Genomic DNA, 144179 nt, shown 5'->3' with positions numbered 1-144179 from the left:
CAAGTACAGTGGACCCCCGCATAACGATTACCTCCGAATGTGACCAATTATGTAAGTGTATTTATGTAAGTGCGTTTGTACGTGTATGTTTGGGGGTCTGAAATGGACTAATCTACTTCACAATATTTCTTATGGGAACAAATTCGGTCAGTACTGGGACCTGAACATACTTCTGGAGTGAAGAAATATCGTTAACTGGGGGTCCACTGTATTATACTAATAATTAAATACGTATGTTTTATTATTCAATACTGTTTGCATTGTTTGCTACAATTAGATGAGGATCTTCTCTTTTGCTGCCATGTAACTAGTTTTGGGTATTATGTAAATCTTGTAGTTGATATATGAACATTATTCAAACAGTTTTATTTCAATTTTAACTCATTACATGGCCAAATAATTTTCCTTCTCTCTCATGAATGATGCCTTTAATATTAACTCTATTAAGCAAATCTAAACATGATAACATGAAGGATCCATTAAAATAATACATATATACATTTCAGATATAAAAAAAACTCTTTAAAACCCTACAGAGCAAGGGTAAGTATGACAGCAGAGGAAAAGAGGTGAATGTGTTAAGAGTAAATCACTAACTGTGACTTCCTATAGCAGTCACAGTTAGTGCAGTAAATTATTACTTTAATAAATTATAGAAAACTCACATTAAATGCAGAACTGTTGGAAAAAAGAGAAGACACAGTAAGTCAGGGAGTAAAGGAGTTCTTGAAAACAAAGATGTATTCTCATAAAGAAAGCCATTAACTCTTTCAGGGTTGAGAGGCCCTCTCCTAAACTTGTTCTCAGGGTCGAAAATTTTTCAGAAAAAAAAAAAATACTTATGAAATGATAGAGAATCTTTTCCCGATCATAATGACACCAAAAGTTTGAAATTTGATGGAAAACTTACGGAATTATGCTCTCATGAAGTTAGCGGTCTTGCCGATGTTTACGCATCAGCGATTTCGCCCACTTTGAGCCCTATTTTCGGCCAATTCCTGTGTACTAGTCGACAAAAATCATATTTATTTCACTAGCACTCCATATTTTCTATCAAATGAGTACAAGAAACCACCCATTTACCAATTTCAACTATCCAATAAAGTGGAGGGAAATTGGCAATTTTGCCAATTTCACACAAATTTCAGAAGATGCCAATTTCCAAATAGGGTCCAAAATAAGCAAGACAGACATTCCTGGCACTAAAATAACAAGTTCTCTGTTCGTTAGTCATGTCCCCAGGCCCCTCGTATATTTCTTTTGCTTTCCACTTTGAATTTTTATTCTCACAAAAAATAAAAGATTTACTGTTATGCAGACTACTGCATTAGTGTAGAAATGGTATAAATAATATCAGCACACTTGTGAAAGAATATTAGACTCACCAGTTGATGTGTATTGGACGCTTGGCATGATTTGTTTACTTTTGAACTTTGGTAAAAATTGAACATTTCTGCTACTTTGAGCTCAATTTCAAGGTACTTTTCATTGTGAAACCGATCAAAATCATCTCAATTTCTGTAATATGTCTTCCATTCTATAAAATGAGACCAGGAAAACTAGAATACAGCCATAAATACCATACGAAAATACAGTGCAAAGTTTTAATCCAAAAACACAGTCAAAGTTTTATTTTTCTCATTACGCACTGTGTGCTGCAGGATTTTTTTTATACTGCGCACACTGACCACATAGACCCATTCTTTCATATGTAGGCCTACCAGCTTTCTCTCGCTAGATTTGAAGACGCTAGAATCTAGTACATCAATAACCCTGGTGCATAAGCCGTACTAGTACGTCGAAAACCCTGAAAGGGTTAATCGAAAAATGCTGGATTGTCAGAGAAGAAAAACTACCAGTGTAGTAGATATACAAATACAACAATATGCAAAACTCACCTTTACATCTCAAAATAATGAAATGCATTTTATGGGAAAAACAAAAAAAAAAAAAGTTCCACAATGTGTTTTAAGGCAGCTAATAACTACAAAACTAAAACAAACAGTATGCCAAGACTTATAAGACTGGATTTTTTTTAGTTTGTCCAGCAACATTATACTCACAGTGTGCTCAAATGAGGGCCTAAGATAAAAAAAAAAATACAGAACTGTAATTTATCACCTACATCAATGAAACAGAGTCTAGCAGTGAAGGTACAGGACAAGTCACAATCAACACTAACAGAACTAATAATACATTACAAACAAAAATTTGATATGAAGATCTGACTCTCCAGATTTGAATTACAAAGGTTGAAAGATAAAATACTACTACCACATATGCCCCAGGTAGACACTCACTATTATGGATGTGAAGTAATACTGACCTTCCATGATGATGATGATGACGATATTATACTCAAAGAAAGTAAACTTACAAGGGTCCCAAGATGATGTAAGCTGTTGAGGTGCAGGTGTGCAAAAGGGAATGTCACATAGCCAAAAGTGCTGAAATAATGCAAAAAAAGAAATGGTTCTTCACAAGTTACCACTGAACAATCCCTTGACTGATGGATACTTAAAAAAGGCCATTCTGCAGTCAATTCTCAATTCATGTGAATGAGCAAACATGAAAAGGTTATTAACCCATAAATGGTCCAAACATATATACATGTTCTCTTGCCCAGTGCCCTCGAATATTTTGAAAAGAAAAAAAATAGTTTTTTATAGAAATAAAGAGCACATTTTTCTAAGTATTACAGGATTAAAAATTTTCTTTTTAGGGTCAATACTTACTAAGATATGAGGCCGCGAAGTTGGCACTGGATGCTCACCTGACGGCAACATCGAGTCCTGCCGCTTGCAAAAGTATTGCTGATATACCTTTTTTCCTCGTTTTTATATTATTTTATATAATTTTTATGTTCTGATAATTACAATTTATGGTAATTCTTGTCATTTCATAACTAATCTTTGTTCTGACACTAATATTAACTACTGAAAATGTACTCCAACAGTCACAAACACACTGACAGGGGGAACATTTACACCTGCCTTGGTCATTTACTATTGTCTAGGAATTTATACAAAATATTTATAGGTCCCAGCAATATTTTGGATATGAGGGAATATATAATAATAAAAATAATAAGTTCCTTGAAGCATGATGTAAGACAAGTGTCATTCCACTGCTGATAGTGTAGTGATAAGATAAGTGGTGACATCTGATGAGCTTCCATGTGAGGGTGCAGTGATAAGTGGTGATATTTGACGAGTGTCAGCCCTCGCTTTGTTTGTTTTCACTGTTACACATAAACATATCTGTCTGTCTAGCTCTCTATCTGTCCGTCTAGCTCTCCATCTATCTGTCTGTCTAGCTCTCTCTCTACCTCTGTCTCTGCTTATCTGTTTGTTTTTCTTTCTGTCTCTAAGCTTGTCTCTCTGTCTCACAGAGAGCCACTCGTGAACCAATAGGTATTACATATGATACAAGTACGGTACAGCACTTTGTCTGGATTTTTTGGGCTATCCTACGTAATTTACACTATATATAATTGTATTTATGTGTACCTGTGAGACAGAGATAGAGACAGATAGACAAAGACAGAGATAGACATAGATACAGACAGACAGATGGAGATAGAGCCAGCCAGCCAGCCTGCCTGCCTTACATGTTCCAGAATTGTTTCTCTTTCCTTAGGCCATAGGTTATAAGACATTCTGAAAGGGTGTTGCACAAATGTTGCACATGGGTTACTATCGAGGTTTTTGATATTTCCTAGACATTTATGGCCACATACACCTCAAAGCCACTAAACTCGGGGCCAACATCACTTTCCTCTTAAAATGGGTGTTAATACCACATGACATCAGTGAATCCCAGGTGTTTGCTGTGCTGTTTGCTCTAGTTGGCACTCAATTGAACTGGTGCTCCCACAAGGTACTAAGGGGTCCCAGATTTTTTTTAATACCGTGTACACCAAGGGCAAATACCCATTCTATGCTGACCAGGCATCTTAGGCCAATCATGCCAAATTTGGAGGCAGGAAAAATAAAACGTAGATTTATGTTTGGGGTGCCAGTGGTACTAACGTATATATACGTTTGGACTGTTTACGGGTTAAATTTCAAATCACACCTGGCTATGACACATCTCTTCCCATACTATAGATCTGCAGAGTACAAGACTGCAATAGGAAAAAAAAACTATCCTGGTAGATGCACTTCATGAAATTCAGGCAGTATATATATATGTACAGTAAGGCCCCACTTATTCGGCAGGTTAGGTTCCAGGCTACTGCCAAAAAGCAGACTTCACCGGAAAGCAGAACTCCATTTTTTTTTCCATTTATAAATGCACATAAATGCCAGATAACAAGTTTACACTAACATATATTAGTTAGCAATAGAACTAGGCATTAAAAAGTAAAATACACACACAGTACACTCATTATTTGCCTCAAAATATTTGTAGTCTTAAAGTAGGGCAAAAGGTGAGTAGTATTTACTCTTTAAGAAGCCAGGTGTGGTAGCCCTCCTGGCCACCCCACCCACACATTCTATACTACGATGCTTAAAGCTCCCTAAAGCGATAAAATGCATATACAGTAGACCCTGTACTTACCTTAAAATATTTGTCGTCTTAATGTAGGGTGAGAGGTGAAAAGTATTTATTTGTAGAAAGTCATGTGGGAGGTATGGCATCCTGCCTGGCCACTTCCACCTACTATGACATTAAGCTCCCAAGAGCGATAAAATGCATATATAGTACACTCATTAATTACCTTAAAATATTTGTAGTCTTAATGTAGGGTGAGTTTTATTTAGTTCGGAAGTATGGGTAGCCAGGAAGGGCAGCTCTCCCCACCCCACCCACACATAATGTAAACAAACCAGATGAACGTGTCTGGTTTTTGTCACAAGTCCTACAAGTTGTCTGGCTACCACAAGTCCTACAAATTGCCTGGCTACCACAAGTCCTACAAGTTGTCTGGCTACCACAAGTCCTACAAATTGCCTGGCTACCACAAGTCCTACAAGTTGCCTGGCTACCACAAGTCCTACAAGTTGTCTGACTACCATAAGTCCTACAAGTTGCCTGGCTATCACAAGTCCTACAATTCGCCTGGCTACCACAAGTCCTACAATTCGCCTGGCTACCACAAGTCCTACAATTTGTCTGGCTACCACAAGTCCTACAAGTCACCTGGCTACCACATCTCATATTTATGTTAATTTATTCTACTGTGGGGTGTATTTAGATGGATTAAGCAAAATGTCTATATGTATTAACGTTTTATACGATATTTAATGCTCCTTAGAGTGATTATTATTGTGTTATTATCATTAACCCGTAAACGGTTCAAGCAGATCTACGTTCACATGTGTAGTGCTACAAAAGTAGATCTAAGTTTTTTTACATATTTTCAAATATAACAAAAAAAAAAAAGTAGATCAAAGTTTTTTTTACACATTTTCAAATGTAGAAAAACAAAAAGATCAACTTTTTTTACATACTTTCAAATGTTGAAAAAACACATATATACGTTTGGACCGTTTATGGGTTAATATGGCATCTTCAAGACTAATAAGACACTCTTTGTGATTTTAATGTGTACCTGCATGCCAGCACAGTGTGTAAGTTTACTTAGGTACAGGTACACATACGTATGATTATCAGTTATAATAATAATGTACATATGTAGTCCACCTGCGCTACATACCTACACGATATTTAATGTGGCCCAGAGCAATATTATTACCATCAACATACCATGTTCACTGAGTTTAATCGTTTCTAAGAACTACCTTTAGATGCTATCATAAACAAAGGGAGAAGCAATGAATAATTCAAGCCAAGAATTGTAAACAAAAGTGTTATGTATTAGGGGGAGTGATGTAATGTTTTCCCTCCACCCGGCTACTACCCTCCATAGTAGATAATAAAAAAAAAATAAACATTTTGTTTATCACACTGGCCGATTCCCACCAAGGCAGGGTGGCCCGAAAAAGAAAAACTTTCACCATCATTCACTCCATCACTGTCTTGTCAGAAGGGTGCTTGACACTACAGTTTTTAAACTGCACCATTAACACCCCTCCTTCAGAGTGCAGGCACTGTACTTCCCATCTCCAGGACTCAAGTCCGGCCTGCCGGTTTCCCTGAACCCCTTCATAAATGTTACTTTGTTCACACTCCAACAGTACGTCAAGTATTAAAAACCATTTGTCTCCATAGACTCCTATCAAACACGCTCACACATGCCTGCTGGAAGTCCAAGCCCCTCGCACACAAAACCTCCTTTACCCCCTCCCTCCAACCTTTCCTAGGCCGACCCCTACCCCGCCTTCCTTCCACTACAGACTGATACACTCTTCAAGTCACTCTGTTTCGCTCCATTCTCTCTACATGTCCAAACTACCTCAACAACCCTTCCTCAGCCCTCTGGACAACAGTTTTGGTAATCCCACACCTCCTCCTAACTTCCAAACTACGAATTCTCTGCATTATATTCACACCACACATTGCCCTCAGACATGACATCTCCACTGCCTCCAGCCTTCTCCTCGCTACAACATTCATCACCCATGCTTCACACCCATATAAGAGCGTTGGTAAAACTATACTCTCATACATTCCCCTCTTTGCCTCCAGGGACAAAGTTCTTTGTCTCTACAGACTCCTAAGTGCACCACTCACCCTTTTCCCCTCATCAATTCTATGATTCACCTCATCTTTCATAGTTATGTAATGTTATGTAATGTGTTTCTTATATAATTTTGAAGAAAATATAACAGATGGATTAATGAAAATGTCTATATTAACATAAAATAAGACATTTGATGTGCCCAAGAGTAATTATTATTAGTATTATGTAATGTTTTCCCTCCACCCGGCAACCACACCTCCATAGCATATAAACAGCATGTTTATATGCTATGTAACATGTTTCTTATATAATTTTGAAGAAAATATCATAGATGAATTAATGAAAATGTCTATATTGACGTAAAATTAGACATTTTATGTGCCCAAGAGTGATTATTATTACATAATAGAGATGTGCTCAAGGAGAATGTAAACAAACCGGGTGGCCCGTGCCGTATTTGAAAGACCACTTGCCGTATAGAAAGTTTTGGTCATAATTTGAGATTGCCATATTAGTGGAATGCCATAAGGCGAAACGATGAAAAGCAGGGCCCTACTGTATATAGCTTATAATAATTACTTTGAAATCCCTGAAAAGTACAGCTACAAATGTCAATGGTGCAAGATTGTATCTCTGGCCGAGTACAGGGGTCATGAATCAATCCCACTTCCTCTGACTGGGAGAACTTTGGACTATTATGGGATAATATGAATTTAACATGATGAAAATTTAGTGGCTAAATGTAATATGCTCCATCCATGCTTAATCTCTCTTGGATATCAGACTCCAAGTCCCATAGATGCAGTAATTTTGATGGAAAAAATTTCCATTAACTGAAATTACTAGCTTAACTTTTGGCTCTTCAAACAACAAAAGATATACTGTGTACTGTATATCAGAGCCTCCAAAGCAATTTAAAGAAAAATCAGATTAATGTGGCCATCAAAAGCTTATTAAAAGAAATATGAGTAGCAAAGTAAACAGTAACACAATAAAAACAATGTTGAAGGTATGAAAATCAGAAAATGTTAGAAGAAAACTAATAATATGGAGTTACTGTAAATCACAAATTACAGAAAATCAACGAGCTAACAATACAAATTATGAATTAAAAGCTCAATATTGGAAAAATAATTGTAAGAGTTGAAGGATGTGTGGACTAGACAAAAGAAAACAGAATAAAATGTAATGGATCAAGATATGATAAACCAAATTATAGAAATTCAAACAGCAGCTAGATTTATGAAAGGCAAGGATGGATGAGAACTTTGTGATTAACCCTTTGACTGTTTTGGTCATATACATGTATATACACGTACATCTTACGAGCCAGTGTTTCGGACATATATATACTCAATAATTCTAGCGGCTTCAAATCAAGCAGGAGAAAGCTGGTAGGCCCACACATGAGAGAATGGGTCTGTGTGGTCAGTGTGCACCATATAAAAAAAATCCTGCAGCATGCAGTGCATAATGAGAAAAAAAAAAAAAAGTTTTCTTGGATTAAAACGCCGACTTTGAGGTGTATCTTCGTATAGTATTTATGGTTGTATTCTCATTTTCGTGGTCTCATGTGATAGAATGGAAAGCATATTACAGAAATAGAGATTAATTTCACAATGAAAACAACCTTGAAATTGAGCTCAAAGTACCGGAGATGTTCGATTTTTACCAATATTCAAGAGTAAGCAAATCACACCACACGTCCAATACACGTCAACTAGGGAGTCTAATTTTCTTTCACTAGTGCACTGATATTATTTATACCATTTTTACAATAATGCAGTAGTCTGCATAACAGTAAATCTTCTATTTTTTGTATGAATAAAAATACAAAATAAAGCAATAGTAATATAAGAGGGGCCTAGAGACATGACTAATGAACAGAGGATATGTTATTTTAGTGCCAAGAATGTCTACAGTGTTTATTCTGGACCCTATTTTGAAATTGGCATCTTTTTTAATTTGCATGAAATTGGCCAAATTGCCAATTTCTGACCACTTCATTGGGTAGTTCAAATTGGTAAATGGGCAGTTTCCTGTACTCAGTTGACAGAAAAAATGGAGTTCTAAAGAAATAGCTATGAGTTTGGTCAACTGGAACAATGGAATTGGCCAAAAATAAGGCTCAATTCGGCAAAATTGCTGATGCGTGTATGTCGCCGAGACCGCTAACTTCACGGGAGCATAATTCCATGAGTTTTCCACCAAATTTCATACTTTCGGTGTCATTACCATCAGGAAAATATTATCATTTCATAAGAAAAAATAATTTTTTTTTTCCAAAAATTTTTCGACAGAATGACAGTTTCAGAAAGGGGCTTGCGACAGTCAAAGGGTTAAACTGTCCAAATGTAGATCTACGTTTGCAATGTTAGCGCTCTGAACGTAGATCTACGTTTGCAACGCTAGCACTCCGAACGTAGATCTACGTTTTTTTTTTTTACATTCTTATGTACACCTACCATCTGACTTACAACCGAGTTCAGTTCCGAGAAACCGGTCGTAAGTCGAAATGGTCGTAAGTCAAACTTTACTACTGAATATCAACAAAACATTTTTGTAATGACTTTATTTTATTGTTTTATTTTGGTATTTCATGTTTTACTTTAGTTTTTATGCTGTTAGTACTGCATTTTATACTGTAAGGTTTAGGATAAACACTGTGTACAACACAAATAGTTGTTTATTTCCCAGAAATTTGGCATAAAAAACACGGTCATAAGTCGAGTGGTCATAAGTCGAGTGGTCGTAAGTCGAGCAGGTTGTAAGTCGGATGGTAGGTGTATAAAAAATGTAGATCTACATTCGGAGCGCTAGTTGTGCAAACGTAGATCTACATTTGGACAGCTTAAAGGTTAAGGCCAAGCAAAGCTGTGAACTATAAACAAACTGATGAGATTAAGAAAAACCAAGAATAAAATGCAATTAAGGAGAAAATGTTGGGAGGGACAAAACCATTACATGTATTATTTGTTATTGTGCTGAGGCAGAAAAAGAAAAGCTAAAAAAAAGAAAGCCAAAATCAACATCTCAAAATGCTCAGATAATTCCACATAGTAAACAGTACATAAACAAATTAAAAAGTTGTACAAGAATGGTATACAATACCAACAAGATGATAACTGAGACACATGTGCAACATCTGAGTATCTTTATTGTAAACATTTTGTCACTCAGTGGCTTTATCAATACAGACTCTGGGACATAATTTGAAGACAGTAGAACTACATACAAAAGATGAGGTAATCAGCCCATCAGCCTTGCAGTTGGTGTGAAGAGCACCGTAGTCGTCAAATTATGTCCTTGTCCTAGAATCTGTGTAGATAAAGCCACTGGATGGCAAAACGTTTAAAATAGAGATACCCAGATGCTGCACGTGTCTCAGTTTTCATCTTGTCGGTATTGTATACCATTCTTGTACAACTTGTTAGACAATGCAACATCATGGAATCTTGGTTCAGAGGACATCTACATGACCTTCTTCATTGCTACTACAACTACTACTACATCTTACCCATCCCTTTTGGTATGACCTACTTTCACTGGGGAATCCTGCCTACCAGTGACTATGACCTTGTTTGCTACCCGTCCCTCTCCACATGATGTTAGTATATAAGCACCAGCCTCCCTGCCTATGCTCCAGAATCTTAACAACTACAGTGCTCTTCACACCAACTCCAAGGCTGAGAGACTGATTACCTCATGTTTTATATATAGTTCTACTGCCTGCAAATTATGTCCTAGAATCTGTATTGATAAAGCCACTGGATGGCGAAATGTTTACAGTAAAGATACCCAGACGTTGCACATGTGTTTCAGTTTTCAAATTAAAAAGTAAAAGATAATAGCAGGTATAGAATTTTGTTTAAACTGCGCTCACTAGGTTTCCCATACCTAACTTTCTTTTCTTTCTGTAGATTCTTTCTTATGATGTCAATACGGTGGAACCTTGGTTTTCGTGATTAATTCATTCCAGAAAGTCTGACGAAAAACGAATTGTATGAAAACTGAAGCAATATTTCCCATAAGAAATAATGTAAATCCAATAAATCCATTCTAAACACCCAAAAATAATAAAAAAAAAATACATTTTATAGAGAATAACTATAGTTTTACATACAGAAAACAATGAGAAATAAATATAAATGACTAATAAAATGGATAAATGAACATTTAACATAACTTTTACCTTTATTGAAGATTCTTGTTGGCATATGGAAGATGGCGAGGAGGGGAGAGGAAGGAGGAGAGGTTATTGTTTGGAAGGAGAATCCACCTCCATAAGGACTTCAGGTATCACTGTCCTATCCGGGGTTATTTCCCTTTGTCTTTTACTGGCACTAGGACCAGCTTGAGAGTCACAGGACCCGTCGCAAAAAAATCTGTCCAGAGAGGTCTATTTCTGGCATCTCTAAGATTTGCCTAAAATGGGACGAGGTATTGTCATTGAACATGTTGCAAATATGGCTTGCAACAGCTTTGTTAGGGTGATATTTTTCCACAAAACTTTGCAACTCATTCCACTTTGCACATATGTCCTTAACCCTTTCAGGGTCGAGAGGCCCTCTCCTAAACTTGTTCTCAGGGTTGCAAATTTTTCAGAAAAAAAAAAAAATTTCTTATGAAAAGACTGAAAATCTTTTCCCAATCATAATGACACCAAAAGCATGAAATTTGATGGGTCATTATTATAATAAAGAAGCGCTAAACCACAAAGGCTATACAGCGCTGCAGGGCAGGAAGGAAGCGTGGGTATCAGGTGGCAAAAGGGAGATGGACGAGTAATAGGTTACTGAGAACAGCGGGGCAGTGGATGGTGAAAGGGTAGAGGGCAGCAAGAGATTGAGGTAGAAAGGGCTGAGGGGAGTGCGAAAGGTATAATCAGAGTTTGTGGAGTAAATCAGTTCTTGTCAAGAAGTCAATGAGAGAGTCAGGATTAAAGGAGGGTCCATCAGCAAGAAGGGAAGGTAAAGAGAGAGTAGTAGAGCGGAGACGACGCTGGAGGTAAATTCTGTGTGCTCGTTGATAGAGAGGGCAGTCTAACAGAATGTGGCTAATCGATACTGGAACTTGACACTGCTCACAGAGAGGAACAGGGTGCCTCTCCATGAGATACCCAAATTTGATGGAAAACTTATGGAATTATGCTCTTGCGAAATTAGCGGTCTCGACTATGTTAACGCATCGGCGATTTTGCCCACTTTGAGCCCTATTTTCGGCCAATTCCAGTGTACTAGTCGACAAAAATCATAACTATTTTGCTAGAACTCCATTTTTTCTATCGAATGAGTACAAGAAACCACCCATTTAGCGATTTCAACTATCCAGTAAAGTGGTCAGAAATTAGCAATTTTGCCAATTTCACCCAAATTTCAAAAGATGCCAATTTCCAAATAGGGTCCAGAATAAACAAGACAGACATTCCTGGCACTAAAATAACATTTCCTCTGTTCATTAGTCACGTCCCCAGGTCCCTCTTACATTTCTTTTGCTTCCCACTTTGAATTCTTTTCTCACAAAAAATAGAAGATTTACTGTTATGCAGACTACTGTAGAAATGTAGAAATAGTATAAATAATATCAGCGCACTTGTGAAAGAATATTAGACTCGCCAGTTGATGTGTATTGGATGCGTGGCAGGATTTGTTTACTTTTGAACTTTGGCAAAAATTGAATATTTCTGCTAATTTGAGCTCAATTTCAAGGTACTTTTCATTGTGAAACCAATCAAAATCATCTCAATTTCTGTAATATGCCTTCCATTCTATAAAATGAGACCAGGAAAACTAGAACACAATCATAAATACCATACAAAAATACAGTGCAAAGTCACTGTTTTAAACCAAAAACACGGTCTAAGTTTTTTTTTCCTCATTATTCACTGTGTGCTGCAGGACTTTTTTATACTGTGCACATTGACCACATAGACACATTCTTTCATATGTAGGCCTACCAGCTTTCTCTCGCTAGATTTGAAGGCACTAGAATTTACGCGTACTAGTACGTCAACAACCCCGGTGCATAAGCCGTACTAGTACGTCGGAAACCCTGAAAGGGTTAATCACAGAAGAAGGCACATTCTCCCCTCTCTCTTCCTCCTCCTCTGAAGCAATTTCCTTAGCTGGGGTTGGCTGCTGTTCCAGTTGAAAGTCTTGCAGCTCTTCAGTGGTTAGCTCTTCCCTGTAGTCGTCCACTAATTCTTCCACATCCTGCCACTCACATCCAACCCCATGGACTTCCCCAAAGACACAATAGATTCCACAATAGGCACAGGATCGTCAGGGTCAGCCTCAAACCCTTCACAGTCCTTCTCGAGGACACATTCTGGCCACAATTTTCTCCAAGCAGAGTTCATCGTCCTAGGAGTTACTCCCTGCCAAGCCTTTTCTATAAGGCTTATGCAATTGAGGATATTCAAGTGATTCCTCCAGAACTCTCTTAAGGTCAATTCAGTGTCTGAGGTCACTTCAAAGTACCTTTGAAACAGTGCTTTGGTGTAGAGTGTTTTGAAGTTTGAAATGACCTGCTGGTCCATGGGCTGGATGAGAGGAGTCATATTAGAGGACAAGAACTTCACTGTGATGAAACTAAACTCCTCCAACAATTGGTCTTCCAAGCCTGGAGGATGAGCAGGAGCAAGGTCCATTACAGTGGAACCTCAAAAATCGAACGTATCACATATCGAACGTCTTGAAAATAGGACCATTTTTTCGAACAAACTGTGTCCCTATTATCGAACGTGTCCCATTTTCAGACCGCCAGGTACAGGACCTGTCTGCCGCCCGCTCTGTCCGCGTCCCCGCGCAGGCGCTGTGAGCAGTCTAGCTTTGTTTATGCTTGAGTGAACACTAACCTGCGCTCTCATTCACGCATTTTACAATTATTTCGTTGTGTTTAGTGCTTGTGGGACTGTGAAATAGGCTGCCATGGGCCCAAAGAAACTTGCTAGTGGTACCCCTGTGGTAAAGAAAGTGAGAAACACCATAGATGTGAAGAAGGAAATAATACAGAAGTATGAGAGTGGTGTGAGACTTGTTGAGCTTGCCAGGATGTATGGGAAAAACAAGTCAACCATCGGTTCTATCCTGTCAAAGAAAGAACAAATCAAGGAAGCTGATGTTGTGAAAGGTGTTAATATAGGAAGTGGATGAGGTGCCTTCTTCAAAGATTAAGGAGATTTGTGCCAAGTGGAATGATGTCCAAATGTTTGTGCAGAAGTACCACCCTGAGCAAGCTGAAACAAGCCATCTTTGCAACAAGTTCAGTGACAGAACCATGTCCCATTTTAGGGAAATGTTAGAGAGGCGCCAGAAACAGAGGACTGTGGACAGTTATTTTGCGAGACAGGGGTCCAGTGACTCAAGCTGGTCCTAGTGGCATTAAAAGACAGAGAAGAGAAGTAACCCCAGAGAGAGCTTTACCTGAAGTCCTCATGGAGGGGGATTCTCCTTCCAAACACTAACCCCAACTCCCTCTCTCCTCCTCCCAATCTTCCAGATGCCATCACCAATCTTCAAAAAAGGTAAGTAAAAATGTTATTTTATATGTATTACTATACATAATTAAAAACTATAGTATTTGTATGTAAAACTGTAATTAATCTCTATAAAATGTATTTTTTGTGTGAATATTTTTGGGTTTCTGGAACGGATTAATTGTGTTTCCATTATTTCTTATGGGAAATATTGCTTCGAATTTCAGACTTTTCAAATTTAGAACTAGCTCCTGGAACGGATTAAGTTCGATTTTTGAGGTTCCACTGTACCAGGAAGCACTTGAGTGGCAACTGCTTTTCCAGGAGCTAATTCTTCACACTCAGGCCAAACACTTCATTGACCCACTCAATGGAAATTTGCCTCATGACCCATGCCTTATTGTTAGCCTTCCACATCACACACAATTTATTCTTCATGACATTATTTTTCTTGAACACTCAGGGATTTTCAGAGTGATACACCAGTAAAGGCTTCCCTTTGAAATCCCCACTAGCATTACCACAGAACAAAAGAGTTAGCCTATCCTTCATAGGTTTGTATCCTGGCAGTGACTTTTCCTCCTGCATGATGTAGGTCCTCTTTGGTATTATCTTCCAAAAGAGACCTGTAATGTCACAACTTAAGACTTGTTGGGGGAGGAATCCTTGAGCCTGTATGTACTCCTTGCATTCATCAACAAATTTTTTGGCCCCATTTTTGTCCGAACTTGGAGCCTCGCCCTGCCTTACCACACTGTGTATGCTAGTTTGCTTCTTGAATTCTTCGAACCAGCCTCTGCTGGCCTTAAATTCACTAATAGCAGTACTCATTTAAGGCATTTTCTTTGCAAGATCCGCATGCAACTGCCTTGCCTTTTTGCAAATTATCGCCTCCATAACACTATCTCCCGCTAACTGCTTTTCGTTGATCCACACCCACAGCTTCTCAGCATCTTCGATTGTTTGAGATCTCTGTTTTGTTAGCACATTTACCTCTTTCACAAAATCAGCTTTCTTGATTTCTTTTTCTTTGCCAGGATGGAACTGATCGTTGATACTGACTTCCTGTACTTCCTGGCGAGGTCGGCCACGCGTACGCCACTTTCGTACTTTGTTATGATTTCTTTCTTGAATTCTATCGCGTTTCTCGAACTCTTTATCAAGGGCTGGCACTTGGAACTTTCTTTGGCCCCATGGTGGCTTATTTACCAGCCACACTCAATAAACAAATACAAAAAACAATGGATTATTATCAAATGTTTCGGATGAACGAACGAGGTAATGCTCACTCAACGAGAAATAAAGCCAGACTGAGTCAGAACACGTGGGATGCTTTGTGTGGGCGCAGGCAGGCAGATGTGTTTAGTATGGCAGACCACTGTCAACTCTATGAAAACCGAGCGGATGTATGAAAATTGGGACAAAATTTTGACGCAAAAATTTGTCGAGAGCCAAATCCTATGAAAACCTGGGCATACAAAAACCGAGGTTCCACTGTATTAACAAAGTTAAAGCAATATTTCCTCCTCCCGAGAGCTTCAATTATTTTTTTATTATTACCAAAGTTCCAGCAATATTTCTCATGTTTGCTGGTAGAATGTTGACTTTTTGAACCATGGATGCAAGCACAATATTCTCTAATTGGCAAATGGCTTCCCTCCTTTTCACTGGATATATTCTACCTTTTCCCTGCATTTCATGGGGATATGTTCCAAGACACTGACTATACTTTCCACAAACTAATTCCTAATACATTTGGAGGAGAGCTGTGGTATGAGAAGTACAGGAACACGAAGTAACAGGACACCTCCTCCTCTTTCATTGCATCTCATTTCTTTACTGTATCTAACACTAACACTCAATACATATACTCATCACCCCCTCTAGCTGCTGATGGTGAGTTAGATGTGGGATGATTGTGGTACAATGTACAAGACACAAGCAGCAGTAGGACAGCTTCCTGTTCTTCCATTAATACCCAATAAATAAATGTTATGGATGAAAAGAAGTTGGATGTCCTGGCCATAAGCGAAACAAAGCTGAAGGGGGTAGGGGAGTTTCGGTGGGGGGAAATAAATGGGATTAAATCTGGAGTATCTGAGAGAGTTAGAGCAAAGGAAGGGGTAGCAGTAATGTTGAAGGATCAGTTATGGAAGGAGAAAAGAGAATATGAATGTGTAAATTCAAGAATTACGTGGATTAAAGTAAAGGTTGGATGTGAAAAGTGGGTCATAATAAGCGTGTATGCACCTGGAAAAGAGAGGAATGTAGAGGAGAGAGAGAGATTTTGGGAGATGTTAAGTGAATGTATAGGAGCCTTTGAACCAAGTGAGAGAGTAATTGTGGTAGGGGACCTGAATGCTAAAGTAGGAGAAACTTTTAGAGAGGGTGTGGTAGGTAAGTTTGGGGTGCCAGGTGTAAATGATAATGGGAGCCCTTTGATTGAACTTTGTATAGAAAGGGGTTTAGTTATAGGTAATACATATTTTAAGAAAAAGAGGATAAATAAGTATACAAGATATGATGTAGGGCGAAATGACAGTAGTTTGTTGGATTATGTATTGGTAGATAAAAGACTGTTGAGTAGACTTCAGGATGTACATGTTTATAGAGGGGCCACAGATATATCAGATCACTTTCTAGTTGTAGCTACACTGAGAGTAAAAAGTAGATGGGATACAAGGAGAATAGAAGCATCAGGGAAGAGAGAGGTGAAGGTTTATAAACTAAAAGAGGAGGCAGTTAGGGTAAGATATAAACAGCTATTGGAGGATAGATGGGCTAATGAGAGCATAGGCAATGGGGTCGAAGAGGTATGGGGTAGGTTTAAAAATGTAGTGTTGGAGTGTCCAGCAGAAGTTTGTGGTTACAGGAAGGTGGGTGCGGGAGGGAAGAGGAGCGATTGGTGGAATGATGATGTAAAGAGAGTAGTAAGGGAGAAAAAGTTAGCATATGAGAAGTTTTTACAAAGTATAAGTGATGCAAGGAGGGAAGAGTATATGGAGAAAAAGAGAGAGGTTAAGAGAGTGGTAAAGCAATGTAAAAAGAGAGCAAATGAGAGAGTGGGTGAGATGTTATCAACAAATTTTGTTGAAAATAAGAAAAAGTTTTGGATTGCGATTAACAAGTTAAGAAAGCCTAGAGAACAAATGGATTTGTCAGTTAAAAAATAGGAGAGGAGAGTTATTAAATGGAGAGTTAGAGGTATTGGGAAGATGGAGGGAATATTTTGAGGAATTGTTAAATGTTGATGAAGATAGGGAAGCTGTGATTTCGTGTATAGGGCAAGGAGGAATAACATCTTGTAGGAGTGAGGAAGAGCCAGTTGTGAGTGTGGGGGAAGTTCGTGAGGCAGTAGGTAAAATGAAAGCGGGTAAGGCAGCCGGGATTGATGGGATAAAGATAGAAATGTTAAAAGCAGGTGGGGATATAGTTTTGGAGTGGTTGGTGCAATTATTTAATAAATGTATGGAAGAGGGTAAGGTACCTAGGGATTGGCAGAGAGCATGCATAGTTCCTTTATATAAAGGCAAAGGGGACAAAAGAGAGTGCAAAAATTATAGGGGGATAAGTTTGTTGAGTATACCTGGTAAAGTGTATGGTAGCGTTATTATTGAAAGAATTAAGAGTAAGACGGAGAATAGGATAGCAGATGAACAAGGAGGCTTTAGGAAAGGTAGGGGGTGTGTGGACCAGGTGTTTACAGTGAAACATATAAGTGAACAGTATTTACATAAGGCTAAAGAGGTCTTTGTGACATTTATGGATTTGGAAAAGGCGTATGACAGGGTGGATAGGGGGGCAATGTGGCAGATGTTGCAGGTGTATGGTGTAATGACAGGGTGGATAGGGGGGCAATGTGGCAGATGTTGCAGGTGTATGGTGTAGGAGGTAGGTTACTGAAAGCAGTGAAGAGTTTTTACGAGGATAGTGAGGCTCAAGTTAGAGTATGTAGGAAAGAGGGAAATTATTTCCCAGTAAAAGTAGGCCTTAGACAAGGATGTGTGATGTCACCGTGGTTGTTTAATATATTTATAGATGGGGTTGTAAGAGAAGTAAATGCGAGGGTCTTGGCAAGAGGCGTGGAGTTAAAAGATAAAGAATCACACACAAAGTGGGAGTTGTCACAGTTGCTCTTTGCTGATGACACTGTGCTCTTGGGAGATTCTGAAGAGAAGTTGCAGAGATTGGTGGATGAATTTGGTAGGGTATGCAAAAGAAGAAAATTAAAAGTGAATACAGGAAAGATTAAGGTTATGAGGATAACAAAAAGATTAGGTGATGAAAGATTGGATATCAGATTGGAGGGAGAGAGTATGGAGGAGGTGAATGTATTCAGATATTTGGGAGTGGACGTGTCAGCGGATGGGTCTATGAAAGATGAGGTGAATCATAGAATTGATGAGGGGAAAAGGGTGAGTGGTGCACTTAGGAGTCTGTGGAGACAAAGAACTTTGTCCTTGGAGGCAAAGAGGGGAATGTATGAGAGTATAGTTTTACCAACGCTCTTATATGGGTGTGAAGCATGGGTGATGAATGTTGCAGCGAGGAGAAGGCTGGAGGCAGTGGAGATGTCATGTCTGAGGGCAATGTGTGGTGTGAATATAATGCAGAGAATTTGTAGTTTGGAAGTTAGGAGGAGGTGCGGGATTACCAAAACTGTTGTCCAGAGGGCTGAGGAAGGGTTGTTGAGGTGGTTTGGACATGTAGAGAGAATGGAGAGGAACAGAATGACTTCATGAGTGTATCAGTCTGTAGTGGAAGGAAGGCAGGGTAGGGGTCAGCCTAGGAAAGGTTGGAGGGAGGGGGTAAAGGAGGTTTTGTGTGCGAGGGGCTTGGACTTCCAGCAGGCATGTGTGAGCGTGTTTAATAGGAGTAAATGGAGACAAATGGTTTTTAATACTTGACGTGCTGTTGGAGTGTGAGCAAAGCAACATTTATGAAGGGGTTCAGGGAAACTGGCAGGCCGGACTTGAGTCCTGGAGATGGGAAGTACAGTGCCTGCACTCTGAAGGAGGGGTGTTAATGTTGCAGTTTAAAAACTGTAGTGTAAAGCACCCTTCTGGCAAGACAGTGATGGAGTGAATGATGGCGAAAGTTTTTCTTTTTCGGGCCACCCTGCCTTGGTGGGAATCGGCCAGTGTGATAAAAATAAAATATATATACAGTGGACCCCCGCATAACGATCACCTCCAAATGCGACCAATTATGTAAGTATATTTATGTAAGTGCGTTTGTACGTGTATGTTTGGGGGTCTGAAATGGACTAATCTACTTCACAATATTCGTTATGGGAACAAATTCGGTCAGTACTGGCACCTGAACATACTTCTGGAGTGAAAAAAATATCGTTAACCGGGGGTCCACTGTATAATATATATATATATATATATATATATATATATATATATATATATATATATATATATATATATATATATATATATATATATATATATATATATATATGAGCTGGCGCTCATTTGAATTGGTGCTCCCACAAGGTACTAAGTGGTCCCAGATTTTTTTAATATGGTGCACACTGAGTGTTAAGACCTATTCTATGCTGACAAGGCATCTCAGGCCAATCGTGCAAAATTTGAAGGCAGGAAAAATTATTTATTTTTTTTATTTACACATTGGCCGATTCCCACCAAGGCAGGGTGGCCCGAAAAAGAAAAACTTTCACCATCATTCACTCCATCACTGTCTTGCCAGAAGGGTGCTTTACACTACAGTTTTTAAACTGCAACATTAACACCCCTCCTCAACAAGTCGGCCGTCTCCCACCGAGGCAGGGTGACCCAAAAAGAAAGAAAATCCCCAAAAAGAAAATACTTTCATCATCATTCAACACTTTCACCTCACTCACACATAATCACTGTTTTTGCAGAGGTGCTCAGAACACAACAGTTTAGAAGCATATATGTATAAAGATACACAACATATCCCTCCAAACTGCTAATATCCCAAAACCCCTCCTTTAGAGTGCAGGCATTGTACTTCCCATTTCCAGGACTCGAGTCCAGCTATGTAAAAATAACCGGTTTCCCTGAATCCATTCACTAAATATTACCCTGCTCACACTCCAACAGATCGTCAAGTCCCAAATACATACCATTCGTCTCCATTCACTCCTATGGAACACGCTCATGCACGCCTGCTTGAAGTCCAAGCCCCTCGCCCACAAAACCTCCCTTACCCCTTCCTTCCAACCTTTTCGAGGATGACCCCTACCCCGCCTTCCTTCTCCTACAGATTTAAATGCTCTCCATGTCATTCTACTTTGATCCATTCTCTCTAAATGACCAAACCACCTCAACAACCCCTCTTCAGCCCTCTGACTAATACTTTTATTAACTCCACACCTCCTAATTTCCACACTCTGAATTTTCTGCATAATATTTACACCACACATTGCCCTTAGACAGGACATCTCCACTGCATCCAACCACCTCCTCGCTGCTGCATTCACAACCCAAGCTTCACACCCATATAAGAGTGTTGATACTACTATACTTTCATACATTCCCTTCTTTGCCTCCATAGATAACGTTTTTTGACTCCACATATACGTCAATGCACCACTCACCTTTTTTCCTTCATCAATTCTATGATTAACCTCATCCTTCATAAATCCATCCGCCGACACATCAACTCCCAAGTATCTGAAAACATTCACTCTTCCATACTCCTCCTCCCCAATTTGATATCCAATTTTTCTTTATCTAAATCATTTGATACCCTCATCACCTTACTCTTTTCTATGTTCACTTTCAACTTTCTACCTTTACACACACTCCCAAACTCATCCACTGACCTTTGCAGTTTTTCTTTAGAATCTCCCATAAGCACAGTATCATCAGCAAATAGTAACTGTGTCAATTCCCATTTTGCATTTGATTCCCCATAATTTAATCCCACCCCTCTCCCGAACACCCTAGCATTTACTTCTTTTACAACCCCATCTATAAATATATTAAACAACCATGGTGACATTACACATCCCTGTCTAAGACCTACTTTTACCGGGAAGTAGTCTCCCTCTCTTCTACACACCCTAAGCTGAGGCTCACTATCCTCATAAAAACTCTTTACAGCATTTAGTAACTTACCACCTATTCCATATACTTGCAACATCTGCCACATTGCTCCCCTATCCACTCTATCATATGCCTTTTCTAAATCCATAAATGCAATAAAAACTTCCCTACCTTTATCTAAATAGTGCTCACATATATGCTTCAATGTAAACCCTTGATCTACACATACCCTACCCACTCTGAAACCTCCTTGCTCATCCGCAATCCTACATTCTGTCTTACCTCTAATTCTTTCAATAATAACCCTACCGTACACTTGTCCTGGTACACTCAATAAACTTATTCCTCTATAATTTTTACAATCTCTTTTGTCCCCCTTCCCTTTATATAAAGGGACTATACATGCTCTTTGCCAATCCCTAGGTACCTTCCCCTCTTTCATACATTTATTAAACAAAAGTACCAACCACTCAAACACTATATCCCTCCTGCTTTTAACATTTGTCATGATCCCATCAGTTCCAGCTGCTTTACCCCCTTTCATTCTACGTAGTGCCTCATGTACCTCCCCCACACTTACATTCTGCTCTTCTTCACTCCTAAAAGATGGTATATCTCCCTGGCCAGTGCATGAAATTACCGCCTCCCTTTCTTCAACATTTAAAAATTCCTCAAAATATTCTCGCCATCTACCTAATACCTCCCTCTCCCCATCTACTAACTCTCCTACTCTGTTTTTAACTGACAAATCTGTATGTTCCCTAGGCTTTCTTAACTTGTTTAACTCACTCCAATATTTTTTCTTATTTTCATTAAAATTTCTTGACAGTGCCTCTCCCACTCTATCATCTGCTCCCCTTTTGCACTCCCTCACCACTCTCTTCACCTTTCTTTTACTCTCCATATACAGTAGGGCCCCACTTATACGGCGGGTTAGGTTCCAGGCTGTCGCCGGAAAGCAGACATCGCCGGAAGGCAGAAAGCCATTTTTTCCATTTATAAATGCATATAAATGCCAGACAACAAGTTTACACTAAATTATATTAAGGTAGTAATAGAACTAGGCATTAAAAACACACAAAGTAAAATACATTCACAGTAAATTGATTACTTATCTTAAGGTATTTGTAATCTTAATATAGGGAGAGAGATGAGTAGTACTTATTTGTAGGAAGTCAGGTGCAGGTAGTCCAGGTGTAGGTAGCCCTGGCTCCCCGTCTCATACTTAATATACGATATTTAAAACATCCCAGAGAGGTAAAATACATATACAGTACACTCATTATTTACCTTAAAATATGTGTAGTCTTAATATAGGAAGAGAGGTGAGTAGTATTTATTTGTAGGAAGTCTGTGTAGGTAGCTGGTAGGTGTAGCCAGCTTTGGCTATACCTACCGGCTACCTACACTGTGGCCCAGAGCCATATTATTAACATCGACATACCGTGTTCACTGAATTTAATCATTTCTACCAATTACCTTTAGATGCCATCATAAACAAAGGTAGAAGTAATGAATAATTCATGCCAAAAATTGTAAACAAAACCGGAGTGAGGGAGTGGCTGAGCCAAACACAGATTCATACACGTTTTCTCTGATGGCTGAGCAGAGAAAACATAATGTTGTCCCTCCACCCGGCTACCACACAGGTCCACAAGTATTATCAGAGCACATAAAATATGCAATAAATGCCAGACAACAAGTTTACACTAACTTATATTAGGTTAGCAATAGAAATAGGCAATAAAAACACAATAAAAGGTAAGATACACACAGAGTACACTAATTACTTACCTTAAAATACTAATATTAATATGTGAGAGGTGAGTGGCAGGGTGTTTATTGAATAAAATCAGAATGGCACACCACCATCCTCTAACTTGGCACTTAAAGCAAGAGGCTTACGACTTCTCTTTTTATCACAGTTAACCTTAGATGCCATCGTCAATGAGAGCCAACTAGTTAACAAAAGAGTAAACGAGAGAGAGAACAAGATACAGAGTTGAGACAATGTAAGAACACAAACTGAACAGGTAGTGGGCGATCACTTGGTCAGGCGAAATAAATGAGTATTAATATGTGTCTACTTTTAGTTCATTCACGTAGGTTTGTAAGAGTTTGTAAAACATTTACCTCAATATTTTTTTATTATAATAATAAATTACCTCACAATACAAATACTCTTACATTGTGTACAAGTTGTACAAGTTAGTTCAGAATAAACAAACAGCAACACACCATTTTTAGAGTGAATGATGATAATAATAATAACAATAATAATAATAATACTATCATTATTAATAATATTATATTATTATCATTATTATTATAAAAAGCACTAAACCCACAAGGGTCGTGAATTGCTATATATAGAGTAAAGGCATACGAAAAGAATATTTTTCTACAATTATCCCCCAGTGTTTGATTAGAGAAAACGTAATTCTTCCGACACTACCTACACAGCTGCTTTGTAAACAAATCGCATATTTACATAAATTTTTGTTGTGAGTGTATGTATCATGTTTATACGCTATTTAATGGGTTTCATATATAATTTTGAGGAAAATATCATAGATGGATTAATGAAAATGCCTATATTGATGTAAAATAAGACATTTAGTGTGCCCAAGAGTGATTATTATTACGTAGTATTGGCGTCATGAGTAGAGAGAGACTTAGAGATTTTAATGTGTACCTGCACACCAGCACAGTGTGTAAGTATATTTAGGTACAGGTACACACAAGTATAATTATCAGAGCACATATAAAATATGCAGTAACTTTAAAACACTTGAAATTTTGGAAAGTTTCCTGACATAATAGATGTGGTCACAGAAAATGTAAACAAACCGGGTGGGGGCGCCGTATTTGAAAGACGCTTGCCATATAGCAAATTTTGGTCATAATTTGACATCGCCGTATTAGCAGAACACCGTAAGTCAAAATGCCGTAAAGCGGGGCCTTACTGTACTCTGCTCTTCTTATAACACTTCTGCTTTGTAAAAACCTCTCATAAGCTAACTTTTTCTCTTTTATCACACTCTTTACTTCATCATTCCACCAATCACTCCTCTTTCCTCCTGCCCCCACCCTCCTATAACCACAAACTTCTGCCCCACATTCTAATACTGCATTTTTAAAACTCATCCAACCCTCTTCAACCCCCTCACTACTCATCTTTGCACTAGCCTACCTTTCTGCCAATAGTCGCTTATATTTCACCAGAACTTCCTCCTCAGTTTATACACTTTCACTTCCCTCCTACTTGTTGTTGCCACCTTCTTCTTGCCCCATCTACCTCTTACTCTAACTGTAGCTACAACTAAATAATGATCCGATATATCAGTTGCCCCTCTATAAACATGTACATCCTGGAGCCTACCCATTAACCTTTTATCCACCAATACATAATCTAACAAACTACTTTCATTACGTGCTACATCATACCTTGTATATTTATCCTCTTTTTCATAAAATATGTATTACTTATTACCAAATCTCTTTCTACACATAGCTCAATTAAAGACTCCCCATTTACATTTACCCCTGGCACCCCAAATTTACCTACTACTCCCTCCACAACATTTTTACCCACTTTAGCATTGAAATCCCCAACCACCGAGGCAGGGTGACCCAAAAAGAAAGAAAATACCCAAAAAGAAAACACTTTCATCATCATTCAACACTTTCACCTCACTCACACATAATCACTGTTTTTGCAGAGGTGCTCAGAATACAACAGTTTAGAAACATATACGTATAAAAATACACAACATGTCCCTCCAAACTGCCAATATCCTGACTCTCACTGTTGTGGTGTCTGAGAATATATCTGATCATGGTGAGGAAAATTTGTAGTGAAAGCAAACATATCTGCTGCATATTAACCACTGATTATGTCTGGGACAATACTTGGCTACTGTCCAAAAAAACTTAATCACTGAATCTACAGTTTTTGCCCAATTTTTACCAGACAGACCTTGAAGAAGATATAGCCATTGGCAATATACCCATGCACTCTACCCCAGTCTCAGACATGTGTAACTCCATATTTTTCAAAAAATAAAAAAGTAGAAAATCAAATGCCTTAAATACCCTATGGAGACTTAAGACAGTCATCCAACAGACATTAAAAACTGTGAATATAGCCCCACTCCACATAAGTGGCAGCGAATTAATTGCAAAAAAACTGCAGAACAGTTATGTCCCATAATATCAAAAGCAAACATTAATGGCGCAGTATTGCTCAACACGTGTAGCCACAACATGTGCACAACCCTGGATAACATGGGTTTAGATCAGGTTGCTACTACCTCTTGCAACTGCTAGAGCATTATAACAAGGTTTTGGATGCCTTAGACAAAAAAAGCAGTATGTAGTATACAGAGACTTTGCAAAAACCTTCCACAAGAGTGATCATGGTATAATAGTATACAAAACTCGCACAAAAGGAATAACTAGAGAAATAGGCAGACGGATTTTTAATTTTCTAACAAATCAGACGCAAAGAGTAAGACTACTCAACAAAGTAAAATCAGAAGCTGTCATAGTGAAAAGCTCTGCTCCTCAAAGCACAGTACTTGCTCCAATTATCTTTCTCATTCTCATATTTGACACAGACACAAGATATAAGTCATAGCAATGTATCATCCTCTGCAGATGATACAAAAATCTGTATGTAAGTGGCATCCAATGATGACAGAGCAAATCTCCTAAAATGATATTAACCAGGTCTTTCAGTTGGCCACAGAAATCAATGTTATGTTCAGAGAGAACAAATTTTAGTAACTATATTATACCAAGTATAAACTGAAGAATGAAAAACAAGAACGGAGTACAAAACAAACAAGTCAATAGTGAGGAAAAAGAATGTAGGGGGCTTTTTAATCAGAATATTTTAAGTTCAAGGATTGCAGAAGCATTGGTTTCACAATGCAAGGAAACTGATAGACTGAATAACTAGGACCTTAAAAATGAGAGATGCCAAGCCAATGATGATATTCCTTAAGTCATTTATGCAAAATTGCAGACCTGGAGAATATACAGAGAACCTTCACTGCCACCATAAAATTAGTTAGGCAGCTAAATTATTGGGAATGCCACAAGTTCCTAGAGCTATATTCCTCTGACTACAGATGAGAAAAATACATCATAATTCACACTTGGAAAATTCTGGAAGGACTGGTCCCAAATCTGCACATCAAAATTACTCCCTATGAGAATAAGAGGTTCAATGCATGGTGTAAAATTCCTTAAATAAAAAGCCTTCATACCCAAAAGGCAGTACCAACAGACCCCTAGCTGTCTTGACGACAGCTAGGAGTCCGTTGGTACTGCCTTTTGGGTATGAAGGAACCAAATGCTCCTAAAGCTATTTCCTGATCAGATGGGCAACATGTGAATAGCACTAACAACCTAGCTGATTAAGCCATTAACAAGGAGGTATGACCTGAAACCAGGCTACAAGGGCAGTGACTACCCCCAGCACTGTCTTCAGGTAACCTTCCTTTAACCTTCAAGGCATCTAGTGCTGCATGACAAAAAGGTGCTGATGTCCAGGAAAGGAAGTGTGAATGCATGACTAAATAAGGAAGCAAAAGTTGGTGCAATGTAAGTGGGATCCTCAATGTGGAGGGCAACCAAGATTAGGGCATCTGGGTCCTAAAGGGGAGAGTGGAAATGAAGCCTCCAGGCTCTCTGATAATGGAAACAATAAATAAAAGATATTTCATTTTCAGCAAGACATAACAGCCCATCTGCCAAGTGAATGTAAAACAAAAGCCTGTAATTGTTTTACATGATGGTAGGATTGCTGGTGTCCTTTTTTCTGTCTCATAAACATGAAAGATTTCAGGTATGTCTTGCTACTTCTACTTACACTTAGGTCACACTACACATACATGTACAAGCATATATATACACACCCCTTTGGGCTTTCTGCTATTTTCTTTCTAGTTCTTGTTCTTGTTTATTTCCTCTTATCTCCATGGGGAAGTGGAATAGAATTCTTCCTCCATAAGCCATGTGTGTTGTAAGAGGCGACTAAAGTGCCGGGAGCAAGGGGCTAGTAACCCCTTCTCCTGTATAAATTACTAAATTTAAAAAGAGAAACTTTTGTTTTTCTTTTTGGGCCACCCTGCCTTGGTGGGATATGGCCAGTTTGTTGGGGGGAAAAAAAACGAGAAACTTTCGTTTTTCCTTTTGGGCCACCCCGTCTCGGTGGGGTGTTGAAAGAAAGAAAGAAAGAAAGAAAGAAAGAAACATGAAAGATTTCAGGTACATCTTGCTACTTATACTTACACTTAGGTCACACTATGCATACATGTACAAGCATATATATATACAAACCCCTGTGGGTTTTCTGCTATTTTCTTTCTAATTCTTGTTCTTGTTTATTTCCTCTTATCTCCATGGGGAAGTGGAACAGAATTCTTCCTCCGTAAGCCGGGGGCAAGGGGCTAGTAACCCCTTCTCTTGCATAAATTACTAAATTTAAGAAGAGAAACTTTAGTTTTTCTTTTTGGGCCACCCTGCCTTGGTGGGATACGGCCAGTTTGTTGAAAAAAAAAATAATAGCCCATGAAGAGGCAAGGTAAGCATCTCTCACATGATGTGTTTGTCCAAGTCTTACACATCTAATATGAAGTTGTGTGAGTACTGTTTCCCAAAATCAAGTGACAAAAAGAGGTCATCCAGTAATACAACAGTAATCTGAAACAGAACAGTCTGCTGATCATCAAATCAGACTAATAGCACTGCCAGCAATCAAAAATGCATTAGGAAAGTGCAGCTGGTCTCCTACTTACGACTTTAATGCATTCCTGAAAACTGTTGATTGTCCAGAAATTAAACTATTTTCCAACAGAGCATCATGTTATAACTGGAGATGCATTACTCAGCTATAATACTCAATATTTAATTTATTTTTAACAATGAAAATAAAAATAACAATACACAGTACTCTTCCCTCTCTCATATTACCTTTACTTCCTGTTTTGAATTTTCTCCTTCTCTTCCTACTTACTGTGTTCCAGCCAGACACTATATTCCACCACTTCCTTTATGTCCACATTGCTCTTCACCACTCACACTATCCCTACACTGGATTCCATTCCTCCCCTCCCCTCCCCTCCAACATTGTACTATGCCCCCACACTGTACCTTACCTCCACAATGTAATATATCTCTACACAACATCTACACTGTACTCCATCTCCCACACTACACCCCATGTCAAGCACATACCCCACCTGCCCATGCCAAGCACTCCACCCCACCTGCCCATGCCAAGCATGCCACCCCACCTGCCCATGCCAAGCATGCCACCCCACCTGCCCATGCCAAGCACTCCACCCCACCTGCCCATGCCAAGCACTCCACCCCACCTGCCCATGCCAAGCACTCCACCCCACCTGCCCATGCCAAGCACTCCACCCCACCTGCCCATGCCAGTCACTGCTATGGTGAGTGTATGAAGTGCCTGGACATATGGAAAGGTGAAAGTTCCTATGTACCTAGGTGCATGCATTTAGTAAAAAAAAAAAAAACAAGAACAAATATTTTTTGAAGATAACTTGTTTGAATATTTGCAATGACTGTAATTACAGATAACAGTTTGTAAATTGAGATTTACTGTCATGGAAAACAAAGAACAGAAAGGCACAATACTGTGACTGGAGCAATATACAAATAACAAGCACATAGGAGACAAACGTATGACAATATTTTGATCCAGCTTGGACCATTAAATAGTCAATCAGAGAAGCTTTTCTGTGTGACTTGTTAATGGTCAAAGTCAGACCAAAATGTTTACCATATGTTTCAGTCTCCTATATATGGGTTATTTGTGTAATGGAAAATAGCAGGAAAATGGCATCCCTCAACGGTGACTGGAAAGTCCCGAACCATGAGAGCCATAGAATTCACAAGCTTACTGTCCCGAACACCAGAATGGCCTGAGAACTGGTGAAAGATTTTCTAGGTATACTTATTTAAGGTGTTAATTACCCAATTTTGAATGTAAAGACAAAGATCTGAGAAATCAAAACCCTGGACTGATTGCAATACACACTGGGAGTCTGAGAATGCAATAAATGAGGAGGCAAACACAGAGGTAGGGAGGATGATAGCAGTAAGAAGTAGACTGCAAAAACCTTGTCCATCTCCAGCAAGCATCCTTGGATAATGCCACCAGGAAAACCAGCCATGAATCCCATTCCATCAGAAGACTTGCAGCCATTGGTGCCCACAGCCACAGTATGAAAGTCAGATTGAGAGAATGAAAATAATCAAGGAAGATAAAAAGATGCACTGGAAAGAGGAGACTTGAAGCAAGTGGGCAAAAACAAAACTTTTGCTCTGATGACAATTTGGACAGAGGTTGAAAATGACAGGCATATAGAAAATCTACAAAATTAACCCTTAAACGGTCCAAACATATATATACATTCACTCGCATAGCGCCCCAAATTTTTTGAGGAAAAAAAATCTTTTCTTTTAAAAGGAAAAAAGAGCATATGGTACCAAGGCATCCCCAATTATTTTAATATGGCGCACAGTGAGTGCGCACACCCATTCTCTCATGTCTAGGTGACTCAGGCTTATTGTGGCAATGTTGAATGAATGACAAAGAAAACGTATATATACGTTTGGGGCGCTACGCGCATGAACGTATATATACATTTGGACCGTTTAAGGGTTAAGTATAGTGGGGTTTAAAGTGATGGATATAAAGCCATCATGTAAAGGAAAATTGTAGGATTACAGAAGGAATAAGTTCTATGATGGCATAAAAGGGATACAAGAAGTTACAGAACTACACACAAATAAGCTGACCTGAAGACACCTTTCATCATTGCCATTACCTTAGAGTTCTGGAGAAACAAGACACCAGATATGGTAATTAATTGTTATGCCTCTATATCTTATTTGGTAACATGAATATCACTAGTATTTGAACTAAGCAAAAATCATCCATGCCACAGTTAGAACAGCCAACATTATTTGTATAGTCTTTCAAGGTAATTCTCTATGTTTTATGATAGTAAATACCACTGACTAATGATTGGAGTTTACCATGTCCTCTAACCAACCTTATGGAATTTTATAAAATAAAACTTGTGGTAATTTAATAGCCATTTACAACATAGGACATAAAAACGGTTGTAAAGACAGATGGTGTGGGAATACCAACAAATTGCATATGACAGGGACACAAATGTTAATTAAATTTATTTAAGAAATTTTGTCTATAAAACAGGCTTACTGTGCATGTATCTCATGTATCAAAAATCCCTCCTACAAGGAGAGACTGAGAGCACTAAATCTGCACTCACTGGAAAGGCATAGAATTAGAGGAATACAACTGAAGAGTATAAATGGAAGACAGGAATAAATAAAGGGATATAAATGTGTTAAAAATATCTATACAAAAGCAATGGATTGATAATGGAGCTAGGTTAAGTGGAACAAACTCCCAAATAGTGTCATTAAAGCTAAAACATTGGGTAGCTTAAAAATTAAGTTAAACAAGTACATGAGTGGGTGTGGGTGTGAACTGGACCTGCCAAGCATGAGCCAGTAGGTCTGCTGCAGTGCTCCTCATTTCTTAGGCTTTTATAAAGTTTCCTATTACTCATTGTGTCTATCAATTACATAAAACAGTGATTGTCATTAATGCAACAGTAAGATAGTAGTGTTAATAAGTCATATTCATTTTCAAAAGTACAAATTGAAAACTTAGCCTCTTCAGATTTTTTCTAATTTGTGCAGTACCACAGATGGCAAAATTCCTGAAATGTTAACCCTGTGTATGAGGGGCGGCAAGGTAATACATAAGTATAGGTAACCTCTTCTCAATAAAACCTCTATTATTGTTTTACATATTGCCTTTCATAATTTTAAAATAATGCTTAAAGTTAATGAAATTCAAATATTAAAAGAGGAAATAATTACCTTTTATTAACAAAAAAAAAAAAGTGTTTTATTCTCAAATGTGAAGTCTGCCTATAAATTTAATTATACTTATTTCCATAAAGTTTGAGAGGTATTCCCTCAAGGAAAATAGCTCATCTTATTCTTCTCAATAATGAAGTGACCAAACCAGTGCACACACAACACATTGCAAATTCATCAAATCTGAAACTGGACACATTTGTCTGTCAACTAATTTTTACAACACTTGTAATTTCTTTTAATGTACAGTACACCAATACATGTAAAAGTCAAGCAAATCAATTTTTTAATGTAAATAAATAATTATTGGTACAGTACCTTTCTTCTCAAATATAATAAACTAATTTTCACAGCATGTTGACCCCATGTAGCAGCATTGGAATACACAGTACATGTATGCCTACCTGGACTGGCTATACACCAAACCAGTTTTTAAATTTTTTGCTGTCTCATCTATACCTTATTTCTAGTACAGCATTCAAACTCGTCTCAAAAGTATTTCTAAATATTAATTATGATGACTGAATATAATGTGTTATTTTAGCAGCATTATCCCAATCAAAAATTTATAAAAAACTGGTTTTTCTGTCCCCATTTACAAAAGCTTAGTTTAGGTCCAAGACTGGATCACAGGTTAATGATCACTGCAACTCTTAATAGATAATAACAGGAAAGAGAAGAATGGATCACGTGAATAAAAATCATAGAGAATTTCATTAAGAAGAGTATGCAGCATGTGTATAAATGGTTTTCTAAACCATTTATACAAATGCAGCTAAAATATTTTTCACTCCAGCTTGTGATTATACCGAAAGACTCAACGATGGTCTGCCTTTAATCATATTCTTGATAAACAGCTTAACTGAAGGTTGCTACACTTGGTGCTGTCAACAGCATGCTCAACCCTGTAATTTTGGACATCTGATAATCACAGAGGAATATAATGTACAAGTGTTCTAGAGACAAAACAACTCCTACAGATAAAAACATTATAAATCTCTTAATATACAGAATAAAGAAGTGAATACAGTCAAATCCCATTAATCTGAAATCTTTGGGGGTTAAGTGAATTTCAGCATAAGAGAAATTTTGTGTAAAAAATGAAACAAACTTAGTATGTAATAACAATAATAATAATATTAATAATACTGTAATAATAATGCAGTACTTACAACTGGCTGTATAACATTCTGAATGTATGTATGTACAGTGGAACTTCGGATATCGGACACTCTGGATATCGGCCAATTCGGTTTTCGCCCACTTTTTTTGGCCGAAATTCTATCCCGGTTATTGGCCATTATTTTGGAGATTGGCAGTATTGAACGCATCCACCTCCCGCTCTGCAGTGTTCGTGATTCTGTCAGGCTGTGTCTCTGGGCGAGTGAGGAAGATTCTGTGCGTTCATCCAAACATTTCGCTATAATCCATTGTTTTTTTGTGGTTATTGATTGAGTGCAACTGTGAAATAAGCCACCATGGGCCCAAAGAAAGTTCCCAGTGCCAGCCCTTTGGTGAAGATAGAATTCAAAAAAGAACTCCTAGCAAAGTACAAAAGTGAAGGAGGAAGAGAGAGAGGAGAATGTGCCTTCTTCAGCAATTCAGTGATTCTACGACATGTATGATACTAAAGCAGCAGGAGTCAATAAAGGCAATAGCGCCACCCAGCAATAAAGTGTAGCATTAACCCTTTGAGGGTCGACAGGCCCTCTCCGAAACTCGTTCTCAGGGTCGGCCAAATTTCAAAAAAAAAAAAAAATTATTTTTTCTTATGAAAAAATAGTTTTTTTTTCTGAACATTATAGGATAAACAAAAAAAATTTACCATCAATACTTACGGAGATATGGATGCATGAAGTTTGCAGAAAATGAGCCGCGTATGGCAACAGTGGCGACTGCCGCTCACCCGGTAAACTTTAGTTTACTTGTATTTGAAGGTTTGTTGTTTTTTCACTATTTTATTTTTTCACATAACTTATGTGGCCTATGAGACCAAAGTAAGGTGCAATGTACATATATACACTCGTTGTATACAACACAATAAGCACACAAACATAATTATCAATATATTGTTTACAAAACTTGTTTACAAAAACAAACAATACAAAACATTGTTTATTATTATTGTTCTATAATATATATACCAATATACAGTCACTGAACATATTCCTATTAGTTCTGCAGCTTGTGGAACTCTGAAACATGGTGTCATACACAATGGTGTTTTATCTTTCTCCCTCATTCTATCTCTTTCAATCTGTCTCTCTCTTTCTATCTGTCTGCCTATCTCTGTCTCACAGGTACACATAAATACAAGTATACATAGTATAAATTACCTAGGATAACCCAAGAAATCCAGACAAAGTGCTATACTCTGCTTGAAGATGTGAGTAAAAGTGATGACACAGTCTTGTGGCTCTCTGAGACAGAGAGCTAGACGGATAGACAGATAGACAGGGAGCTTGACAGACAGACAAATAGACAGACAGAAATGTTAGTGTACCAGTACCAGTGTACTAGTGTTCCACCCTCCTCCTCCTCCTCTTCCTCTTCCCCCTACTCTTCCTCTTCCTCCTACTCTTCCTCTTCCTCCTCCTCCTCTTCTTCCTCTTCCTCCTACTCTTCCTCTTCCTCCTACTCTTCCTCCTCCTCCTCCTCTTCCTCTTCCTCCTCTTCCCCCTAATCTTCCTCCTACTATTCCTCTTCCTCCTCCTCTTCCTCTTATTCCTCTTCCTCCTACTCTTCCTCTTCCTCCTCCACCTCTTCCTCCTCCTCTTCTTCCTCTTCCCCCTACTCTTCCTCCTTCTCCTTCTCCTCCATAGTGTAAATTACCAGGAGTCGGCAGCTGTCAAAATGACATATTGTCTCATTACTCACTCCCCCCTCCCGCCTGTCAAAACAATGGGGTCGGATGCTGCTTCCCTTCCTCCATTCTATCTAATTATCTTTCTCCCTCATTCTATCTGTCTTTTTATCTCTGTCTCACAGGTACACATAAATACAAGTATACATAGTATAAATTACCTAGGATAACCCAAGAAACCCAGACAAAGTGCTATACTCTGCTTGAAGATGTGAGTAAAAGTGATGACACAGTCTTGTGGCTCTCTGAGACAGAGAGCTAGACGGATAGACAGGGAGCTTGACAGACAGGCAAATAGACAGACAGAAATGTTAGTATACCAGCAAAAACAAAGGGAGGGAGATGTTTATCTCATCTTTTGGCATCAGCTCTACCCTCATTTACCCTCATCAAACGTCAGCACTTATCAGATGTTATCTCCCCTTATCTTGTTACTGTCATGGGTGAACATTTATTACCTATTATTATTATTATGTATTATTATTATTATTATGTATTATTATTATTATGTATTATTGTTATCATTACGTATTCTTCTTCCTCCTCCTCCTCCTCTTCTTCTTCTTCCTCCTCCTCCTCCTCCTCTTCTTCCTCCTCCTCCTCCTCTTCTTCTTCCTCCTCCTCCTCCTCCTCTGCCTCCTCCTCCTCTTGCCTCCTCCTCCTCTTGCCTCCTCCTCCTCTTGCCTCCTCCTCCTCTTGCCTCCTCCTCCTCTTGCCTCCTCCTCCTCTTGCCTCCTCCTCCTCTTGCCTCCTCCTCCTCTGCCTCCTCCTCCTCTCCTCCTCCTCCTCCTCCATTCTTGGAACAAGTTTGAAGAGCTTGTAGTTCATAATCACTATCACTATCATCACCAATGCTCACATCTGAGTCTGGGATTTTGGAAAATAGGAGTTTCCTCTTTGATTCTGGTACAACTGAACGTGAACAAGATGGCCCAGCACCAGAGGTGGAAGGCTGTGGGTTGTCTGGGTTTTCCTCACTATTACCCATATTATGGTCATTAGTTTCGGTCAAAACCTCACCAGAACCTTGAAACTCATCTTCACTGTCACTTCCATCTGTATTAGAACTGTCACTGGGGAACAAAAGTGTCCCAATTCGCCGAGGAGTGAGGAACTTCTTACCACAGGGCACGGTGGAAATTGTGTACTATGATGGCATTCCCACAATGCACCACTGGGTCCCAGATTTTTTTCCTACTGCGCACACCCACCACACAGACCCATTCTCTCACATCTAGGCTTATCAGCCTTTTCCTGTGAGATTTGAGGCCGCTAGAATTTATGCGTACTAGTACGACAAAAACCCCTACGCGTAAGACGTACTAGTACGACCAAAACCCTCAAAGGGTTAACAGTGTAGTAAGTTAATCGATTAAGTGATAGAAAAAGGACGACACGAAATTGACTCCAATGTTGTTGGAGGTGTGTAGGACCACTGATAATATGCTGCCCTGTGTATCTTCCACCGCCCTAAACCAATGCCAGCATCTCCTCCAAAGTGTAAATATTTCTTATTTATAGTGTAAATATTTCTTATTTATAAATTACGTACATTGTTTCAGTGTGAACAGTGGTGGTGGCCTCTGCTGCCGCCACCATCACCACTATATGTACAGCTTATGCTGTACATATAGTAATGACATATTTTATTCATTCTAGAGTATATATCATGTTTCTATGTTATTAATATTGTTTATTATGTCATATCAGATGAATTGTGATAGATAAATAAGCCACAGAGTTGATAATAGCATCATGTTTAAGTATTTTGTCCTGTCTCCAAACGATAAATTTGTCTCCTTCTCCGCTCCTTGCTGTTTTGCATACACCAACAAGACTCTTCAATAAGGGTAAAAGTGATTTAAATGTTCATTTATCCATTTCATTAGTCATTTTATTTACGTCTCATTGTTTTGTGTATGTAAAACTATAGTAAATCTTTAAAAAATGTATTTTTTGTTAATTTTTTTGGATGTCTGGAATGGATTAACTGTATTCACATTAATTCTTATGGTTTTAGGCCAACCTTCTGGAACAGATTATGGCCAATAACCGAGGGTCCACTGTATGTATATGTATATGTGTGTGTGTGTGTATATATATATATATATATATATATGTGTATATATATATATATATATCTATATATATATATATATATATCTATATATATATATCTATATCTATATATATATATATATATATCTATATATATATATATATATATATATCTATATATATATATCTATATATATATATCTATATATATATATCTATATATATATATCTATATATATATATCTATATATATATATATATATATCTATATATATATATCTATATATATATATCTATATATATATATATATATATATATATATATATATATATATATATATATATATATATATATATATATATATATATATATATACAGTGGACCCCCGGTTTTCGTAATTAATCCGTTCCACAGAGAATGACTAAACCTGAATCTGACAAATTCCAAATTAATTTTCCCATAAGAAATAATGGAAATCCAATTAATTCGTTCCCGACACACAAAAGTATTAAAAAAAAATTTTTTTTTACATGAAATATACATTTCCCTACACAGAAAACAATGAGACATGCAGAATAAAACAATACTAAAATGACACTTACTTTTATTGAAGACTTATTGATGAGTGATGAGACGGGAGGGGAGAGGATGGAGGTGTACTATTATTTGGAAGGGGAGTCCCCTTCCATAAAGACTTCAGGTACCAAGTCCTTTTCCGGGGTTACTTTCCTTCTTTGTTTTTTAATGCCATCAGGACCAACTTGAGAGTCACTGGACCCCTGTCGCTCAGAAAAGTGTTCCAGAGACGTCTGTATCTGGCGTTTCTTAAAACTTCCCTAAAATGGGACACAACATTGTCATTCTACATGTTGCCAACACAGCCTGCAACAGCTTTGTCAGGGTGATGTTCATCCATAAATGTTTGCACCTTTGTCAACATTGTACAAATCTTAATCTTTGAAGTAGGCACCTTCCCCCATCTCTCTTCCTCCTCCTCCTCTGAAGCAGTTTCCTGAGCTGTGGTCTGTTGCTGTTGCAAATGAAGCTCTTGCAGCTCTGTAGTGGTTAGCTCTTCATCGTCGTCCTCCACCAACTCTCCCACATCCTCGAAACTCACATCCAACACCATGGAATTCCCCAATGCCACAATACTTTCCACAACTGGCATCGGCTCCTCAGGGTCAGCCCAAAACCCTTCAAAATCCCTCTCTTGTACACATTCTGGCCACAATTTTCTCCAAGCAGAGTTCAAAGTCCTGGAAGCCACTCCCTCCCAAGCCTTACCTATAAGGTTTATGCAATGGAGGATACTGAAGTGATCTTTCCAGAACTCTCTTAGGGTCAATTCAGTGTCTGAGGTCACTTCAAAGCACTTCTGAAACACTGCTTTGGTGTACAGTTTTTTAAAATTTAAAAGGACCTGCTGGTTCATGGGCTGGAGGAGAGGAGTGGTATTAGGGGGCAAGAACTTCACTTTGATGAAACGAAACTCCTGCACCATCTGCTCTTCCAAGTCTGGAGGATAAGCAGGAGCATTGTCCATGACCAGGAGGCACTTGAGTTCCAATTTATTTTCCAGGAGGTATTTCTTCACACTGGGGCCAAATACATCATTGAACTAATCAAGGAAAATGTCCCTCGTGACCCATGCCTTACTGTTAGCCTTCCACATCACACAATTTACTCTTGACGACACTGTTTTTCTTGAACACTCTGGGATTTTCAGAGTGATACACCAGTAAAGGTTTCACTTTGAAATCCCCACTAGTATTACTACAAAACATGAGAGTTAGCCTGTTTTTCATAGGCTCATGTCCTGGGAGTGCCTTTTCCTCCTGCATGATGTAGGTCCTCTTTGGCATTTTCTTCCAAAAGAGCCCTGTTTCATCACAAATGAACACTTGTTGGGGTTTGAATTTTTCAGCCTCAATGTACCCCTTGAATTCCTGAACATATTTTTCAGCCACTTTTTTGTCAGAACTGGCAACCTCACCATGCCTTATCACACTGCGTATGTCACTACAATTCTTAAATCTCTCAAACCAGCCTTTGCTGGCCTTAAATTCACCAATATCAGCACTAGTTCCAGGCATTTTCTTTACGAGATCGTGCAACTGCCTTGCCTTTTCACAAATTATTGACTGCATAACACTATCTCCTGATAATTGTTTCTTGTTGATCCACACCAACAACAATGTCTCCACATCATTCAGTGTTTGCGATCTCTGTTTTGTAAGCATATTTGCACCTTTTGCAATAACCGCTTCCTTGATTTCCTTTCCCTTGGCCACGATAGAAGCGATGGTTGTATGGGGTTTGTTATGCAACCTGGCCAGCTCGGCGACACGCAGTCCACTTTCATATTTTGCAATGATGTCTTTCTTGAATTCTATAGTGTTTCTCACCCTCTTACCAAAGGGCTAGCACTAGAGGCTTTCTTTGGGCCCATGGTGGCTTATTTAACAGTTATAAGCACTAAAAAGAATGGAATAATACAAAATGTATCGTATGAATGCGTGGGATCATCCTCACTGGCTGATAAACAATGGTACACTGGCAGTAAATGGTGTGTCAGGCCACTCGGGCCATGCGGACATGTTCAGGACAAATGACTAATACCGAGTTCAATGATGATCACCGAGCCAATATTTTGACGAAAAAAAAGTTACTTATTACGAAATACGACAGCGACGTAATCCAGGGGTCCACTGTATGTATATATGTATATATATATATACATATGTATGTATATATATGAGTGGAACCCAGAGTGTCGAACGCATCGACTATCGAACGCTTCAAGTTTCGACCACTTTTTTTGCACCAATTTTGTTCCGAGTATCGAACGTGCCCCGTGTTTCAAACCATGTACCAGACCTGTCCACCTGCCCCGTGTCTGCGCGCTTCCCTGCACAAGTGTCATGAGTCAGTTTGGCTTTGTTTCTTGAGTGAATATTACATTATATACTAGGCATTTAAAGTGCCCTAGAGTGATAAAATGCACATAAAGTACACTCATTACTTACCTTAAAATATTTGTAAAATATAGGGTGCAAGGTGAATAGTAAGGTAGGTATCAAAGTGTGGTAGGTATGTAACCCCCATGTTCGCGAGTTTTGTACACAAACCAGTTGTTGTTGATACCAGCCTGGACATGAATAGTTTTTGTTCATTTCAAGTCGACTGGAAAAACATCTCATATTTATGTTAATTTATATGTTTATATGCTACGTAGAGTGTTTATTATACACTTTTGAAAAAATATCATAGATGGATTAAGTAAAATGTCCATACTAACATTTATAACGACATTTAATGCACCTCAGAGTGATTATTATTATTAATATGGCATCTTCATGACTAATAACACACTCTCAATGATTTTAATGTGTTCCTGCATGCCAGCACAGGCACAAGTTCTGGAGTTTAAAGCCTATCTTCTGCAAGGTATGTAAACAGTGTACGTACACCATTTCATTTCTACATTATAGTTTTCTTATGAAAGAAGTGATCTAATGCAGTTAGCATTACAAACTCCATTTTCTCTTATACTAACACGTCTGAAGAATGGGAAGACGTTTTCATAGCTGGAGCAAGAATGCCCGTGACTGCGTCCTCCCCCACCACCACATACGTAGTGACATACATATTTTATTCATTCTAGTGTGTATCAGGTTTTTATGTTATTTATATTATTTATTATGTCATGTTAGATGAATTGCGATAGATAAATAAGCCGTAGAGTTGATAATAGTGTCATATTGAAGTACTATTTTGTCATGCCTCCTAACAGCAGTAACGAATTAATTGGATTTACATTATTTCTTATGGTATATATTTTTTTTTTTTTCAACAAGTCAGTCGTCTCCCCCCGAGGCAGGGTGACCCAAAAAATAAAGAAAATCCCCAAAAAGAAAATACTTTCATCATCATTCAACACTTTCACCACACTCACACATTATCACTGCTTTTGCAGAGGTGCTCAGAATACAACAGCTTAGAAGCATATACGTATAAAGATACACAACATATCCCTCCAAACTGCCAATATCCCAAACCGCTCCTTTAAAGTGCAGGCATTGTACTTCCCATTTCCAGGACTCAAGTCCGACTATATGAAAATAACTGGTTTCCCTGAATCCCTTCACTAAATATTACCCTGCTCACACTCCAACAGATCATCAGGTCCCAAGTATCATTCGTCTCCATTCACTCCTATCTAACACGCTCAGGCACGCTTGCTGGAAGTCCAAGCCCCTCGCCCACAAAACCTCCTTTACCCCCTCTTTCCAACCCTTTCGAGGACGACCCCTACCCCTCTTTCCTTCCCCTATAGATTTATATGCTTTCCATGTCATTCTACTTTGATCCATTCTCTCTAAATGACCAAACCACCTCAACAACCCCTCTTCTGCCCTCTCACTAATGCTTTTATTAACTCCACACCTTCTCCTAATTTCCACACTCCGAATTTTCTGCATAATATTTACACCACACATTGCCCTTAGACAGGACATCTCCACTGCCTCCAACCGTCTCCTCGCTGCTGCATTTACCACCCAAGCTTCACATCCATATAAGAGTGTTGGTACTACTATACTTTCATACATTCCCTTCTTTGCCTCCATAGATAACGTTTTTTGACTCCACATATACCTCAACGCACCACTCACCTTTTTTCCCTCATCAATTCTATGATTAACCTCATCCTTCATAAATCCATCCGCCGACACGTCAACTCCCAAGTATCTGAAAACATTCACTTCTTCCATACTCCTCCTCCCCAATTTGATATCCAATTTTTCTTTATCTAAATCATTTGATACCCTCATCACCTTACTCTTTTCTATGTTCACTTTCAACTTTCTACCTTTACACACATTCTCAAACTCATCCACTAACCTTTGCAATTTTTCTTTAGAATCTCCCATAAGCACAGTATCATCAGCAAAAAGTAACTGTGTCAATTCCCATTTTGAATTTGATTCCCCATAATTTAATCCCACCCCTCTCCCGAACACCCTATATATGGTATATATTTTTTTTTTTTTTTTTTTTTTTTTTCAACAAGTCGGCCGTCTCCCACCGAGGCAGGGTGACCCAAAAAAGAAAGAAAATCCCCAAAAAGAAAATACTTTCATCATCATTCAACACTTTCACCACACTCGCACATTATCACTGTTTTTGCAGAGGTGCTCAGAATACAACAGTCTAGAAGCATACACATATAAAGATACACAACATATCCCTCCAAACTGCCAATATCCCAAACCCCTCCTTTAAAGTGCAGGCATTGTACTTCCCATTTCCAGGACTCAAGTCCGACTATATGAAAATAACCGGTTTCCCTGAATCCCTTCACTAAATATTACCCTGCTCACACTCCAACAGATCGTCAGGTCCCAAGTACCATTCGTCTCCATTCACTCCTATCTAACACGCTCACGCACGCTTGCTGGAAGTCCAAGCCCCTTACCCACAAAACCTCCTTTACCCCCTCTCTCCAACCCTTTCGATATATATATATATATATATATATATATATATATATATATATATATATATATATATATATATATATATATATATATATATATATACCACTGTGTATATATATATACATGTATATATATATATATACACCTACCATCCGACTTACGACCGAGTTCGGTTCCGAGAAACCGGTCCTAAGTCGAAATGGACGTAAGTCGAACTTTACTACTGAATATCAACATCACATTTTTGTAATGACTATTTTATTGTTTTATTTTGGTATTTTATGTTTTACTTTACTTTTTATGCTGTTAGTACTGTATTTTATACTGTAAGGTTTAGGATAAACACTGTGTACAACACAAATAGTTGTTTATTTCCCAGAAATTTGGCAAAAAAAAAAAAACGGTCGTAAGTCAAGTGGTCATAAGTAGAGCAGGTCGTAAGTCGGATGGTAGGTGTATATATAATTTATTTATTTATTTCAACAAGTTGGCCGTCTCCCACCGAGGCAGGGTGACCCAAAAAGAGGGAAAAATCCCCAAAAAGAAAATATTTTCATCATCATTCAACACTTTCACCTCACTCATACATAATCACTATTTTTGCAGAGGCACCCAGATACAACAGTTTAGAAGAATAGACAATGGACCCTCAACCAACGATATTAATCCGTTCCTGAGAGCTCATCGTTAGTCGAAATTATAGTTAATCGAGTTAATTTTCCCCATAAGAAATAATGGAAATCAAATTAATCCGTTCCTGACACCCCAAAGTATTGAAAAAAAAAAAAATTTTACCACATGAAATATTAATTTTAACACACACAAACTGAAGAAGGCATGTACAATTACATGACACTTACCTTTATTGAAGATCTGGTGATGATTGATGGGATGGGAGGAAGGGAGTGTGTGGATGGCGTTAGTGTTTAGAAGGGGAATCCCATTCCATTAGGACTTAAGGTGTCAAGTCCTTTTCCGGGGTTACTTCCCTTCTTCTTTTAATGCCACTAGGACCAGCTTGAGAGTCACTGGACCTCTGTCGCACAATATATCTGTCCATAGAGCTCTGTACCTCCCGTTCCTTTACGATTTGTCTAAAATGGGCCACAACATTGTCATTGTAATAGTCACCAGCATGGCTTGCAATAGCTGTGTTAGGGCGATTTTCATTCATAAAGGTTTGCAGTTCAACCCACTTTGCACACATTTCCTTAATCTTTGAAGTAGGCACAATGGATTCCACAACTGGCATAGGCATCTCAGGGTTAGCCCCAAACCCTTCAAAATCTTTCTTAATTTCCATACTAATTCTCACCCTTTTTATCACAGGGATAGCACTAGAAGCTTTCTTGGGGCCCATGGTGACTTATTTTGCAGGTGCAATCACTAAAAACGCTGTGATAATATGAAATGTTCCAATTGTATGTTTGGATGCGACCGCGGTGGCTGGCTTGTAAACACTGCGCAGGCCACACGTGGACACGTCTCGAACGGAACGAATCACGTTGGTTGATTTTTTTAGCGCTTGTCGAGGCAAAATTTTTGCGTTAAAATGTATCGCTAGTCGGATTTAACGTTATACGATGCCATCGTTGGTCGAGGGTCAACTGTATAAAGAAAAAGGAAGATACTCCAGAGATTCATCCATGTAGTGTGAACACCACAACAGTGAAATAATCTAAAATGTTACATATCCCTCCAAACTGTCAATATCCCAAACCCCTCCTTTAACCCTTTGACTGTTTTGGTCGTATATATACGTCTTACGAGGCACCGTGTTTGACGTACATATACTCATAAATTCTAGCGGCTTCAAATCAAGCAGGAGAAAGCTGGTAGGCCCACATGTAAGAGAATGGGTATGTGTGGTCAGTGTGCACCATATAAAAAAAATCCTGGAGCATGCAGTGCGTAATGAGAAAAAAAAATCCGACCATTTTTTTTAATTAAAATGCTGACTTTGTGGTCTATTTTCGTATAGTATTTATGGTTGTATTCTCGTTTTCTTGGTCTCGTTTGATAGAATGGAAAACTTATTATAGAAATAGAGGTGATTTTGATTGGTTTTACTATAAAAATAACCTGGAAATGGAGCTCAAAGTAGGGAAAATGTTTGATTTTTGCCGGTTCAAAAGTAAACAAATGATGTCATTGTCCAATAAATGTCTAACTAGCCATTCTAATATGCAGTCATGAATGGGTTGACATTATTTGTACAATTATTACAGTATTGCAGTAGTATGCATAACAGTAAATCTTCTATTTTTTGTTTGAATAAAAATTCAAAATAGAAAGCAAGAGTAATATGAGAGGGGCCTGGAGACATGATTGATGAACAAAGAAAATGTTATTTTAGAGCCAGGAATGTCTGCATTGTTCATTCAGGACCTTATTTTGAAATTGTCATATTTTTTAATTTTCGTGAAATTGGCCAAATTGCAAATTTCTGACCACGTTATTGGGTAGTTGAAATCGGTAAATGGGCAGTTTCTTGTACTCAATCGATAGAAAAAACGGTGTTCTAAAAAAATAGCTATGAGTTTGGTCGACTGGAACAATGGAATTAGCCGAAAGTAGGCGTCAAAGTGGGCGAAATCGCCAATTTGTAAATATCGCCGAGGTCACTAACTTCGCAAGAACGTAATTCCGTCAGTTTTCCATCAAATTTCTCTATCATTTCATAAGAAAAAATAATTTTTTTTTTTTTAAATTTTGTGACACCAGGAGACACCTCAGGATTGGGGGTTGCGGCAGTCAAGGGGTTAAAGTGCAGGCACTGTACTTCCCATTTCCAGTACTCAGGTCTGACTATATAAAAATAAGCGGTTTCCCTGAATCCCTTCACTAAATATTACCCTGCTCACACTCCAACAGCTCGTCAGGTCCCAATAACCATTCGTCTCCACTCACTCCTAACATGCGCACGCCCGCTTGCTGGAAGTCCAAGCCCACAATCCACAAAACCCCCTTTTAACTCGCCTCCAACCTTTTCAAGGACGACTCCTACCCTGCCTTCCTTTGCCTACAGATTTATAAGCTCTCCATGTCATTCTACTTTGATCCATTCTCTCTAAATGACCAAAACACCTCAACAACCCCTCTTCAGCCCTCTGACTAATACTTTTATTAACTCCACACCTTCTCCTAATTTCCATACTCCGAATTTTCTGAATAATATTTGCACCACACATTGCTCTTAGACAGAACATCTCCACTGCCTCCAATCGCTTCCTCGCTGCAGCATTTACAACCCAAGCTTCACACCCATATAAGAGTGTTTATACCACTATACTTTCATACATTCCCTTCTTTGCCTCTACAGATAAAGTTTTTTGTCTTCACATATACCTCAATGCACCACTCACCTTTTCTCCTTCGTCAATTGTATGATTAACCTCATCCCTCATAAACCCATCCGCTGACACGTCAACTCCCAAATATCTAAAAACTTTCACTTCTTCCATACTCCCTCTCCCCAATGTGATATCCAATTTTTCTTTATCTAAATCATTTGATACCCTCATCACCTTATTCTGTATTTTATATATATACAGCGGACCCTCATTTTTCATAAGGTTCGAAACTCATAATTTTTGGAAATCTTAACGTTTTTTATCAAAACATTGACTCACAAATAGTCGTTCATCTGGGATGCGTATACATGGCCCCGAAACGCCTCCCACTCCATTCCCAGCCAGTGTCCCATTGTTTATCAGTGAGTAAGGATGATCCCACGAGTTCATACGATACATTTCATAATATTCCATTCGTTTTAGTGCTTGCAACCGCTAAATAAGTCACCATGACTCCAAAGAAAGCTTCTAGTGCCAGCCCTTTGGTAAAGAATGAGAGAAACACACATAATTTAAGAAAAAGTTTGTAGAAAAATACGAAAGTGGTGGTGGTAGAGTGGTAGCAGTTGTGATAATGGTAAAGGGAGGTAGTGATGGTGGTAGAGGGTGGTAGTGATGGTGGTAGAAGGTGGTAGTGACAGTGGTAGCAGTTGTGATAGTGGTAGAGGGTGGTAGTGATGGTGGTAGTGGTTGTGATAGTGATAGAGGGTGGTAGTGGTTGTGATGGTGGTAGAGGGTGCCTTCTTCGGTGATTTAGCGATTCTACTAACTCCTCCAATGTTGCTGGAGTTATATAGGGCTACAGAAAACACCAGTGCCTCAGCTGCTGCTTCACCACCATTATGAAAGGCTTATACTCTCAGTAGCCCTTATACACCCAACAACAACACAACACCTCTTGTCATATACATAATGACTTACTTTATTCATTCTAGAGTATATTCCATGTTTCTATGTTATTAATATTGTTTATATCATATTAGTTGAATTGTGATAGATAAATAAGCCGTAGAGTTGATATTAGTGTCATATTCTCCAACAAGTTTGTGGTTATAGGAGGGTGGGGGCAGGAGGAAAGAGGAGTGATTGGTGGAATGATGAAGTAAAGGGTGTGATAAAAGAGAAAAAGGTAGCTTACAAGAGGTTTTTACAAAGCAGAAGTGTTATAAGAAGAGCAGAGTATATGGAGAGTAAAAGAAAGGTGAAGAGAGTGGTGAGAGAGTGCAAAAGGAGAGCAGATGAAAGAGTGGGAGAGGCACTGTCAAGAAATTTTAATGAAAAAAAGAAAAAATTTTGGAGTGAGTTAAACAAGTTAAGAAAGCCTAGGGAAAGTATGGATTTGTCAGTTAAAAACAGAGTAAGGGAGTTAGTAGATGGGGAGAGGGAGGTATTAGGTAGATGGCGAGAATATTTTGAGGAACTTTTAAATGTTAAGGAAGAAAGGGAGGCGGTAATTTCATGCACTGGCCAGGGAGGTATACCATCTTTTAGGAGTGAAGAAGAGCAGAATGTAAGTGTGGGGGAGGTACGTGAGGCATTACGTAGAATGAAAGGGGGTAAAGCAGCTGGAACTGATGGGATCATGACAGAAATGTTAAAAGCAGGGGGGGATATAGTGTTGGAGTGGTTGGTACTTTTGTTTAATAAATGTATGAAAGAGGGGAAGGTACCTATGGATTGGCGGAGAGCATGTATAGTCCCTTTATATAAAGGGAAAGGGGACAAAAGAGATTGTAAAAATTATAGAGGAATAAGTTTACTGAGTATACCAGGAAAAGTATACGGTAGGGTTATAATTGAAAGAATTAGAGGTAAGACAGAATGTAGAATTGCGGACGAGCAAGGAGGTTTCAGAGTGGGTAGGGGATGTGTAGATCAAGTGTTTACATTGAAGCATATATGTGAACAGTATTTAGATAAAGGTAGGGAAGTTTTTATTGCATTTATGGATTTAGAAAAGGCATATGATAGAGTGGATAGAGGAGCAATGTGGCAGATGTTGCAAGTATATGGAATAGGTGGTAAGTTACTAAATGCTGTAAAGAGCTTTTATGAGGATAGTGAGGCTCAGGTTAGGGTGTGTAGAAGAGAGGGAGAATACTTCCCGGTAAAAGTAGGTCTTAGACAGGGATGTGTAATGTCACCATGGTTGTTTAATATATTTATAGATGGGGTTGTAAAAGAAGTAAATGCTAGGGTGTTCGGGAGAGGGGTGGGATTAAATTATGGGGAATCAAATTCAAAATGGGAATTGACACAGTTACTTTTTGCTGATGATACTGTGCTTATGGGAGATTCTAAAGAAAAATTGCAAAGGTTAGTGGATGAGTTTGAGAATGTGTGTAAAGGTAGAAAGGTGAAAGTGAACATAGAAAAGAGTAAGGTGATGAGGGTATCAAATGATTTAGATAAAGAAAAATTGGATATCAAATTGGGGAGGAGGAGTATGGAAGAAGTGAATGTTTTCAGATACTTGGGAGTTGACGTGTCGGCGGATGGATTTATGAAGGATGAGGTTAATCATAGAATTGATGAGGGAAAAAAGGTGAGTGGTGTGTTGAGGTATATGTGGAGTCAAAAAACGTTATCTATGGAGGCAAAGAAGGGAATGTATGAAAGTATAGTAGTACCAACACTCTTATATGGATGTGAAGCTTGGGTGGTAAATGCAGCAGCGAGGAGACGGTTGGAGGCAGTGGAGATGTCCTGTGTAAGGGCAATGTGTGGTGTAAATATTATGCAGAAAATTCGGGATGTGGAAATTAGGAGAAGGTGTGGAGTTAATAAAAGCATTAGTCAGAGGGCAGAAGAGGGGTTGTTGAGGTGGTTTGGTCATTTAGAGAGAATGGATCAAAGTAGAATGACATGGAAAGCATATAAATCTATAGGGGAAGGAAAGAGGGGTAGGGGTCGTCCTCGAAAGGGTTGGAAAGAGGGGGTAAAGGAGGTTTTGTGGGTGAGGGGCTTGGACTTCCAGCAAGCGTGCATGAGCGTGTTAGATAGGAGTGAATGGAGACGAATGATACTTGGGACCTGACGATCTGTTGGAGTGTGAGCAGGGTAATATTTAGTGAAGGGATTCAGGGAAACCGGTTATTTTCATATAGTCGGACTTGAGTCCTGGAAATGGGAAGTACAATGCCTGCACTTTAAAGGAGGGGTTTGGGATATTGGCAGTTTGGAGGGATATGTTGTGTATCTCTATACGTATATGCTTCTAAACTGTTATATTCTGAGCACCTCTGCAAAAGCAGTGATAATGTGAGAGTGTGGTGAAAGTGTTGAATGATGATGAAAGTATTTTCTTTTTGGGGATTTTCTTTCTTTTTTTTGGGTCACCCTGCCTCGGTGGGAGACGACCGACTTGTTGAAAAAAAAAAAAAAAAATTCTCCAACAATATACTTGCCTCCCCTCCCTCTGCCCTGTCTGCCATACACCAACAAGAGTCTTCAATAAGGATAAGTGTGATGTTAAATGTTAATTTATACATTTTATTAGTGCTTTACATTTATTTGGCATTCTTTTCTGCATGTAAATCTATATTTAAGTTAGGGAAGTGACCCCTGAAGTGACCTAGAGTCCGTATGGAGGCTGAAATTTACCACTCACAGCTTATCTGAGTGAGCTGAGTTCGTGGCATCATCCTATGGGACCAACACTGATTTCAAAGCCATGATACAACAGGACCGACAATGAAAGGGTTAACGAATGAAAGCTAATGAGAGACTGATCATGTGACGCTTTGTTTTTGTCGGACTTCATCCAGATGGACCAATTTGTTTAGGTTGAATATCAGGGCAATGTCTGAATACTGAGTCAAATTTTTCTCGAAAAAGTTGGGCGGATTTCGAGTTGTATGAATATAGGGATGTACGAATGTCGATGTTCCACTGTCAATGCTTTTGTTTGCAAAAGATATAAAATGCTGAGGAGCAATGCAGTAGGCTTATTAGCCCATGTTAGGCAAGTTTTTCTCAACCCCAACCGTTCTCACTCAAATTTTTGTTTAACTTATATTTACCCCCTTGACTGTCGCAATCCTAAATCCTGAGGTGTCTCCTGATGTTGCAGAATCCCCCCCCCCCATTGAAAACAATGAGAAATCAAGTACATGCACATAAAAAATAACAACAACATTACACTTACCTTTACTGAAGACTTCTAGGTGGATGGAAGATGGGAGGAGGGGATAGGAGGAAGGTGTACACTATTGTTTGGAAGGAGAATCTCCTTCCATTAGGACTTCAGGTATGAAGTCCTTATCTGGGGTTACTTCCCTTTGTTTTTTAAAGACACTGGCACTGGGAACAACTTGAGAGTCACTGGAACCCTGTCGCACAAAATATCTGTCCAGAGAGTTCTGTTTCTGGCATTTCTTTAAGATTTGTCTTTAGTGGGACACAACACTGTCATTGTACATGTTGCCAATACGGCCTGCAACAGCTTTGTTAGGGTGAAGTTCATCCATAAATGTTTGCACTCCAGTCCACTTTGCACAAATGTCCTTAATCTTTGAAGAAGGCACCTTCCTCCATCTCTCTTCCTCCTCCTCTGCAGCAGTTTCCTGAGCCATGATCTGTTGCTGTTGCAGATGAAGCTCTTGCAGCTCTTCAGTGGTTAGCTCTTCCCTGTGGTCCTCCACCAACTCTTCCACATCCTCACCACTCACCTCCAACCCCAGGGGCATCCCCAATGCCACAATAGATTCCACAACTGGTATACGCTCCTTAGGGTCAGCCCCAAACCCTTCAAAATCCCTCTCTTCTACACATTCTGGCCACAATTTTCACCAAGCAGTTCAAAGTCCTGGAAGTCACTGCCTCCCAAGACTTACCTATAAGGTTTATGCAATGGAGGATATTGAAGTGATCTTTCCAGAACTCTCTTAGGGTCAATTCTGTGTCTGAGGTCACTTCAAAGCACTTTTGAAACACTGCTTTTGTGTAGAGTTTTTTAAAGTTTGAAATGACCTGCTGGTCCATGGGCTGGAGGAGAGGAGTTGTATTAGGGGACAAAAACTTCACCGTGATGAAACTAAACTCCTCCACTATTTGCTCTTCCAAGTCTGGAGGATGAGCAGGAGCATTGTCCATTACCAGAAGGCACTTGAGTGACAGTTTATTTTCCAGGAGGTATTTCTTCACACTGGGGCCAAACACTTCATTAAACCAGTCTAGGAAAACATCCCTTGTGACCCATGCCTTACTGTTAGCCTTCCACATCACACACAAATTACTCTTGGTGACACTGTTTTTCTTGAACACACTGGGATTTTCAGAGTGATACACCAGTAAAGGCTTCACTTTAAAATCCCCACTAGCATTACTACAAAACATGAAAGTAAGCCTATCTTCATAAGCTTGTGTCCTGGGAGTGCCGTTTCCTCCTGCGTGATGTAGGTCCTCTTTGGCATTTCTTCCAAAAGAGGCCTGTTTCATCACAATTAACCCTTAAACGGTCCAAATGTATATATACGTTTTTTCAACATCTGGAAATATGTAAAGAATGTAGATCTTTTTTGTTTTACATCTGAAAACGTGTAAAAAACTTATCTACATTTTTTTTTGTTACATCTGAAAATATGCAAAAAAAAGTAGATCTACTTTTGTAGCACTATGAATTTGAACGTCGATCTGTTTGGACCGTTTAAGGGTTAAACACTGGTTGGGGTTTAAATTCTCCAGTGTCTATGCACTCCTTAAACTCCTGTACAAACTTCTCAGCTGCAATTTTGTCAGAACTGGCAGCCTCACCATGCCTTATCACACTGTGAATGCCACTACAAAGACCTACTTCGACTAGTGGATGGTACCACTATGATCCCGCCTCCGCCTGCTTCAAGTCACCTCACTACAGTATATAAGCCACGTCTACGGCCCTATGCTGTACATTCTACAAGATTGATGGACTGAACACATCGACTCCAGGCTGAGGGACTGATTACCTCATACTCCTCCTCTCCTTACGCCTTCCTCTTTGTAGTGGACTGATGAAGCCACTGTGTGGCGAAACGTTTCCTGAATAAAGATTCCCATATGCTGCATAAGTGTCTCAATCTTCAACTTGTCGGTTTTTCAAACCATTCATCACAACTGTCAGACACTGCAGCATCATGGGATCTTCTTACAAAGAATTCTTCAATGCTTGTTCAACCTTTGGACAAAGACCTACTTCGACTAGTGGATGGTACCACTATGATCCCGCCTCCGCCTGCTTCAAGTCACCTCACTACAGTATATAAGCCACGTCTACGGCCCTATGCTGTACATTCTACAAGATTGATGGACTGAACACATCGACTCCAGGCTGAGGGACTGATTACCTCATACTCCTCCTCTCCTTACGCCTTCCTCTTTGTAGTGGACTGATGAAGCCACTGTGTGGCGAAACGTTTCCTGAATAAAGATTCCCATATGCTGCATAAGTGTCTCAATCTTCAACTTGTCGGTTTTTCAAACCATTCATCACATGAATGGGGTTTGCCATACATCCTGGCAACCTCTGTAACACACACTCCACTCTCATATTTTTCAATGATTTCCTTCTTGAATTCGATCGTGTTCCTTACTTTCTTTACCAAAGGGCTTGCACTAGCTTTCCTTTGGCCCATGGTGACTTATTTAGCAGTTGCAATCACAAAAAACAATAGATTATTACGTATGAACCCACGGGGTGATAGTCACGTGTTGGTAAACAATGGCACACTGAGCATGAATGGCGTGGGAGACTGGCTTTGTGTGCGCGGTGATGGGCGGACGGGTACCGGACGGTCACTGAATCACGAGTCTAATCACGAACTGCGAGGCCAAATTTTGCCGAAAAAACTTGCCGAAAGTCGGATTTCACGAAAGTCGATGCTGCCGAAACTCGAGGGTCCACTGTAATTGTATAAATAATGTCAGCCCATTCATATGCATATTAGAATGGCTACTTGGATATTTATTGGAAAATGACATCATTTGTTAACTTCTGAACATCGGCAAAAATAAAAAATTTCCCCTACTTTGAGCTCCATTTCAAGGCTCTTTTCATAGTAAAACCAATCAAAATCACTTCTATTTCTATAATATATTTTCCATTCTATCAAATGAGACCAAGAAAACAAGAATACAACCATAAATACTATACGAAAATAGACCACAAAGTCGGCCTTTTTAATTAAAAAATAGTCGGAGCTTTTTTTTTCTCATTATGCACTGTGTGCTGCAGGATTTTTTTTGTGTGGTGCACACTGGCCACACAGATCCCTATTCTCTCACATGTAGGCCTACCAGCTTTCTCCTGCTTGATTTGAAGCCGCTAGAATTTATGAGTATATATATGTCAAAAATGGTGCCTCGTAAGACGTATATATATGACCAAAACAGTCAAAGGGCTAAAGTTACCCAAGGTGTTGGCTTCAATACTACCTGGCAGACTTCTACTCATATACAACTCTACTGCTAAACCAGTACAGTGGACCCCCGTATACTGCACGCATCGCATACTGTACAATCCGCATACCGCTCGCTTTTTTCGCAAAAATTTTGCCTCGCATACCGCCCAAAAACCTGCTCACCGCTCTTCGTCCGAGACGCGTTCAATGTGCGGCCTGAGCCACGCTCACATGTTCCGCCGGTGGCATTGTTTACCAGCCAGCCTCCGCGGTAACATCCAAGCATACAATCGGAACATTTCGTATTATTACAGTGTTTTTGGTGATTTTTTCTGGAAAATAAGTGACCATGGGCCCCAAGAAAGCTTCTAGTGCCAACCCTACAGCAATAAGGGTGAGAATTACTATAGAGATGAAGAAAAAGATCATTGATAAGTATGAAAGTGGAGTGCGTGTCTCCGAGCTGGCCAGGTTGTATAATAAACCCCAATCAACCATCGCTACTATTGGTGGTGCAGCTGCTGCTGCTGCTGCTGTACCACCATCAGCTGCTGCTGCACTGTCAGCTGCTGCTGCTGTTGTACCACCGTCAGCTGCTGCTGCTGCTGCTGCTGTAGTATCGTCTGCTGCTGCTGTAGTACCGTCTGCTGCTGCTGTAGCATCGTCTGCTGCTGCTGTAGCATCGTCTGCTGCTGCTGTAGCATCGTCTGTTGCTGCTGTAGCATCGTCTGCTGCTGCTGTAGCATCGTCTGCTGCTGCTGTAGCATCGTCTGTTGCTGCTGTACCACCGTCAGCTGCTGGTGCTGCTGTAGCACCGTTGTTGGTGTGGCTTATTGAGAATACCAAGAAACAATTAACCCCAGAGGATTTGCCACCCAGGATAACCCAAAAAAGTCAGTGTCATCGAAGACTGTCTAACTTATTTCCATTGGGGTCCTTAATCTTGTCTCCCAGGATGCAACCCACACCAGTCGACTAACACCCAGGTGAACAGGGAAAAATGCCTGGAACTAGTGCTCATATTGGTGAATTTAAAGCCAGCAAAGGTTGGTTTGAGAGATTTAAGAATTGTAGTGGCATACACAGTGTGATAAGGCCTGTTCTGGAAGAAAAAGCCAAACAGGACCTACAGTACTCAGGAGGAAAAGGCACTCCCAGGACAGTGTCTCATCAGTCATTGCTGCATCTTCAATAAAGGTAAGTGTCATTTATTCTTCATTTAGTAGAGTAGTACATGCACAATATATATTGTGCATGTACTACTCTACTATTGTGCATGTATCCTTCTCTTTGTGTGTAGGAAAATGTATATTTCATGTGGTAAAAAATTTTTTTTCATACTTTTGGGTGTCTTGCACGGATTAATTTGATTTCCATTATTTCTTATGGGGAAAATTCATTCGCATACCGAACATTTCGCATAACAATCAGCCCTCTTGCACGGATTAAAGTCGCTATGCGGGGGGCCACTGTACTTTCCTATTCTTTTATAAATCTGAATTTATCTAACTTGAAAACACTGTTTTGAGTTCTTTCTTTGTCAGATATCCTTAACACCTGAAAGCAGCAATAATAATAATGCTAGGAGGGTTACACATACATTCACACCCCTATTCCACCCATCAATTCCACTGCCAAATTAGTGATTTTATAAACGAGTATAGGAATTTAATAAGGAACACTACAGTAGGCCTACTGGTCTATGCTACTAGGCAGGTCTAACTCTCAACCATCAATTCCCACTATTTTATCTCCAATTCCCCTTAACCCTTTCACTGCCCAGACCCATGAAATGAAACTTGCTCTCAATGTCCAAAAATTCCCCCCCTCCTTTCCCAATAAGAAAGATTCTTTCTTCTGAAATGTCTGAGTATTGTTTTCCGAGGGTAATGACACCAAAAGTACGAAATTTGATGGAAAACTTATGGAATCACACAAGCACAAGGTTAGTGTTCTTAGCACAATTTACACATTGGCAATTTCGCCTACTTTGAGTCCTACAGTGGAACCTCGGCACTTGAACTTAACTGGTTCCAGAAGGCTGTTCGAGCACTGATCTGTTCAAGTACAGAACGAATTTTTCCCACCCAATTTTCTTTTTGGTTAGCTGTTATCACTAGCCCTCTTAGGTCCCATGGTGACTTACTTATACAATAAAAAAATAAAATGCGAGGAAACACGAAATGGTTTACAGCGAAGTTCTAGCAGGTCGTATTTGTTTGGTTGAGTGCTGAGCATATGATAGACTACCGAGCGATTCGTTTAACAAACAAAGTGTTCGAATATCGAATTGTTTGAATACAGAGTTGTTCGAGTACTGAGGCTCCACTGTATTTTACGCCAATTCCATTGCTCCAGTTGACTAAATTTTTAGCTATTTCACTAAAATCCCTTGAAAAAATGACACTTATGCAACATATGGGAATTATTACTGAAGAAATGTTTGGACACACAGTGGCTTCATCAGTCTTATACAAAGAAGAACAGTATATAGGATTGATGAAACCACTGTGTAGTGAAAAATATTTCCTCAATAAAGATTCCTATATGCTACATAAGTGTCTCATTCTTCAACCTGTCAGTTTTCTAAACCATTTATCACACTAAAATCCCTTCCATTCTATAAACTGAGCACAAGAAACTGCCCATTCATCTATTTCAACTACTCTTATAAAGTGATCAGAATTCAGTAATATGGACAATTTCACTCAAAATTTAAAAAATGCCAATTTAAAAATAGTCCATAATAAACAATGTAGATATTCTTAGCACTAAAACATTTCCTCTATTCATTAGTCATGTCCCCGGGCCTCTCCTATATTACACTTGCTTTCCACTTGGAATTCTCATTCACAGAAAAATATAAGATTTACTCTAGCTCTTGGATAATAAAATATAACCAGGAAAGATTGTTCATGGTTTACAGAATCCCAGTAATTGAATCAGACCTATTAAAAGCCCATGAAACAGACTAGAGAATGTATGGGGGACCTTACCCATTCACTGGACTCTCAGCAAAAACTGAATATTTCTGCTACTTTGATCCCAGTTTCTAGCTAGTTCCACTTCTGAAACCAATCAAAATCGTCTCTATTTCAGTAATATGCCTTCAATTCTATCAAATGACACCAAGAAATAGCCAATAAAACCATAAAGACCATCCAAGAAAACACTGCAAATTTGCTAATTTAAACCACAGACACAGTCACAGTTTTGTTCATCCAATCATTCGTCATGCACCACGTGGGGCAAGATTTTTTTTATGTGATGCACACTTGCCATATAGACCCATTCTCTCCTATCTTTAACAATATTTATCAATCACAGCTTATCTGAGTAAGCTGAGCTCAAAATGTAAACTATGACAAGAACCATGGCCTCAATGATGTAGATATATGTGACAGACAGTGAAAGGGTTAAAGCTACTTGCTAGCTGGCAAGGGAGGCCTAGCTCACATGCTCTTCAGTACACACTGCCCTCCTGACAGTCAAGGTTCACATCTCATGACATCTCACCAACTGCTCTACCAACTATATTTATGCTTAACATGTACCCTATAAACTTAAAAAACACCCTTCTCCAAGCAAAATATCTCAAAAGGTTCCCATTCTGCCAGTATCCTTTCATCAGCTTATCAGTTTTACAACTGCCATATTTTACGGTATCAGAGTTGCTATTCTCTCCCAAATAAGTCTTGAAAGTTTACCCAGAGTCTTGGAAGCCGAAGGTTACGTAAGAACATGAGAAAAAACGAGCACTGCAGCAGACCTTAAAGTATGGGGAAGTGATATTTTCAGTAATGTATCCCATTATGATTATCAGAAAGTATCACCTGAAGCTGGCTAACAATGGGCAGAGTATTTTGTCATGAAACTTAGGCAAAGAGGTTCTGCATATTTGAGATGAAATCAGAAGGGGGACTAGTCATAAGTGGCATTCCGTGAGGATCAGTTTTAGTTGTCCATAATGTACATTGTGTAAAAAGTGCATAAAAAATGACACAAATAAATCTGGTGATAAAGAAAAAGCTAAATAATAGATTCGGAGGGGGACACTACTGAATATCTGGAAGATAGGCACGATAATGTCATGGTCTGAAAAGCAGCAGATACAGTTAGACGTGGAAAAGTGCAAAGTCCTTGGGAGTTAAAATAACCCTCACAGTTATAAACTAGGTTTTGAAGAACTTGATCATACAGAATGAGAAAAAAAAAAAAAAACTCAGGAGTCATGGTAAGAAGAACTCTGAAGCCAAGATAGAAGTGCCTAAGAATGCATCATAATACTAACAGACTAGCTGGATTTATATCAGGATGTATAAATAACAGAAATACAAAGGTTATACTACAACTCTATAAATCATTAGTAAGGCCTCACTTACAATATTAAGATAAATACAGTGGAGAACATGCATAGAAGGATGACTAAGATAAATCCACTGTAAGAGGAATCTCATACAAAGACAGCTTGAGATCCCTAAACTTGCACTCTCTTTAAAGACATAGAAAGAGGGCAGAAATTATTAGAGTACATTATATAAGAGAAAAAACAGGCATAAAAGAGATATAAACAGGACAATGAGGATATCCAACCAAGAACAAATATTTTTTTATTAACACATCAGCCATTTCCCACCAAGGCAGGATGGCCCAAAAAAGAAAAACTTTCATCATCATTCACTCCATCACTGTCTTGCCAGAGGCATGCTTACACTACAGTTATAAAACTGTAACATTAACACCCTTGCTTCAGAGTGCAGGAACTGTACTTCCCATCTCCAGGACACAAGACCAGCCTGCTGGTTTCCCTGAATCCTTTCATAAATGTTACCTTGCTCATACTCCAATAGCACCATTTGTCTCCATTCACTCCTATGTAACACACTCCAGCATGCTTACTGGAAGTTCGAGCCCCTTGAACACAAAACCTCCTTTACCACCTTCCTCCAACCTTTCCTAGGCTAACCACTGCCCTGACTTCCTTCCACTACAGATTTATAAGCTCTCCAAGTCATTCTGTTTCGTTCCATCCTAAGTGTCCAAACCACCTCAGCAACCCCTCCTCAGCCCTCTGGATAATGCTTTTAGTAACCCAACACTTCCTAATTTCCAAACTACAGATTTTCTGCATTATTTTTGCACTACACATTGCCCTCAGATACATCTCCAATGCCTCCACCCTTGTTGCAACATTCACCACCCATGCTTCACACCCATATAAGTGAGTTTGTATAACTATGTTCATTCATTACCCCCTTTGTTTCCATGGATAATGTTCTTTGTCTCCACAGACTCCTCAGTGCACCACTCACCTTTTTTCCTCCTCATCAATTCTATGATTCACCTCATCTTTCAGAGATCCATCTGCTGACACATCCACTCCCAAATATTTGAATGCATTCACCTCCTCCATACTCCCTCCCTCCATTCTGATATTGTCTTTCGTTACCTAAATTTTTTATCCTCATTACCTTACTTTCTCCTATATTCACTTTTAATTTCCTTCTTTTACATACTCTACCAAACTCGTCCACCAACATCTGCAACTTATCTTCAGAATCTCTCAAAGCAGTGTTATCAGCAAAGAGCAACTGTGACAACTCCCACTTTGTGTTAGATTCTTTATCTTTAAGCCCCACACCTCTTGCCAACACCTGGGCATTCACTTCTCTTACAACTCTACCTATAAATACAGTGGTACCCTGAGTTTCATACAGCTCCCAACTCAAACAATTATATAAGTGTATTATTGTAAGTGCTTTTGTTAGTGTATTTTTGGGGGTCTGAAACGGACTAATCTAATTTACATTATTCCTTATGGGAACAAATTCATTTGGTAACGACACTCGAACAGCCTTCTGGAACGAATTATGGCCAAAACTCGGGGTACCGCTGTATATTGAACCACCGTGGTGACATCATACATCCTTGTCTAAGGCCTACTTTTTCTTGGAAATAATCTCCCTCTCTCCTGAGCCTCACTATGCTCATAAAAACTCTTCACTGCTTTCAGTAACCTACCTCCTATTCCATACATTTGCAACATCTGCCACATTGCCCTCCTATCCACCCTATCATACACCTTTTCCATACCCATAAATGCCACAAAAACCTCTTTACCCTTACCTTAAATACTGTTCACCTATATGTTTCAATGTAAACATTTTGGTCTGCACACCCCCCAGCTTTCCTAAAGCCTCCTTGTTCATCTGCTATCCATCTTATTCTTAATTCTTTCAATAATAAAGCTAACATACACTTTACCAGGTATACTAAACAGGCTTATTCCCCTATAATTTTTACAGTCTGTTTTGTCCCCTTTGCCTTTATACAAAGGAACTATGCATTCTCTCTGCCAATCCCAAGAAACCTTACCCTCTTCCATACATTTATTAAATAATAGCACCAACCATTCCAAAACTAAATACCCTCCTGATTTTAACATTTCTGTCTTTACCCCATCTGCTTTACCCCCCTTTCATTCTACCCACTACCTCATGCACTTCCCCTCCACTCATAACTGGCTCTTCCTCACTCCTATAAGATGTTATTCCTCCCTGCCCAATACAAGAGATTCCAGCTTCGCTATCCTCATCAACATTTAACAATTCCTCAAAATATTCCCTACATCTTCCGAATTCCTCCAACTCTCCGTCTAACAACTCTCCTCTGCTATTTTTAACTGTCAAATCCATTCGTTCCCTAGGTTTTCTCAACTTGATTAATCTCACTACAAAACTTTTTCTTATTCTCAACAAAATTTGTTGATAACATCTCACCTTCCATCTTATTTGCTCTTGTTTTACATTCCTCCACCACTCTTTTACCCTTTCTTTTTCTCTCCATATATTCCTCCTTCCTTGTATCACTTCTACTTTGTAAAAATTTCTCATATGCTAACTTTTTCTCTCTTCCTACTCTCTTTACCTCATCATTCCACTACTCTTCTTCCCTCCCGCATCCACTTTCCTATAACCACAAACTTCTGCTGAACACTCCAACACTACATTCTTAAACCTACCCCAAACTCCTTCAACATCATTGCCTATATTTTCACTAGCCCATCTATCCTCCAGCAGTTGTTTATATCTTACCCTAACTGCCTCCTCCTTTAGTTAATAAACCTTCGCCTCTCTCTTACTTTCTGCTTTCATTCACCTTGTATTCTATCTACCTTTTATCTGATATCACTGTGGGCTCTATAAATATGCACATCCTGAAGTCTACCCAATAGTCTTTAATCTACCAGTACACTGCCCAACAAACTACTGTTATTATGCCCTATATCATATCTTGTATACTTATTTATCCTTTTTTTTTTTCCTTAACCCCTTCAGGGTCCAAGGCCAAAATCTGAAGTGGTGCCCCAGTGTCCTAGAATTTAAAAAAAAAAATTAGTTATCTTTTCTTATGAAATGCTTGAGAATCTTTTTGTGAAGGTAATAAAACAAAAAGTACGAAATTTGGTGGAAAATTGACGAAATTATGCTCTCGCGAATTTTGATGTGTCAGCGATATTTATGAATCGGCGATTTTGCCGACTTTGACTCCCATTTTAGGCCAATTACATTATTCCAGTCGACCAAATTCTTAGCTATTTCACTAGTATTACTTCTATTCTATCGATTGAGCACAAGAAATCGCCAAGTCAACTGTTTCAACTACAAAATAAAGTGATCGGAAGTTGGTAATTTGGCCAATTTAACACAAAGTTCAAAATATTCCAATTTCAAAATAGGGTCCAGAATAAACAATGTAGGTATTCCTGGCACTAAACTAACATTTCCTCTGCTCATTAGTTACGTTTTGAGGCTTTACAAATAGATTCCATTTTGATTTTTTATTCACAATGAATTTTTATTAACACCAAAAAATAGAAGATTTACTGTTATGAAATATTGTAATAATTGTATAAATATCATCACCACATTTGTGAATGTATATTAGACCCACCAGCTGCCGTGTATTAGACGTGTGAGGTCGTTTGTTTACTCTTGAACATCAGCAAAAATTTAACATTTCTGCTACTTTGAGCTCAGTTTCAAGCCATTTCCAGTGCTAAAACCAATCAAAATCATCTCTATTTCTGTAACATGTCTTCCATTCTATCAAATGAGACCAAGAAATCGCAAATACAACTATAAAAAACACACGAAAAAACACTGCAAAGTCGCTGTTTTAATCGAAAATCATGGTCTCGGTTTTTTCTCTCATACACAGTGTGCTGCAGGATTTGTTTTATGTGGTGCACACATACCACATAGATGTATTCTCTCATATCTAGGCCCAAATGTACCACTCACAGTTTATCAGAGTGAGCTGAGCTCATGACATAGATCTACGGTTTGGACCCTGAACGTAAAGCCGTAGATCTACGGGACGGACCCTGAAAGGGTTAAAATATGTATTACCTATAACCAAACCCCTTTCTATACAAAGTTCAGTCAAAGATCCCCATTAACATTTACACTTGGCACCTCAAACTTACCTACCACACCCTCTCTAAATGTTTCTCCTACTTTAGAACAAAATATGTATACAAATGGATAAATTTAGATTTAAAAATGATATAGGAATATACTGGTTTCAGCAAGAGTTGCTAATGAGTGCAACACACTGTCAAGTTGGATTATAGAAACTATAATTAGTGAACAAAATTTAGCATTTCATCCAAGTTGTTTTAGCCTAACTTTGATGCACTGTGATGATTCTCAGCTTGATTGTTCTCTTTAACTTTGAGGTTTTTGGAAATCTTAAATCTTATAATCAATATTTTAGCTATTTAGGCTGCAGAACCACATGATATATGCCACCTAACAATCATAGGTATTATATTATGCAAAAAAAAAAAAATAAATAAAAAAATAACAATACACAAATAATAATCATAGATATTATATTATGCATAAAAATTAAAAATACACAAATAACCCACACATAAGACAGACAGGAGCTTACGATAACATTTCATTCTGACTTAGACCATTTACGAAGTCACAATGAGGGAAGGTGGCCTGAAAAAGAAACGCTTTCATCATCATTCACTTTATCACTGTCTTGACAGAGGCATGTAGACACTATAGTTTAGATGCCCTTCCAAAACTGCAAAGATCCCCACCCCTCCTTTAGAGTGCAGGCACTGTACTTCCCACCTCCAGGACTCAAGTCCAGCTAACCTGTTGCTCTGAGTCCCTTCGTAAAATGCTCCCTTGCTCACAATCCAACAGCTCATCAAGGTCCCATTGGCCTCCACTCCTACTGAACATGCCTGCTGGATGTCCAAGCCCCTTGCACACACAAGCTCCTTTACCCCCTCCCTCCATCCATTCCTAGGGTGACCCTTACCCTGCCTTAGTAACTGTGCACCTCCTGGTAATCTCCAAACTACAAATTTTATGTATGATATTTACACCAAACATAGCCCTCAGACACGACATCTCCAGTGCTTCCAACCTCCTCCTTGCTGCAATTTTCACAATCCATGCTTCACACCCACATAAAAGTGTGTCGGTACCACTATACTCATACATTTCCCTCTTTGCCTCCACAGATAATGTTCTTTTTTTTTCACAGATACCTCAATCCACCACCCACCTCTTTTTCCTTCATCATATCTGTGGTTCACCTTGTCTTTCATATAACCATCCACTGACAAGTCCACTTCCAGATATCTGAACACATTAACTTCCTCCATACTCCCTCCTTCCAATCTGATATCCAATTTTTCATTACCTAACTTGTTTGTTACCCTCATCACCTTGCTCTTTCCTATGTTCACTTTCAACTTTATTTCTTACACACCCTCCCAAGTTAGTCCACTAACCTTTGCAATTTCTCTTCAGAGTCTCCCAAAAGCACAGTGTCATCAGCAAAAAGTAACTGACAATTCTCATTTTGTATTAGACTCAACATATTTTAATCTCACACCTCTCCTTAACACCCCTGCATTCACTTTTTTTTACAACTCCATCTACAAATATGTTAAACAATCACGGTGACATCACACATCCATGTCTAAGACCTGCTTTCACTGGAAGGTAATCTCCCTCTCTCCTGCATACCCTAACTTGAGCCTCACTATCCTCATGAAAATTCTTAACAACACTCAGAAACCTACCACCTATTCCACACACTTGCAACATCTGCCACATTGCTTCCCGATTCACCTTATAATATGCCTTTTCTAAATCCATGAAAGTGTGCCAGTGTGGTCAGCACACCAGTCTGCGAGTTTTAGGACTCACCCACTGTGGGTTCGAGTCTTTACCCATTCTGTGATCTGTTTGCAACTGTATTATGATTTCATGAGTCATGAGTGAGAACTTGCCTAACATGAGTCAGCAGGCCTGCTCCAGCACTCCTCCATTCTTATGTTCTTATGATACAGGCTATTTATTTAATATGGTATAGGATAGAAGAATTTATAGAAAGAGCTAATTCAATATGAAAATTAACCTTAAAGCATAGGTATTTGTATGTTCATAAATTCTTTACTATCATTAGCAAGCACAGTTTGCATTTGGCTAACAATATTTTTGGAACCATTAATCAGCATCATTAAACAAGCTTGTATATAGTTTAAATACTGTTTAATAATATAAAAAGAAATGAGAAGGTACTTACTGATCCCTGGATATGTTGTCCAAATAAAATATGGTATCTCAGATTCACCTTACAAAAAGTTAATTTTACTGCTTTTATGAATATCAACTAAAGGAGAAAATTAGGGTTTATCCAGGCTGAAGTGTTCATTATGGGACATTAAATATTCAGCTTATCTGGCTTCAGATTAATGGGATTCGACTGTGCAAACATTTCCGTACAGACAATGTAAATTATCACTGCAAAACATGTGCAACAACTCGTTATATTGGACATTTTTCATATAAAAGTTAAAGTTTTAATTCTTGTGCATTAATTAATGCTACACTAAATCTTACCTAATTTTGTTATTTTCTATTCTAGTGCAATTTAAATAAAATTCCATATAAAATAAATAAACCTGACAGAGAAAATAAAAAAAATTTAAAAACTCAATGTACTGTACATGCTTTGATATTTATTTTTTTTTTTTTTTTACAATACTAGGGGTGTGAAAAGATTGAATCAGATCTTGGAGATTTTACTGAAATTAACTTGGCAGTGTTTTGGACATCATTAATATAGTGTGGAAAAGTACAAATACTAACAAGTTTTGAGAAGAAATTTCATGACCTTCCCAGCTTTGTACATTTAAATGGTCAACTGGGTATGGGTACAACAACCCGTCATAATAAATATGGCTATAGTATCCCTCAATACTTTAACCTGAAATATCAGAATATAAAAATTTCATTATCTTATTAGAAGTCACTTTATACAAGATTTTTTAAAAAATTTTGACTACAGAGTAACCTAAATAAAATCCTCAGTTCATGTCAAAGCCTGTCATATAAATCTTAAACAGATGAATAAAAACTAAATGGGTGTTTAATATAAACTGTGTAAATCAGATCTTCAGTACATTAAGACTATGCATAGTTAATGACAAGCAGGAGTAGTGCTCATCTTTATAACATCCAACGAAAGATTTGTGTATAGCAATCTGCTACAACTACATTTGCACTGGAATCTGAAACTTAAAATTAACCCACTACATGTGAAGGCTAGACTCCATCGACTCTGATGTGGGTAGTGTAGCATGGGGGTACGTGTAGGACAGAGCTGCTGGATGAGGAGCACCTTGACTCATCTCAAGGCGTCTTAAGTAGGTGGGATCAGCAGCTGCCATATGGTGTGGCAAATATGCCTGACCAACATGGGGTGGCATTACTGTTGGGTAAGAGTACTCTTGAGGCAAGTATTGGGCAGCACTCGGAAGTTCAGCCTTAACTAAATTTTCATGAGATAACTTAAAACTCTTATCAGATATAGTTGCCGGAGAGGAGGAGGAGGATGGAAGGCTTGGTGTTGCTGCAGGAGTTGGGGTTGCAGAACTGGATACTTGAGGCTGCTCACTCAATCTTGGGATTGATTTATCTTGTCTGCTAAAGTATGATGAAGTATCACTATCTCTTTTCCCATCCTTATCAGACGTCTGCTGAGCCTGTCCAGGAGATGTGTATGTTGTTCGACGAGATTCTTTCGAGGGAGCCTTCTCAACAGTGACATTAGGAGTCACCATTGGGGGTCCTTTGTCCTTTTCTCTATCTGATTTCTCGATTGACACTAGAGCTCTAGGCGATTCAGAAAACCGACTCCTGCGCCTCTGAGCACCATTGCGTTTCCCAGGCCCTCCAAACTTTTCTTGACTACGATATATACGCGATTCAGTGTTAAGTTTTCGGCGGATTGCATTTCTTACTTGCTTTTCGTCTATAGTAGGAAAGTTGCGGATGGCATCATCTGACAAGAGAAAAGAAAAAATGTACTAATTTCAGTGTAAATTTGAAACTTAACACCTAATTAAATTGCACCCAAAATGTCCAGAGTATACTATTTGCAAGACTCAAATTATACAATGTCTACAGAAGACACTTTCAATGAGAAGACTATTTACAAAACCCCTTATCGTACAATATACAGAGAAGAATCTTTGCAAGAACAACCACCCCATACACAACATGCAGTAAACCCTTGATATAATGGACCTCAATATATTGAACTTTTAATCTTTTCAGGGTTGATCCCGTAATATTATGGCTTTGAAGCCAGGGTTGGTCCAGTAATACTATGCCAAAATTCTAATGGCTTCCAAAATTGTGAGAGAAAGCTGGTAGGTATACAATATGAGAGAATGGGTCTGTGTGGTCAGTGTGCGCAGTATAAAAAAAAATCCTGCAGCATGCAGTGCATAATGAGAAAAAACTGCAACCGTGTTTTTGGTGTAAAACAGTGAATTTGCAGTGTGTTTTTGTATTCTCAGTTCCTTGGTCACATTTGATAAAATGGAAGATATATTACAGAAATATAGATGATTCTGAATGGTTTACATACTAAAAGTAGCTTGAAATTGAGCTCAAAGTAGCAGAAATGTTCAACTTTTTGCCAATGTTCAAGAGTGAACAAAACACGTCATGCATCCAATACACGTCAACTGGCTGATTTAATATACAGTCACGAATGCACTGACATTTATACAATTATCACAATTATGCAGTAGTCTAAATAACAGTAAATCTTTTATTTTTGTGCGAATAAAAATTGAAAATGAAAAGCAAGCGTAATATAAGAGGGGTCTGGAGACGTGACTATTGAACAGAGAAAATGTTATTTTAGTGCCAGGAATGTTTACATTATTTATTCTGAACCCTATTTTGAAATTGGCCTTTCTTGAATTTTGTGTGAAACTGGCCAAATTAGTAATTCATGATCACTTTATTGGGTAGTTGAAATAGGTATATTGGTGGTTTCTTGTACTCAACTGATAGAATAAAAGGAGTTCTTGCTAAACAGCTATGAGACTGGTTGACTGAAACAATGGAATTGGCCCAAAATATGGTTCAAAGTGAGAAAATCGCCGATGAGTATATACAGTGGACCCCCGGTTAACGAACTTTTTTCATTCCAGTAGTATGTTCAGGTGCCAGTACTGACCGAATTTTTTCCCATAAGGAATATTGTGAAGTAGATTAGCCCATTTCAGACCCCCAAACATACACGTACAAACGCACTTACATAAATACACTTACATAATTGGTCGCATTTGGAGGTGATCGTTAAGCGGGGGTCCACTGTATTGCCAAAATCGTTAACTTCGCAAGAGCATAATTCCGTAAATTTTCTAACAAATTTCGTGGTTTTGGTTTCATTACCTTCAGAAAAAGATTCTCTATCATTTCACAAGAATTTTTTTTTTGTTTTCAAAAATTCTTCGACCCTGGGAGCCAGTTTGAGAGCAGAGGTCTCAACCTTCAAAGGGTTAAATTACAGGCAAAGCCTGCTGGCTAAACTGTGCTTTCAACTCCTTTATTTTCAATGTCCTTGCAGTATAACCATAAACTGTGTGTACAGTACTGTACAGTGGTCCCTCAAGATATATTTATCTGTTCCAGAAGACGCATCATATCTCAAACCCCAAAATACACGGTCTTAGGATAATTTGTTCCAAGATGCCACAAGACAACCAACCCTCCCTTGGATTCTTTTTCTTGTTTAAACACTGGGTTTTTTTGAGTGATAAACAAGCATCGGCTGCAGCTTCAAATATCCAGAGGCATTGGCACTGAACAGCAAAGTAAGCCTATCTTTCAAAGGGTTATGCCCAGGCAAAGTGGCAGGAGAGAGCAGGGTAGGAAGGACAAGGCAGAGGAGGCAGAGCAGACAGGTAAGCAATATAAAATGAGGAAGTCAGTCCCTCAGCCTTAGAAAGAGTTCAGTCTCTTAGCCCTGACCAATTTGAAGCGGAAGCAGGAGGATGAACACTTATATACTGGAGCCACAAGAGAGGGTTTCAAATTGAAACCATCATACAGTTTCTAAAACATACCAGAGTTAATGTTTTTTTCAAGATTAAAAACTTTTCTTGCATATGCTTTCTTAAGAATCTCAGCACTAACATGCTTTGCGACAATTCATGAAATTTAACTCTTTAAGTGTCTAACATACTGGTACACAGGTGATGTCAATGTGTCTGATTTACTAGAATGCACAATTTTTCATACCATCACATCTGGCACCTGCCAATATTTTTGACCTCAGCAAACTCTCTGGGTCTTCTACAAACTGTTAATACCTCTGAAAAACAATCTAAGGCCAGGCAGGTCCACACAGTGCATCATGGTTTACTACATATGATGACTGTGTGTCCGATGTACTAGTACGCCTAACTCGGGGTGTGGAAGTGGCACGAAGACAGTTTATTCATTCCAAATTTATTACAATTTTATGATACTAACCCAGAATAACACAAAATCTATGTGGCTTATTTCTATGTTTCAAGGAGTACTACACCTGGAAACAATTTTAATATAGAATTTTTTTGCAAATATATATTTTATAGTAGTCTGGAAGGCATACAGGTGTTATGGACACACACAATGTTTATATAACCAAAGATATTTCCTCAAAATCTATACATGTAACATAAATAATTAACCTAGGATAACCCAACATAGTCAAATAATGCAACTTAATTCCACATTCTAAGTATTACACATTGAAACAACTCTAACATTATAAATATCCCTTGTGCATAATTTTATTAGACCAAAGAAGTAAAAAATAGAATAAAAACTAATTACGTTGCCAATTCTTCTTCTTTCAACAAACCGGCCATATCCCACAGAGGCAGGGTGACCTAAAAGGAAAAAAATGAAAGTTTCTCCTTTTCAATTTAGTAATATATACAGGAGAAGGGGTTACTAGGCCTTTGCTACTGGCATTGTAGCCACCTCTTACAACATGAATGGCTTACAGAGGCAGAATTCTGTTCCACTTCTCCATGGAGGTAAGAGGAAATAAACAAGAACAAGAACTAGTTAGAAAATAGAAGAAAAGCCAGAGGGGTGTGTATATATATATTCTTGTACATGCATGTGTAGTGTGATTTAAGTGTAAGTAGAAGTAGCAAGATGTACCTGAAATCTTGCATGTTTATGAAAGAGAAAAAAGACACAAGCAATCCTACCATCGTGTAAAACAATTACAGGCTTTTACGCTCACATGGCAGGACAGTAGTATCTCCCTGGGCAGTTGCTACCTACTACCTAGGTTATATTACCAATATATATTGTATATTCCAAGTGGAGCAATGTCAAGTTAAGCATTTTCCCATGTTTGAAGTGCTAAAACATCTTGAAACACACCTAATATTATAAAAACTAGTGAACAGTATTAAACATTTAAAAATGAAAAACAATCATAATTGAACAGAGTGAGGCTCAGGTTAGGGTGTGTAGGAGAGAGGGCGATTACTTCCCAGTAAAAGTAGGTCTTAGACAGGGATGTGTAATGTCACCATGGTCATTTAACATTTACAAATGGGGTTGTAAAAAAGTAAATGCTAGGGTGTTGGGGAGAGAGGTGGGATTAAATTATGGGGAATTAAATACAAAATGGGAGTTGACACAGTTACTTTTAGCTGATAAAACTGTGCTTATAGGAGATTCTAAAGAAAAGTTGCAAAGGTTAGTGGATGAGTCTGGAAGGGTGTGTAAAGGTAGAAAGTTAAAAGTGAACATAAATAAGAGTAAGGTGATGAGGGTATCAAGCGATTTTGATAAAGGAAAATTGGATATCACATTGGAGGGAGGGAGTATGGAAGAAGTGAATGTGATCAGATATTTGGGAGTTGACTTGTCAGCAGATGGGTTTATGAAGGATGAGGTTAACCATAGAATTGATGAAGGAAAAAAGGTGTCTGTGGAGACAAAAAATGTTATCCATGGAGGCAAAGAAGGGAATGTACGAGAGTATAGTGGTACCTACACTCTTTTATGGGTGTGAAGCATGGGTTGTAAATGCTGCAGCAAGGAGGCTGGAGGCTGTGAAGATGTCATGTCTAAGGGCAATGTGTGGTGTAAATATTATGCAGAGTTTCTCTGTGTGGAAATTAAGAGATGTGGAGTTACTAAAAGTACAGTGGACCCTCAGTTAACGATGCTATTGGACAGCGATAAAATCGGATATTGATGTGTTTTTGCATCAAAATATTGGCTCGGCTAACAATGAAAAACTCAGTTAAGGACATTCGTCCCGAATGTGTCTGCGCAGCCTGAGCCCATGTAAAGCCAGTGTGCCATTGTTTACAAGCCAGGGAGGAAGTTTCCACGCGTACATGCAATATATTTTATATTATTCCATTGTTTTTAGTGATTGTAACTGCTAAATAAGCCACCCTGGGCCCAAAAAAGTTTCTAGTGCCAGCCCTGTAATAAAGAAGAAACACAATAAAATTCTAGAAAAAACTCGTAGCAAATTACCCAAGTGGAGGAGGAAGAGAGAGGGGAGAATGTGCCTTCTGCAGTGATTCAGTGATTCTACGATCTGCATGATACTAAAGCAGCAGGTATCGATAAAGGCTATAGTGCCAGCCAGCGATAAAGTGTAGAATTAACAGTGTAGCAAGTAAGTTAAGTGAGTATGCGACAGGAAAACGACACGAAAGTAACTCTCCAATGTTGTTGGATGTGTATCAGGCCAATGAACATTTGCCAGCCTGCTACGTATCTTCTGCCACCTAAACCTCTGTCAGCATCTCCTCCATCAAACTAACAAACTAAACTAACATCTCCAAGGTAAGTGTAAATATAAAAGTTTGAGTATAAAAGTAAATAAGTGCAAATATAAAAGGACCCCAATGGAAATACCTAAGTCACTCTGGCTTTTTTGGGTTATCCTAGGTACTTTACACATATGCTGCTATGTATGATAATCTATGTAACTGCATTTGTGTATGCCTGAATAAACTTACTTATTTATTTATAAATTAAAATGTAAATATTTCTTGTTTATAAATTACATACATATATTGTTTGTGGATAGTGGTGGTGGCAGAAGCCTCCTCCACCACTAATATGTACGGCTTCTCTAAGTGGCCATTATAAACCCAACACGAACACCACCAACATTTACTCCTCACATACATTATGACATATTTTATTCATTCTAGAGTATATATCATGTTTCTATGTTATTAATATTGTTTATTATGTCACATTAGATGAATTGTGATAGATAAATAAGCCGTAGAGTTGATAATAGCGTCATATTGAAGTACTATCCTGTCATACCTACTGACAGCAGGAACGGATTAATTGGATTTCTATTATTTCTTATGGGGAAAATTAAATCTGATAACGATAAAATCAGTTAAGGACAAGCTCTCTGGAATGGATTAATATCATTAACTGAGGGTCCACTGTGTTAGTCAGAAGGCTGAAGAGGGATTGTTGAGGTGGTTTGGTCATTTAGAGAGGATGGAACGAAGTAGAACGGCTTAGAGAGCATATAAATCTGTAGTGAAAGGAAGGCAGGCTGCATGAGGGTGTTAGGAGTGAATGGAGATAAATGGTTTTTGGGACCTGACAAGCTCTTGGAGTGTGAGCAGGGTAATATTTTGTGAAGGGATTCAGGGAAACCCATTAGCTAGACTTGAGTTCTGGAGGTGGGAAGTACACTGCATGCACTTTGAAGGAAGGGTTTAGGATATTGGCTGTTTGGAGTGACATTTAACTGTTGTTTCTGAGTGCCTCTGCAAAGACAGTGATTATGTACGAGTCTGGTGAAAGTGTTGAATGATGGTGAAATTTTTTTGTTCTTTCTTTTTGGGTCACCCTGCCTCTGTGGGAAACAGCCAACGTTAAAAAAAATATTGTAAAACGTAAACATCGCTAGCACATTTATGCCATTGTTGCCAATGAGTGATCATTTTTTCACCAGTTTCAACATGCCATAAAATCGTAAGTTTTATCAGATTCCATTCATTTTAGTTTGATTTGATTCATAAAACTGCACTTCTTTATTCTATAAGATTTTTTTTTTTAAATCTTGCCACCCAATGAATTTTTTCCCAGACATGCTTCAGTTAAGGGGTTAGGTTGTGAACACTTGGTACCCAGTCCTTAGCTGAAAGTCAAAATGCAAACTAAATTTTTTCTGAAAATGGCCTCAATGAATTTCCTCAAATAAGAGAAAATAATGGTGTCATTCTCAATGATATTAAACACTAAGGAACTCTTACTATTATTTTGTAACTCTGAAAGCACCTACGTGTGATAACTCTGATGATACAAGGGTCAAGCTGATTTTTGTTCGAAGGTCCCTTGTCTTTGTTGGCAAAGCATTCACCACCTGTGAGAGATGACGATGCTAGAACTTCCATGGGAAAGAAGTACCGTAGAAGGTCATTGATATACCGGTTTGCATTGGTACGTCTGAACTTGAAGTAATCACTGGCATGTATAGTCACTCCTCCACCCAAATCAAGCTGGAATGCAGATATTCCTTAATAAACATGGTAGTCTAGGCTTTGTAAATTTATTATCTCAAGATTATGTGTGAGCACAAAGGTATATTTTTGTAAATAACTAGGTTAAATAGATTTCCAGTACATGAATCTCTTCTTCTGTGCACAAGAGAGTTTATTCTATAACTAAATATAGCTTGACAACAAGATAGCACTTTGAATGCAGCTGACTGGGGTTTACTCCAATCATGAAAATATGGAGAGGCAGATAGAATGTATTTACTTATCAAGAAAACTTGAAGACAAAATATTACAATTGACTAGTCTAGAAAATACAGAGCTTAGAAAAAATAAAGAGCAAAGCTTTTACATTACATGAGACAATCTTTATTTATAAAGTACAATGGTACCTCGAGTTACAAACTTAATTCGTTCCAGAAGGCTGTTCGAGTGCCGGTACCGAATGAATTTGTTCCCATAAGGAATAATGTAAATTAGATTAGCCTGTTTCAGACCCCCAAAAATACACTTACATAAATGTTCGAGTTGGGAGCTGTTTGAAACTCGGGGTACCACTGTAAATATGAAGAGTAATAATGACTTATTTGAGGTAACGGCACCAGCAGCAGTGTGGCACAAGGATGGGTGAATCACCTGATTATGATTATAATCTAAGATTCTAAGTGATTTGCCAAAAGAAAATAACTAAAATTACCAATCTGACTTTAAGCACAGGAGGGATAAGCAGAGTTCCAACTTCTGGTCTCATCTTTCAACTCTCACATCACATCTAGCTTTGAACTCCCATATGCAGTGTGCTTCCACTGTCACTACTCAGCTCATTCCACTTATTTAGCACCTTCATATTGAAGCAATACCTCCAAATATCCCTGTGGCTCATTTGAGTGTGTAATTTTTAAAATCACACTCTCTTGCTCTTGAATTCCTGATTAAATACTTATCCTTGTCTATCCAGTCTATATCCAGTAGTAATTTAGGTTGTGATCATACCCCATCTCGTTCTTCACTCCTCCAGTGAGATTAGGCTTAGGAATAGTTCTGTATATTATTATGTATATTTCCTGATAATGCAAAACAAAGAAAAACTAGTAGTCAAGTCTGTAAATTTTTGCAAGACTAAAATTAACTGAGCAAATAGTGATTGATGATCATGGAATTTAATGTATTATTATTTACATAGGGAAGCTCTAAACCCACAGGGGTCATGCAGCACCTGAGGAATGACATAATTAGCCTTGATCCATGAGGTGGAGAACAGCTCAAATTTCTTGGCACAAGAGCCCTTCACTGGCATCATCCCACATCCACCTCAAAGGAATTAAGCTCATTTATTTAGGAGAAACAACGACTATTTTAGCTGAGCATTCTCCCTCCAATCTTATATCCAATCTGGATATCAGATTGGAGGGAGAGAGTATGGAGGAGGTGAATGTATTCAGATATTTGGGAGTGGACGTGTCAGCGGATGGGTCTATGAAAGATGAGGTAAATCACAGAATTGATGAGGGGAAAAGGGTGAGCGGTGCACTTAGGAGTCTGTGGAGACAAAGAACTTTGTCCTTGGAGGCAAAGAGGGGAATGTATGAGAGTATAGTTTTACCAACGCTCTTATATGGGTGTGAAGCATGGGTGATGAATGTTGCAGCGAGGAGAAGGCTGGAGGCAGTGGAGATGTCATGTCTGAGGGCAATGTGTGGTGTGAATATAATGCAGAGAATTCGTAGTTTGGAAGTTAGGAGGAGAGTGCGGGATTACCAAAACTGTTGTCCAGAGGGCTGAGGAAGGGTTGTTGAAGTGGTTCAGACATGTAGAGAGAATGGAGCAAAACAGAATGACTTCAAGAGTGTATCAGTCTGTAGTGGAAGGAAGGCGGGGTAGGGGTCGGCCTAGGAAAGGTTGGAGGGAGGGGGTAAAGGAGGTTTTGTGTGCGAGGGGCTTGGACTTCCAGCAGGCATGCGTGAGCATTTTTCATAGGAGTGAATGGAGACAAATGGTTTTTAATACTTGACGTGCTGTTGGAGTGTGAGCAAAGTAACATTTATGAAGGGATTTAGGGAAACCGGCAGGCCGGACTTGAGTCCTGGAGATGGGAATTACAGTGCCTGCACTCTGAAGGAGGTGTGTTAATGTTGCAGTTTAAAAACTGTCGTGTAAAGCACCCTTCTGGCAAGACATTGATGGAGTGAATGATGGTGAAAGTTTTTCTTTTTCGGGCCACCCTGCCCTGGTGGGAATCGGCCAGTGTGTTAATAAAAAAAATAAATAATTTTTCCTGCCTTCAAATTTTGCACGATTGGCCTGAGATGCCTTGTCAGCATAGAATAGGTCTTAACACTCAGTGTGCACCATATTAAAAAAATCTGGGACCACTTAGTACCTTGTGGGAGCACCAATTCAAATGAGCGCCAGCTAGAGCAAACAGCGTGGCAAACACCTGGGATTCACCGATATCATGTAGTATTAACTCTCCCATTTTAAGAGGAAAGTGATTTTGACCTCAAGTTTAATGGCTCTGAGGTGGATGTGGCCATAAGGGGTCGAGGAAATATAAAAAAAACCTCGGCAATAACCCATGTGCAATATTTGTGCAACACCCTCTCAGAATGTCTTATAACCTATGCGCTAAGTAAAGAGAAACAATTCTGGAATGTAATACTTGTTCAGCAGGCTGGCTGAATGATTGGCTGGCTGGCTTTCTGGCCAGCTGCTGGCAGCCTGACTCTATCTCTGTTTGTCTGTGTATCTATGTCTCTGTCTCTCTGTCCATCTTTGTCTCTGTCTCTGTCTATCTGTCTCTGTCTATCTGTCTTTGTCTATCTGTCTCTGTCTCTATCTGTCTGAGCAAGTGACACTGCTATTACTTGCATCATGTTCATTTATGTCTTATATCTACACTGTATAGCACTTTGCCTGGAATTTTTGGGTTATCCTAAGTAATTTGCACTATGTATAATAACTGTAGTAGGTTGGTAGACAGCAACCGCCCAGGGAGGTACTACCGTCCTGCCAAGTGAGTGTAAAACGGAAACCTTTAATTGTTTTACATGATGGTAGGATTGCTGGTGTCTTTTTTCTGTCTCATAAACATGCAAGATTTCAGGTATGTCTTGCTACTTCTACTTACACTTAGGTCACACTACACATACATGTACAAGCATATATATACACACCCCTCAGGGTTTTCTTCTATTTTCTTTCTAGTTCTTGTTCTTGTTTATTTCCTCTTATCGCCATGGGGAAGTGGAACAGAATTCTTCCTCCGTAAGCTATGCGTGTTGTAAGAGGCAACTAAAATGCCGGGAGCAAGGGCCTAGGAACCCTTTCTCCTGTATAAATTATTAAATTTAAAAAGAGAAACTTTCGTTTTTCCTTTTGGGCCACCCTGCCTTGGTGGGATACGGCCAGTTTGTTGAAAAAAAAAATAATAACTGTATTTATGGGTGCATGTGAGAGACAGAGATACATATAGACAGACAGACAGACAAATATAGACCGAGACAGCCAAAGTCAGCCGGCCAGTCTGCCGAATACATAAGAACATAAGGAGGAGGGAACAACGCAGCAGTCCTACTGCCCCATGCAAGGCAGATCCATGTCACCCCCTGGCTTAGACCAATTGACCCACCTAGTCAGGTCACATCCACTGAAGGAAGGAGCATGGCATCTGACCTAGTAGCACAAGCTAGTCAGGTCCAACTCACACCCACTCATGTATTTATCTAACATATTTTTACTTTCCTCTTAAAATGGGAGTATAAATACAACACGACATCAGTAAATCCCTGGTGCTTGCCACGCTATTTGCTCTAGCTGGCACTCAATTGAACTGGTGTTCCCACAAGGTACTAAGTGGTCCCCGATTTTTTTCATACTGCACACACTGAGTGTGCAGACCCATTCTTTCATGTCTAGGCAACTCAGGCCTATCGCACCAAATTTGAAGGAATGAAAAATAAAATGCTGATCTACGTTCGGAGCACTGTGCACGTGCACAAAGATCTAAGTGTCGACAGTTTAAGGGTTAAGTACCACTTACTCTAATTTACTCGTCTTCATTGAAAATATCCTACCTCTTCTAACTTTGTTATACCCATTGCTAAGACATCCAGCATTCTTTCATTCATACCAGTAATAAGTTTTTCTTAACATCAGCACCATGTTTACTCACTTTCAGAAAGCCCAACTTCAAAAATTTCTTTTTCTTTTTTGTAACTATTTTTTATTCATCTTCTATGACATTAATAGCATTGGAACATAGAATTTTAACTAGCTTTCCCACTGAACTGAAAAGGAAACAATAAAGGAGTAAGAACTATTAGAGCAACAGAGAGAAGTAAAGACAAATAAGAACTTTGCAAGATTTACCTAAAATCTTCCATGCTCATAAAACACACTGTGAACCTCTCACAGCTGATCCATTTTAACTCTTTGAGGGTCGGTCACATACAAGTACGTCATTGCAGCCAGGGTCAGTCACGTACAGGTCTCCCTCAACATTCGCGAGGGTTAGGGGATCAAGAGCCTCGCGAATGTTGAAAAACCGTGAATGTTTGGTGCCCCAATATATTGTAGGGAAATATATTACAATACTGCTTCCTTAACTTGTTGAACCATGAATAATCATAAAATACGTGAAAACGTCGTAAATTGTACTAAATATATACATGTTATGCTTCAATAATGTATGTTATTTAATAACATGTATGTTAATAACATGTATGTTATTAAATACCACTGCCTCCGCCACTGCCTCCACCACTGCGAGTCCCTACTACCCTCCCTCCAACCCCCGCAACTTGCAGCCAGCCCTCCCACCACTCAGTGTGGCGAGTGTTTTGTTTGTTCATTATTTGCTATTAAACTACAGAATAAATAATGTAAACCCATTCATGACTGCATATTGGAATGGCTATTAGGAAAGGTATTAGACGGTGACATCATGTGTTTACTCTTGAACACAGCAAAGAATCGAGCATTTCTGCTATTGCTAATAATAACAATGGTAATAATAATAATAATAATAATATTAATAATAATAATAATAATAATAATAATAATAATAATAATAAATACGATATAATTGAAGAAGGAAATTGTACAAAAATACGAGGGAGTGGTTGACACATCGTCAGTGTGACTTTGTTTATGCTGGAGTGAACATTAGTCTCCCTGCTCTTCCAAACATTTCACAATAATTCAGCAGTTGAGGCAGTGGTATTTAATAACATATATGTTATAAATAATAATAGTACATGTTATTATTAATAACATGTATTATTATTAACATGTAAGTATTTAATAACATATATGTTATAAATAATAATAGTACATATTTTTAATAACATGTATTATAGTAGTAGGTTGGTAGACAGCAACCACCCAGGGAGGTACTACCGTCCTACCAAGTGAGTGTAAAACGAAGCCTGTGATTGTTTTACATGATGGTAGGATTGCTGATGTCTTTTGTCTGTCTCATAAATATGCAAGATTACAGGCATGTCTTGCTACTTCTACTTACACTTAGGTCACACTACACATACATGTACACATTTATTTATACACACTCATCTGAGTTTTCTTTGATTTTATCTTAATAGTTCTTGGTCTTATTAATTTTCCTTTTATATCCATGGGGAAGTGGAATAAGAATCTTTCCTCCGTAAGCCATGCGTGTTGTAAAAGTCAACTAAAATGCCGGGAACAATGGGCTAGTAACCCCTTTTCCTGTAAAGATTACTAAAAAGAATAAGAAGAAGAAAATTGTCAAAGTGGGAAGTCTGAATGTGCGTGGATGTTGTGCAGATGATAAGAAAGAGATGATTGTGGATGTTATGAATGAGAAAAAGCTGGATGTCCTGGCTTTAAGTGAAACAAAGCTGAAGGGGGTGGGAGAGTTTCAGTGGAGAGGAATAAATGGGATTAGGTCAGGGGTTTCAAATAGAGTTAGAGCTAAAGAAGGAGTAGCAATAATGTTGAAGGATAAGCTATGGCAGGAAAAGAGGGACTATAAATGTATTAATTCAAGGATTATGTGGAGCAAAATAAAGATTGGATGTGAAAAGTGGGTTATAATAAGCGTGTATGCACCTGGAGAAGAGAGAAGTGTAGAGGAGAGAGAGAGATTTTGGGAAATGTTGAGTGAATGCGTGGGGAGTTTTGAATCAAGTGTGAGAGTAATGGTGGTTGGGGATTTTAATGCTAAAGTGGGTAAAAATGTTATGGAGGGAGTAGTAGGTAAATTTGGGGTGCCAGGGGTAAATGTAAATGGGGAGCCTTTAATTGAGCTATGTGTAGAAAGAAATTTGGTAATAAGTAATACATATTTTATGAAAAAGAGGATAAATAAATATACAAGGTATGATGTAGCACGTAATGAAAGTAGTTTATTAGATTATGTATTGGTGGATAAAAGGTTGATGGGTAGGCTCCAGGATGTACATGTTTATAGAGGGGCAACTGATATATCGGATCATTATTTAGTTGTAGCTACAGTTAGAGTAAGAGGTAGATGGGAAAAGAGGAAGGTGGCAACAACAAGTAAGAGGGAGGTGAAAGTGTATAAACTAAGGGAGGAGGAAGTTCGGGTGAGATATAAGCGACTATTGGCAGAAAGGTGGGCTAGTGCAAAGATGAGTAGTGGGGGGGTTGAAGAGGGTTGGAATAGTTTTAAAAATGCAGTATTAGAATGTGGGGCAGAAGTTTGTGGTTATAGGAGGGTGGGGGCAGGAGGAAAGAGGAGTGATTGGTGGAATGATGAAGTAAAGGGTGTGATAAAAGAGAAAAAGGTAGCTTATGAGAGGTTTTTACAAAGCAGAAGTGTTATAAGAAGAGCAGAGTATATGGAGAGTAAAAGAAAGGTAAAGAGAGTGGTGAGAGAGTGCAAAAGGAGAGCAGATGATAGAGTGGGAGAGGCACTGTCAAGAAATTTTAATGAAAATAAGAAAAAATTTTGGAGCGAGTTAAACAAGTTAAGAAAGCCTAGGGAAAATATGGATTTGTCAGTTAAAAACAGAGTAGGGGAGTTAGTAGATGGGGAGATGGAGGTATTGGGTAGATGGCGAGAATATTTTGAGGAACTTTTAAATGTTAAGGAAGAAACAGAGGCAGTAATTTCATGCACTGGTCAGGGAGGTATACCATCTTTTAGGAGTGAAGAAGAGCAGAATGTAAGTGTGGGGGAGGTACGTGAGGCATTACGTAAAATGAAAGGGGGTAAAGCAGCTGGAACTGATGGGATCATGACAGAAATGTTAAAAGCAGGGGGGGATATAGTGTTGGAGTGGTTGGTACTTTTGTTTAATAAATGTATGAAAGAGGGGAAGGTACCTAGGGATTGGCAGAGAGCATGTATAGTCCCTTTATATAAAGGGAAAGGGGACAAAAGAGACTGTAAAAATTATAGAGGAATAAGCTTACTGAGTATACCAGGAAAAGTGTACGGTAGGGTTATAATTGAAAGAATTAGAGGTAAGACAGAATGTAGGATTGCGGATGAGCAAGGAGGTTTTAGAGTGGGTAGGGGATGTGTAGATCAGGTGTTTACATTGAAGCATATATGTGAACAGTATTTAGATAAAGATAGGGAGGTTTTTATTGCATTTATGGATTTAGAAAAGGCATATGATAGAGTGGATAGAGGAGCAATGTGGCAGATGTTGCAAGTATATGGAATAGGTGGTAAGTTATTAAATGCTGTAAAGAGTTTTTATGAGGATAGTGAGGCTCAGGTTAGGGTGTGTAGAAGAGAGGGAGACTACTTCCCGGTAAAAGTAGGTCTTAGACAGGGATGTGTAATGTCACCATGGTTGTTTAATATATTTATAGATGGGGTTGTAAAGGAAGTAAATGCTAGGGTGTTTGGGAGAGGGGTGGGATTAAATTATGGGGAATCAAATTCAAAATGGGAATTGACACAGTTACTTTTTGCTGATGATACTGTGCTTATGGGAGATTCTAAAGAAAAATTGCAAAGGTTAGTGGATGAGTTTGGGAATGTGTGTAAAGGTAGAAAGTTGAAAGTGAACATAGAAAAGAGTAAGGTGATGAGGGTGTCAAATGATTTAGATAAAGAAAAATTGGATATCAAATTGGGGAGGAGGAGTATGGAAGAAGTGAATGTTTTCAGATACTTGGGAGTTGACGTGTCGGCGGATGGATTTATGAAGGATGAGGTTAATCATAGAATTGATGAGGGAAAAAAGGTGAGTGGTGCGTTGAGGTATATGTGGAGTCAAAAAACGTTATCTATGGAGGCAAAGAAGGGAATGTATGAAAGTATAGTAGTACCAACACTCTTATATGGGTGTGAAGCTTGGGTGGTAAATGCAGCAGCAAGGAGACGGTTGGAGGCAGCGGAGATGTCCTGTCTAAGGGCAATGTGTGGTGTAAATATTATGCAAAAAATTCGGAGTGTGGAAATTAGGAGAAGGTGTGGAGTTAATAAAAGTATTAGTCAGAGGGCAGAAGAGGGGTTGTTGAGGTGGTTTGGTCATTTAGAGAGAATGGATCACAGTAGAATGACATGGAAAGCATATAAATCTATAGGGGAAGGAAGGCGGGGTAGGGGTCGTCCTCGAAAGGGTTGGAGAGAGGGGGTAAAGGAGGTTTTGTGGGTAAGGGGCTTGGATTTCCAGCAAGCGTGCGTGAGCGTGTTAGATAGGAGTGAATGGAGACGAATGGTACTTGGGACCTGACGATCTGTTGGAGTGTGAGCAGGGTAATATTTAGTGAAGGGATTCAGGGAAACCGGTTATTTTCATATAGTCGGACTTGAGTCCTGGAAATGGGAAGTACAATGCCTGCACTTTAAAGGAGGGGTTTGGGATATTGGCAGTTTGGAGGGATATGTTGTGTATCTTTATATGTGTATGCTTCTAGACTGTTGTATTCTGAGCACCTCTGCAAAAACAGTGATAATGTGCGAGTGTGGTGAAAGTGTTGAATGATGATGAAAGTATTTTCTTTTTGGGGATTTTCTTTCTTTTTTGGGTCACCCTGCCTCGGTGGGAGACGGCCGACTTGTTAAAAAAAAAAAAAAAAAAAAAAATTATTAACATGTATGTTATTAAATACCATTGCCTCAATCACTGCCTCTACCACTCCAGTCACACTAAATCTACAAGCACCAAACACAACGAATTATTGTGAAATGTTTGGAAGAGCTGGGAGACTAATGTTCACTCCAGCATAAACAAAGTCACACTGACGATGTGTCAACCACTCCCTCGTATTTTTGTACAATTTCCTACTTCAATTATATCATATTTATTATTATTATTATTATTATTATTATTATTATTATTATTATTACTATTGTTATTATTAGCTGTAGCAGAAATGTTTAATTCTTTGCAGTGTTCAAGAGTAAACACATGATGTCACCATCTAATACCTGTCCGAATAGCCATTCCAATATGCAGTCATGAATGGGTTTACATTATTTATACTGTAGTTTAATAGCAAATAATGAACAAACAAAACACTCACCACACTGAGTGGTGCGGGGGTCGGAGGGAGGGTAGTAGGGACTCGCAGGTGGCAGGAAACTTAAATATGATTTGGCGGCTGGGAATTTGGTGGCTGGGAATTTGGCGGTTGGGAATTCGCGAATGTGTGAAGCCCGTGAAAGTTGAAAACGTGAATGTTGAGGGAGACCTGTACTTGTACGCCTAAATTCTAGCACCTTCAAATATGGTGGAAGAAAGCTGACAGGCCTACATATGAAAGAATGGGTCTGTGTGGTCAGTGTGCACAGTATAAAAAAAATCCTGAAGCATGCTGTGCATGCATAATGAGAAGAAAAAAACATCGATTGTGTTTTTGGTTTAAAATTGCGACTTTCTAGGTTATTTTTGTATGGTATTTATGGCTGTATTCTCGTTTCCTTGGTCTCATTTGATAGAATGGAAGATATACAGTGGACCCCCGCCTTACGAACGCATCGCGTTATGTTAAATCCGCCATACGAAGCATCTGAATGCAAAAATTTTGCCTAGCCTTACGTGATTCGTCCGGGACACGTCCCACGTGTGGCCTCAGCGCCAGTGTGGTCGCATCTACGCATACATTTGGTACATTTCATATTATCCCATTGTTTTTAGTGCTTGTAACTGCAAAATAAGTCACCATGGACCCCAAGAAAGCTTCTAGTGCCATCCCTGTGGTAAAAAGGGCAAGAATAAGTATGGAATTGAAAAGAGAGATTAAGAAAATGTGTGCAAAGTGGGTTTAACTACAAACCTTTATGGATGAAAATCCCCCTGACACAGCTACTGCAAGCCATGTTGGCAACCTGTACAATGACAATATTATGGCCCATTTTAGGAAAGTCTTAAAGGAATGGGAGGTACAGAGCTCTATGGACAGATCTGTTGTGCGACAGAGGTCCAGTGACTCAAGCTGGTCCTAGTGGCATTAAAAGAAGAAGGGCAGTAACTCCAGAAAAGGACTTGCTACCTCAAGTCCTAATGGAAGGGGATTCCCCTTCTAAACAATAACTTCCACACTCTCCCCTCCTCCCATCCCATCAATCATCACCAGATCTTCAATAAAGGTAAGTGTCATTTATTCTATTCTCAGCCCTTAAACTGTCCAAACGTAGATCTACATTTGTGCGCGTAGCGCTCCGACCTTAATTTTCTCCATAAGAAACAATGTAAAAAACGTAGATCTACATTCAGAGCACTACGCATGCAAACATAGATCTACGTTTGGACAGTTTAAGGGTTAGTAGAGTAGTAATTGTGCATGTCTTCTTCAGTTTGTGTGTATTAAAATTAATATTTCATGTGGTAAAAAAAATATTTTTTTCATACTTTGGGGTGTCAGGAACGGATTAATTTGATTTCCATTATTTCTTATGGGGAAACTTAATTCGGCTAACAATAATTTCAGCTTATGATGAGCTCTCAGGAACGGATTAATATCGTAAGGCGGGGGTCCACTGTATTACAGAATTAGAGATGATTTTGATTGGTTTCACGATGACAAGTACTTTAAAATCGAGCTCAAAGTAGCGGAAATGACCGATTTTTGCCAATGTTCAAGAGTAAACAAATCAAGCCACGTGTCCAATACACATCAACTGGCGAGTCTGATATTCTTTCACAAGTGCACTGATATCTTTTATACTGTTTTTACAATGATGCAGTAGTATACATAACAGAAAACCTTCTATTTTCTGTAGGAATAAAAATTCAAAATGGAAAGTAAAAGTAATGTAAGAGGGGCCTAGAGACGTGAATAATGAACAGATAAAATGTTATTTTAGTGCCATGATTATTTGTCTTGTTTATTCTGGACCCTATTTCGAAATTGGCATCTTTTGAAATTTGTGTGAAATTGCCCAACTTGCCAATTTCTGACCACTTTATTGGGTAGTTGAAATCAGTAAATGGGCGGATTCTTGTACTCAATCGATAGAAGAAATGGAGTTCTAGAGAAATAGCATTGGAACTTGCCGAAAATAGGGCTTAAAATGAGCGAAATCGCCCACTTTGAGACCGCTAACTTTGCGAAAGCATAACTCCGTAAGTTTTCCATCAAATTTCATACTTTTGGTGTCATTATGATCGGAAAAAATTCTCTATCATTTCATAAGAAAAAACTTTTTTTTTTTTTCCAGAAATTTTTCAACCCTGAGAACAAGTTTGGGAGAGGGCCTCTCGACCTTCGAAGGGTTAAAATACACAAATTTAGACAGGACGCTCTACTTACCATATCTTCTGAAACTCTCGGTAATTCAGGAATAGGTGCTGGGGTTTCTGTGGATTCATCTGATTTGCTTTTCTTTGGTGTGTGAAGTGCTGTATCATCCAGCTCACCATCAGAAAAATTTACAAGAGAAGACTCGGAGTGATCCACTTCATACGGACGTTTACGTTCTGGACTCATCATGACAGAGGGCTCTAAAGCTCCAGTTACCACTGAACGCTCTGAGGGCACGACAGGAGCATCTGCTGCTGCCTCTCGTGCAAACAAACCTAAACCACGAATCTATGGAAAAGCAAACTGTTACATAAATTATTTGACATGTCAGTAAAATGGATTGAGAAGCAAAGTCATAGATGCTATGCTTTATGTTATGCATAATAATTTTCTTGTTGGTGAAAGGAAAAGGATGAAAAGGATGTTTGAAGTAAGCAGAAGAATAAGAAAGAGAGCAAAGGAATGAGGAGAAATATAGAGGAGACAGTTTAGGAATTTTTTTACAAGTATTAGATATGTGTGGCATACCTGTAACCCTTCTGCAGTCTTGAGCAAACCAGAAAGTGACTCTTGTGGAATGTGCACCACACCACGATACATGAAGTCAAGCAAGGCTTCCATATCTTCGCTCCGAACATCCTTCATATAAACTGAAAAATAACAAATATCACATTTTCAAAGAAAAATTATAAATATGCACTAGACATAAGCTTTAATTTGCTTCTCTGAAACCAAAAATTAATAATATACAAGAATACATACAAACAGACAAGTTGCAAGATAGAGGAATCTGCTCTCTCTCTCACTTTACCCGTCACCATCACAACAATTACTGTACCAACACTACTAAAAATCACTAACACCATTACTACCCCATAAGCTCACTGTAATCTGCACAGTATTTTGATAATATTTCTCACCCTTTTTACCACAGGGTTGGCACTAGAAGCTTTCTTGGGGCCCATGGTCACTTATTTTGCAGATAAAATCACCAAAACGCTGTAATAATACGAAATGTTCCGATTGTATGCTTGGATGTTACCATGGAGGCTGGCTTGTAAACAATGCCACCGGCGGAACATGTGAGGCTGGCTCAGGCCGCACATTAGACGCGTCTCGGACGAATAGTGTTGAGTGGGTTTTTTAGCGGTATGCGAGGCAAAATCTTAGCGATAAAATGTATTGGTATGTGGATTTAACGTTATGTGATGCCAACGGTATGCGGGGGTCCACTGTATCTTAACATACCTCACATACCACTGGCAATCAATAACAGACTGTAAAGGATGCAAGGCCAAATAATACAGAAATTAGCCCCCAATGTAATCGGAATCCATGCAACGAAGTGAGCCACTTGATTACGTACGTCTACCAAATGCCAATACTACTGCAATGAGAAGGAAACTGTTACAGTGACTCATCATATGTGCCTGCAATGTCTAAACTAAGGAAACCAACCCATACCACAGGCAGGGATAGAACTCATGGTCAAAGAGTCATAAAACTCCAAACCAATATGTTAGCCAGTGGCTAACTCGTCGATCAGGAGTTTTATGACTCTCTGATCACTTGTTCTACCCCCACCCATGGTATAGTTTGTTTGCAATCATGTCATTACGATTTCATGAGTCTAAACTAAGGCTTCAAATTGCTTTTTTCTAGATTCAATTTACTAAACTTTACTAACATTTAAGACTGCTAGTTTTAATTACTGCTATTCATATGCTTACTAATACAGGTCCGCCATCACAAATCCAGCACTCAGTTACCCAGTTCCATCAGTTATTCGGCACTAATTTCGGCTAGCAAAATTTCAGATTTCCAGGGTCGCCACACAAACCTGCTGTACTGTTTGGTGGCACTACTTGCTGCATAAGTCATTCCAATTTCTCTTTCTCCATTTATTGTTATAACCTGCTTACTTTTAGCCCTAGCCATGGTTCCAACAAATAAAAGAAATGCTTCTTGTTGTGTAAAGCACATACATGTACACAGTACATTGTCCATAAAAGATAAGGTGGCTTGGAAGCCACTGTTGGTTGCCATGAGCTCATTCTCGTGATGCAGGGGAACATGGTTTATTATTATGCTAATATCAACACTACGGCTAATTTGCCTATCACAGCTGATCTAATATGACATAATAAACAATATAAATAACATAACAACACATTAATACTCCAGAATTAATGATATTTGGCATAATATCAAGCAGTTCAACAGAGGTATGAAGAGGACATGGGATGTAAGTACAATTCTCCTATCCGTCTTGGGGCTTATATTAGAGAAAACGGAGTATAGCACATGGCTGTGATATACACTTGTACTACACCATAAAACTGAAACAAAAATGCTATTTTCTCTATATAGATTATCATACATAGCAGCACATGTGTAGAGAACCTAGGATAACCCAAAAATGTCAGACAAAGTGACTTATTTCTAGTACCTGGCTTGGGCTTGCCATATATGATTTTTGGTAAATATTCGATTCCCAGCCAGGGTAGAAACATTGGGCGTGTTTCTTTACACCTGCTGTCTATGTTCACCCATCAGTAAATGGGTACCTGGGTGTTAGTGGACTGATGTGGGTCTTATCCTGGGACACTGACCTAATTTGCCTGAAATGTTTAGCATAACAAGGGCCTTTCTATATAGTAGTATGTCACTGATGTCAGCTAGGCCTGTATACCATGTACATGTGATTGTAGTAAATAAAGATATTATTATAATTATTATTATAATTATTTTTTTCTCTCAGTAGTTTGTTGGGCTATCTTATTGAAACTTGGGCAAGGTATGATGGAAAGATGCTTCTTAACATACACCAAAAATGAAAGAAATTGAATGATAAATAACGGAGTTCACTTCTAAGCCATTAGCCACCTCTTAGCGGTATATTTTCGTATGGTTTTTATGGTTGTATTCTCGTTTTTTGGTCTCATTTGATAGAATGGAAGATATATTACAGAAATATATCTGATTTTGATAGCTTTCACAATGAAAAGTACCTTGAAAATGAGCTCAAATTAGCAGAAATGTTGGATTTTTGCCAATGTCCAAGAGTAAACAAATGACGTCACCATCTCACCGCCTTAATATATGTCCACCTGCCACTCCAAATTCCAATACACAGTCACGAATGGGTTGACATTATTTATACAAGTATTACAATAATGTAGTAGTCTGCATAACAGTAAATCTTCTATTTTCTGTGTGAATAAAAATTCCAATTGGTAAGCAAGAGGGGCCTAGAGCCGTGACTAATGAACAGAGAAAATGTTATTTTAGTGCCAGGAATGTCTGCCTTGTTTATTCTGGACCCTATTTTGAAACTGACATCTGTTGAAATTTGTGATTGGCCAAAATGCCAATTTCTGACCACTTTATTGGGTAGCTGAAATAAGGGAATGTGCGGTATTTTGTACTCAGTCGAAAGAATAGAAGTAAGTAAATAAGCAAGTTTATTCAAGTATACACAAATACAGTTATATAGATTATCATACATAGCAGCATATGTATAGAGAACCTAGGATAACCCAAAGAGGTCAGACAAAGTAACTTATTTCCAGTACCTGGCTTGCGCTTGCCATACATGACTTTTGGTAAATATTTTTTTTCTCAGTTGTTTGTTGGGTTATCTTATTGAAACTTGGGCAATGTATGATGGAGAGATGCTTCTTAATGTACACCAAAAATTAAAAAAATCAGATGATAAATAAGAGAGTTCACTTCTCAGCCATTAGCCGCCTCTTTGCAGTATATTTTCGTATGGTTTTCATGGTTGCATTATCATTTTTTTGGTTTCATTTGATAGAATGGATGATATATTACAAAAATAGATATGATTTTGATTGGTTTCATGACAAAAAGTACCTTGAAATTGAGCTTAAAGTATCGGAAACGTTCGATTTTTGTCAATTTGGTTAATTTTATTAAGTGTATTCTAACCTAACTACTCTGTAATCCGGCAAACTCAGTTATCCGGCACACTACAGGTCCCAATGATGCCAGACTTGTGGTGGCAGACCTGTACTGCAGCTCTTAATGCTTAAGTGTGCTGGAGGGGTTTACAGGCATTAGTGAGAGGTCAGAAGCTGTCAAGAGTAGGACCACAACTTAAAACTTGTACAAAATAGAAATACAGTAGGATTTCTTTCATCTGAGATGGTAGGAATCAAGGGCATTTCAGTTAACTAAACTATTTTAGTGAATGCCAACTGCTATAGCAGTGTTAATGATCTCCACCACGAGTAAGTTCCTAGGTCTGGTTGCTGATAATAAATTTAAATTTAATGCTGAAATCCAGCTAGTTCAAAAACAGTATAAAAAATGTAGACAGAGTGCTCTTCAAAATTCACTATTAGGTTTCCATATTTATACTACTAACACTCTCTACTTCTCTCATTTAACCATACCTCACCAATGGAATTTGCATTAGGGTATCTCTCTGTTATCCACCTCAAGCCAATTATTACTCAACAGCAATTATCCGAACCACCATAAGCTCAAATTTTAGGACACACACACACAGTATGGCCTTATTCAGATGCTTACACTTACTAAATAATTATATCATGGTACTGTTCACTCAAAATTTGTCAAAAACTGTATGTTGTAATGCAGTTGGTGATCTAAGACACCTCTGGAGAACTATAAAAGAACATACAGGAATTACATTTGAAACAAATAATTCTTTGATACTGTGTTTGCCTGAACCTTTATACAGGTCTCCCTCAACATTCACGTTTTCAGCTTTCGCGGGCTTCACACATTCGCAAATTCCCAACCGCCAAATTCACAGCCACCAAATTCCCAGCCGCCAAATCATATTCAAGTTTCCCGCCACCTGCGAGTCCCTACTGCCCTCCCTCCGATCCCCGCAACTGGCAGCCAGCCCTCCCACCACTCGGTGTGGTGAGTGTTTTGTTTGTTCATTATTTGCTATTAAACTACAGTATAAATAATGTAAACCCATTCATGACTGCATATTGGAATGGCTATTCGGACAGGTATTGGACGGTGACATCATGTGTTTACTCTTGAACACAGCAAAGAATCAAACATTTCTGCTACTGCTAATAATAACAATAGTAATAATAATAATAATAATAATTAATAATAATAATAATAATAAATACGATATAATTGAAGAAGGAAGTTGTACAAAAATACGAGGGAGTGGTTGACACATCGTCAGTGTGGCTTTGTTTATGCTGGAGTGAACATTAGTCTCCCTGCTCTTCCAAACATTTCACAATAATTCATTGTGTTTGGTTCTCGTAGATTGAGTGCGACTGGAGTGGTTGAGGCAGTGGTTGAGGCAGCGATTGAGGCAGTAGTTGAGGCAGCGATTGAGGCAGTGGTTGAGGCAGTGGTTGAGGCAGTGGTTGAGGCAGTGGGTGAGGCAGCTGTTGAGGCAGCTGTTGAGGCAGCTGTTGAGGCAGCTGTTGAGGCAGCGATTGAGGCAGTAGTTGAGGCAGCAATTGAGGGGCAGTGGTTGAGGCAGCGATTGAGGCAGTGGGTGAGGCAGTGGGAGAGGCAGTGGGAGAGGCAGCTGTTGAGGCAGCTGTTGAGGCAGCTATTGAGGCAGTGGTTGAGGCACCGATTGAGGCAGTGGGTGAGGCAGCTGTTGAGGCAGCGATTGAGGCAGTGGGTGAGGCAGCGATTGAGGCAGTGGGTGAGGCAGCGATTGAGGCAGTGGGTGAGGCACCTGTTGAGGCAGCGATTGAGGCAGTGGTATTTAATAACATACATGTTATTAATAATAATAATACATGTTATTAATAATATGTACTATTATTATTTATAGCATATATGTTATTAAATACCACTGCCTCAACTGCTGAATTATTGTGAAATGTTTGGAAGAGCACGGAGACTAATGCTCACTCCAGCATAAACAAAGCCACACTGACGATGTGTCAACTACTCCCTCATATTTTTGTACAATTTCCTTCTTCAATTATATCGTATTATTATTATTATTATTATTATTATTATTATTATTGTTATTGTTATTATTATTATTATTATTAGCAGTAGCAGAAATGTTTGATTCTTTGCTGTGTTCAAGAGTAAACACATGATGTCACCGTCCAATACCTGTCCGAATAGCCATTCCAATATGCAGTCATGAATGGGTTTACATTATTTATACTGTAGTTTAATAGCAAATAATGAACAAACAAAACACTCACCACACCGAATGGTGGGAGGGCTGGCTGCCAGTTGCGGGGATCGGAGGGAGGGTAGTAGGGACTCTCAGTGGTTGAGGAAGTGGTGGAGGCAGTGGTGGAGTCTGTGGTATTTAATAACATACATGTTATTAAAGCATAACATGTATATATTTAGTACAATTTACGACGTTTTCACGTATTTTATGATTGTTCATGGTTCAACAAGTTAAGGAAGCAGTATTGTATTATATTTCCCTACAATATATTGGGGCACCAAACATTCACGGTTTTTCAACATTCGCGAGGCTCTTGATCCCCTAACCCTCGCGTATGTTGAGGGAGACCTGTACACATGAAAGGAACAAGAATGTAAAATGACTTCCTAGATGAATTAAAAAAAATTCTAACTCACTAATGAACTGAAACATAAGCTTAAAAAAAAAAGCTTAAAAAAAAAAGTGCATAATATATTTCCCTGAAGCAATTTTTAATGTAACTGCCAATAAATTTTTACTTCTTCTTCATAAATTAGAACACGTTTCTTAATTTCTTAACCCTGTCACTGCTGCAACCCCCAAAATTAAGTCCCACCAGTGTTGCAATTACCCCCCCCCACCCCACACTAAAAAAAAAATTTACCTTCTGAAATAGAGAATTTTTTTTTTTTAGAGGTAATGACAAAAAAATGTGAAATTTGATGGAAAACTTACAGGATTACAGAGGTACAAAGTTGAATGTTGAGGAGTACTTAACACTACCAACTGCAACTTCACCCACTTTGAGGCCTATTTTATGCCAGTTCCATTGTCAAATCAACCAATTCATGGCTATTTTTGCTACTATGCCTTCCATTCTCTTGACTGAGCACAAGAAACTGCCCATTCAACTATCAAAATGCCCCTATAAAGCAACCATTTTACACAATTTAACAAATTCCAATTTAAAAACAGTCCAAAATAAACCCTGTAGGCATTCCAACCACTGAAGCAACCTTCCTCTGTTCACTAATTACATCCTCAGACCTCTCCTATATAACTTACCCTCCATTTTTAATCCATTACACAAAAAACTGCAGTTGTATCCTATTTCTCAGCTAATAAAATATAACCACATATGTTTGATCATGATTTAGACCATCCAAATAATTAAGGTAGAGCTAGTAAAACCCATCAAATAGACCTGACGGGGTAGGGAATGTAGGGCAGCCTTACCTTCCTAAGGAAAATTGCCAAAAAAACAAATATTTCTGCAGGGCACTTCTGGTTTGAAACCAACCAAATACATCTCCATTTTACCAGTATGTCTTCTGCTCTATCACATAACAGCAAATAAAACTATTATAACCATACAAGGAAATGCCTCAAGTTGCCATTTTAGCCCAAAAAAACAGGGTCAGAGGTTTGCTATTCCTTTTATACACTGTATGGAGCAAGATGTCTAGACCAAAATTTACCAATCACAGAATATCTGAGGGCACTATGATTAAGTTAAGACATACTGTAGATCTACATAAGCAACACTGGCGTCAATGATGTACGCAGATCTCAGAGACAGTAAGAGGGTTAAAATCTAATATTTCGAATCATTATTACATCCTTACTTCCTTATGTTAGGCTTCAATTTAACATTAAATTTTAATTTAATGACCTTTACTAAATAGTCAATTATCACTCAAATTTGTACTACAATATTATGCAAGTTTATGTATTTACCATGTAGTACAGTGGACCCTCGTTTTTCGTAATTAATCTGTTCCAGAGTGTGGTGAAACTGACAATTTCCAAAACCATTTTCCCCATAAGAAATAATGTAAATCCAATTAATCCGTTCCAGACACCCAAAAGTATTAAAACAAAATAATTTTTCCACATGAAATATAGATGTACATACACAGAAAACAATGAGACATGAAGAATAAAAAAATAACATGACGCTTACCTTTATTGAAGATTTTTCTTAGTGTATGGAAGATGGGTAGTAGTGGACAGGATGGAGAAATTAATGTTTGGAAGGGGAATCCCCTTCCATAAAGACTTCAGGTACCAAGTCTTTTTCTGGGGTTACTTCCCTTCTTTGTTTTTTAATGCCACTAGGACAAGCTTGAGAGTCACTGCACACCTGTGGCACTAAATATCTGTCCAGAGAGCTCTGTTTCTGGCATTTCTTTAAAATTTCCCTAAAATGGGACAAGACATTGTCATTGTACATGTTGCCGACACAGACCGCAACAGCTTTGTTAGGGTGATGTTCCTCCACAAATCTTTCCATCCTACTCCACAATGCACAAATCTCCATTACTACCACCCTCTACCATCATCACTACCACCCTCTACCACCATCACAACCACTACCACCCTCTACCACCATCACAACCACTACCACCCACTACCAACATCACAACCACTACCACCCTCTACCACTATACCATTACTACCACCACTTTCATATTTTTCTACGATCTTTTTCTTTAATTCTATCATGTTCGTCACCTTCTTTAAGAGTGCCACAAATGCTATGCCAAACTATAGGTTTAGCCTTGTAATATACACTATTAGCCTACTATTGTAAGTCTTGTGTGTTTTCTTGGGAAATAAAGTTACCTTACCTATCTTATCTTTTAAGACTATCTTCCTTATCTCAATTACTCATACTCAGAAGTCAAGAATATTAGTTTTGATATTCATTACTGCATAATGTATGCACACATACCAAAGACATTATTAACCCTTAAACGGTCCAAATGTATATACATGTATATGTTCTCTCACGTAGCGCCCCAAACGTATATATAATTGGCCTAAAATAGGAGTAAAAGTGGGCAAAAATCGCCGATGCATAAATATCACTGACGCAATAAAATTTGTGAGCGTAATTTCACCAATTTTCCATCAAATTTTGTATTTTTTGTTTCATTACCTTCAGAAAAAGATTCTCTACCATTTCATAAGAAAAAATAACAATTTTAATTTTAAAATTCTTGGATCCTGTGGACAAGGCGTAGAACTACGGCTTTGATCATCAAAGGGTTAATCATGTCCCCAGGCCTCTTCTATATTACACTTGCCTTCCATTTTGAATTCATCACACAAAAAATCGAAGATTTACCTATTTCTCATATAATAAAATATAGTCAGGAATGACTGTTCATGGCTTACAGCATCCCAGTAATTGAACCAGACCTATTAAAGACCCATAAAACAGATTGTGGAGTGTAGGGGATGCCTTACCTGTTTACATGAAGAAAAAAAAAAAGGGAGTATTTTGCTACTCTGACCTAGATTTCAAGCTACTGCTTGTCCTAAAACTATTCAAAATTATATCTTCCATTCTATCAAATGATACCAATAAAGGGGCAATAAAACCATAAAAATATCCAAGAAAATACTTCAGTCGCTATTTTAAATTAAACACTATGTCAGTTTTTTCCTCTTCCCATCATACACTGCAAGGTGCAGTATTTTTCATGCTGTGCACACTCACTGCAAAGACCCATTCTCTCATATCTATGCCAAAATTTAATGCTCACAGCTTATCTGAGGGAGTTGTGTTCAAAATGCAGATCTATGTGAGGGACCCTGGCATCAATAACATAGACCTATGTAATGGCCACTGCTAGGGTGAAGTCAAATCATGTGAGCCAAAATGTGTTACATTATTTTTAAAAATTCAATGACAAATATACTTATAAAGTAGAAATAAAAGGTGCCATATGAGAATGAAGACAATGGTTGTGGACAGCACCTGTTCAGTACTGAAGACAAGTTCATCTTAGTTTTCTGTAGTTACAATCAAGATTATAAATGTTTTGTAATTAGTGAATGCATTCAATTCTGACAAAAAGCATAAAGAACACGCATGCAGGGTAATATATAATGCCTTCTATTTTCATGTCCTAGATTTCACCGAGAATTCTAAAGAATTGCCTTCACATATATTTCCTAGATTATGTGTACTTTTACTTTGCAATAGAAAATACACTAAAGCCAGACAGACAGTATTAAATTTCCAGAAATGATTGTATAAATTTCCAAGTTTAACAACTGCATTCCAGTCAGTAGTGCTGAGTGTAAACAACCAAACAAATCAAATCAAATTCTATCTTTATGATTTTCCATTCAAAACTGTAAAACAATGTTTGACAACTTTCATTATTTTGTATTAAATTACTGTATATAATGCATAGAATTGATGAGGGAAAAAAGGTGAGTGGTGCGTTGAGGTATATGTGGAGTCAAAAAACGTTATCTATGGAGGCAAAGAAGGGAATGTATGAAAGTATAGTAGTACCAACACTCTTATATGGGTGTGAAGCTTGGGTGGTAAATGCAGCAGCGAGGAGACGGTTGGAGGCAGTGGAGATGTCCTGTTTAAGGGCAATGTGTGGTGTAAATATTATGCAGAAAATTCGGAGTGTGGAAATTAGGAGAAGGTGTGGAGTTAATAAAAGTATTAGTCAGAGGGCAGAAGAGGGGTTGTTGAGGTGGTTTGGTCATTTAGAGAGAATGGATCAAAGTAGAATGACATGGAAAGCATATAAATCTATAGGGGAAGGAAGGCGGGGTAGGGGTCGTCCTCGAAAGGGTTGGAGAGAGGGGGTAAAGGAGGTTTTGTGGGTAAGGGGCTTGGACTTCCAGCAAGCGTGCGTGAGCGTGTTAGATAGGAGTGAATGGAGACAAATGGTACTTGGGACCTGACGATCTGTTGGAGTGTGAGCAGGGTAATATTTAGTGAAGGGATTCAGGGAAACCGGTTATTTTCATATAGTCGGACTTGAGTCCTGGAAATGGGAAGTACAATGCATGCACTTTAAAGGAGGGGTTTGGGATATTGGCAGTTTGGAGGGATATGTTGTGTATCTTTATATGTGTATGCTTCTAGACTGTTGTATTCTGAGCACCTCTGCAAAAACAGTGATAATGTGCGAGTGTGGTGAAAGTGTTGAATGATGATGAAAGTATTTTTCTTTTTGGGGATTTTCTTTCTTTTTTGGGTCACCCTGCCTCGGTGGGAGACGGCCGACTTGTTGAAAAAAAAAAAAAAAAAAAAAAATGCATTTTTGAATGAGCTTGAGGAGACTTATAACTTTGTGTCATTCTTGTGTAATTAACCCCTTGACTATTGCAACCCCCAATCCTGAGGTGTCTCCTGGTGTCGCAAAATTTCCAAAAAAAAAAAATTATTTTTTTATTATGAAATAATAGAGAATCTTTTCCCGATTGCAATGACACCAAAAGAACGAAATTTGATGGAAAACTGATGGAATTACGCTCTCACGAAGTTAGCGACCTCGGCGATATTTACGAATCGACGATTTTGCCCATTTTGAGCCCTATTTTTGGCTAATTCCATTGCTCCAGTCGACCAAACTCATAGCCATTTCTTTAGAACTCCATTTTTTCTATCAATTGAGTACAAGAAACTGCCCATTTACTGATTTCAACTACCCAATAACATGGTCAGAAATTTGCAATTTGGCCAATTTCACGAGAATTAAAAAATATGACAATTTCAAAACAGGGCCCAGAATGAACAATGCAAACATTCCTGGCTCTAAAATAACATTTTCTTTGTTCATCAGTCACATCTCCAGGCTCCTCTGATATTACTCTTGCTTTCTATTTTGAATTTTTATTCAAACAAAAAATAGAAGATTTACTGTTATGAAGACTACTTCAATATTGTAATAATTGTATAAATAATGTCAACCCATTCATGACTGCATATTAGAATGGCTACTTGGACATTTATTGGAAAATGACATCATTTGTTTACTTTTGAACATCTGCAAAAATCAAACATTTCCCCTACTTTGAGCTCCATTTCAAGGTTCTTTTCATAGTAAAACCAATCAAAATCACTTCTATTTCTATAATATGTTTTCCATTCTATCAAATGAGACCAAGAAAACGAGAATACAACCATAAATACTATACAAAAATATACCACAAATTCAGCATTTTAATTAAAATAATGGTCGGAGTTTTTTTTTTCTCATTATGCACTGTGTGTTGCAGGATTTTTTTATATGGTGCACACTGACCACACAGACCCATTCTCTCACATGTGGGCCTACGAGCTTTCTCCTGCTTGATTTGAAGCCGCTAGAATTTATGAGTATATATACTTTACAGAGGGTCAAATGTGAAATATCTGTTTCTGTCAACATAATATTGAAGTAAGCTGCCAAATGTCAATGCTTGTAACATTTATTACATGATGTAATTATGAAATTTTACTTTAAAATGCAATTTTTCTTTGGGTATCTTGTTAAATAAATTAAAATGATTTGCCTAATATCCGAATACGTACATGGAATTTTCTTTTAATAAACTGGACATCTCCTACTGAGGTAGGGTGACCTAAAAATGAGGAAATACATTCCCATCACTCATTCAATAGCTGTCTTGCTAGAAGTGTGTAGGTATCACAATTCAAATGACCCTCCGAAGAGCATAATTACCACCCCTCCCTTCGGAGTGCAGGTATTGTAATTTCCACTTCCAGGACTCAAGTTGAACTGGTTTCCCTGAATCCCTTTATCAATGTTACTTTGCTCACACTCCAACAGCATGTCAAGTTATAAGAACTACTCTTCTCCACTGACTCCTGTCTAACATTCACACAAGCCTGCTGGATGCTCAAGCCACTAGCACTTGAAAACCTCCTTTACCCCAACCCTCAAACCCTTCCTAGGATAACCCCTACCCCTCCATCCTTCCACCCGATTTATATACCCCTTTGGTTATCCTATCCTGCTCCATCATCTCAAAATACCCAAACTACCTCAGCAACCCCTCCTCAGCCCCTTGACAATCCTAATCTGTCTCCTAATTTCTATATGCTCTGAATTTTCTACATAATATTCATGCCCAAAACTGGTCTCAAATGATGAAATCAGCACTGTCTCCAGCCTCCTTGTTGCTGCAATGTTTACAGCCCATGCCTCATACTTATAAAACTGTTGGTACCACTATACTCTGATACATTCTCCTATTTGCATCCATACACTAGAGCTTATAGGTAAAGTGTCTTTTAAGGTAATGATCCAGTTCAGGGTATCTGGGAGACATCTGATGTTGATTTTAAATCATTATTACAGGGCCATAAATTTTACAAAGAAAGAAACCCTGTTATTGGAAATGGAAGTTGAAGTGTTTATATATAGCTATTAATTATGGAATTTTATTTAAATAATTCATTTTGGGTAAAAGGCTAAGACTAATACTTGCCCACTCAGCACTTAGGAAATTTCAAAAAATAATTCTGCTACTATCTTCCTTATCAAAATTATCAACACCGAGAAGAGGTTTCAAATAATGGTTTCGACAAGCCATTACTATGTGATTACAGCATACTGCATACAAAAATGGCTAAGACATGCTCTCTAGTTAACTAGTGGCTTGTAAGCAAAGTAACAAGCCAGAGGTCTGGGCTGGGACCATGCCACAGGGGTGATGACCCAAGAACTGTCTTCAAGTAACCTTCAGGTAAGAGTGCTATGCAGGGTTACTGTAGCTCCGAGTGTTTGGAGCATCTAACAAAAAAATAAAGCAAGCCAAGTTTAAATGATAAACTCGTTATTTTTTTAGTCATATGGTCATGGATTGGACCCCAGGAATCTTCCACTAGTTGGGAGTTTATGGTTAATAGAACTTCAGATAAAAGATATCCTGCTGCATTAAATCAGAAAAACTGATGAAATAACCATAATGTAAAAGATTACTCACCAATAGGATGTTTGCAAGGATTAGTAGTGAACATCTCCTTAAAATATTCACTGCACATTGATAAAACAAACTTATGGGCAGGAAACAACTTGCCATCACATGCAAGTGTAGCATCTATGAGAGACTCCTGCAATGATAAAATTAAATAGATTTAGTAGCAAAATACACTGTTATACTGATGAGGACGCTTGTTACCTGGGAGCTACAAATCCCTAAATATGTGCAAGCACTTCATACATACTCTTGTGCCCTCTACATAAACTAAACAGCAACTCTAACCCAGAGTTCAAACATATCTGTAACATTCTAGCAATCTAAGAGAATGTAGCTATAAATGATAGTGTAGGCTATGAGTATACAGTGGTTTCTCTCTCTTTCTAATTTGTGTTCAGGTGTGTTTGAATTATAAAAAATCTAAAAATAATAATTTGAACTCTCATTTATTTTGAAAAACTTACAAATGAGGGAGCATCTATTTTGCAATTCAGAACATTTGCCCTTATTTGTCTGAAATGTGTAATTACAGGACTCAAAACATCAAAACCTCTAATTTGCATAACTACAAGTTTACAAAACTTTTCAAAAATTACCTTCTCCAGGTAACAGAAATTACAAACTGTACTGAAAATTAATCCGACTCCAGACAGAAATTGGTGGCTGGTAGCCTTAGTTGTTTTGCTACAGTCTACTGATCCCAATCTTGCATATGCTGAGCACATGCTGGCTGCTTACATATACTTGTGCCTTTTTACATTTTTTTTTCACCATATTACTCTTGACGTTGCTTCTGGGTAGGATAGTGCAAATGTCTCGTAAGAAATGGAAGTAAGTTGCTCTTAATGTTAGGCAGAAATGAAACACTCAAGTACAGTATGCATAGAGAGAGCAGCTGTAAGAAAATTATGAGGAAATTCATCAGTGATGTATCAACTGTACATAACAAATTTATCCAGAGAGAGAAATTATATGAGTTTTATTCAGAAACTTGTCAGAAAAGGCCGTAGAGCATAGAAATATCTACTCAAGCTTAAATCTGACAAGTCAGAGATTTTAAATGAGTGGTTGAGAGAGAGCAGTTGAAAGCATGTCTTTAAGTGGTGATATACCGTAGTTCGCAAGAGAATCAGATTTTTCATGAAAAATGGGTATTAAACTCAATTTATATAACAATGAGTAGATAAAACTACTGTAAAATGAATTTGAATGCATGATGAAAGCACGAGTACTAATACTAAAGCACCACCACCACTCTGCCTGAAACACTATCTCTACTCAGTCACTAACTCCACTACATTAGCACCTACAATATGCATTTAATACTTTAGGCTTCACCTTGCCTACAACAACATTATCTCCACCCATGCAGCACTATCCCTACAACATACAACACACGTACTAATGCAAAAGCAATACAGTACATATACTGAGGGCAAGTCTGAAAACTTTTACCGTGGCATCTTAGCCTGAGGAAGGAGCAGGGGATTAAATGTCTACCCTATCAGCCAAGACAGAGCTACCGTACTGTTTGACAATGTTTAATAGTCTTACACAACACACAACATAGGAGAAAGAGAAGCTTACCATGACGTTTCAGTCCGACTTGGACCATTTACAAAGTCACATCAACACAAAAGAGTGAGGGAGCCAGTATAGTGTGACTTTGTAAATAGTCCAAGTTGGACCGAAACATCGTTATAAGCTTTTCTCTCTCCTTTATGCGGGTTATTTGGGTTGTTCCAGTCACGGTATTGTGCCTTTTTGTTCTTTAATAGCCTTCACTGATTTTTCTTCATAAATGTGTTTTTCAAGGATTTACATATTAGCTCTTACACTGTTACTCAGTCGTATAGTCCCATTTACAGTTATATCAATGAACCTACCTTACAAAGATCATTTGCAGAGAAACTTAAGAGAGCCTCAGTATATCAAAATTCTGGTGTAAATTTTTAGCTATCCTAAACTAAATAATTAGAAAATGGCTGCATTCATCGATTCCTAAACTGAATAAGTAGCATTAAATACTACAATAATAAGATAAAAAAACAGACACACACTACTATAGTGCTCAAATACACGTATTATTACACTATACTTATTACCATATTCTCTATATATTAATGGGGAGGTGCTAAACCATAAGGGTCATACAGCACCTGGGGAATGAGAAGTAATCAATGATGATTCAAAGAAGGGGAGGCCCATTCAAATTCCTTGTATCAAGAACCCTGCAACATCATGACACCCCCAATGAAGGGTGTAAGGTTAAAGATAAACATGTTGTGCAATGTAACTTCCCTGGTGATGAAGAAATTAACAAAATGTGAATTTTAATGTAAATATTTAAATATAATCATTAATGAATTAAAATAACACAAAAACAAATTCAGTATACTGTACATACAATATATGCAGCAACACACACATGCAACCTACCTCTTCTCGCAGTGAGTAAAGAAGTTGAGATAATGTTGTTAGGTGGTTATTCCACCTCAGAGCTATCATTTCTTCATCCATGTTTGTCCTGAAAAATTTCAAAGATAAACTAAATGTACTGTAGTTTAGTCTCAATAGGTAATGGAAGAAAGTAATTCCATTATCTTAGTACAGAATATTTCCCAACACATTATAAAAAAAATTTAAGAAATGCTGTGATGTCATTTAACCCATTCACTGTTGGGACCCCCAAAATTAAGAGTGCTGACAGTGTCATGATTTAAAAAAAAATTATTCTAAATGGTAGAAAATATTTTTCAGGTGGTATTGACACCAAAAATGTGAAATTTGATGGAAAACTTACAAAATTATGCAAGTGCCAAGTTGACAGAGTAGGCACAATTTATGTATCAGTGATTTCTCCCACTGAGTCCTATGTAAACTCATTCCAGTGTTCTATTCAATCCAATTCCTAGCTATTTTGTTAGTATGCCTTCTATTATATCAGCTGAGAGCTTAAAACTGCTTATACAAATATCAAAATTACCCTATGAAGTGCATAGAAATCTGTAATTTGGCCAACTTTACACAAAATTCAACAAATTTCAATTTAAAAACAGAATCCAAAATAAACATTGTAGGCATTCCTGCCACTAAACCAGAATTATGCAGGCACAAAGCTGGTGATCTGGGTGCAATTTACTCATCAGCAATTTTGCCCAATTTGAGTAATAACTTAAGCCAATTCCAATGCTCAATTCACCCCAATCCCTAGCTATTTATTTTGTATGCCTTCCATTCTATTAATTGCATGCAAGAAAAAAATGCCCATTCAGTTATCAAAACTGTGCTTAGAAATTGGTAATTTAGCCAATTTTACATAAAATGAAAAAATCCATTTAAAAAACAGTGGCATTTTGACCACTAAACCAACATGTTCTATGTTCATTAATTACATGCTCAGGCTTCACCTATATAACACGTCCCTTCATCTGAATCCATCATCACACAAAAATGTCAAAATTGTAAAGGTAACGACAGTAAAAATGCAAAATTTGATGTAATATAAAATACACGAAGTTGGAGGTTGGGGAACATTTTTTTGCAACAGTGATTTTGTCCACCTTGAAGCCTATTTTAGGCCAATTGTAGTTCCCAAACCAACCCAATTTTTTGCTATTTCATTAGTACGCCTTCAGTACTATCCAATGATCACAATAAACTACCCATTCAATTGTCAAAACTACCCAGAAGTCAGTACCTTTACTTTTAATGGGTTTTGAGTTTTTCTACTCCCAGAGCCCAGCCTAGGGCCAGGCTTGTCTGGTCAACCAGGCTGTTTTCTGTTGTTAGGTTTATCAGGGCCACTGACACCTTTCGCCATATCGAGCCCAACTTCCATATGTATGGGGAAGATTTGTTGCCCAAAGCTGGGCGATGAAAGAAAAAGGAACAAGAGTTCCTTTGTAAACAGAAACAGGAACTACAAGTTCCCAACTGGATTAGGTGGACCCCCTTGCCAAGTACCAGCAGAGCGGGACGCCCACACTCCCACCAAAGTTCAGTAACTGGCTTTCCACCAAAACCATTAAAGAATTACGTATCTGCAGAGCGGAAAAGTATATGAGGACAAAAGTACATCTGCAGAGTGGCAAAGTATATGAGGACAAGCATTCCAAAGAGAGCAGTGGAAATTTGTCACTGATACTCAGGTGAGAGCGAGACGTCCACACCCGACGAAGGCTGGCACAAAAATCCAACTAGGTTGTTGCTGCTGGAGGCCCAGTGGCCTACACATTCCTCACAGCCTGGTTGATCTGGCACCTGGTGGAGATACTTGTCCAATTTCCTCTTAAAGACTTCAACACTTGTCCCAACAGTGTTTCTCATATCTTCTGGCACGATGTTGAATAGCCTGGGGCCAAAGATGCTGATGCAATGTTCTTTTAGTGTGCCCACAGCTCCCCTGCTTTTCACTGGGTTTATTCTGCATTTGCACATACACATCTCTCACTCCAGTATGTTATGGCAATGTGCAGATTTGGGACTAGCCCTGTGAAGTACTTTCCATGAACATACAGTTAAGTATCCCTCTCTCCACTGAGTACATATTTAAGACTTTGAGGCATTCCCATTAATTTAAATGATTTATTGGCTCTATGCAGGCTGTAAATAATCCCTGTATCTGTTCCAGCTCCAATCTCTCTCTCTTGCCCTGTAAGGGGCACAATCAACACTGAACAATATTCTAAACGAGAGAGCACAAGCAATCTGAATAGTGTTACCATCAGCACTATTTCCCTTGTTTAGAAAGTTTTCATTATCCACCCCATCATCTTCCAGGCTGTTGTGACATATGCCTTATTGAGTTTTTTAAAGAAAGGTGAGCCGACATAATTACTCCCAAGACTTTCACATGTACCTTTTGTTTTTTTGATGGTCCTCTTGGGTTTTGTATACAGTGTCCCTTTTGAGTTCTTCATTCTTTCCATACCTAAGTAGCTGGAACTTATCACCATTGAATGTCATGTTGTTCTCCACTGGAAAACCCTGCTTATATCTTCCTGCAATTTTTCAGTGTCTTCTACCGAAGAGACTTTCGTGCCTACTTTGGTGCCATCTGCAAATGATGATACAAAACTGTAATGGGTGTTTTTATCTATGTCTGCTATGAGGATAAGAAAGAGTAGAGGCACTAGGACAGTACCTTGAGGTACTGTCCCGGCACCTGAGCTTTTTACCTTGCTAATGCTGGATTTTGTTCTGTTTACTACTACTTTTCGTGTCCTATCTGTCAGAAACTTGAAAAGTCATCTGCCTACCTTTCCCATTTTGCCTATGGCCCTCATTTTGTGTGCAGTGACCCCATGATGGCATTTGTCAAACAACTTTGCAAAATATGTGTAGTACTTTTATCACATCTGCATTTTGGGTTTCGTTCAACACTTCCACAATTCTGTTACTGTGGTATACCATTTGTGACAAGCATGATCTTTCATTTCTAAAACTGTGCTGGTTTGGGTTGTGCAGATTGTGCTGTACTATAAAGTTTGCAATTTGGCATCTTATCACTCTTTTGAAGACTTATATGTTAGGGCTACTGATCTGTAATTTTTAACTAGCACTCTATTACTTCCCTTATGCAGAGGAGTTATGTCTGCACTCTTCAAGGTCTCTGGTATTTCACCTAGATCTAGGCTCTTTTCTCAAAAGATACTAGTAAATATGTAAGTTTATTCAGGTGCAGGTACACACAAATTATTTTTTTATTATCACACTGGCCGATTCCCACCAAGGCAGGGTGGCCCGAAAAAGAAAAACTTTCACCATCATTCACTCCATCACTGTCTTGCCAGAAGGGTGCTTTACACTACAGTTTTTAAACTGCAACATTAACAACCTCCTTCAGAGTGCAGGCACTGTACTTCCCATCTCCAGGACTCAAGTCCGGCCTGCCGGTTTCCCTGAACCCCTTCATAAATGTTACTTCGCTCACACTCCAACAGTACGTCAAGTATTAAAAACCATTTGTCTCCATAGACTCCTATCAAACACGCTCACGCATGCCTGCTGGAAGTCCAAGCCCCTCGCACACAAAACCTCCTTTACTCCCTCCCTGAAACCTTTCCTAGGCCGACCCCTACCCCGCCTTCCTTCCACTACAGACTGATACACTCTTGAAGTCATTCTGTTTCGCTCCATTCTCTCAACATGTCCGAACCACCTCAACAACCCTTCCTCAGCCCTCTGGACAACAGTTTTGGTAATCCCGCACCTCCTCCTAACTTCCAAACTACGAATTCTCCGCATTATATTCACACCACACATTGCCCTCAAACATGACATCTCCACTGCCTCCAGCCTTCTCCTCGCTGCAACATTCATCACCCATGCTTCACACCCATATAAGAGCGTTGGTAAAACTATACTCTCATACATTCCCCTCTTTGCCTCCAAGGACAAAGTTCTTTGTCTCCACAGACTCCTAAGTAAACTCCAGGTAAGTGCACCACTCACCCTTTTCCTCTGCTGCGGCGGCAGCGGCAGCAACGGTATCCTACCAGCTCTTCTTTCTCAAAAAAACATCGCTCATCAAAACTTGTGATGGCCTAAGTGAAAGTTCAACTACATGAACCCACGTAGACCACAGCATGACCCAAGAATACTAAGAATGTAACCCAAATCTTGACAAAATTAGAAGATCTAAGGAAGACAGCCCTGCTAACCCAAACACTGCCTCCGCTGCCAGACAACCACTTAACCCAAGCTCCGAGAAAACAAGCCTTCTCCTCCATTGCTACACAGTATCTACTTCAGTGATACTATGAAAGGATATCGCAGAAGAAACAACACCAGTAATAAAAGAATAACAGCAAGGACCCTAGAACTCAACTTGTCTACCCAGCAGGATGCCGGTGTATCATCAACCCCCCTCACAGCCGCCACCCAGGCAACAACAACAACAAACATGGCTGACTCCCCCTCCAACTCCACTCCCTTCAAAGGATTCACCCATGATAACTCAGGTATGATTATTCCTGACAATATCAAGGACTACATCGTTGCTCTAGAAAATGAAATCAAAGATATCAAAGCAACACTCGAGCGAGGAGAATCCAAGATAACCAACCTTGAGAACAAGATCCAAAACCTTGAAGAGAAGATTACATCGGGAAGTGTTGACACAGAAAATACTCTAAAAGCAGCTATAGCCAGTCACACTGAGCAAATAACAACAATAAATATGAAGGTTGAAAAAGCAATCAAGGACTGGAATCAGAACATGCACACTCGACTAAATGAATACCTTGATTTCCAAGACGACAAAACTGAACAAGATAAGTTGTCTGATGCAGTTATAATAAACAGTCCACACATTCCTAGTGACATAACACAAGCACAGTGCAAAGAAACTGCAATCAGGATAATACAGAACCACGTACAAGTCATCATGCAAAACAATGAAATCAAAGAAACACGTTTGCTAGGAAAACCAGGAAGTAAACACAGTATAATGATCCGACTTCATTCATAGGATAAAAGAAAGGACCTAATTAAATCAGCAATTACAATGAAAAATGGAGTGTACATAAATGAGTGTCTAACAAAAAAACGTCAAAACCTTCTGTTCAGGCTGAGAAAACTTAAACAGGAAAACAAAATACATCAGTGTTTCACGCGAGATGGGAAAATACTAGTAAGGAAAACATCAACAGGACAACAATATACCATCTCAAATGAACATGATTTCTCTACCTTCCTTAGAAAAGCTGACATTTCTGTAACAGATTAGATAAGTGCCCTTAATACATATATGCGTGTGGTGCATATAGTATACGTTACTATTATATTGTGCATTATTATTTTTATTATTTTTCATCACTAGCTAATCCCAACTACCTCCAATACTCTATACTTCTTTCTTACTGCTATTAATTGCTCATAATTTTAAATTACAAGTCAAATCTTACTCCAAATTAATAATATTCATTATTCTTACCTGTCCATTTAATTTTGTTTATCACTACTTGTTTTTTAGTCACTTTTCATTGTGTATGCAATTAGTGTAATTTCCAATTACTTTTTTGCAAGTACCAAAACTATCTTTTGCTAGCTAGTACCAACTACCTCATTTTTTTTTTTTTACTTTTTATTGTGCAATAAACTGCTCAATTTATTTAATATTACAAATCGGATCTTACTCCTAAACCAATATTATTTCATAGTGACCATCTGTCCATTTAACTTTGTTTACCATTACTTAATTTTAGTCCCTTATATATTTTTCCTTTATTTTAGCTTTATATAACTACCCTAGTTTATATATTCACAATTGTTAAAATAATCAAGGTGCTATTCTCAGGTGCTAAAGTAGAATAAGTTCACAATTTTGCCATTATATTCCAAAGCTCATTTATTTGATTACCACTTTATTGTTCACCACAACTTATATTAGTCCCTTTTATATTATAATTTTATACTATAATTTTAACTTTAAAGAATTACCTTTATAGTACTACCTACTATCATATTCCCAAGCTCCATTATTTGATCATCACTTTATTTGTATTAGTCCCTTTTATATTGTCTCCTTTATTTTAGCTTAAAAAAAAAAAAACAACTACCTTAGCTCATTATTTTACATTTGTTAAATAATTCAGGTGCTATTTTTTAGCTTAAGACTATTTACTTTGTTTTATACTTAATTCTAACTATAGATTCACTACAAATCTTATGACTACAAGCATTGATCCTGATACCAACCTCTTATTTAATGACTTAAATGAATCAAACAGTTACTGTAATTACTACACTGCAGAACAATCAAAGGCACTTCTCAGTGCCAACAACAACATAACTATCTTTAACTACAATATCAGATCTTTAAGCAAGCATTACGATGACCTCATAGCATTACTAAATTCCTTACATGCCAATATGTCCATCATTACACTAACTGAAAACTGGCTAAAGCCTGATAGTACAGATGTCTATGCCATTCCTGGTTACACAGCCATACACAACTGTAGGCCAGACCAACAAGGAGGTGGCACAGCCATATACTACTCAGACCAACTAGAATGTATCACTAATACTTGCACAAGGGATGAACATGGGGAATATATAATAGCCAAATTCAAATCCAAATACCTACAAAAACCTCTCACATTGATAAACATCTACAGAGTTCCACAGTCAAACATTAGCCAATTTAGTCAAAACCTAGGAAGTATGATAACTGATGCACGCATGAACAAAGATCACTTACTACTCTCAGGTGACTTCAATATAAATCTCCTGCAAGACCAGGACCCACACGTTACTGAATTCACAAACACAATGAGTAACTGTATGTTGCTACCAACAGTAACAAAACCTACAAGAGTTACAGAGACTAGTGTTTCCCTACTTGACCACATCTGGACCAACACCATATCCCCTTTAAAATCAGGCATAATTACAGATAATACCACAGACCACTACCCTACTTTCCTCATAACAACTCTTGGTAAACTACCCCAAGACACTACTAAAGTCACCTTCAGACTTCACAATGAGGCAGCCATTAATAACTTCACAACAGCAGTAGCAAACACTGACTGGCACACTGAGCTAGAAATCTATACAGATATTGACGAATGTATTAATAATTTTCTAAAAAAGACCCAATACCTCTATAACAAGCACTGCCCTAAAAAAACTAAACAGATGACAGCTAAGAGACTGAACAGTCCCTGGCTAACACCCAGCATTCTCAAATCCATAAATACAAAACACCAATATGAAAAACAGTACAGAATGGGTCACATAACCAGAGACCAAACAAAACGTTACTCGTCAATCCTAACCAGCCTGATAAGAAAGGCAAAAAAATTGTATTATGAGAACAGATTATCCAACTTACGAGGTGATATAAAAAAGACCTGGAAAACCCTATCAGAAATTCTGGGAACAAAAAAGATATCACGAAATAGCGCAATAAAATTAGCAAAATCAGATGAACCCCAACTCCCACCAACAGAAACAGCAAACAGACTCAATGATTTCTTCTCCACTATAGGACAAAACCTTGCCAATAAAATCCCAAGCTCAGATACCCCACCAAATGACTACCTCACCGGCAACTACCCAAACACACTGTTCCTAGCTCCGACTAACCCATACGAAGTCTCCCTTATTATCAACGCACTAAAAAACAAGGCAGGAGACTTAAATATCTTACCACCCTTTATATACAAAAAAGTGTCACAAGTGCTATCACCAATCATTGCAACACTCTTTAACAAATCCATTGAATCCTCCACCTTCCCTACAGTACTCAAAATAGCAAGGGTCACCCCGATCCACAAAGGAGGAGACCAAACAGAGTTGAATAACTATAGGCCAATATCCAACTTACACCCTCTCTCAAAAATCTTCGAAAAATTAATTCATAAACGAATCTATTCCTACCTCATCTTAGGAATCCACCTTGATAATAGACTCAAATTTCATACACATATACAACAAATTTCTAAGAAAATTTCCAAGACTGTAGGCATACTATCGAAGATACGGTACTATGCTCCACAGTCAGCCCTCCTGGCCCTATATCACTCTCTTATTTACCCCTATCTCACCTATGGAATTTGTGCATGGGGCTCAACAACAATTAACCATCTCAGACCACTAATTACCCAACAAAAGGCTGCAGTTAGAATGATAACAAATTCTCACTACAGCCAGCACACTCCACCAATATTCAATACACTAAACCTACTCACCATACAAAACATCCATACTTATTACTGCACCTATTACATACATAGAACACTTAACTCTGACATTAACCCTCCCGTCAAACATCTCCTTGCCAACCTCAACAGAACACATGACCATAACACAAGGCATAGATCACTCTTTGATGTTCCTCGTGTCCATCTCACACTATGCAAAAACTCAATGCACATAAAAGGCCCTAAAATCTGGAATTCATTACCTGTAAATATAAAAGAAACACTACCTGTTTATAAATTCAAGTCTCTTCTCAAAGATCAGTTACTCACCCAAAACCAAATAAATACTGAATAACTGAACCTTATAAATTGTATATCTTAAATGTTTCTCACAATTATATCACATAAATGTTAAACCTAAAACCCAATCTAACTTTATTATTTTTTAAATACACTACCTAACAGAATACTCCATACGACTGAATGTACAACAATGTAAAACACTTGTGCTTTATAGTAATCTGTTTACATTAATGTTTTATCACTGATTTCATCATTGCTTAGTTAATCTTAAGTTAATTTTAAGCCAGCCCGTAATGCTATGCATAGTATAAGTGGCTTTGGCATGCTGCTCTTATCTGTATTTTTTTGTACCTCTGTATGTGTGCTCAAATTGTAAATAAATAAATAAATAAATAAATAAATAAATAAATAAATAAATCTTTCATAGACCCATCCGCTGACACGTCCACTCCCAAATATCTGAATGCATTCACCTCCTCCATACTCTCTCCCTCCAATCTGATATCCAATCTTTCATCACCTAATCTTTTTGTTATCCTCATAACCTTACTCTTTCCTGTATTAACTTTTAATTTTTTTCTTTTCCACACCCTCCCAAATTCATCCACCAATCTCTGCAACTTCTCTTCAGAATCTCCCAAGAGCACAGTGTCATCAGCAAAGAGCAACTGTGACAACTCCCACTTTATGTGTGATTCTTTATCTTTTAACTCCACGCCTCTTGCCAAGACCCTCGCATTTACTTCTCTTACAACCCCATCTATAAATATATTAAACAACCACGGTGACATCACACATCCTTGTCTAAGGCCTACTTTTACTGGGAAATAATTTCCCTCTTTCCTACATACTCTAACTTGAGCCTCACTATCCTCGTAAAAACTCTTCACTGCTTTCAGTAACCTACCTCCTAAACATACACCTGCAACATCTGCCACATTGCCCCCCTATCCACCCTGTCATACGCTTTTTCCAAATCCATAAATGCCACAAAGACCTCTTTAGCCTTATCTAAATACTGTTCACTTATATGTTTCACTGTAAACACCTGGCCCACACACCTTCCTACCTTTCCTAAAGCCTCCTTGTTCATCTGCTATCCTATTCGGTGGCCCGGTGGCCTGGTGGCTAAAGCTCCCGCTTCACACACGGAGGGCCCGGGTTCGATTCCCGGCGGGTGGAAACATTCGACACGTTTCCTTACACCTGTTGTCCTGTTCACCTAGCAGCAAATAGGTACCTGGGTGTTAGTCGACTGGTGTGGGTCGCATCCTGGGGGACAAGATTAAGGACCCCAATGGAAATAAGTTAGACAGTCCTCGATGACGCACTGACTTTCTTGGGTTATCCTGGGTGGCTAACCCTCCGGGGTTAAAAATCCGAACGAAATCTTATCTTATCTTATCTTCTCCGTCTTACTCTTAGTTCTTTCAATAATAACTCAACCATACACTTTACCAGGTATACTCAACAGACTTATCCCCCTATAATTTTTGCACTCTCTTTTATCCCCTTTGCCTTTATACAAAGGAACTATGCATGCTCTCTGCCAATCCCTAGGTACCTTACCCTCTTCCATACATTTATTAAATAATTGCACCAACCACTCCAAAACTATATCCCCACCTGCTTTTAACATTTCTATCTTTATCCCATCAATCCCGGCTGCTTTACCCCCTTTCATTTTATCTACTGCCTGACGAACTTCCCCCACACTCACAACTGACTTTTCCTCACTCCTACAAGATGTTATTCCTCCTTGCCCTATACACGAAATCACAGCTTCCCTATCTTCATCAACATTTAACAATTCCTCAAAATATTCCCTCCATCTTCCCAATACCTCTAACTCTCCATTTAATAACTCTCCTCTCCTATTTTTAACTGACAAATCCATTTGTTCTCTAGTCTTTCTTAACTTGTTAATCTCACTCCAAAACTTTTTCTTATTTTCAACAAAATTTGTTGATAACATCTCACCCACTCTCTCATTTGCTCTCTTTTTACATTGCTTCACCACTCTCTTAACCTCTCTCTTTTTCTCCATATACTCTTCCCTCCTTGCATCACTTCTACTTTGTAAAAACTTTTCATATGCTAACTTTTTCTCCCTTACTACTCTCTTTACATCATCATTCCACCAATCGCTCCTCTTCCCTCCTGCACCCACTTTCCTGTAACCACAAACTTCTGATGAACACTAACACTACATTTTTAAACCTACCCCATACCTCTTCGACCCCATTGCCTATGCTCTCATTAGCCCATCTATCCTCCAATAGCTGTTTATATCTTACCCTAACTGCCTCCTCTTTTAGTTTATAAACCTTCACCTCTCTCTTCCCTGATGCTTCTATTCTCCTTGTATCCCATCTACCTTTTACTCTCAGTGTAGCTACAACTAGAAAGTGATCTGATATATCTGTGGCCCCTCTATAAACATGAACATCCTGAGGTCTACTCAACAGTCTTTTATCTACCAATACATAATCCAACAAACTACTCTCATTTCACCCTACATCATATCTTGAATACTTATTTATCCTCTTTTTCTTAAAATATGTAATACCTATAACTAAACCCCTTTCTATACAAAGTTCAATCAAAGGGCTCCCATTATCATTTACACCTGGCACCCCAAACTTACCTACCACACCCTCTCTAAAAGTTTCTCCTACTTTAGCATTCAGGTCCCCTACCACAATTACTCTCTCACTTGGTTCAAAGGCTCCTATACATTCACTTAACATCTCCCAAAATCTCTCTCTCTCCTCTGCATTCCTCTCTTCTCCAGGTGCATACACGCTTATTATGACCCACTTCTTGCATCCAACCTTTACTTTAATCCACATAATTCTTGAATTTACACATATTCTCTTTTCTCCCTCCATAACTGATCATTCAACATTACTGCTACCCCTTCCTTTGCTCTAACTCTCAGATACTCCAGATTTAATCCCATTTATTTCCCCCCACCGAAACTCCCCTACCCCATTCAGCTTTGTTTCGCTTAGGGCCAAGACATCCAACTTCTTTTCATTCATAACATCAGCAATCATCTGTTTCTTGTCATCCGCACTACATCCACGCACATTCAAGCATCCCAGTTTTATAAAGTTTTTCTTCTTCTCTTTTTTTAGTAAATGTCTACAGGAGAAGGGGTTACTAGCCCATTGCTCCTGGCATTTTAGTCGCCTCATACGACACGCATGGCTTACGGAGGAAAGATTCTTTTCCACTTCCCCATGGACAATAGAAGAAATAAAGAAGAACAAGAGCTATTTAGAAAAAGAAGAAAAACCTAGATGTATGTATATATATATGCATGTGCGTGTCTGTGAAGTGTGACCAAAGTGTAAGTAGGAGTAGCAAGATATCCCTGTTATCTAGCGTGTTTATGAGACAGAAAAAGAAACCAGCAATCTTACCATCATGCAAAACAGTTACAGGTTTCTGTTTCACAGTCATCTGGCAGGACGGTAGTACTTCCCTGGGTGGTTGCTGTCTACCAACCTACTATTACTACACACAAATACAGTTACATAAATTATCATACATAGCAGCATATGTTAAGATTATCTAGGATAACCCAAAAAAGATAATCTGCACACATGTTGCTATGTATGATAATTTATGTCTATCTGTACCTAAATGAACTTACTAGTATCCTTTGGAAAAAGAGCTTAGATCTAGGTGAAATACCAGAGACACTGAAGAATGCAGACAGTTTCTCTGCATAAGGGTAGTAGAGTGCTAGTCAAAAATTACAGATCAGTAGCTCTAACATCATATAAGTCTTCAAAAGAGTGATAAGATGCCAAATTGCAAATCTTATGGAACAGCACAATATGCACAACCCAAACCAGCACAGTTTTAGAACTGGAAAATCATGCTTGCCACAACTGGTAAACCACAATAACAGAATTGTGGAAGTGTTGGAAGAAAACCAAATTGAAGATGTGATATACTACACATATTTTGCAAAGTTCTTTGACAAATGTGATCATGGGGTTACTGCACACAAAACAAGGGCCATAGGCATAACTAAGTGCTTGTGCTAGTGTTACTTTGCACTTTTTTTTATAAATAAGGAATTCTATTAATCTGGTCCAGGTGCTGAGTGAGCAGGCATGTTTTTTATTTCTTTTTTGAATTCTACAGAACTAGTACTAAAATCAGTAATTTGGTCTGCATAGCCTTCAGATGGAAAAAAAGTTTCTGCATTCTCCACCCTGCTTTCATTTAGTGGGCTTCTGAACATCAACCCACATTGGTCTTTTAGAATTTCATTCATTTCCTGTTCACTGTCCGAGTATGAACCTTCTGTTAACCCTTTTCAGTAGCTGTCACGTAGAACTCTGTTAACCCTTTCAGTAGCTGTCACGTAGAATTCTGTTAACCCTTTCAGTAGCTGTCACGTAGAATTCTGTTAACCCTTTCAGTAGCTGTCATTAATATAATTTTACATCATGAGCTAAGCTCACTTAGATAAGCTGTGAGTGGTAAAAATTTGGCCTAGATAGGAGAGAATGGGTCAGTGTGGTTAGCGCACACAGTATAAAGAAAATCTTGACCCAGGCAATGCATGATGGGAAAAGCAAAACTCTGATCATGTGTTTGATTATAAATAACAATTTCAGGTGTTTTCTAGGACTTTTTTTTTTTATAGCTTTATTGATTGTCTTGGTATCAGTTGAAAGAATGGAAGACATACTACTGAAACAGAGATGATCTGGTTTGGTTTCATGACCAGAAGTAGCTTGAAATTGGGCTCAAAGTAGCGGAAGTATGAAATTCGAACTGATTTTCCTGAGAATGGGTAAGGCCCCCCCGACACCCCCCCCAGTCTGTTTTATAGGTTTTGTGATGCCATAAACCATGACCAATCATTCCTGGTTATATTTATTATCTGGGAAATAGAGTAACTCTTCTATTTTTGCAATTATAAATTCAAAATGGGAGGCAAGTGTAATATAGAAGAGGCCTGGGGACGTGATTAATGAACACAGGAAATGTTGTTTTAGTGCCAGCAATTTCTATATTGTTTATTTGAACTCTGTTTTTAAATTAGTATTTCTGTGTAAAATTAGACAAATTACCAACTTCTGTGAACTTTATATATATAGTCACAATATTTTAATGAGCGGTTTCTTGTGCTCAATCAACAGAATGGAAGGCATACTAGGAAAATAGCTAAGTAGTACAGTGGTACCTCGAGTTTCGTACTTAATCCGTTCCAGGAGCTAGTACTAAAGTCAAAACGTACTAAAGTCGAAACAATATTTCCCATAAGAAATAATGTAAATCCAATTAATCTGTTCCTGCTGTCAGGAGGCATGACAAAATAGTAGAGTGGAACAAGTATACAGCCCCTCTGGGCTACACTACACAGCCATATTATTACACTACACAGCCACATTATTACACTACACAGCCATATTATTACATCGACATACCATGTTCACTGAGTTTAACCATTTCTAACAACTACCTTTAGATGCCATCATAAACAAAGGGAGAAGTAATGAATAATTCATGCCGAGAATTGTAAACAAACGTGTATGAAGGGTGGTTAGTGTACCAGACGCCAGATTCAGTTTTCTCTAATGCTGCATCAGAGAAAACATAATTTTACTTTCCACCCTCCCTGATTCACTGGTACTCACCACTTGATAACATATAAACACTGAATGTTTATATGATATATGTTATGTAACATGTTTCCTATATAATTTTGAAGAAAATATCATAGATGGATTAATGAAAATGTCTATATTAACCTAAAATAAGACATTTAATGTCCCCAAGAGTGATTATTATTTTGTATTAGTATTATAACTATGGCATTAAGATTAGAGGGACACTCTTAGTGAACGAATAACAAAGGTATGTATATATGCTATGTAGCGTGTTTCTTGTATAATTTTGAAGAAAATATCATAGATGGAATAATGAAAATGTCTATATTAACCTTAAATAAAACATTTAATGTGCCCAAGAGTGATTATTATTAAATATACATCACATATAAACACTGCATGTTTTATACATACTATGTAATGTGTTTCTTACATAATTTTGAAGAAAATATCATAGATTAATGAAAATGTTTATATTCACTCGAGGAGAAACAAAGCCACACTGACTCACGACGCCTGCACGGGCAGGGGCACAGGTCTGGTATGCGGGACGAAACATGGGGCACAGTGCAAAACTCGGGACAAAATTGAGCTGAAAAAAAAACGGTTCTAAACTCAAAGCGTACGATACTTAGGGGCATACGAAACTCAGGGTTCCACTGTATTTGCTTGAATGGAGCAATGGAAATGACTTAAAATAGGATTCAAAATAGGCAAAATCGCTCGTTCATAAATTGCAGCCACATCGTTAACTTTGTGCATGCATAATTACTTAAGTTTTCCATCAAATTTCATGCTTTTGGTGTCAATATCTTCAGAAAACGATTCTTTACCATTTCAGAAGAATTTTTTTTTTTTAAACAGACACTAGGAGCAATATTTCATTTCGGGGCTCTGGACAGTGAAAGGGTTAATAGTCTAATTCTACGGGTAGTTCTTTGCTTGGATTTTGCATATGTATAGAAATACTTGGGGTTTCTTGCAATATCCTGGATTTTTTTTTTTGTTCCCTTTGTGCTCCTTCTGTCTGGTATGACAGCTTAAATTTTTATTCTATCTCAATGATCTCTCACCTAGGATTATCTTTCCTTCATTGTGGCAGTCACATTTTTAAGCAATTTAGTAAACCCTTTTTCTTCTTCTGTACATTCTTCAATGTTCTCTTTCTATATCTGAGCTTCTAGGTTTCCTAAATGGTATATATTTCATGCAGACCTTGTATGCTTCTGTGCTCAGCTTTGCCAGGCATTGGTGAGGATTTAACCCGTAAACGGTCCAAACGTATATATATGTTCACTACCGTACTGCCCCAACTTTTTTGAGAAAAAAAAAATTGTTGTTTTTTAATAGGAAAAAAGAGCATATGGTACCCAGGCATCCCCAATTATTTTAATATGGTGCACAGTGAGTGCTCACACCCATTCTCACATGTCTAGGCGACTCAGGCTTATCGTGGCAATGTTAAATGTAGAACACATAAAACGTATATATACGTTTGGGGCACTAGCGGTAAAAACGTATATATACGTTTGGACGTTTACGGGTTAAAGTAGAACGAAAAGGGGTAAAGCAGCTGGGACTGATGGGATCAAGACAGAAATGTTAAAAGTTGGTGGGAATATATTTTTAGAGTGGCTGGTGCTTTTGTTCAATAAATGTATGAAAGAGGGGAAAGTACCTATTTAATATTTATCACATTTCCAGTTCCTCTTCAGCAATTTTGTTGCATTACCTATTTTTTTTTATGTGGAATAAACTACTGTACTTAATACTAAATTTTGAAATAGTATGGCAGAATTCTCTATAAAGTGTACTTATATGTTTCTTATATATCTCATTTATCTTCTCTGAAATACTGCATTAAAACTTTGTAGGTTCCTTTCTTAAAATGCATATTTAACAGCAAAAGGGTTAAGATGCTTATGTTGAAAATTTCTTCCTTTGTTCAAGGCTGTATGAACTTACTTAATACATAAAATTCATTCATGCTGAGCATACTGCATATACAGGACAATAACTTGTAATATCAATCCTGCCCTGAAACTCATAGGCATAATATTAGACAAAAATCTCTATGATATTCCACATGTCCAACTCAATCTTTGTAAAAACTCAATGTGCATAAAAGAACCTAAAATCTGGAACTCTCTACCTGAAAACTCTTGTCTCTTTTTTTTTTATCTGTTAGCTGCTTCAAAGCTACTGTTAAAAAACACCTCCTTTCAACCTGTATTGTCCCTGTTCTTGTCTATCATTCCTTCAAGTCATGCACCTAGCTTCATCCTTTTTATTGAATTACTAAATATCTCCAATATAATAAAAACTATGTACTCTTCTCATATATTTGTAATAATAATTTAGTTTTAAGGCTGCCCGAAATGCCTTACCTAATAAGGGGCTTTCTACGAAGTAGTTTATGTATGTCAAACACCCTTGTATAATATACTGTATATACTCCACTTTACTGAAATACATAATTTTGTTCTTTGTAAATGCAGTAAGAGGTCAAGAAATGATGGTGTAACCTTCTTTCGTGTGTGTTGCCTCATTCATATGCTTATGCATAAAAAAAAAAGTCATCATAGGCACTTTTTCTTAACAGTTCCCTGATTATATTAATGAATCCCTTATTTATCTTAACAAGTAACTCCACCACATATAAGGGGCCAGATGGCTGACAGCAGCAACAGCCTAATAAACCAGGCAAGCACCAGACAAGCTGCCTAGCCTAGGACTGACCTCTGCGAGTAGGGAAAGTCTCAAGACTTATCAATGGTATAAGGGCAAAAGCTTATTAAATAAATGGTAGCTCAATTGTACGCAATGACCAGCCAAAAAACATTTCATATTTATTTCAGGTTTCTACAACTATAATTTCAAATTTGCCTGCATTTTGGTTTTTACTTTCTGAAGCTTGCATTGTGTCTTTTACCAATATTGCTATTCCCCATCTACCCCCCCCCCCTTCTTACCAACTCTCATCTCTTAACACTGAGCAGCTTCCATCATATACAACCCATTCAAAATATGTTTTTCCAGTATATTTTCAGGCAGACAAACTGTATTAGGTTTCTTCTCATACATAATGTCCCTCAGCTCTATGGTCTTTTTGAAATCACCACATATATATGTATCAGTGTATATATTTATAGGTGTATATATTTTGTGTGTGTGTGTGTGTGTGTTTGTGTATATATATATATACAGTGGACCCCCGGTTAATGATATTTTTTCACTCCAGAAGTATGTTCAGGTGCCAGTACTGACCGAATTTGTTCCCATAAGGAATATTGTGAAGTAGATTAGTCCATTTCAGACCCCCAAACATACACGTACAAACGCACTTACATAAATACAGTGGACCCCCGCATAACGATGGCATCACATAGCGATTATTTCGCATACCGCTTACTTTAATCGCAAAATTTTTGCCGCGCATACCGATTAAAAACCCGCTCACCGATTTTCGTCCGAGACGCGTCCAATGTGCGCCCTCAGCCAGCCTCACATGTGCCGCCCGTGCCATTGTTTACCAGCCAGCCTCCGCGGTAACATCCAAGCATACACTCGGAATATTTCGTATTATTACAGTGTTTTCGGTGCTGTTTCTGGAAAATAAGTGACCATGGGCCCCAAGAAAGCTTCTAGTGCCAACCGTACACCAATAAGGGTAAGAATTCCCATTGAAATGAAGAAAGAGATCATTGATAAGTATGAAAGTGGAGTGCGTATCGCCGACCTAGTCAAGTTGTACAAGAAACCCCAATCAACCATCGCTACTATTGTGGGCACCAAAAAGACAATCAAGGAAGCTGTTCTTGCCAAAGGTTTAACTGTGTTTTCGAAACAAAGATCGCAAGTGATGGAAGATGTTGAGAGACTCTTATTGGTGTGGATAAATGAAAAACAGCTAGCAGGAGATAGCGTCTCTCAAGCGATCATATGTGAAAAGGCTAGGAAGTTGCATGAGGATTTAATTAAAAAAATGCCTGCAACTAGTGATGATGTGAGTGAATTTAAGGCCAGCAAAGGTTGGTTTGAGAGATTTAAGAAGCGTAGTGGCATCCATAGTGTGATAAGGCATGGTGAGGCTGCCAGTTCGGACCACAAAGCGGCTGAAAAATATGTGCAGGAATTCAAGGAGTACATAGAAACTGAAGGACTGAAACCTGAACAAGTGTTTAATTGTGATGAAACAGGCCTGTTCTGGAAGAAAATGCCAAGCAGGACCTACATTACTCAGGAGGAAAAGGCACTCCCAGGACATAAGCCTATGAAAGACAGGCTTACTCTTCTCATGTGTGCCAATGCTACTGGTGATTGCAAAGTGAAGCCTTTATTAGTGTATCACTCTGAAACTCCCAGAGCGTTCAGGCAAAAGAATGTCCTCAAGGATAATTTGTGTGTGCTGTGGAGGGCAAACAGTAAGGCATGGGTCACTAGGGAATTTTTCTATAACTGGTTACACCATGCATTTGCCCCCAATGTGAAAGATTACCTAACTGAAAAGAAATTAGAACTTAAGTGCCTCCTGGTGTTAGACAATGCCCCTGGTCATCCTACAGACGTGGCAGAGCGACTTTATGGGGACATGAGCTTCATTAAGGTGAAGTTTTTGCCTCCTAATACCACTCCTCTCCTGCAGCCCATGGACCAGCAGGTTATTTCCAACTTCAAGAAACTGTACACAAAAGCTCTGTTTGAAAGGTGCTTTGTAATGACCTCAGAAACTCAACTGACTCTAAGAGAGTTTTGGAGAGATCACTTTAATATCCTCAATTGTGTAAACCTTATAGGTAAGGCTTGGGAGGAAGTGACTAAGAGGACCTTGAACTCTGCTTGGAAGAAACTGTGGCCAGAATGTGTAGACAAAAGGGATTTTGAAGGGTTTGAGGCTAACCCTGAGAGGATTATGCCAGTTGAGGAATCCATTGTGGCATTGGGAAAGTCCTTGGGGTTGGAGGTTAGTGGGGAGGATGTGGAAGAGTTGGTGGAGGAGGACAATGAAGAACTAACCACTGATGAGCTGATAGATCAACTTCAAGAGCAAGAGGCCAGACCTGGGGAAACTGGTTCAGAGGAGGGGAGAGAGAAATTGAAGAAGTTGCCTACTACAAAGATAAAGGAAATCTGTGCAAAGTGGCTTGAAGTGCAAACCTTCATGGATGAAAATCACCCTGACACAGCTATTGCAAGCCGTGTTGGCAACCTGTACACTGACAATGTTGTGAAACACTTTAGGGAAGTGATAAAGGAACGAGAGGTACAGGCCACTATGGACAGATATCTTGTGAGAAAGAAGTCCAGTGACTCTGAAGCTGGCCCTAGTGGCATTAAAAGAAGAAGGGAAGTAACCCCAGAAAAGGACTTGCTACCTCAAGTCCTAATGGAAGGGGATTCCCCTTCTAAACAGTAAGAAGATAATGCTCTCCCCTCCTCCCATCCCATCAATCATCACCAGATCTTCAATAAAAGTAAGTGTCATGTAAGTGTGCATGCCTTTTTCAGTTTGTGTGTATTAACCCTTTGACTGTTTTCAACGTATAAATACGTCTTACGAGCCAATGTTTCTGACGTATATATACTCAATAATTCTAGCGGCTTCAAATCAAGTGGGAGAAAGCTGGTAGGCCCACATGTGAGAGAATGGGTCTGTGTGGTCAGTGTGCACCACATAAAAAAAATCCTGCAGCACACATTGCGTAATGAGAAAAAAAAAACTGATCGTTTTTTTGGAATAAAACGCCGACTTTGAGGTGTATTTTCGTATAGTACTTATCGTTGTATTCGCGTTTTCATGGTCTTAGGTGATAAAATGGAAAATATATTACAGAAATAGAGATGATTTTCATTACTTTTACGATGAAAACGACCTTGAAACTGAGCTCAAAGTAGCGGAAATGTTCGATTTTTACCAATGTTCAAGAGTAAATAAATCACACCACACGTCCAATACACGTCAACTGGGGAGTCTAATATTCTTTCACTAGTGCACTGATATTATTTATACCATTTTTACAATAATGCAGTCGTCTGCATAACAGTAAATTTTGTATTTTTTTGTATGAATAAAAAATCAAAATAGAAAGCAATAACAATATAAGAGGGGCCTAGAGATGTGACTAATGAACAGAGCATATGTTATTTTAGTGCCACGAATGTCTACCTTGTTTATTCTGGACCCTATTTTGAAATTGGCATCTTTTTTATTTTGCGTGAAATTGGCCAAATTGCCAATTTCTGACCACCATATTGGGTAGTCCAAATTAGTAAATGGGAGGTTTCTTGTACTCAGCTGATAGATAAAATGGAGTTCTAAAGAAATAGCTATGAGTTTGGTCAACTGGAACAATTGAATTGGCTGAAAATAGGGCTCAAAGTCGGCGAAATCGCCGATACGCATATGTCGCCGAGACCGCTAACTTCGCGGGAGCATAATTCCACGAGTTTTCGACCAAATTTCGAACTTTTGGTGTCATTACCATCGGGAAAAGATTCTCTATCATTTCATAAGAAAAAATAATTTTTTTTTTTTCAAAAGTTGAGCGACATAGAATGACAGTTTCAGAGAGGGGCCTGAAACAGTCAAAGGGTTAAAATTAATATTTCATGTGGTAAAAAAATGTTTTTTTCATACTTTTGGGTGTCTTGCACGGATTAATTTTACTTCCATTATTTCTTATGGGGAAAATTCATTCACATAACGATTATTTCGCATAACAATTACCCCTCTTGCACGGATTAAAATCGTTAACCGGGGGTCCACTGTACACTTACAAAATTGGTCGCATTCGGAGGTGATCTTTATGCGGGGGTCCACTGTATATGTATGTGTGCTTGCATTTATACAATAATATACATACAGGTTTGATTTATTCGTATGTACTCATCTAATTGTGGTTGCAGGGGTCGAGTCATATATATATATATATATATATATAGAGAGAGAGAGAGAGAGAGAGAGAGACACAGAGACAGAGACACAGAGACACAGAGACACAGAGACACAGAGACACAGAGACACAGAGACAGAGAGACAGAGAGAGAGAGAGAGAGAGAGAGAGAGAGAGAGAGAGAGAGAGAGAGAGAGAGAGAGAGAGAGAGAGAGAATATGTGTGTGTGTGTGTGTGTGTGTGTGTGTGTGTGTGTGTGTGTGTGTGTGTGTGTGTGTGTGTGTGTGTGTGTGTGTGTGTGTGTGTGTGTGTGTGTGTGTGTGTGTACATGTATATATGTATTTGCTTCAAACCACTTTTCATGGTTGCATTAATATATAAATTTATTTATTAAATTTATTTACAGGTGGAACCTGCTTTACAGGACTTTGCTTTATGCTATTTTGCTAATGCAGTGATTTTCAGTTATACCCATTCTTCATTTATTCTGACTTCCCACAATAAATATATTCATCACTCACTATAAGCTCAGAATAATAATGTTTTAAGTAAAGTGTGCACTCTATTTGCATTTTTTAGGCCTAACTTTATTGCTCATTTAATATATGACAGTGTAAATGCATTATCAGGCTTTTATATGCATTTGAAAGTGAAACAAGGCTGTTTCACTTTACAACAATTTTCATTGTAAAATGAAATGTATAAGCAGGGCCCATCCTGTTCTTATTTTATTTATTTACTTAAATTTATTTACTAAGTTTATTGAATTCATTTACTTATTATATTTATTTATTGAATTTTTATTTAAGGATTTTTTTTGTTAAATTTATTTATTAAATATATTTACAATATTTGTTAATATTTACAGAATTTATTCAATTTATTAATTTATTAAAGGTATTTATTTTACAGCCATGTCTGCCTCCCCATATCTCTTTATTTTCATTTATCTTAATTTGGTTACTTATATTGTGAGCTTATTTAACAGAGATACCATTTGACAGATTGATATGGTTCCTTCACTCTGTAAAAAAAGGTTTTCTTAGACTTCCTCATTTAACCTCTAAGCAGCATAAGTAAAATCATTTGTATTTGCTATATTGCTTACAACACAGTGGAATATTAAACTTTACAGACATGACTAGAAGCACTGTAGCTCTGTCAATGACAATGTATAAATTTCAACGAAGTTGCTCCAGATGCTTAACACAATCAAATTTAAGAAAAAATTATTAGTAGCATCGGAGCCCCTCTGGCAAGACAGTGATGGAATGAGTGATGGTGAAAGTGTTTCTTCTTGTCTGGGGTCAACCTGTCTCAGTGGGAAATGACTGGTGTTAAAAAAAAAAATATCATAAAGGGTGTTTTATATTTATGAGTTGCAGAAAGTTTAAAATTGATTATTAATATGAATATTCAAACATTCAAACCTAATTCTAGTTAGCAGAAATTTAAGGAAAAGACTACAGTACCTGTGTTTATGACAGAGCTAACAGGATTCTGGGCTTCACATTAAGTAATATTAATAACAGAAGTTTTAAGGTCATACTTCAATGTTACACTTCTTATGTAAGGCTTCATTTAGATTATGCTGTTCAGTTCTGATTTCCATGTTACAGAGAATGGACATAAATGCACTGGAAAAACTACAGAGAAGAATGATGAACTTGATCATACGTATCAGAAATCTTTCTTAAAAAGATATGCTAAAGGAACTGAATATCCATTCTCTATTAAAGGTATAAAATTAAGGGAGAGGGACATTACTGAAGTGTACAAATGGAAAACTGTAATAAATAAGGGAATATAAATTATGTGCTAAGAGTATCTAAACAAGACAAGACTCACAGCAATGGATTCAAGTTGGATAAATTTTGATTAGTAAAGAATATGGGGGAAATTCTAGTTTGGCAAAAAGAGTTGTAGACAAGTGGAAAAAGCTCTACACTGGGTATATAAGAGAGTGTGGTTGGGTGTAAGCTGGACCTGCCTAAAAAACCATACCATGGACAGGGATTGAACTTGTGGCAAGCAAGTTGTAAAACATCTTCACATCTCTACTGTGCCTGCCTACTTTCTGTATTCGACTAAAGAAGCCTACTGTGTAGGCGAAACGTTTCGGAATAAAGTTGCCTAACTGTTGCCTATGTGTCTTACCTTTTTTTACCTACCAAGAATTCAATCCTTGCCAGTGGTGTGTTTTGTTTGCAATTATGTCATTACGATTTCATGAGTCATGGACCTGCCTAGCATGGGTCAGTAGGCCTACTGCAATGTTCTTTCATTCATATGTTCTTATTCATGGGTGGGGGGAGTAGTGCTAAACTTGTAGGGGTTATGTAGCACCTGGGGAAATGGCAATCATTCAAGTTGAATCCAAGAAAGGGGAGGACAGGTTTAGATTCTCTGAACAATAAGGGACACTTACAACACAATATGAGAAATAGTGAAACTTGGCTTAGATTTCAAATGTTAGTTTTCAGTAAAATGAAAATTATATCAATTTTATAGTATTGATATTAAAATGGACTCCATAAGCAAAGAAAAATACCCAATGTAAACAGTTTGTGAAAGGAAAGTGAAAAAGGTGTTTAAGTGAAGGTTCACAAAACTTCAGCTCCTAAAACAATCATTGACAAAAAACAAGATTTCTTTTTTAAAAACTCATTTTTAGTCTTCATTGCAGTGGCAGATTTAAGCTTAATATTAATGCCAAACGACATACAGTCATGTTTGTCCTGATAAATTATTCACAAAAATAGCATGAAAATTCACTCAAAGAGTAACCTAACACAATCAAAATCTTTCAACACCAATTATACAATTACAGACAATATGTAATTCCTCCAAACCTTACACCACAACTGTTCCTGTTACTTGTGGTATTTATGTGTTAAATATATTTTTATGAAGATAAATGGTTCAAAGAACTGACAAGTTGATAAATTAGACATACGAGCAAGACTTTGGTATCTTTATTGTGATAACGTTTCTGCACACAGTGGCTTCATCAGTCCTATACAGGGAAGAATGGTGAAGATCAGTAGTAGTTTGAAGTAATCAGTCCCTCAGCCTGGAGTCGATTATATCAACTCCAGGCTGAGGGACTGATTACCTCAAACTCCTCCTGATCTTCACCATTCTTCCCTATATGTGACTAATGAAGCCACTGTGTGGGGATACGTTTCCTCAATAAAGATACCTAAGTGCTGCACATGTGTCTAATTTATCAATATATATTTAGCATAGAGGCCATGAACGCCATGACGCGCCACGGGAGTGGTAATGTCACAAGTGCAACAATACATGCAACACCCGCCTTATCACCATACAAACACTACTCACATGGCTGTATTTCTTCTTTAACTCACTGGTTATGTGACAATAAATGAGAATAACCCGCAGAGAACACATGTATCTGCAACAAAACCACTCCTCAGTAAGCCCTTGGAACAAACACCAATATGTAAACAAATGCCGGGGTGTGCAAACTAGCTATTGGTTTACTCTGCGCAGGAACCTCTCCTCTCAGCCAATCACAACCAGCTTTCTGCCACATTCGGTTGTGGTTGGTGGAGCCAGCAGCCGCTGAGAGGGCGGGAAGAGCGGCAGCTGTGTCTGGGTTACCAGGGGAAGGGAGGGGAGGGAGGGGGGGGGGGGGTTAGGATTAGATGGACGGGTAGAGGGAGAGGGGAGATGGGATTGGGGGAGGGGAGAGCTGTTGGGGTTGTCGTGGTGGGGATTGGTGTAGTTGATGGGAGGGAGGGATAGGGGAGGTGTTGTGACGGACGGGGAGAGGGGAGGAGAAGTGACGGATTGGGAATGGGTGGGGGGAGAGTTATGGGGTCCATCTTCCATTTAGTTTTAACATGGTATAAACGCGAGGCAGAAATATTAGCGTATGAGAGGAGTGATGATGTGGGAGACCAACTACCATGGTAGTGAGTGTGGAATGATGTATTAACATAAGAGAGGTACCATAGGCTAGGTAGCTCAAGGTAACGACTCTGGTAACCAAATAGAAAATGGGAAAACCATTGTCACAACATTAATCTCACATTTTTGTTACAGAGTAAATAGCATATTGGTATAACTAGACGTCTGTGTGGGTGAGAGTATCTCTCACACCACATAACATCAATTCACTCTACATATCAACCATAACACTTATTTTACCACCAGTTTAATATCTTCATAATGCACACCATACCCATGGTGTGGGTAGCGGTCCAGTAAGTTTACATAGGCACAGATACACATAAGAACAGTAATCATACATAGTGTAAATTACCTGATATGCTGTATGTTGAAGACAGAGTAAAACAACTGAAGCTAAATCAAGTTTATAAAATTACTCACAAACATTGTCCAGAATATCTTACTGCCAATTATGTCCAGGCTGAGAACCGGAGCAATCATGGTACTAGTGGTAGAGAACACAACTTCGTAGTAGCCACAGTCAGTGGCGAGGCTTCAAACACCTTTTATTGTACAGCAATAAAGGAATGGAACAGACTACCTGCACATGTCAAAGCCAGTCATAGCATGAACCAGTTCAAGAAGAGTGCCAAAAGGTGTCTGATGAATGTAGCTACAGAAAAGGAGAGGAATGATTTTTTTTAGCTAACACACGTGTAATTTTACTTTATTCCTAGTAATGACCCTCGTATTGTAGTCTTAATGGCCCTCATGTAGTAATCTTAATGACCCCTATGTAGTAGTCTTAATGACCCCCATGTAGTAATCTTAATGACCCCCATGTAGTAGTCTTAATGACCCCCATGTAGTAGTCTTAATGACCCCCATGTAGTAGTCTTAATGACCCCCATGTAGTAGTCTTAATGACCCTCATGTAGTAATCTTAATGACCCTCATGTAGTAGTCTTAATGACCCCCATGTAGTAATCTTAATGACCCTCATGTAGTAGTCTTAATGACCCCCATGTAGTAGTCTTAATGACCCCCATGTAGTAGTCTTAATGACCCCCATGTAGTAGTCTTAATGACCCCATGTAGTAGTCTTAATGACCCCCATGTAGTAGTCTTAATGACCCCCATGTAGTAGTCTTAATGACAACCATGTAGTAGTCTTAATGACCCCCATGTAGTAGTCTTAATGACCCCCATGTAGTAGTCTTAATGACCCCCATGTAGTAATCTTAATGACCCCTATGTAGTAGTCTTAATGACCCCCATGTAGTAATCTTAATGACCCCCATGTAGTAGTCTTAATGACCCCCATGTAGTAGTCTTAATGACCCCCATGTAGTAGTCTTAATGACCCCCATGTAGTAATCTTAATGACCCTCATGTAGTAGTCTTAATGACCCCCATGTAGTAATCTTAATGACCCCCATGTAGTAGTCTTAATGACCCCATGTAGTAATCTTAATGACCCCCATGTAGTAATCTTAATGACCCTCATGTAGTAGTCTTAATGACCCCCATGTAGTAATCTTAATGACCCCCATGTAGTAATCTTAATGACCCCCATGTAGTAGTCTTAATGACCCCCATGTAGTAATCTTAATGACCCTCATGTAGTAGTCTTAATGACTCTCATGTAGTAGTCTTAATGACTCTCATGTAGTAATCTTAATGACTCTCATGTAGTAATCTTAATGACTCTCATGTAGTAGTCTTAATGACCCCCATGTAGTAATCTTAATGACCCCCATGTAGTAGTCTTAATGACCCCCATGTAGTAGTCTTAATGACCCCCATGTAGTAGTCTTAATGACCCCCATGTAGTAGTCTTAATGACCCCCATGTAGTAATCTTAATGACCCCCATGTAGTAGTCTTAATGACCCCCATGTAGTAATCTTAATGACCCCCATGTAGTAGTCTTAATGACCCCCATGTAGTAGTCTTAATGACCCCCATGTAGTAGTCTTAATGACCCTCATGTAGTAATCTTAATGACCCTCATGTAGTAGTCTTAATGACCCTCATGTAGTAGTCTTAATGACTCATGTAGTAGTCTTAATGACTCATGTAGTAGTCTTAATGACTCATGTAGTAGTCTTAATGACTCATGTAGTAGTCTTAATGACTCATGTAGTAGTCTTAATGACTCATGTAGTAGTCTTAATGACCCTCATGTAGTAGTCTTAATAACTCTCGTATAGTAGATAGTCTTAACATTATTGTGGAAAATGACATTTACCTGGATGAATCTCATTACATACTTACAAGTAAATGGTAACAAAGATAATTATTATTTATCAAAGTTACAGAGACAAGTAGGAACTTTTAGGACACCTAGGTCGCAAAAATGTACCCCTTCGAAACCTACCATCTCTCTCTCCACAAGTTGCTCTAGACCTATATTAATTGCAAATGAAATGTACATACATACCAGGAATTCTGGTAAAATTATTATAATTTTTGTGGACTGTATATTAAATTTAATAAATGATTACATATACACATTTATATAACAGAAGGAGAATTTATAATCATAACACTCACCAATTTGTCTGGAGATTACTATGTATCATACTCAAAAACCCCTCTCTAACTAAATTTATGATGATAATACTGGCCAGAATTACAAACATAATTTAGATAGCTTATCTGAGGTTCCTGGACCTGTCCTGTACATTAGTTTAATGCTCAAATTATGCAGAAATGCACATTCGACAATTTCGGCTCCTATTTGAGAGGTGTAAGCCCAATATAACCTCTAGAGCGACGAAAATTCTTCTTATTTTCAATAACGTTTTCTTGGCTCATTCAAAAAAACATGGCGACTCACCCTGCTCGTCCGCACAGACGCCAAGCTTCCCATTTTTTATAATATAATTTTTATTAAATACAATATAGGCCATCAATTTACATATAAAATACTGTATTTCCGGAAAATACATACAGTATTTTCCACACTGCGGCCGGGCGAAGTTCGTTGTTAAAATACTCAAATTGCTCATTTGGCAATGGTCCTCCAGGTGGAGGACCTGGGTACATATAGGATCTGGCTTCCACACGGCGACATATTACACAAGATTTAATCACCCTTTTTACACTTTGCCGTCCTTGTGGAATCCACAAAGTTTCCCTAATACAATTTAAAGTATCTTGTACCCCACCATGCATTACATTTTTATGGGCGTTTAAAACAATTAAATTTGTTAGATGATGAGTTTTGGGCAGTAAGATAGGGTGTTTAGCATAATCACCCAATTCATCATTTTGTAACCTACCTCTGCACCTAATTACACTGTTCTCTAAATACAGCCCCAATTTCTCTATTACCTGGAGTTTACCTGGAGAGAGTTCCGGGGGTCAACGCCCCCGCGGCCCGGTCTGTGACCAGGCCTCCCGGTGAATCAGAGCCTGATCAACCAGGCTGTTACTGCTGGCTGCACGCAAACCAACGTACGAGCCACAGCCCGGCTGGTCAGGTACCGACTTTAGGTGCTTGTCCAGTGCCAGCTTGAAGACTGCCAGGGGTCTGTTGGTAATCCCCCTTATGTATGCTGGGAGGCAGTTGAACAGTCTCCGGCCCCTGACACTTATTGTATGATCTCTTAACGTGCTAGTGACACCCTTGCTTTTCATTGGGGGGATGTTGCATCGTCTGCCAAGTCTTTTGCTTTCGTAGTGAGTGATTTTCGTGTGCAAGTTCGGTACTAGTCCCTCTAGGATTTTCCAGGTGTATATAATCATGTATCTCTCCTGCCTGCGTTCCAGGGAATACAGGTTTAGGAACCTCAAATCATATTGAGTGGTGGTGGTCTGGGTTGAGTATGGTTGGAGGTGTTCATTGAACTTGAGCACTTGTGTCTTGTGATCTATTTTGGACTTCTGACTTTGTAGTGAATATTTGCTCTTGCATAATTTATAAGGGAAAGATAAGCGAGGAATTCTTGTGTTGTGAGTCTTACACCAGATATTATCACTGGCAAACATGGCAACTGTCACAGAGGAACCTATTTCTGCAGGTGATGGAAATGATGATAGCTTCCAGACCTTTAAAAGTAAACAAAAGAGAAAAAGTGAGAAAGGGCTAGAGCGTCGACGTAGTCAGACTCACTTGACTCGTACACAATGTGATACTAAACGTCCTTGGTGCACAGAGGCTGCAAGAAGTCTTTCTTCAAAGGAAGAATGTGTTAAGCTGAACTTCCCTGACAACACCCCGCTGCCTGCTAAGTGTGCATGGCTAATGGCAGTTGTAAACAAGCATCCTAACTCAAGGATCCAATTTAGGAAAAACACACACAACTTTGTGTTTGTGGAACATTATAAAGAACTGATCAATGATCTACTTAGTACACCTTATGGGGGTATTAAGCTGCTCCGACCTCCATCAGACACTCACCACTTTAAAAAATGGGTCAGTATCATAATCTTTGGATACCCTCCCTGCATGGACCCATCCCATCTGACTCTCAGTGAGCATATCATCAAGCCTAAAAGACTTAAAGGAAAATCCCAAATTATTGCCAGTTGGGTGGGTCCTGTGCCCCTCCCCCGGAATATCTGGATGCATGGTTTACGTTTCCTAAACATCGAAGTGTACCTACCCCCTAAACGTAGGTGTTACAAATGCCAGCACTATGGCCATGTTGCAGTAGACTGTGGAATACTACATTCTTGGTGTGGTAAGTGTGCTGGGAAACATTCCACTAGAGAATGCACAGTAGGCCCTGACAGCCAAAAATTTAAGTGTATTAACTGTAAAGAAGTTGGGGTTACAGTTTCCCACAAGGACTGCAGTCAGAACCCAAACAACCTTCGAGGTAAACCTGATAACAGTCCTTTAATGGTAACTGAGGATGGGGCCATCCAGTCTACCACAGCCAGATCTGAGACTGAACCTCTTCAAAGTGTGCAAGAATCCCACCTCACTGCAAACAATTCTGGTGATACCAGAATGCCATCACACACACCAGCTGTGGAGGAGCTAGCCATTCCTGCTAGCACATATGGAACTACTGGTCTGCCACTACAGATACCTATGGCTACACCTGAATATGGGGATGAGTTTGTCATTTCTCCCAATACACACAACTACAACAGTCAGACGGACACCACACAGGTAACCTCCCTGGAAATTGGAGATGAGTCAGATGCACAGGACCTACCTGCAATGAATGATGAAACAGAGAACACTAATGTAACCATGGTACCTGTTAAGGTGATAGGTGTTAAAGGAAGCACTAACCCAGAAGTGCCATCCTCCGGAGAGGCATTGGATTCGCCTGACCTTCCTCATATTATAACAAATTTCCAGAAAAAAATTGAGCATCTTGAACAGATCCTGACAAGTTTAATAAATATATGTAATCAGGATGATGCTCTTGAGCATGGTGATGATGTCAAAAGTGCAGCAATCTCCGTTCAGCTTCCAGCAATTTGTGAGAAAGAAGCCCACGACTCTTGCCTTCAAGACTTGCCTTATAACTGGCTGCCAAAATGCCGAAAAATGTTTAAAAATAAAGGTTCTGAAGATAAAGACGTACAAACTATGCTATTTGCTCTTAAGTGTCTGCACACTGCAGTCAAAGCATAATAGTTTTACCATCTTATGAGCAAGAGATTGTAATAACTCACTACAATGGATACATTGCAAATCTTTTCATGGAACATTGCTTCCATCAGGAAGCGGTTGCCTGACTTACATCATATTAGTGCAACCAAGAATATTGATGTCATCTGTTTGCAGGAATGTAGATTGAAAGATGGAGCACCTCCACCAAACTTGCCTGGATATGCAGCTTATAACCTAAGGTCAACCAACTGTTGTGTGATGTATGTCAGAAAGAACTTGCTACATTCACTCCTTTCCTTGCAGAGTCGAGTTAACATGCAGTATCATGGTGTCAAAGTATATGCAGGCGATTTTTCCATAAACATTTTTAATCTCTATGCCCCAGCGAACCAGCTTCGACCTGATGCTTTACCAGATCGCATCAATAGTGAACCTACCATCATTCTTGGAGATTTTAATGCCAGACATAAGAATATTGGTGGGTCTATTACAAACACCAATGGAACTAAACTAGTGAGATTGCTAAATGAGCATGATAATGTTCGAATTGTGGGCACTACTGAGCCTACTCACATATATGGTGGCATACTAGATCTATGTCTTGGATTTAATACATCATATACGATGCATGACTCTGTCATAGTTGATGATCTTCTATCTGATCACTTCCTAAGACTAACAACTGTCAATCTTGATCACATCTCCAGCAATCAAGGAGCTAAATACAGAAGGAGGAAACTTATTCTCAAACCAGAACACAGAGACAACTTTATTAACCACTTGGATCAATGGTATAAGAATTACGAGCCCATTGGCACACAAAAATTTAATGATGATTTAATTACCACTATTGAGAGTGTTCTCACAGATCAAGTGGGCAGGAATAGGAAACAAAGACCCTCCACTATAAATAACAATAAAAACCAATGTAAATACTATAATGATCCACAGCTGCGCAATCTAACACATGCAGCTAGGAGGATTGGTAAAGCATACCGTGAATGTAGAACCCCAGACCTGCTCAGAACGTTCCAAGCTGCACTAACAAATGCAAGGAATAGAAAGGAAGAACTTAGGCAACAGGAATGGGAACAGTTTGTTAGTGGATTAAATAGGTCCACCCCTTTGAGTTTGGCTTGGAAAGGTATAAATAAAATAACCAGGAAAAAGACTGGCAATGTTGCTCATCCCTTTCCTCTTGAAAAAGCAAATGACCTCATAAATGACTGGTCCAAAACATCCAGGCATGAAAGCCTCCCATCTCATATTAGAAAAAATTTAGAGAGTACTTCTGAAGAAATGTTCAAACTGATTAATTTTATGAGCCAAAATATTGATGAGAGTGATTGCCTCTTTACCGAGTATGAATTAGATAATGCATTAACCAAAGGTCGATCAACTGCTCCTGGAGAGGATGGTATAACCTATATTCTCAGAACTCTAAGGCACGTGCCTGATAACCCTTTGTTGGCACTGTATAATCTCAGTTACATTGAGGGCGTTCTTCCTACTTCCTGGACCAATAGTCTCATTGTGCCTATCCCTAAGTCCCAACAGCCTGATACATTTAGGCCGATCTCCTTAACTAGTTGTCTTTGTAAAACTTTTGAAAGAATGATGCTTAACAGACTGTACTACAGAATCAGACATCAACTTTCCCCCTACCTCTATGGGTTCATGAAAGGTAAAAGTGTGCAGAACTGTATTTCCACCTTTCTCACTGCACACACCTCTACTAGTTTTACCACTTTTCTTGATCTAAAATCTGCATTTGATATTGCAAACAGAACCGTTATACTACATGAACTAGCCAAAATGAATATTGGTGGTAGCTTACTCTGCTGGATAATAGGATACCTGTCAAATAGAGTATCCTCTGTCCTTTACCAAGGCTTCAGAAGTGATTCTAAAGAAATGTCTTTAGGTACACCGCAGGGAGGAGTTCTTAGTCCCATGCTATTTAATATTCTGATTAATGCTCTCCTAAATGCTCTACCTGCCTCACCTAAACATATAGCTATAAGCTATGCTGATGATATCACGATCCATACAACAGGGCATAAGAAGATGAATACCATTCTTAATGAAGTTCAAGCAATTTGTAATCGACTAGGCCTCATAATATCTTCCTCTAAAACAAAGATATTAACAAGCAAACGACATCCCCCACCCATCTATTTGCAGGGTGAAATCATTAGCTACGTTAAAACTTACAGATATCTTGGTGTAGATGTACCCTTTAACAAATCCACTATACCACAACTAAACAAGAAATGTAAAGCTAGGCTAAATGCTCTCAAAGCTGTTGCTGGCTACAATCCCAACTATGGTGCTAATGTGAGAATCGTGAGAATGATGTACATAGCCTATGTTAGGTCCTTAATTGATTATGCTGCTCCCATGTTGATATTAGCTAGAGAAAGTTCCCTCCGACCCTTGGAGTTAATGCAAAATGAAGCTCTCAGGATTATTCTTGGCTGTCCCAGATCTACAAAAGTTCTTAACATGAGGAAGGAGCTTGGTATTTCTAGTATCAGTGATAGGATTGTTGAAATTAACACTGTACTCGGTATTAGAATGTTGAGAAACGAACCAGACACTGTCTCAGTGAATCTTACCAAGTGTCTAGAGGTAAATACACACAGATCTAAATGGATTGTGAAAACGTGCAATTGCATTAAGATTTATAACCTGCATGAACTGTATCACTGTAGGCAACAAGAGCATTTCACCCCTCCATGGAAGATGTGTTCATTTAATATCACATACCTACAAGTCCCTCCCAAGAAGCTCATTGCTAGTAATCCCTTCCTTAAATCTCTTGTTAGAGCAACTGCTCAAGAAGAAATTTTTCGCCTAGCTGGTAGTAATAAGTTATCACAAGTTATATACACTGATGGATCTAAACAGGAGTCTTCTGGCAGGGCTGCATCTGCTCTTGTTGCCACCTCCCTAGTTAAGAACGATAATAAATTTGTTGAGTTAGGCATAAGAATTAACAACTGGGCGTCTACACTGCAAACTGAATTGTTTGCAATCCTAATGACGCTAAAGCTAACCTATGACACTGAGCTTGACTCTATCATCATTACTGATTCTATGTCATCATTGAAGGCTCTTGGCTCATATAATGACTCCAACAACATGCTCATTGGGGAAGCCAGGTATAGATACTCAAAAATTAGGGACAAAGGAATTAATGTACAATTGCTATGGATCCCATCACACATTGGATTACTCCTTCATGATAAAGTTGATATGTTAGCCAAGAAGAGTATCCAGAAGGAGAACGTAGAATATAACTTTGGTATAACTGTGTCTAGCATTAGGAATAATATTATGAGAGAAGTAAATAATGAAAATGATTGTTATAGGAATGCAGTTAGAAGCCTGAGTAGATCTATAACCCACTATGATAACATGAACGTAGATAAGTATGTTTATGGAGCAACTTGAAATGTGAACAGACTGACTGATGTTGTAGTGGCCAGGCTTAGGCTTGGTTACAAGTACTTCTGGCAGTTTGGGAGACACACAGATGATGATCAAACTAAATGTAAATTATGTGATCAGGCATATGGTCACTCTCTTGAACACTATGTGCTTAATTGTCCACTTATTGAGGAATACAGAGACAGACAGTATAATAACCTATGTGACATGTCAAGATATCTTATTAATGAAAATAAGATACCAGATATACTAAGCAAATTTCCTAAATTTGCTTGTAACAGATAAGTGAACTATAGATATGTAGATATAAATCCACATGTATTCCTGTTAACCCATTGGGGCCTAGTTCCTAGGCCTTTTGTGTATCCATATGCTCTCACGCTACCGTCCACAGGATGGATATGGGGTGCACAATAAACTAGCCACTTCGGTGGCAAAATCTAAAAATCTAATCCAGTAATTGGGGTGTTTTATCTCCGTTATGCGCGCCGTGAAGGTTCTCTGTACATTTTCTAGGTCAGCAATTTCACCTGCCTTGAAAGGTGCTGTTAGTGTGCAGCAATATTCCAGCCTAGATAGAACAAGTGACCTGAAGAGTGTCATCATGGGCTTGGCCTCCCTAGTTTTGAAGGTTCTCATTATCCATCCTGTCATTTTTCTAGCCACAGCCACTCAAGAGGGAGAGGTTTTTTAGTGCCAGGAAGGAAAAAAAAAACTGGCAGGAAATGGCAGAAATCGTACACCAAATCCAGTCGATCGATGGATCTATAATTTCCTCACTAACAGAACACAGAGAGTAGTCGTCAACAGAGTAAAGTCCGAGGCAGCTACGGTGAAAAGCTCTGTTCCACAAGGCACAGTACTCGCTCCCATCTTGTTCCTCATCCTCATATCCGACATAGACAAGGATGTCAGCCACAGCACCGTGTCTTCCTTTGCAGATGACACCCGAATCTGCATGACAGTGTCTTCCATTGCAGACACTGCAAAGCTCCAGGCGGACATCAACCAAATCTTTCAGTGGGCTGCAGAAAACAATATGAAGTTCAACGATGAGAAATTTCAATTACTCAGATATGGTAAACATGAGGAAATTAAATCTTCATCAGAGTACAAAACAAATTCTGGCCACAAAATAGAGCGAAACACCAACGTCAAAGACCTGGGAGTGATCATGTCGGAGGATCTCACCTTCAAGGACCATAACATTGTATCAATCGCATCTGCTAGAAAAATGACAGGATGGATAATGAGAACCTTCAAAACTAGGGAGGCCAAGCCCATGATGACACTCTTCAGGTCACTTGTTCTATCTAGGCTGGAATATTGCTGCACACTAACAGCACCTTTCAAGGCAGGTGAAATTGCCGACCTAGAAAATGTACAGAGAACTTTCACGGCGCGCATAACGGAGATAAAACACCTCAATTATTGGGAGCGCTTGAGGTTCCTAAACCTGTATTCCCTGGAACGCAGGAGGGAGAGATACATGATTATATACACCTGGAAAATCCTAGAGGGACTAGTACCGAACTTGCACACGAAAATCACTCACTACGAAAGCAAAAGACTTGGCAGACGATGCTCCATCCCCCCAATGAAAAGCAGGGGTGTCACTAGCACGTTAAGGGACCATACAATAAGTGTCAGGGGCCCGAGACTGTTCAACTGCCTCCCAGCACACATAAGGGGGATTACCAACAGACCCCTGGCAGTCTTCAAGCTGGCACTGGACAGGCACCTAAAGTCAGTTCCGGATCAGCCGTTCTGTGGCTCGTACGTTGGTTTGCGTGCAGCCAGCAGCAACAGCCTGGTTGATCAGGCTCTGATCCACCAGGAGGCCTGGTCACAGACCGGGCCGCGGGGGCGTTGACCCCCGGAACTCTCTCCAGGTAAACTCCAGGTAATTCCTGGAGTGGAACCACAGTCGATGGCCTCCACTCCAAACCCAACAGATACAGATACTAATGCCGGAGAAAAAATCCCCCCCCCCAGTACCAACAATACCACCAGTCCGATGACATTCTTCTTTGCAAATATACAGGGTCTAAAGCCAGCAACAAACAACAAAATACCTTTCATCCATGGACTGCTTGCAGAGGCAAAGGCAATGTTTGCGGCTTTCACTGAGACCCACATAAAGGATCACTTGGACAACGAAATATGGGTCCCAGGTTACAACCTATACAGATGTGACAGAGTGAACAGGCAAAAGGGGGGGGGTTGGCCTGTACATTGCAGAGTCACTTGTTTGCACCTAGCAGCAAATAGGTACCTGGGTGTTAGTCGACTGGTGTAGGTCGCATCCTGGGGGACAAGATTAAGGACCCCAATGGAAATAAGTTAGACAGTCCTCGATGACGCACTGACTTTCTTGGGTTATCCTGGGTGGCTAACCCTCCGGGGTTAAAAATCCGAACGAAATCTTATCTTATCTTATCTCTTAACTGCTAAATGCCTCAAATGATGTAGTGGAAGTTTTAGCAGTAAAGGTCGAGAACCAAAACCTAGTCATTGTGGTAGTCTACAAGCCTCCGGACGCAACATCCCAGCAATTCCAGGAACAGCTGTTAAAAATTGACCACTGTCTGGAAAATCTTCCAGCTCCTGCACCCAACATCTTGCTCCTGGGGGATTTCAACTTAAGGCACCTAAAATGGAGAAATATAGCAAATAATATTGTTGCAGTAATAACACCAGGAGGCAGCTCTGATGAAAACTCACACTCACACGAGCTTTTAAATCTCTGCACAAAATTCAATTTAAACCAGCAAATAATAGCGCCTACTAGATTGGAGAATACACTAGACCTCATCTTCACTAATAATGATGATCTGATAAGAAATGTCACCATATCAAAAGCAATATACTCAGATCACAACATAATTGAGGTTCAGACATGTATGCGTGGAGCCCCAGACCGACATAATGAGACTAGTCACAAGGGAACATTCACCAAATTCAACTTCAATAACAAAAACATAAAGTGGGACCAAGTAAACCAAGTCCTAACCGATATAAGCTGGGAAGATATACTAAGCAACACAGACCCCAACTTATGCCTAGAACAGATTAACTTGGTGGCACTCGATGTATGCACAAGGCTTATTCCTCTAAGAAAAAGGAGGAGTAGATGTAAAATAGAAAGAGACAGGCGCTCCCTTTACAGGCGACGGAAAAGAATAACAGAGCGGCTAAAAGAGGTCAATATATCTGAAATGCGTAGGGAGACACTGGTCAGAGAAATAGCAAGCATCGAACTTAAGCTAAAAGAATCCTTTAGGAGTCAGGAATCGCGGGAAGAACTAAAAGCCATAAATGAAATCGAAAGAAACCCAAAGTATTTCTTCTCCTATGCCAAATCAAAATCGAGAACAACGTCCAGTATTGGGCCCCTACTTAAACAAGATGGGTCCTACACAGATGACAGCAAGGAAATGAGTGAGTTACTCAAGTCCCAATATGACTCAGTTTTTAGCAAGCCGCTAACCAGACTGAGAGTCGAAGATCAAAATGAATTTTTTATGAGAGAGCCACAGAATTTGGTTAACACAAGCCTATCCGATGTTATCCTGACGCCAAATGACTTCGAACAGGCGATGAATGACATGCCCATGCACTCTGCCCCAGGGCCAGACTCATGGAACTCCGTGTTCACAAAGAACTGCAAGAAGCCCCTATCACGAGCCTTTACCATCCTATGGAGAGGGAGCATGGACACGGGGGTCGTCCCACATTTACTAAAAACAACAGACATAGCCCCACTCCACAAAGGGGGCAGTAAAGCAACAGCAAAGAACTACAGACCGATAGCACTAACATCCCATATCATATAAATCTTTGAAAGGGTCCTAAGAAGCAAGATCACCACCCATCTAGAAACACATCAGTTACAAAACCCAGGGCAACATGGGTTTAGAACAGGTCGCTCATGTCTGTCTCAACTATTGGATCACTATGACAAGGTCCTAGATGCACTAGAAGACAAAAAGAATGCAGATGTAATATATACAGACTTTGCAAAAGCCTTCAACAAGTGTGACCATGGCGTAATAGCGCACAAAATGCGTGCTAAAAGAATAACAGGAAAAGTCGGTCGATTGATCTATAATTTCCTCACTAACAGAACACAGAGAGTAGTAGTCAACAGAGTAAAGTCCGAGGCAGCTACGGTGAAAAGCTCTGTTCCACAAGGCACAGTACTCGCTCCCATCTTGTTCCTCATCCTCATATCTGACATAGACAAGGATGTCAGCCACAGCACCGTGTCTTCCTTTACAGATGACACCCGAATCTGCATGACAGTGTCTTCCATTGCAGACACTGCAAGGCTCCAGGCGGACATCAACCAAATCTTTCAGTGGGCTGCAGAAAACAATATGAAGTTCAACGATGAGAAATTTCAGTTACTCAGTTATGGTAAACACGAGGAAATTAAATCTTCATCAGAGTACAAAACAAATTCTGGCCACAAAATAGAGCGAAACACCAACGTCAAAGGCCTGGGAGTGATCATGTTGGAGGATCTCACCTTCAAGGACCATAACATTGTATCAATCGCATCTGCTAGAAAAATGACAGGATGGATAATGAGAACCTTCAAAACTAGGGATGCCAAGCCCATGATGACACTCTTCAGGTCACTTGTTTTATCTAGGCTGGAATATTGCTGCACACTAACAGCATCTTTCAAGGCAGGTGAAATTGCTGACCTAGAAAATGTACAGAGAACCTTCACGGCACGCATAACGGAGATAAAACACCTCAATTACTGGGAGCGCTTGAGGTTCCTGAACCTGTATTCCCTGGAACGCAGGCGGGAGAGATACATGATTATATACACCTGGAAAATCCTAGAGGGACTAGTACCGAACTTGCACACGAAAATCACTCACCACGAAAGCAAAAGACTTGGCAGACGATGCAACATCCCCCAATGAAAAGCAGGGGTGTCACTAGCACGTTAAGAGACCATACAATAAGTGTCAGGGGCCAGAGACCTGGTGGCCTGGTGGCTAAAGCTCCTGCTTCACACGCGGAGGGCCAGGGTTCGATTCCCGGCGGGTGGAAACATTTCGACACGTTTCCTTACACCTATTGTCCTGTTCACCTAGCAGCAAATAGGTACCTGGGTGTTAGTCGACTGGTGTGGGTCGCATCCTGGGGGACAAGATTAAGGACCCCAATGGAAATAAGTTAGACAGTCCTCGATGACGCACTGACTTTCTTGGGTTATCCTGGGTGGCTAACCCTCCGGGGTTAAAAATCCGAACGAAATCTTATCTTATCTTATCTTAACTGCCTCCCAGCATACATAAGGGGGATTACCAACAGACCCCTGGCAGTCTTCAAGCTGGCACTGGACAAGCACCTAAAGTCGGTTCATGACCAGCCGGGCTGTGGCTCGTACGTTGGTTTGCGTGCAGCTAGCAGTAACAGCCTGGTTGATCAGGCTCTGATCCTCCAGGAGGCCTGGTCACAGACCGGGCCGCGGGGGCGTTGACCCCCGGAACTCTCTCCAGGTAAACTCTCCAGGTAAACAACTGTAAGTAAAAGCCTGCTCCTATTCTAGTGGACTTATTGGTTGAAAGCTTCACTTTTGACCAATAATAAACTTAGTCTTTTCAGCCTTGATCTCCATGTTAGATGTTTTGATAATCACCACATCTTTTGGGTACTGTACTTATCATGGAGAGTGATTTCTTAAGCAGTGGGTAACCTGTCTCTCTTTCCAGCTTGGAATGACAGATCGGGTCACCTGCCAACCAACGAGAAGTGTTGAAGGAGAAGGACTTTTGCAAAAGTCCGGAGACGTCACTTTTTGGATCTACCTATCTGATTAACTGTAGGCGACAGCAGGCAACAACCCCTCATCTTTGTAGTGGTAAAGAACCTGCTTTCCTGTCATCTGGACTGACTGTTCAAGGTTATAGACTCTGTGAAGAACTAGCCGTTGGGTTGTCATCAACACCTGTGACCCCCCCCCCCACATCATCAGTAATGGCTACAATTTCTAAAAGGCGGTGTCAACCTCCACCAGACACCCCAATATAACTATACATATTAGCGTTGAATTCAAATGTCATTTTTTCATTTCATTTTTCATTTTTCTTTCAAATAGGATACACCTTCATGTTTCACTGTTTTATATTTGCATTAATAAATAATAAAGTGTTTATCTTTGGAATTATTATTTCTTTTTCTATTCATTAATTTTCCTGAGGAGGAGCCAGCCTTGGTAATACTGTCTGAAGTTGTTACAGGGCTGAGTAAGCCTTCACAAGTGGCGACCTTGCCCGGTGGTCTGGTGGCTAAAGCTCCCGCTTCACACACGGAGGGCCCGGGTTCGATTCCCGGCGGGTGGAAATTCCGACACGTTTCCTTACACCTATTGTCCTGTTCACCTAGCAGCAAATAGGTACCTGGGTGTTAGTCGACTGGTGTGGGTCGCATCCTGGGGGACAAGATTAAGGACCCCAATGGAAATAAGTTAGACAGTCCTAGATGACGCACTGACTTTCTTGGGTTATCCTGGGTGGCTAACCCTCCGGGGTTAAAACTCCGAACGAAATCTTATCTTATCTTATCTGACTGAATCAAGATTCAACTCCATCTCGAATCTACCATTCGAACTTCAACGCTGCATTTCACAGACAGTTACCACCAGCCCTGAGTAATCATTCTCTATGGTAGGACTACAGTACAGGTATTTAAAAGATTTGGTGATTGCTATAGACTCAGTTTATTGTAAGTCAAGTCAAGGCAGGATATACTAGTTAATTCTGTCACCTTTATTCTTGAGTTTGAAATGATTTGGAGGAATAGACTCTAGGGACCCGAGATTTTCCAGTGACAAGTTGTTTCATTGAGCTCTTTATTATATCAAGGGAGCTGTCGTAGGACTCTTGATTTGTTGGTGAGAAGATTGGATGGTCAAGGGACCCCATTTTACTTACTGTTTGCTCGGAGCCGGCATAGAACCCTCAGTTTTCATTAATACATTTTGTTTAATCGAAGCAGGGATCGAGCCCTTCAGCTTATTTACAGTTTGAGCGGAGCAGGAATTGAGCCCTCTGTTTTCTTTGATACCCGTTTGCTGTATAGTCCTTGTGGCTTAGCGCTTCTTTTTTTTTATTATAATAATAATGATACCCGTTTCATTTTCCCCTGGTAGTTTAAGTTATTCTTGCAAGTATGGAGGAATACCAGTTTTGGACGAACGCTGGAAGTAAGTTAGGAATAACAGGGAAAAATTTAGAATCTTTCGTTAGTGCTAAGATCCAGGAAAGAATTGAAAGAGAAAGAATCGAGAGAGAAGAGAGACAGTTAGAAAGGGAAAGACAGGAGAAAAGTGAGAGAGAGAATCGAAAGCGAAAATCAAGAAAGACATTTAGAAAGAGAGAGAGAAGACAAAAAAGAGTGTGATAGACTTGATCATGAGGAGAGAGCTAGAGTATGTGAGGAACAAGCTCAAATATGTGAGGACCAAATTAAATTAAGAGAACTTGAGGAAAGAGCAAAAGATAGAGAACACGAGTTAAGAGAAAGAGAAAAAGATCGCGAGGTAGAGAAATCTCACCTTGAATTAGAGAATAAAAAGTTAACTTTTACACAACAACAATTAGAGGAAGGAGTAATTGAACACCATGCAGCTAGTGCACATATTCCAACACCTAATTTACCTCCCTTCACAGAGGGTGAAGACATCACTTCATACATTATTAGTTTGAAAATACCGCTACCCTCTGTGAATGGCCATCTGATACCTGGGCTACCAGGTTAGGAATGTTATTTTCTGGTACAGCTTTGAATATCTATGCAACTTTGTCGCAGGATGTCATATGTAATTATAACCTACTGAAGAAGGCAATCCTTAAAGCATATCAAAAAACCACAAATTCTTATAGGAAAGATTTCAGGTATGCCACCTTACAGCCTGGCCAGAACTTTCAGCAGTTACAGGTAACACTCTTTCGTTTGTTCGACTTTTGGATAGAGAGTTCAGGAATTGATCACAGTTATGAATCTCTTAGAGACTTCATGGTTGCTGACCAGTTCCTGACAGCTCTTCCTCACCAGATACGAACATTCATCAGAGAACGTAACCTGATTAAAGCTGATGAAGTTGCTGAGGCTGCTGACCTGTATGCTGAGGCTCACAATTCCTATAAAGACCTAAAGGGATCGAACCCTAAGGGTAAAGGTTCACCAGATCTTAAGAAATCAAAGCCTCTAGTGGAAAGTAAACTGACTTCTTTTATTCCTGTTTGTCATTTATGTAGTGTTAAGAGACATAAACGCCCCGATTGTCCTTCTAAGAAGGTCCAAAAAGTTGGAAGATGTTTTAAAGCCTGTAATGACCAGGCACCCTTCTGTTCAGGAACAGTTAATGGACTTAATGTATCTACCATTTTACGAGACACTGGATGCACATGTATAGTCATTTCTGATAAGCTGTTCCCTAACCTTAAAGAAACTCATTCCTCTGCTATATTTTCAGACTACTTGGGCCGTACAGACACTTTTCCTACCATCCGTTGTTACATTAGGTCTAAATGGTTCACAGGTTGGTCTGAAGCCATACTAGCTCCCATCACTTCTTGCTCCGTACTAATAGGTAATGTAAAAGGTGCCATTCTTCCTTCTGAGATTGACCTTTCATCACCAAAGATGTTAGTTTAATATGTTTATTATGCACCCCATACCCATCCTGTGGGCGGTAGTCAAAAGATTACAGAGGTACATAATTGGTCCAGGGACTGGACTCCAAAGTTTTGATAGCTGAGCAAGTTACAGAGGTAATGAATTCACAATTTACAAAGGTAATGAACTCACAATTTACAAAGGTAATGAACTCCAGGTAGGTCTAGTCACAATCATGACAAGTTACAAAGGTATTTACAGATTGCAGAGGTACGTAATGGGTCCAGGGACTGGGCCCCAAAGTTTTGATGGCTGAACTAGGTACACGGTAATGAACTCACAAGTTACAAAGGTAATGAATACTGTAAGAATGGTTACTTACGTTTATACACGGCTACAATCATGAACAAATTATAGAGTAATGAGCAATTCACACTTCCACACCCGGTCACAACTGTAGTGAGTTGGACATGAGTTTTTCAGCTCCTCTTCCTGTAGAATCAGAAAAGCCCCTCGACAGTTTAGATGAGACAATGTCTCGTGATATTCATGTGGGATTAAAAAACCAGTGATACTACTCTCGAAAGCGAGGTAGTAGGATCACCGGTTCACTTGTCAGATGAAAGTGAGGATATCACCTCTGATACTATAAATGTCTTGACTAGGGCTCAGACCAAAGCCCAGGCTTCTCCTACTGTCCATCCTTTGATTTTCCCTGACTTTAAGCCTTTAGATATATCGAAGGACTCCTTTGTCAATTTACAACGTAATTGCCCTTCTCTTCAGAATTGCCATAATGCAGCTAGACAAAATCAAGTTATCCAAAGGAAAAACTTTTCATATAAATTTGAATATATAAAAGGTATCTTGTATAAATCAGTATTCAAATTAAATTCAGATGAGATAGACTATTCCATCTTAGTTGTTCCAAGTCAATGCAAAGAGACTGTTCTTAAAATGGCTCATGACCTACCAGTGGCTGGACATTTCTCGCATCGTAAAACCTTAAATAAAATTAGGGAAACCTATTTTTGGCCCAAAATGTCCTCAGATATCACTACCTATTGTAGATCGTGTAAAGTTTGCCAACTGTCATCCTCCCGAGGTATCAGGCGAGTACCTATGGTCAAAATGCCAATCTTTACGGTACCGTTTGAAAGAGTAGCTATTGACATCGTTGGTCCTTTATCACCACTTTCATCTGGGGGACATAGATATATATTAACATTAGTTGATTATGCTTCGAGTTTCCCTGATGCCGTACCCTTAAAGACCATAACTACTGCAGAGGTGGCTGAAGCCCTTTTGTCCATCTTCTCCAGAGTTGGCATCCCTAGAGATTTTGTCTGACCGTGGGACACAATTCACATCTGACTTAATGCAACATCTCTACCAGCTTCTAGGAGTGAAGCCTCTCTTCACCACACCCTATCATCCCAGCTGTAATGGGAGGATTGAGCGCCAGCACTCGGTTCTCAAGTCCATTTTAAGGAAACTTTACTCCCTTAAACCTAAGGAGTGGCATCGTTACCTACCCTGTGCTTTGTTTGCCATGAGGGAAGTTCCCAGTGACTCTTTGGGGTTTTCACCTTTTGAACTTCTCTATGGTAGACAGGCCAGAGGTCCATTGTCCATCCTTCATGACTTATGGACTAATGAGGACGTAAATGCTGAGGTTCATTCTTCTTATCAGTTTCTCCTTGACCTTAGATCCAAACTTGAGGAGACCTCTAACATAGTTTCGAAAAACTTAAGCTTGTCAATGGACCAGTACAAAATCTATCTTGATTCCAAAAGTCAGAAGTTTTAAAGTAGGGGATGAAGTTCTAGTACTTTTGCCTATCAAGTCAAATAAATTATTAGTAGCATGGAAAGGTCCATATAAGGTGTTAAAAATTTGTGGGAAGGTTGATTACCTCATAGAAGTCAAAGGGAAACCTAAGCTTTATCATGTCAACATCCTTAAGAAATATTACCGAAGAAATTCGGTTAACTGCCTGAATAACTTTGATTTAGTTTTTCCACACAAACTTGATAAGACAACTGAGGAGTGTAAGGTGTGTGTAATTGACACCTCTAACGTAGACTATGACGTAGACTATGTGGTTTAGATAAATGGGGTGGTACACATAAGCAGTGAGACAGGGAATACAATCAACTTGACGAAAATTAATATAACTTACAATATAGTACAGAGGACAGTTCACTACAAGAACTAAGCCACAGGTCCCAAGTCCTACACAGCACGAGTACTGTGTCAAGCCAGTACTCTGCCCAATGCCTCCAACAGTCTCCTCCAGAGACTTCAGCAGCCTTCTCCCGAGCCCTGCACCCCAGCAGCAGCTCCTCTCGAAGTCTCTGCTCAGGAGC

The 144179-nt window shown here is 38.8% G+C and overlaps 1 protein-coding gene across 6 annotated transcripts; it reads right to left on the bottom strand.

Annotated features, from left to right (window-relative positions):
• Positions 1 to 30232: 30232 nt before the first annotated feature.
• On the bottom strand, positions 30233 to 123730 carry LOC128695668 (uncharacterized). Of its 6 annotated transcripts, XM_070093381.1 has the most exons (9): positions 123561 to 123730; positions 101587 to 101784; positions 99165 to 99252; positions 96732 to 96858; positions 83354 to 83475; positions 82835 to 83113; positions 70903 to 71119; positions 63846 to 64596; positions 30233 to 31968 (listed from the first exon to the last, which is right to left on the bottom strand). In XM_070093381.1, coding segments are annotated over exons 2-9 (1692 nt in total). In that variant the 5' UTR covers positions 101694 to 101784; positions 123561 to 123730; the 3' UTR covers positions 30233 to 31967. The 6 variants fall into 6 exon arrangements, with proteins under 6 accessions (XP_069949482.1, XP_069949481.1, XP_069949483.1 ...); XM_070093380.1 differs by lacking the exon at positions 30233 to 31968 and having other exon boundaries at positions 63319 to 64596; positions 123561 to 123729; XM_070093382.1 differs by lacking the exon at positions 30233 to 31968 and having other exon boundaries at positions 63319 to 64596; positions 123587 to 123707.
• Positions 123731 to 144179: the final 20449 nt, after the last annotated feature.

The sequence above is a fragment of the Cherax quadricarinatus genome, chromosome 42 (genome assembly GCF_038502225.1).
Source record: "Cherax quadricarinatus isolate ZL_2023a chromosome 42, ASM3850222v1, whole genome shotgun sequence".
Classification (NCBI taxonomy): Eukaryota; Metazoa; Arthropoda; class Malacostraca; order Decapoda; family Parastacidae; genus Cherax; species Cherax quadricarinatus.
Note: the sequence above shows the minus strand (reverse complement) of the source record. Positions and strands in the feature narration are given on the sequence as shown.

Coding starts and splice junctions, on each gene's coding strand:
- LOC128695668 (XM_070093381.1), bottom strand. CDS start 101,693: ATGACATTCAATGGTGATAAGTTCCAGCTACTTAGGTATGGAAAGAAT. Junction 83,476..96,731: donor TCCTTGCAAACATCCTATTG/GTGAGTAATCTT, acceptor GTTATTTTTCAG/TTTATATGAAGGATGTTCGG. Junction 83,114..83,353: donor AGACTGCAGAAGGGTTACAG/GTATGCCACACA, acceptor GCTTTTCCATAG/ATTCGTGGTTTAGGTTTGTT.